We start from the raw sequence: 144,179 nt of genomic DNA, 5'->3' as shown, positions 1-144,179 counted from the left end.
TTGGGTGAAGAAATGTACAGCTTTGAATGCAGTGCGCCTTTGGCTACAATGTGACAACACCAGATTCTGTTTGACACCTCTAGTTTGTTATGGGGTTGAGAGTAAACCACCTCATAAAGCTTTATGTTCTAGATTCAATGTGTCACAGTGATTTGGAGCAGTAGCTCTTTTGGATTTAAAGTGGAACTGACAGCTTTTTAGCAACATGAAATCTTATTCAAATCTGTTCATATGCATCCCCAGGAAGAATATGAAACTTTACATTTTCTGACAAGCGAGCACTTAGACATGGTCATTTTCACATTTTCATAAATTCATGGAATGTTTGGGAATGACGTATAGTAAGCAATTTGTGAAAATTCTGCCAAATAAATAGCTAGCTGCATAAATAGATATGCTAGCCCAGGAGTGTCAAAATCAATCAGCGCATGGGCCATATTGAAAAAACACAACAAATTTGCAGGACAGACATATTATATATTTTCTTACGTGCAACTGAGACCCAAACTGGCCATTGTTCTGTTAGAAAAAATATGACCCTTTATAATGTCCACTGATGTACATAGGATGCTGTATGCAGTATTTTAACATATTAACACGGAAGAAGAGATAAATAATATTTGCTGCTTTGCTTGCAGATTTGCATAATATGCTGTGACCCTAAGGTATTTAATAACTCCAAATAAGAAAAACGTAGCTATAGGTTGTTGAAACATATACAGTTGAAGTTGGAAGTTTACATACACCTTAGCCAAATACATTTAAACTCAGTTTTTCACAATTCCTGACATTTAATCCCAGTAAAAATTCCCTGTCTTAGGTCGGTTAGGATCACCACTTTATTTTAAGAATGTGAAATGTCAGAATAATAGTAGAGAGAATGATTTATTTCAGCCTTTATTTCTTTCATCACATTCCCAGTGGGTAAGAAGTTTACATACACTCAATTAGTATTTGGTAGCATTGCCTTTAAATTGTTTAACTTGGGTCAAACGTTTCGGGTAGCCTTCCACAAGCTTCCCACAATAAGATGGGTGCATTTTAGACCATTCCTCCTGGCAGAGCTGGTGTAACTGAGTCAGGTTTGTAGGCCTCCTTGCTCGCACACGCTTTTTCAGTTCTGCCACAAATTTTCTATGGGATTGAGGTTAGGGCTTTGTGTTGGCCACTCCAATACCTTGACTTTGTTGTCCTTAAGCCATTTTTCCACAACTTTGGAAGTATGCTTGGGTTCATTGTCCATTTGGAAGACCCATTTGCGACCAAGCTTTAACTTCCTGACTGATGTCTTGAGATGTTGCTTCAATATATCCACATAATTTTCATCCCTCATGATGCCATCTATTTTGTGAAGTGCACCAGTCCCTCCTGCAGCAAAGCACCCCCACAACATGATGCTGCCACCCCCGTGCTTCACGGTTGGGATGGTGTTCTTCGGCTTGCAAGCATCCCCCGTTTTCCTCCAAACATAAAGATGGTCATTATGGCCAAACAGTTCTATTTTTGTTTCATCAGAGCAGAGGACATTTCTCCAAAAAGTACAATCTTTGTCCCCATGTGCAGTTGCAATTCGTAGTCTGGCTTTTTAATTGCGGTTTTGGAGCAGTGGCTTCTTCCTTGCTGAGTGGCCTTTCAGTTTATGTCAATATAGGACTCGTTTTACTGTGGATATAGATGCTTTTGTACCTGTTTCCTCCAGCATCTTCACAAGGTCCTTTGCTGTTGTTCTGGGATTGATTTGCACCTTTCGCACCAAAGTACGTTAATCTCTAGGAGACAGAACGCATCTTCTTCCTCAGCGGTATGACGGCTGCGTGGTCCCATGGTGGTTATACTTGCGTACTATTGTTTGTACAGATAAACGTGGTACCTTCAGGCGTTTGGAAATTGCTCCCAAGGATGAACCAGACTTGTGGAGGTCTACATTTTTTTTTCTGAGGTCTTGGCTGATTTTTTGTGATTTTCCCATGATGTCAAGCAAAGAGGCACTGAGTGTGAAGGTAGGCCTTGAAATATATCCACAGGTACACCTCCAATTGACTCATGATGTCAATTAGCCTATCAGAAGCTTCAAAAGCCATGACATAATTTTCTGGAATTTTCCAAGCTGTTTAAAGGCACAGTCAACTTTGTGTATGTAAAGTTCTGACCCACTGGAATTGTGATACAGTGAATTATAAGTGAAATAATCTGTCTGTAAACAATTATTGGAAATATTACTTGTGTCATGCACAAAGTCGATGTTTTTTGGTTATTCATTGTCAATATTTAAAAACCGAAGCCGGACTGCAACATTTTAGTAGTGTAGCTAGAACTGTGGCATGTGTACACTTTCCCTCTGCTGCGCACTGTAAACAAGACCCACGAAAGCAGTGCAATTGAAGAACACAGCGCAATTTAAGTTGAATTCATCGATGGAAAATCATCAGGCTGTAATTTCATAAGTTAATGACTCAACTGTTGACTTAGTTATACTCGCTTGTGTAACCTATTCGGCCCACGGGCCTTGTGTTTGGCATAGCCTATTAGTCACATTATGACTGACTTATTGCCCTTGCTAGTTCATCCATTTTTGTAAAAAATATTGAGTCATTGAAACTGAAACAGTGCATCCCGAATGGGTGGAGGCAGCAAACAATGTACCAGGCCAGCTGTGATTTACAACATGATAGCAATACTTTTTGGACAACCAAGAAATGTATTGGTCAATTATATTAATCATGTGTTGAACTACATCCATCTATTCTGTCAGCATTGTCATGGAACGTTGAGTCAAATAGAACCTATTTTTAAAACAAACCTCTTATAAAGTTGGTTTTGAAGCATAAACTGGGAATTGTATATGTATTACTGATATTATGATTGTCTGTTTGTTTCATATCTGCAAAGTAGTTAAAACGCTGTCAGATCCACATTTAACAAGCTGTAAGTTAAAAATAGTGAATCGTTTGTCTGACTTCTGATCAAACCCCTTTGTATTTTTTTCTAAAAACTTATATAACCAATGGCCATAGCCATCTACACGTATGAAATATTTACTCTACTACTGCACCATATATTGGTCATTATAAACTGGGTGGTTCAAGCCCTGAATGCTGATTGGCTGACAGCCGTGATATATCAGACCGTATACCACAGGTATGACAAAACATTTATTTTTACTGCTCTAATTACATTGGTAACCAGTTTATAATAGCAATAAGGCACCTCGGGGGTTTGTGGTATATGGTCAATATACCACGGCTAAGGGCTGTGTCCAGGGACTCCGCGTTGCATCGTACATAAGAACATCCCTTAGCCTTGGTATATTGGCCATATACCACACCACCTCGTGCCTTATTGCTTAATTATAGCCTACACTGTTATTCCCTATTTTCTACAGGGAACAGTGGCTTGCGAAAATATTCACCCCCTTCACATTTTTCCTATTTTGTTGCATTACAACCTGGAATTAAAATGTATTTTTGGGGGGTTTGTATCATTTGATTTACACAACATGCCTTTATTGCTTGTTTGAGAATGGGCTTTGATGTGTCGGAATGTCATGATTCATGTTGTACCTCCTGTGTGTTGGGAGGACTCTGCATGGGGGACTCAGCCTATACCAAGCCCCAGCTGACTGAGCCACACACACCACTTAGGGTCCTGCTAATGCTCCATCAGTCAGTCACATGCTGTTTGAACATGTGCTACCTCTTTTTGTGAAAGTATTCACCCCCCTTGGCATTTTTCCTATTTTGTTGCCTTACAACCTGGAATTAAAATTGATTTTTTGGGGGGGTTTGTATCATTTGATTTACATAACATGCCTACCACTTTGAAGATGCAAAATATGTTTAATTGTGAAACAAACAAGAAATAAGACAAAAAAACGGAAAACTTGAGTATGCATAACTATTCACCCCCCAAAGCCAAGACTTTGTAGAGGCACCTTTTGCAGCAATTACAGCTGCAAGTCTCTTGGGGTATGTCTCTATACGCCTGGCACATTTTTCAAGGCAAAACTGCTCCAGCTCCTTCAAGTTGGATGGGTTCCACTGGTGTGCAGCAATCTTTAAGTCATACCACATATTCTCAATTGGATTGAGGTCTGGGCTTTGACTAGGCCATTCTAAGACATTTAAATGTTTCCCCTTAAACCACTCGAGTGTTGCTTTAGGTCATTGTTCTGCTGGAAGGTGAAACTCCGTCCCAGTCTCAAATCTCTGGAAGACTGAAACAGGTTCCCCTCAAGAATTTCCCTGTATTTAGCGCATGATTCCTTCGATTCTGACCAGTTTCCCAGGATGAAAAACATCCCCACAGCCTGATGCTGCCACCACTATGCTTCACTGTAGGGATGATGTTCTCGGGGTGATGAGCGGTGTTGGGTTTGCGCCAGACATAGCATTTTCCTTGATGGCCAAAAAGCTACATTTTTGTCTCATCTGACAAGAGTACCTTCTTCCATATGTTTGGTGAGTCTCCCACATGCCTTTTGACGAACACCAAACGTGTTTGCTTATTTTTTTCTTTAAGCAATGGCTTTTTTCTGGACACTTTTCCTTAAAGCCCAGCTCTGTGGAGTGTACGGCTTAGTGGTCCTATGGACATATACTTCAATCTCCGCTGTGGAGCTTTGCAGCTCCTTCAGGGTTATCTTTGGTCTCTTTGTTGCCTCTCTGATTAATGCCCTCCTTGCCTGGTCCCTGAGTTTTGGTGGGCGGCCCTCTCTTGGCAGGTTTGTTGTGGTGCCATATTCTTTCCATTTGTTTATAATGGATTTAATGGTGCTCCGTGAGATGTTCAAAGTTTCTGATATTTTTTTATAACCCAACCCTGACCTGTACTTCTCCACAGCTTTGTCCCTGACCTGTTTGGAGAGCTCCTTGGTCTTCATGGTGCCGCTTGATTGATGGTGCCCCTTGTTTAGTGATGTTGGAGACTCTGGGGCCTTTCAGAACAGGTGAATCTAAGTGTCACATGATCTGTCACATGATCTCAGTATTGTGACACTTAGATTGCACACAGGTGGACTTTATTTAACTAATTATGTGATTTCTGAAGGTAATTGGTTGCACCAGCTCTTATTTAGGGGCTTCATAGCAAAGGGAGTGAATACATATGCACACACCACTTTTCCATTTTTTTTATTTAAGTCATTTTTTTCATTTCACTTCACCAATTTGGTCTATTTTGTGTATGTCCATTACTCGAAATCCAAATAAAAATAAATTTACATTTCAGGATGTAATGCAACAAAATAGGAAAAACACTAAGGGGGATGAATACTTTTGCAAGACACTGTATTTCTGCTCTTGATTATGTTACCGATTCTATCATATGCCAAAATGTGGAGCATGTGGTTTGAATCGGTCAGGTGAGTATGCATCAATAGACAGCTTACCTGTAGGCTCCTGGCTAGCAGGGTTTTACAACTGTTCCTTCCAACACCATCTGCTGGTTTACTCTATCAGCACTGTGAAGTGATGAACAACCAGGTTTCAGCCATAGATACATTTGAAGCTAGTAAATGACATTTATTTCTCATTTCCTATGCATCACTGTTCATAATTTGTTTGTTTTTGGTTGTCATTTTCTATACCAATGCAGGAGATACAAAAATACTTTGATGAACAGTATAATTCTGAGCTGTAGAATGCCAGTTACATAATAGCCTATTTTCACAATGTACTATAGGCCTGCAATACCACTACCTTATGTTGTTGCTGCTAATATAGAAAGGCATCCATTTAAAGGTAAAGCCGTCTAGCTCAGTTTGAAACAGAACTGTGCCATGGTGGAGGGCCTGCCTGGACGCTCAGGTCTGCGCTGTCTCAGCAGCCTGTCTGACTCTGGAATGTGGAGGTGGAACGATGATTTCTATGGAAGCTTATTCAGCTGTAACAATCCAATGAGGAATTCCTTCTCAGGTGGTGATGGGAGTTGCAACTAGGACGTTTTAACCTACTTTCCCTCTTTGAAGCAGCACTGCTCTCCATAAAAATGGATGGAGCAGAAAATAGCGGCTTTTACAGAACTTCTGAAAAATGTTGCAATTGGTATAAAGGCTTGAATAACTCATGTTGTGATGAAATGATGTGTATAAACAAGAACCACTGCAGTACAGTCACTGTGAGTGATGACATGCTGTTCATTACACAATTGCCTTTATTTCAAAATGAATGTACAGTATGAAATCAATTAGACTACAGACTGAGTTAATGCTGTTTTAGGATTGTACTAGTGCAATAGCATATGTTTCACTCAATGGAAACAATGAGATATTGTATATTTAGATTAGGAGATCAACTGACTACAATCTACAGTGACAAGCTCAGAAACATAGGCAAATCGTCAAAGATATAAAACTAATAAGCATAAAATGATTGCATATCTGTGGAATAATATATACATATTGAGTCATAAAAATAAGCTTATGTTATGATGATAGGTTTATCAGCATAGGATATTACTATAAAGAAAAGCTAGAAATGAATTTACTTCAGAGAATATAAAATACACAAGGTTAAGAAACTTAAACAGGAGCACAGATGAATGAGCAATTACAGAGGATATTACAGAAGCATGTTTCTCAGCGCGCCTCAATAATAGCAAGTTTAACGAAGATGTCAATTATATGTTTGGGGTTGATGGAAAGTAGAACACCACAATTACAGAAAGCTCAGGGCAAGCTATTAAATATCCCTTTTTGCTCTTCTTTCTCTTTCTGTGATACTGTTATAATATCGTTGGCTTATGGTTGGAATGTAATAGCTAACTGTACAGTTGTCAGTTGTCGGGCCATGGCTAGTGTGGGTGTTGCACAATGGCAGGTCATTCTGTGGCTGGGCCATGGCTAGTGTGGGTGTTGCACAATGGCAGGTCATTCTGTGGCTGGGCCATGGCTAGTGTGGGTGTTGCACAATGGCAGGTCATTCTGTGGCTGGGCCATGGCTAGTGTGGGTGTTGCACAATGACAGGTCATTCTGTGGCTGGGCCATGGCTAGTGTGGGTGTTGCACAGTAATAGGTAACAGTGTTGTTGGACGATGGCTGCAGTACACTCTTCAAAAAAATGGTGCTAAGTAGAACCATGTAGGGTTCTTCAGTTTGTCCCCATAAGGGAACTCTTTTTGCAGAGGGTTCTCCCGATATAACCCTTTATGTAGGGTTCTTCATAGAACCCCCTGTTTGGTTTTACCTTGAACCCTATATGAAAGGTTCTGCCTACAACCCTCTATGAAGGGTTCTACCAATAACCACTTTATCATCTAAAGGTTCTTCCTAGAACCCTCTTTGAAGAGTTCTACTGAGAATCATTTTATCTTTGGAGGGTTCTTCCTAGAACCCTCTACAAATGGTCCCACCAGCCTTATTAGCCTTCAAAATTGTATTATTTATGACAATACATTACAAATATCATATAGCCTTTCTTTCAGTTATCCTTTTCTCAATAGGGGGGCGCTGTTTTCACTTTGTAAAAATTCGTTCCCAAATTAAACTGCCTCGTACTCAATTTTTGCTCGTACAATATGCATATTATTATTACTATTGGATAGAAAACACTCTCTAGTTTCTAAAACCGTTTGAATTATATCTGTGAGTAAAACAGAACTCATTTTGCAGCAAACTTCCTGTCAGGAACTGAAAAATCTCAAATCGGGGGCTCTGTTCCAGGGTCAGTTTATAAATTTCCATGTAATCTATGGGTCGACATGCACTGCATACGCCTTCCCCTAGATGTCAGTAAGCAGTGAGAATTGGAATGGAGTGTCTGGGTAGTTCTGAGGCCGTATAAAAGCTCTTGGAACCGGGTGTGCACTCTTTTCAACGTTCATCATGACGCAAGACAGACCTCAGGATTGCATTCTGAAAAGCTCTCGTTATAGGCTTTAGATATATCCGGCTCTGATTTTATTCAATATAGGTGTTAAAAACATCATAATGTAGTTATTTTAAACCGAGTTATATCAGTTTATATCAGTATATTGCGATTTTCGGTATTTCATTTGTGCTGCGTTATAGTGAGTTGGACACGTCTTCGTCACATGGCTAATGTTTGCTGCTAATTCCAAAGTTGAAGACGACAATCTACAACCGAGCAACGATTCTTCTGGACAAAGGACAACTTGCACAAGATTCTGATGGAAGCTCATCAAATATTAAGAACTATTTATGATGTTAATTCGTTCTGTTGAAAAATGTCAAACTACTATTCCGCCATTAACTTCTAGTTCCTCCCAAACCCGGATCCGGGAGCACCCCCACCAGTAAAAAAGCTGACTAGCATAGCCTAGCATAGCGTCACAAGTAAATACTAGCATCTAAATATCATTAAATCACAAGTCCAAGACACCAGATGAAAGATACACTTCTTGTGAATCTAGCCACCATTTCTGATTTTTTAAATGTTTTACAGGGAATACACAATATGTAAATCTATTAGCTAACCACGTTAGCAAAAGACACAATTTTTCTTACTCCACCATTTTTTCACTCCATCAGTAGCTATCACCAATTCGACCAAATAAAGATATAAATAGCCACTAACCAAGAAAAAACTTCATCAGATGACAGTCTGATAACATATTTATTGTATAGCATATGTTTTGTTAGAAAAATGTGCATATTTCAGGTATAAATCATAGTTTACCATTGCAGCCACCATCACAACTCGACTAGAATAACTACAGAGAGCAACGTGTATTACCTAATTACTCATCATAAAACATTTCTTAAAAATACACAGCGTACAGCAATTGAAAGACACAGATCTTGTGAATCCAGACAATATTTCAGATTTTCTAAGTGTTTTACAGCGAAAACACAATATATCGTTATATTAGCATACCACATGTGCAAACATTACCCCAGCATTGATTCAAGGCAAAAAGAGCGATAACGTTATCACCACCAAAATATATTAATTTTTTCACTAACCTTCTCAGAATTCTTCAGATGACAGTCCTGTAACATCATATTACACAATACATATAGAGTTTGTTCGAAAATGTGCATATTTAGCGGCACAAATCGTGCTTATACAATGGGAAAAGTTGCCAAGCTGCCCAGAAAAATGTCGGGCGCCATCTTGGAGAGTCACCTAGTCTAATCAATAAATAATCATAAACTTGACTAAAAAATACAGGGTGGACAGCAATTGAAAGACAAATTAGTTCTTAATGCAATCGCTGAATTACATTTTTAAAATTAACGTTGCTGCGCAATACAGGGTCCGATAACGCAAGGCTACATTGCAAGTAATGGCGTTTTATGCATTTGACTATTTTCAACAGAACAACGATTTATCAGCATAAATAGTTCTTACTATTAGCTGAGCTTCCATCAGAATCTTGGGCAAGGTGTCCTTTCTCCGGTCTAATCGTCTTTTGGTCGAAAGATGTCCTCTTGTCCTGTCGAAATGGCCACTAACGTTCGGCATGTACCGGAAAAGTGTCCAACTCTTGAAAGTGCGTCACAAAGAAATGCCAGAAAATCGCAATAAACTGATATAAATTGCTATAAATCGGTTTAAATTAACTACCTTATGATGTCTTTAACACCTATAACGAATAAAAACATGACCGGGGATATAGAACTGGCTAAACCAAAGCTTGGAAGGAGGCCAGTCCGACGTCCATTCTGCGTCGAGCGCAAGGCTGAAAAGAAAGGTACTTCCGCTCCAGGGTCTAATATAAGGTCCCAGATTGCGCAATCGACTCCATTCAAATTGTCACCACTTACTGACATCTAGAGGAAGGCGTAGGCAGTGTTTGTAGCCCCACAGCGTTCACAGGGACTTATAAACTGACCTGGGAACAGAGGCCGAGATTTCTGAAATCTCACTCCCTGGCAGGAAAAGTGCTGCAGAATGAGTTCTGTTTCACTCAGAGACATAATTCAAACGGTTTTAGAAACTAGAGAGTGTTTTCTATCCAATAGTAATAATAATATGCATATTGTACGAGCAAGAATTGAGTACGAGGCAGTTTAATTTGGAGACCAATTTTTCCAAGATCGAAATAGCACCCCCCATAGGCTCAAGAGGTTAATTTCGGTGCGGTCTCGCTTTAACGCACGCTGTATGTCGTAGTAACGTTAATTTTAAAAATCTAACACAGCGGTTGCATTAAGAACTAATGTATCTTTCATTTGCTGTCCAACCTGTATTTTTTAGTCAAGTTTATGATTAGTTATTGATTAGATTAGGTGCCTCTCCCAAGATTTCTCCCGACATTTTGTTTGCAGCTTGGCTACTATTCTCATTGTATAACCACGATTTGTGCCGCTAAATATGCACATTTTCGAACAAACAATATATGTATTGTGTAATATGATGTTATAGGACTGTCATCTGATGAAGTTTTGAGAAGGTTAGTGAAAAATTTAATATCTTTTGCTGGTTTATTCGCTATCGCTAACGTGCATGAATCAATGCTGCTGTGTGGTTGGCTATTGTAGTAAGCTAATATAATGCTAAATTGTGTTTTCGCTGTAAAACACTTAAAAAATCTGAAATATTGGCTGGATTCACAAGATCTTTGTCTTTCATTTGCTGTACGCTGTGTATTTTTCATAAATGTTTTATGATGAGTATTTAGGTAATTCACGTTGCTCTCTGTAGTTATTCTTGTTGCTTTGGTGAGAGTTGTGATGGTGGCTGCAATGTAAAACTATGATTTATACCTGAAATATGCACATTTTTCGAACAAAACATATGCTATACAATAAATATGTTATCAGACTGTCATCTGATGAAGTTGTTTCTTGGTTAGTGACTATTTATATCTTTATTTGGTCGAATTTGTGATAGCTACCTATGCAGTAAAAAAATGGTGGGGAAAAAAAGTTGTGTCTTTTGCTATCGTGGTTAGCTAATAGAAATACATATTGTGTCTTCCCTGTAAAACATTTTAAAAATCAGAAATGATGGCTGGATTCACAAGATGTGTATCTTTCATCTGGTGTCTTGGACTTGTGATTTCATGATATTTAGATGCTAGTATTTACTTGTGGCGCTATGCTAGGCTATGCTAGTCAGCTTTTTTACTGATGAGGGTGCTCCCGGATCCGGGATTGGGACCAACTAGAAGTTATACCCTAACACAATTGTGTTAGGAAACTCCTTACAGGCAACATCAGGCCTGCAAGTCACATTATGCTGGCTTGCAAAGTGATGTTTAATTCCTATTGGAATCCAGCCAGAGTTAGGATATACAACTAGTGGAATTTTTTATCACCCTCAACCAGCATTTAAAATGACTGACTGCCAGGGTAGGGAAGATAGAATACTGAGACTACCTCAATCATCTAAACTGGAACAACCATCTCAGTAACAGGTGAAATAAATCCAACTACGAACAGATTGGATTTGTTTAGAAAAATGTATACTATTCATCTTTGTGTAGCATCAAATATATCAATCAATCAATGTACATGCAAAAACACAGATATTAAAACAAACAATACTGAAAATCACCCTGCAATAGAGCATGGTGGGATATATGATATATGATTCTATGTATAACCCTTCTTGCCTTCCAAAGAATCATCAAAGAACCCTTTCTTCCAAAAACAGTTCTTATGCTGTTAAAGGTTCTAGGTAGAACCCTTTGCCTCACAAAGAACCCTTGTCTTCACAAAGAACCCTTTTGGAACCCTTTTTTCTAAGAGTGTAGGTGTTATACAGAAATGGGTAACTGTGCTGTCGTTCGACCATAACTGAGTAGTAGGTGTTATATAACAGGTAACTCTGTAGCAGGACCGTGGCTAATGCAGGATGCTGGTGTAGAGTAAAGGTTGGTTTGGCTCCAGTCTTGGCAGCACATTGTAAGGGTTGGCGTGGCTTCAGTCTAGGCCCGGCAGCGCAGATTCTGGTCTTTGAGGCTATTGAGGGCTTTGTCACGGTAACCTGCTGGGGCAACACACCTCAGAGACTCCAAAGGGGAGAGGTTGGCCTTGGTCTGGGACATCCAGCGCACCAGGTTGTTGATGTTGCAGTCACACGTCCAGGGGTTGTCATGGAGATACACCTCCTTCAGGCCTGGTAGGAGGCAGAGCAGAATCACAGTCAGATTAGATGCTTATTGTGACATCTTTCACTTCTGCATAATCCAAATGGATATGACGTTGCATTACCAAATGTAACTTAAAGGCCCAGTGCAGTCAGAAACGTAATTTTTCTGCGTTTTATATACTGGTAACAAAATTAAGGACACACTTGAGTAAGTGAAGGATACAAAGTATATTGAAAGAAGGCGCTTCCACACAGGTGTGGTTCCTGAGTTAATTAAGCAATTAACATCCCATCATGCTTAGGGTTATGTATAAAAATGCTGGGCAGGCCATTATTTTGGCCATTATTTTGGCTACCATACTATGCCCCCATAGGATGACAATTCCCCCATCCACAGGCACGAATGGTCAATGAATGGTTTGATGAGCATGAAAACGATGTAAATCATATGCCATGGCCGTCTCAGTCACCAGATCTCAACCCAATTGAACACTTGGGAGATTGTGGAACAGCGCCTGAGACTGCATTTTCCACCACCATCAACAAAACACCAGATTATGGAATTTCTCGTGAAAAAACTGGTGTTGCATCCCTCCAATAGAGTTGTGTGCATTGAAGCTGTTCTGACTCAACACCCTATTAAGACACTTTATGTTGGTGTTTCCTTTATTTTGGCAGTTGCCTGTATATTTCCACACTATGAGGTTGGAATAATACTGTGAAAATTATCCTAATGCCCTTTTATTGTAAGAGCTGTTTCAGCCTGTTTTGGTGGGGTGAAGTTTTGGTCTTCCATGGTGGCATCACCATGCGCTAAATGAGTTAATAGACCAATAAGAAAGAGAGTTCCAAACCTCTCTGCTAATAACAGCACATTTTCAGTTTTCACCTCCCCACTCAGACCCCTCTTAGCAAAATTCTTGCTTGAGAAGCTATTTTTGTTTCTTTTTGACCCTTTTAATTGAAAACATCACAGTAAGGTACTTTATTGTTACCCAGAAATGGTTTGATATTGAGATAAAAATGGCTGCATTGGACCTTTGTCTATCTATGGTATGCATGAAGAACATATGACAAATCATATTTATTTCACAAATATAATAAAAAAGGCATAGAATAGTTTGGTGAACAGTAAGTCTCTTACCAGACAGCTGGGTGAACATGTTTCCATCCACAGTCTTCAGCCTGTTCCCACTGAGGGCCAGCTGGGAAAGCTTGGGTGTGTGTCTGAACAGGTCCTGGGGCAGCCTCTCCAGCTCATTGTTCCTGAGGTAGAGCTCCTGCAGGTTGGACAGGCCCTCCAGAGTGGCTGAGGTCAGCGTGGACAGCAGGTTGTTATCCAGCACCAGCATCTCCAGGGAGGCCAGAGGCTTGAAGGCCCCAGCCGGGATGCTCTTCAGACTGTTGTTGTCCAGGTTGAGGAACAGCAACTCCGTCAAGCCCACAAAGCCCTTGGTGGAGATTCTCTGGATGCGGTTGAGGGCCAGGTCCAGGACCTTGAGGGCGATCAAGGGCTTGAAGGCATTGGAAGGGAGGGCAGTCAGAGAGTTGAGAGGCAGGTCCAGGTCTGAGAGGTTCCTCATGCCTGTGAACATGTCTGGTTTGACACTGGAAATCTGGTTCTGGCCCAGCATGAGGAAGCGGAGGTTGAGCAGGTCCTGGAAGCCCTTCAGGGGGAGTTTGTTGATCTGATTCCCATACAGGTTGAGCAGCATCAGCCTCCGGGCTCCAGAGAAGGCCTGGGGGTGTATTGATTTGATGACGTTGCGTTCCAAGTTGATGCTTTCGATCTTCGGGATGGGTTTCAGGACGTTTGGCGGGAGGTCTACTATTCTGTTCTCGCCTGGGACATCGACCACAGAAATAGTATGAGAAAGAAATCACAACAGAAAATGGTAAGACCAGCCTATTTCTTGTGGTTACGTCAATAAAAGAGCATATCGATTCCGAGACAAACAGCTGGCACATACTTTAAAAAGTTTATATTTAGTTTCAGGATATTGGCAAAACACCATCAGGGGGCATATTGATCACAAAGTTCTACATTTAAATGAGAGATTCAGTTTAATCCTTTAGGCTATTTTCAACAAAGATTGCGGGAATGGGGTTTTCCCACAATTGCAAACAATGGACTCACCCATTTTAAGAATCCAGGAATCCGGGGGCAGTTTGGAGGGGAACTTCCTCATCCCCTTCTTGTGGCAGTTGACCTCTGACCTTTCAGGGCTGGTTTGCTTGGTGCATTTACATACATCGGGACAGTTCTCTACAGCCTCTGCCACCCAGATCACCAGCACCGCTAAGCAGGCTACCAGCTGCATGCCTACTACCCCCACAGGGAAAAGAAAGTATTCAGCACTTGCAGAGTGATTCAGTTTGAAGATTTAGTTTGTGTTGGAAGGATGATTAGAAATTCAATTTAAAATAATCCCATTGAAATTAGATGAGAGTTTTAAGAATTAACATCTTGCAGACACGCTCTAAAAAATATCCAAGTGCAGAGTGAACGGCTACACACCTACAGTTTATGTTAGCTAGAAGAGACCAATCAATATTTTCTCATCAGCACATACCTGAACAGTTGGTGCAACTTGTTGGAGTATAAACCTCTTCTTTAAGCTGTCTACTTTGTTTTGCCTCTCAAAGTGAGTGTCAGATTTTCTTAAGCTGCCTGTTCTGCTGTCGTGTAACTACCTGCTAGTCAGAGTGAATTAGCCTAGACGTCTGCCCAGCAGCCACAGCAGCCAGCCTGTAAAACTACCAACTCAGCACATCTGCAATGTCACAGTCCCTGGAGAAAAATGGCATTCACAGATTATGGATGTGAGCCACCTCACACAAATGGAGAAGTCTCCGCCAAGTGAACTCCTCCATGCCCCAGAGGAGTGCATGGGGGCGTGTGAGAAAACATACATCCCAGTCACTATGTGCCAGTGAGTGTGTGTGCCAGTGCGTTTGTATTTGTGTGCATGTTTGCATTTGTGCGTGGGTGTGTGTGTTTGAGAAGAGTCATGGGCCTAGCGTAAAGTGTGTTTGACTTGGCCTGGGAGCCAAGAGGACTGATATACCAAATACGCACAGAGTGATGTCATGGAGCTTCTGAGGTATCAAAGACATAGAGAGAGGATGGTGGGTATGTCAGAAGGCATGGCTCCCTGCCACCCTGACAGCCAACGTCATGGAGATTATACTGAGGTTATGTGACTCGTGAGGAGCCCAGCAGCATCACACAAACAGAAAATAAGTCACTCTCTCAACTGTAATTCCTTATGAGGGGAGAGGAGCCATCACCCATGTCACTCTCTGATACACAGGGCCCAGTGCTGAGAGAGGGAGGGGGAGAGCAGCCCCCCCCCCCCCCCCCCCCCCCCCCCCCCCCCGGGTGCATGTTTAGTTCTTTGCCCTAGCACTACACAGCTGATTAAAATGAGCAACTCACCATCAAGCTTTGAATATTTGAATCAACTGTGTAGTGCTAAGGAAAAATCTAAACATGCACAGAGAGAGAGAGAGAGAGAGAGAGAGAGAGAGAGAGAGAGAGAGAGAGAGAGAGAGAGAGAGAGAGAGAGAGAGAGAGAGAGAGAGAGAGAGAGAGAGAGAGAGAGAGAGAGAGAGAGAGAGAGAGAGAGAGAGAGAGAGAGAGAGAGAAGGGGAGACAGGGAGAGGGAGAGGCCAAGCTCACTCAGTAGTGATGAGGGATTACAGAGACACATGTTAAGAAAAGCTTCAGATTGACATGTCTGCTGACTGAGACGATTTTATTGTATGATAAGGATGAAGCTCTTTTCAAGTCTGGCCAACAACAACACAAGCCATCTGCAGCAGCATAATTATTTTGTTCTGACTGAAGGCTCAGATAAGCAGTCACACCACTCAGCTCTTCTTCACTGGAGGAGAGAGAGAAGCTCAGCTAACACACTGAGTTTTGCGGAACACACACTAACTTTTACTGCAATATGATGTCATTCACAAACTCTACTCAACTCAATGTGGTGGGCTGGGCAATCACTTGGCATGGCTGAAATCAACGCCTGAAGTATCCCAATCATAGCCAATTGTGATCAAATGCTGTTTCTATCAAGTGGTTCGCCTCTGTTTCTAGTGCATACTGATAGGGGGAAGATGTTAACAGCAATGTGTAAGGTCTTGTAAAGGCGTAGATGTGAGAAGTCTCTATTGAACAGAAAGCTAGCTGTCTTTACATCCAATTAATGGAGTGGCATTGATTTCTCTCCCATTTCTTTGTTGCTCTAATAGTCAGCTCCATATCAAGTATCAAGTACTCTGACTATATTTCTTCTCCACTGCACACCTGTAGGCTCTAATGCACACATAATGCCTTCTGTTTGGTCACAGCCACACTTCAAACATCTCAGAAAATGATTGTTTTCACTGCTGGTTTCAGCTTGAGGGTTTAACCAACCAGATTTCACAATAGCAATAGCCATTCTTAAAACATTCTTCTTTGTCATCTTGCTCATGACTTTGTCGCAGTGTCCTTAAGGTTCTGTTCAAGTTTTACTTTGTAAAATAAATCATTGTTTGTTCATGGTTTTATTATAGATTGCCCTAAACCCCTTTGTGTCTCTAAGGTAATGCCATCCTTCACACTATCTCTGAGAGAGCTCTGCTCTCTTACAAACTACAGTGAAAAGTGGTTTGTCACAAAACGCAATACATAATAAAGAACATTGTCTCAGCAACATGCTCCAAACCACTCTTCACTGTCAAACACTTCATTTTATTTCACCTGACATAGCAGTAGGAGTCGGAGAAGTAGGAGTCTAAGAGACCATTGGACTATTCTCAGTATTTGTATGAAATATGCATTGTGCTAAAAGTGAGGTGTGATACATCTGAGTTCTTTATTGTTATAGTCTTCCTGTAGATGCTTGAAAGACAAAAGCTCTGGTTCTCCTATTAAAAGACGTGAGATAACTTTCCTAATGACAGCTCTTTAGGTTTTCAGTAGACAGCTGTTGTGTCTAATGATACTCACTTAAGCGTGGCAGCCCTTATTCCCTATGTATGACATTTAGATGGCTGAGAGAGTCAACCATTGTCTACTTAACAGAGAAATCAAGCGCTGCTATCACTAATGGATCTTCCTCATTATCCTCCTTACTACTCTCACACTCAAGTTCAGATTATCTTTCGCTCTACAATTTGAGTCCCCTGGATCTGACATAGGACCCCTATTGAATACAATTACCATGGCAATATAAGCATCTGCAGCTCAGGAGTGATTGTGGCTCACTTGCATCATCTGGTGGCTAAGTGTATTATCACTATAGCATTATATTAACCGTCACTCAGAACCGTCCTATACCCTACAGTATATATTGTTATTAGGGCCAGGTGTTTGTTTTGTGGAGGGTTTCTTTGACCGGTGTTTCCAGTATTATCCACTGGGTTTGCTTCAGGCAGAAAATAGTAGGAAAGGCTCTTTAATTGGCACAAGCTGTCTCCAATCAATCATTCAATGCCTGGCAGTGGGTGAGTGTTTGGTGGGGGGATCGCCTAAACCAGGGGAGGCGTAGCATACAAATCTTAATCGCACAAAGCCTATTATTTGGCAGGGAATACGATTTGTAGATCAGGGATTCTGCACATCACTTTGCTTAACCTGATCCTTTCCACATTGGCAGTGACTCAAATCCAATTTTTTTGCAATTCTGTCTTAAATCTGTTATTTTCCTGCAGTCTGAACAGCCAAAAAGCACATGTAATTGTATATTTCAAGTCAGATACAAATCTGATTCCTGACCATGTGAACTAAATGGTTAAATCTGCCCTCAAGTGTTTTTTAGACTGTTATTTAGGATATCTTGTGCTAGCTACTCTGTTGACAGTTTGACAAGAACATGTGGTAGCTGATTAGTTTGTTAATTATTTAAACAAATTAGTGAATGTGCTAGAAGGCTAAACTAGTTGCCTGCCTTGGCTAGCTACTAGCTAGTTGACTGCCTTAGGCTAGCTAGTTGACTGCCTTGGCTAGCCAAAAAATGATTTGTTTTGAAAGTTGGATCACCTTTGGGGCTTTAGAAGTGTTCTTACACCGATTTTGAACATTCAAAGCAACTGGGAAACGTCCATGGTAGGCGTTGTTGTCACTTTAGCTTGCTACATAACTTCTGAGTGATAGGGAGCACCACCACCAATCATCCTACACCAGGGTTTCCCAAACTCTGTCTTGGGCACCCCAGGTGCACGTTTTGTTTTTTGCCCTAGCACTACACAGCTGATTCAAATAACCATCAAGTTTTGATTATTTGAATCAACTGTGACGTGCTAGGGCAAAAAACAAAATGGGGACCGAGGACCGAGTTTGGGAAACCCTGGCTTACACCATTGTGCACACACCCATCATTACTATGACAATTAGCATAGCCATGTCAGCAAATGACCGCTGTCTGAACACACACATCTGATTTGGTCACTTGTAACGTGTTGTTTGGACAGTCATTAGCCCTATTCCAAAGGATATGAAAAACAAAACGGATTTGATCATTAAGACCTGCAGTGTAAACAAGGCTCAACAGACTCAACTCCTTATCACTGGAGGTTATAAAAATGGGGCTATAAGGACCGTTAAAAGGGAGAGACTATGAATCCAACCAGAAAATATAAACAATTCCAAATCTAAATAGGCTATGGCTTGAAAAAAGAGCGCGCCAATACCCACTGAGTCGCTCTTTGCAGACAACAATATACAAAAAATGCAGTTTAGCATTTAGATTATAAACGGAGACAGGTTAGACAGCCATCTGAAATACATTTTTAAAAACACATTATGCAGTCTCAGAAGAATGCGTCTACCTTAGAAGGTTGTGGAAGCTATAGCGAAACAGTCTTTACATAACAAGACATCAACCAACATAAACATTTCACAACGTATTCGTCTGTTCTTAAGATATGGGTATGATAGGCCTTTTTATATCAGAAAATGTAGAGGGAAATGTAGACTATTTTCAGAACATAAATGCCTATTTTCACTTTCTATAGAAAAACCAACCCAACAACTTCTTCAACTCTGTTAAAACCGCAGTATTTGGAGAGAAGCGCTTCTCCGCCTCCACAATGCGCGCGTAAAAGCGCAGGTACTTGGAATGATAATCTGAGACTGTTGAATAATTCATTGCCTGTAAATGCACTGTATCAACCAGAACAACTTTAACGTCTTCACCCAGCTCTCCTACAAAGATGAAGAATAGTCTATTGGTCTTGTGTGTCACTGGATTCGTCCGTTATTATGGAGATACTTTCAGTTTTTTTAACCAGACTGCCTCAATTATTTTGGACGTCTTTTAAGGAATGCGCGCATTTTGAGATTTGTCCATTTTTTCGAGAGGTGTTGTTGGCGCTTGCAAAAGCCATATCCTCAGCATTTACGTTTTTTACATATATTTCTATAGAGAATGAAAATGTCTACTTTGTTGATAAATAGACTACATTTTCTTAGATAAAATGCCTATTAGTCCCATATAATGTTGATAACAGACAATAAGTTAAATATTTGTGTTGATAATGTCCTTAAGATAAATATTTTATTTGACGTCAAACCACATGTTTGGGAATTTATTTTGGACAAATTAGATAATTATGTTAGATGGTCATGGTATGCACGAGTGACAATTCACATGTGGTGTGAGAAGGTGCTATATATCGACCTCTTGAGGTCGGATAATCAAAATGCAGGGTAAAAAAATATATATACGTATATCAAATTTAAAAAAATAATCGCCTGGCCCTACCTATAATTCCCTCCTAGAGAACTGTATTCTTGACCTTGTTTGGATTAAGCTTCCTGCTGTTAATAGATACATAGCTGGTTGTTTAAGTATTTCTGACCCTGCTCAGTAGCAGATGTCTGTTTGGCGTTTGGAATGAATTTAAAGGACTCGCAGCTTGTGGTCGAATAAAAAGGGATTTTAACTGGATTCTTAAACTGCCTTCTTTCTTTTGCTCTCTCTCCATCTCTCTCTTTCTTTTTTTCTCTCGTCATCATCTGAGCCTATTCTAACACAATCTATGCTTTTATAAGAATGGCTTAAAAACAGGCCACTTCCAAACATTATACTAGGTCAGGAGTAATGGAACACTCAATTGTCAATTACTTCAACAGGGAGGTGGTCTAGATTAATTGAAAGCGGATTTGGGTGACTTGAAACAAACAGACTACAAAGAGACATTCGCCACTAAAGCCTGAAATATTCATTATTTCAACACTTTAATCTATCATAAATATTCAATTTGCTTTTTTGGGGATGATAGCGCCACATATCACACCACAGGTCATAGCCGCTAGAAGTACGGGTGCTTAAGGTCCTGCAGTACCCCCTTCTGGTGAGATGGTAAAACTAAGAATTTGTGTTGTTGCAATAACAAACTATTATAACGCTTTTTCTTTAGCATTTTTTAAATATAAATGATAATGGGATTGGTGTAGGGGTAGGAGAGAGAAAAAAACCATGGGTATTTATATATGGAGCCCATTCTGCATGGAGAGCTCTCAGCTCTGTTTTGTAAGCAGTGTGCCCTTATCTATTCAGTTCTTATCTATTCAGCTGTGGGGGTTTGGAGTCGTACACGCTCTGCTGTACAATAGAGAGTTTCGTTTGGTTAAATTGGGTCTCTCTCCCTCTCTGTCCCTCTCCCCTCTCTTTGCCTTTCCTCCCACTTGTGGTGGATATCAAGTGATGTGGAGCAGTGCTCGCAATTACTTCACTTATATTTTCTAGTAGTTTACAATTCTAAAATGGGCGACAAGGGAATGGGAACAATATCAAATAAGGAACATGGCATTCTCTCGCCCTCGACTCGAAGGCCTGCTCCTGCCCATGTCAAACATGTACACTTACATGACCAAAAGTATGTGGACACCTCTCCGAACATCTCATTTCAAAATCATGGGCATTAATATGGAGTTGGTCCCCCTTTTGCTGCTCCACTCCGGCTTCACAGTAAACTTCACTGTAGGCCTAATTAATCCATGCATTAACATAAATGAATGTAACCAAATGAAGGGGACAAAGGGTACATGTACTACTAGTGACATGTAATAAGGAATTACTAAAAAAAATTAACAAATAAAAGGGCAAACAATTAACACAATAAACAGTGAATGTGCAAGAATTGGCGGGAGACAGGCTGCTCAGCACATTCTGGAGAGAGATATGTCAATGTCTTCGCCCCCCTCCCTTCTTCTTGTTTCAACATTTTAAATTATACTGAAGATGCATTATGTTCACACATATTTTAGATGCATTGCTTTTCACTGACAGATGCATCTGAATAATCACCTAGGCTTATTGCCAAACACTGCCCAAATTGCGAGCTTTCCAACTATAGGCTTATAGGTCTACACACTTGTGATTTTAAACAATCCACAGCTTTACAATAAGCTAATGATTCTCTGTGGCTAAGCCATGGTCTCTGGTGAAGTATTTTGAATGATTTGATTATTTCTGTATAGACAGGAGTAATTATATAATTTAGTCACATTTATTTCAATTTACTTTAGGATGCAGTGACTACTGTTACCGAATCTTATCCTATGCTTAGGCTACTCATCACATTAGGAATTGTATTTTATTCTTAGCCTGCAAATACTTTATTATAAAGATGATATTTTTCAACCAATAGTTTTTCCCCAAGAGAGTTTTCAAATATATTCCACAAACATTACAGCAACTCCAGTCCTTTTCATAATATCATGTTTTACTCTTTATAATCCCCAGTGAAGGCTCTGGCTCTGCTGAAAATTGGCAGCAGCCAGGAAAGGGGGAAAAAAGTATTTTATGTAAGGGAAGAACAAACAGTGAAGGAGAAAAAAATCACTGAGCGTTCTATGATTCATTTTTTCTCACTTCAAAGTGTTCTTAGAATCAATTAGCCTTGTCAAAATAACAGCCTTTCTGTGTTCTAGTGGAACTTTCTCCCTGCTGTATTCCACAAACCTTGACCTCCATGTTGTGATTCTGAGTAAACACCACTGAATGCAAAGCAGTGCTACTTTACTTTGATGTTATAAAATACTATTGGGCAACATAATGAGGCTGACCTTTTACTGAATATATAAGTCATTTTAAAAAGTGAGTAAATCTCTGATGCTATGCGGCACACTTTAGATTTGTCTGGGGACCATATATGCACAGGAAACGTGTCGCCTTAGGAACAAATTGACAGTTTACTGATGGATGCCAAGGTTAGCCAGACTTCACAAAAAAATTAACCGATAATTAAAAAAATTAAAATAATGTATCTTTCGGCTCTCTGTACTTCGAGAAAGCATCCAAGCGAGCGAAACAGCTCCCCTCTTTCTCAACATATGTAGCCCATCTGTCTGATGCTGTCTGGTCAAAAAGAGTATGACACTGTTGCCGCCCATAGCATTGTATGCAAGGGAAGCCAGTGAGCATTTGGCCTCCCTTGATATATTTGTTAAATTAAATAATAGCGAATCAGAATTGAGCCAAATTGAGTGAGCTCAACTGTAAATGGTCCTGGCGCACCAAAAAAAAGTCTCAAGTTAAGCAACTTTGGATTTGGATTCACACCAATCACATCAAAAGCAGAACGTCATTTACAGAAGAAAAAAAATTGTTGCATCTTGTTGTCCTCCGGTGGCTAGCTAGCTAGCTAAAATCATCCCTTTCCTAAATTAGCCATAGATGGAGATAGGGATTTGGACTTGTGGTTTTACTTAATTCTCCGTACTGGCCAATTATTACAAAGGCGATTCTGATCCAACCATAAATTCATACATTGTTGTGACCCTGGCCTGAGAGGATGGAAGTTCAATATGTAACTAGATGTAGTAGACTAGCTGGCCTGGCCCATCGTTGCCCATGAAAGGAAGTTAGACTAGTGAACAAGCATTTTAGCCAGATAGCCTGGGACAATAAAAACTAAAAGTGTGTACTGTATGACAGAGTCATAGACCGTTTCGGCAACATGAAAGAGAGGAGGATGGCATTGGCGTTTCTCTACAAGTAGGGTCAACATGTTTTTTCTACTTGCATTTATGCGCGCGCATGCAGTACACACACAAAATCAGTACCATGGAAATGGTGCTGGAATAGTGGAGGCAGCTCCTGTTTTCTGTTTGACTTGCGGTAACTCTCCGTGGTTCTAAATCAATTGTTGTTTAGTAGTCCGAAAATGTCGTCAACATTAACTTGCTTGACCATGCTGTAGGTCATGTAACTGTTATTTACATGCAAAATGCTTTGTGGACTTCACCAGACAGATGTTGCTCTCCGGTTTTCTGATGGAACAAAGAAATGGTTGAATTTATTCTACTACTGTGTCTTCTTATTGTCTCGGCCTTAGGCCTATATATCACAGTGGCAAGGCATATAAACTAACAAGTTATAGAGCAAACAACTCAATTACCACAACACATATTTGTTTTATTTCTTTACTTACCTATTTTTCACCTAACACCTTTTTTGCACTATTGGTTAGAGCCTGTAAGTAAGCATTTCACTGTAAGGTCTACCTACACCTGTTGTATTCGGCGCACATTACAAATAAACTTTGATTTGATTTGACATAGGTTGTAATATGACTTTTTTTTCCTGGCTTGTCTTCCCAAGTGACTTTACCCACGTAACGCTACTGCTGACGGCATGCAACATATTTGTGACCTACTGTATGCCTAGAAACTGTCAGGAAAGTGGTGGAGTCAAAGTATAATCTGAACCCTTCTTAAAATCTTATACACACTCAAAGCAGACTGCATCTGTAATTAAAAAGTTACTCATACAGTATGTCATCACTATTGTGTTGATTGATTCATTCCAGTCACTAATATTTTCTTCAAAAGGCCTAGGTAGCCTAGCCACCCCAGGTTTGAATATAAACCAAATTTGATCACATTCACATTTTCTCTTAACACAAATAACTGGGCCTATTTTAGGCTTTAAATACATGAGGATTTGTTTACCCTGGCCCAGATAGGATCAGAGCACATAGGCTTCTCTAGGCTACCTGCAGCTGTGGTTGTCAATCAGTAGGTTACACTTGATCAGACAGAAACACAGAATAATTGTGCACGAGTTGGCAAATTAGTCAAAACAACAGTACTTTGGCCTCCATCTCATTGATATTAAAAAATAATAAAGATCCTCTCTCCTGCGGGGCCTATTGCCCAATCTCACTGCTCACTGCTCTATTAGCTATTCGTTTGGAGTCGGTTTTTACCATCTGTTATTTCCTTTGACCAGACAGGTTTTATAAAAAATAGACTTTCTTTCTCAAATATCAGACGACTCTTTAATGTTATGTATAATCCTTCTATCTCAAAACTCCCAGAGATTATAATCTCTTTAGATGCTGAGAAGGCTTTTGATAGTGGAGACGGGCTAACTTTTTCATACTTTAGAGAAATTTGGCTTTGGCAAAAAAATCTATTGCTTGGATCAAGTTACTTTACACTTCTCCACTTGCATCTGTCAACCCGAATAACACCCACTCAGACTATTTCCATCTTCAGAGGCACGATACAGGGTTGTCCAATGCCTCCCTTCCTTTTTGCCATCGCTATAGAGCCCCTCGCTGCATTTCGATCCAACCCACATATAAAGGGAGTGATCAAAGGTGGCATCAAACAAAGGGTCTCACTTGCTGATGACTTGCTTCTCTATTTCTCAAACCCTAATGTATCTTTACCCATTGTGCTATCTTTAATGCATTTGGTCTAGTCTCTGGTTAAAAGTTAGATCTGAAGAAGAGCTAGCATTTCCCTTTAAATGCTGCAGCCTTTCAGAGTGTTCTCAACAAATGTACATACTTGGGGGTGCATGTTACAGACAAACTTGAAAGCCTTTTAAAAGCTCATTTTACACCTCTCCTTACTAGGGTGGAGCAAGATTTTGAACGATGGCCACTACTCCCGCTATCATTAGCTGGTCAAATTAACTCTGTTAAAATGAATATCATTCCTAAATTCTCCTACCTTTTTCAATGTATACCTATTTTTATTCCCAAATATTTTTTCTGCAAACTCGATGGGATTATCTCAGACTTCATTTGGAAGTCTGAGATAATGCCCCCTAAGGGCCTAAACACTAGGGGGCATGATCCTATCTAATTCCAGTTCTATTATTGGGCTGCCAACTTCCATGTAACTCAGTACTGGATCCGTGCAGATACCCCACATACAGTGCCTTCAGAAAGTATTCTTACCGCTTGATTTACTCCACATTTTCTTGTGTCACAGCCTGATTTCAAAATTGATTAAAAAAAAAGCTCCCCCAGCTACATACACTGCCCAATAATGACAAAGTGAAAACATGTTTTTAGGAATTTTTGCAAATGTATTGAATCTGAAATACAGAAATATATAATTGACATAAATATTCACACCACTGAGTCAATACTTTGTAGAAGCTCCTCCGCTGTGAGTCTTTCTGGGTACGTCTCTAAGAGCTTTCCAGAGCTAAATTGTGCAACCTTTGCTCGATATTATTTCCAAAATTCTCCAAGCTATCTCAAATTGGTTGTTGATCATTGCTAGACAACCATTTTTAAGTCTTGCCATAGATTTTCAAGTAGGCCTAACCATTGGCCTCATGGTGAAATCCCTGAGGGGTTTACTTCCTGTCCGGCAACTGAGTTAAGAATGACGCCTGCATCGTTGTAGTGACTGGGTGTGTTGATACACCATCCAAAGTGTATTTTAATAACTTCACCATGCTCAAAGTGATATTCAATGTCTGTTTTTTTTATCCATTTACCAATAGGTGCCCTTCTTTGGAAGGCATTGGAAAACTTCCCCTGTCTTTGTGGTTGAATCTGTGTTTGAAATTCACTGCTTGACTTGGGGACCTTACAGATAATTGCATGTGTGGGGTACAGAGATGAGTTAGTCATAAAAAAATCATGTTAATGCAACTTATCTAACTTGTTAAGCAAATATTTACTCCTGAATGTATTTCAGCTTGCCATAACAAAGAGGTTGAATACTTGTTGACTCAAGAAATTTCACCTTTACATTTTTTATGAATTTGCAAAAAATTATAAAAACATATTTCCACTTTGACACTATGGGCTATTGTGTGTAGGCCAGTGCCAAAAATCTCAATTTAATCTATTTTAAATCCAGGCTGTAACACAACAATTCATGGCACAAGTCAAAGGGTGTGAATACATAGTTTCTTCACAATCCTTCCAGCATGGTTTCCTCCTGTATGCCATCCTCACTGGCTGCTTTGGCACATTACTATCAACTCTGCTACTTCAGGTTATACCAAAAACATTTTGGTAAAAAACACTCTCAAGATCTGGAACCAGTTTAGACATCACTTTGAAAAGCTCTTCCTTAGTAGATGGAGCCTTATACCAACAACTCTCAGCTAAATTCCACCTTTTGAATAGTAATTTCTTTAGATATTTACAAGTGCGCAGCTTTGTCCGTGACATGACCTTTCAATTTCCCACTCTTCCCGTGGGCCCTTCCACTGATGTCTTTTTGACACCATCCCCAACTGTAAAAGGTATTAGGTCTTATATCTATGATCAAACGTACTCTCTTCACAATCCTTCATTCACAGCAATTAAAATGTTATGGGAACAAGGTCTAGGTGATGAGTTTACTGATGACACATTGGAAGATATTCTGCACCGTGTCCACTCCTCTACTATTTGTGCCAAACATGGTTTGACCCAATTCAACATCCTCCACCGCACTCATTGGTCTAAACTCAGACTCTCTAAGATCTACCCTGACGTTGACCCTGTTTGTGACAGGTGTCGGCAAGTTCCTGCTTCATTGAAACATATGTTTTGGTCTTGCCCTCCTCTACATAACTATTGGTCTGCCATATTTGATACCATATCTAAAGTATCACAGGCGCTTTTTGCTCCTACTGCCATAACATTATTTGGGGTAATACCTGATACTTTGATACTGGCAAATTATAAATCTTTATAGCCTTCTTGAGTTTGTTGGCAAGAAGGTTGATTTTACTTCGGTGGAAAACGCCCTCTCCTCATTTTGTGTGGATTAAAGATGTTTTACACTTTAGTCAATTAGAGAAGATAAAATATACCCTATGGGGTTCTTCGGACATATTTTACCTACAGTGGGGAGAACAAGTATTTGATACACTACCGATTTTGCAGGTTTTCCTACTTACAAAGCATGTAGAGGTCTGTAATTTTTATCATAGGTACACTTCAACTGTGAGAGACAGAATCTAAAACAAAAATCCAGAAAAACACATTGTATGATTTTTAAGTAATTAATTTGCATTTTATTGCATGACATAAGTATTTGATACATCAGAAAAGCAGAACTTAATATTTGGTACAGAAACCTTTGTTGCAATTACAGAGATCATATGTTTCCTGTAGTTCTTGACCAGGTTTGCACACACTGCAGCAGGGATTTTGGCCCACTCCTCCATACAGACCTTCTCCAGATCCTTCAGGTTTCGGGGCTGTCGCTGGGCAATACAAACTTTCAGCTCCCTCCAAAGATTTTCTATTGGGTTCAGGTCTGGAGACTGGCTAGGCCACTCCAGGACCTTGAGAGGCTTCTTACAGAGCCACTCCTTAGTTGCCCTGGCTGTGTGTTTCGGGTCGTTGTCATGCTGGAAGACCCAGCCACGACCCATCTTCAATGCTCTTACTGAGGGAAGGAGGTTGTTGGCCAAGATCTCGTGATACATGGCCCCATCCATCCTCCCCTCAATACGGTGCAGTCGTCCTGTCCCCTTTGCAGAAAAGCATCCCCAAAGAATGATGTTTCCACCTCCATGCTTCACGGTTGGGATGGTGTTCTTGGGGTTGTACTCATCCTTCTTCCTCAAAACGGCGAGTGGAGTTTAGACCAAAAAGCTCTATTTGTCTCATCAGACCACATGACCTTCTCCCATTCCTCCTCTGGATCATCCAGATGGTCATTGGCAAACTTCAGATGGGCCTGGACATGCGCTGACTTGAGCAGGGGGACCTTGCGTGCGCTGCAGGATTTTAATCAATGACGGCGTAGTGTGTTACTAATGGTTTTCTTTGAGACTGTGGTCCCAGCTCTCTTCAGGTCATTGACCAGGTCCTGCCGTGTAGTTCTGGGCTGATCCCTTACCTTCCTCATGATCATTGATGCCCCACGAGGTGAGATCTTGCATGGAGCCCCAGACCGAGGGTGATTGACCGTCATCTTGAACTTCTTCCATTTTCTAATAATTGCGCCAACAGTTGTTGCCTTCTCACCAAGCTGCTTGCCTATTGTCCTGTAGCCCATCCCAGCCTTGTGCAGGTCTACAATTGTATCCCTGATGTCCTTACACAGCTCTCTGATCTTGGCCATTGTGGAGAGGTTGGAGTTTGATTGAGTGTGTGAACAGGTGTCTTTTATACAAGTAACGAGTTCAAACAGGTGCAGTTAATACAGGTAATGAGTGGAGAACAGGAGGGCTTCTTAAAGAAAAACAGGTTGGTAGGTGATCAAATACTTATGTCATGCAATAAAATGCAAATTAATTACTTAAAAATCATACAATGTGATTTTCTGGATTTTTGTTTTAGATTCCGTCTCTCACAGTTGAAGTGTACCTATGATAAAAATTACAGACCTCTACATGCTTTGTAAGTAGGAAAACCTGCAAAATCGGCAGTGTATCAAATACTTGTTCTCCCCACTGTAGGTAGAGACACTGCAATTTCAACCTACTCCACGGTAAACTGCCTGTACTAGTTTTGTATTTCATAACAAAACATACATTAAAAACAAAGTAAAACAAAAACACAGCTAGTCTTCTAAATTAATAGAACAATTATAATAATAAGTCAGGCTAATATGAAACACTCACAAAGTAGATCAATTAAAGTATTATTTAATTATTTTATATTTGTGTATGGGCATATACAATCCTACTTCTAAATAACATGTTCCCATGTTATATTTTAATTTATAAACTGGATGCTGATTGGCTGACAGCCGTGGTATACCACGGGTATGACGAAACATTTCTTTTTACTGCTCTTGTTACATTGGTAACCAGTCTATTATAGCAATAAGGAACCTCGGGGGATTGTGATATATGGCCAACATACCACGGCTAAGGGCTGTGTCCAGCACTCCGTAATGCGTGTGCATAAGAACAGCCCTTAGCCGTGGTATATTGGACATATATCACACCCCCTCGTGCCTTATTAAATATAAAACAAAGTGCAATATACTATTTCAACCATTGTTCACACTGTAATGTGTAAATACCAATAAAAATAACAGTATTGTCCCTCTTTTCCATGCTTTTGTGTCAGTATTTTGTATGAAATAAGAAAAAAGTGCTGAGGCAAATGCCAGCTCGCCACACATTTCCCAGCGGCCCTGATTGATCACTGCAACGTGGATATATGGAAATCGCCACACAATGCTACAAATGAAGAAACACAACCTATATGATCTTTTGATAAAATAAAATTGATGGTGGGAATAGGATTCCATAGGAATTAGCTTTGGCAATAGAATTACATGTCTAAGAGTACAGGTCAGGTCGACTTGGACTTGAAGGATGTCTGCAAGAACAATACACACATCTTCCTCATGCATTGGCTGCATCACAGAAGTGTCAAATTGCTTGCTTGACCTTCCATTGTTTCACTTATCTTCTCTTTCTAGGAGTCTAGTCTCAGTGCATTATGTGTTGAATTATTAGACATGTCTGAATAACATGAATGATACTGTGAGTGTAAACCTTTATTTTTTTGCCAAAACGTTTGTACAATGCGAGCTTTCCAGCCATTGTCATGTTTTCCGTTGGAGACAGACATTGAACAAATCATGAACATTGGGTCTTCTTCCACTGTCCTAGTTACATCCAACTTGTTTTAGCATCAACAAACAGCCAGCTGACCCAAACAGGAAATTGTTGCCAGTCCCATCAGTCAAAACAAAGGTTGAGTACAGAATGGGTCTCAATGACAAATAGTTAGAATGTTACTTGTCATTTGTCCAAAGATGACATGGTAATATTGTCTAGAGAACAGCAGATCTAGTGGTAATTCAGGCAATTAACTTAACAGTTGAAATCAAATGCAACTTTAAATATCTAATTGTAAAACACAAGATCTAGCATCACTTGCATATTTTGTACTTCAAATAAAAACACAAATCTAATATTTACATTGCATTCAGTCGCATAAAATGCCACCTATTCTAGTTATTGTATTGCTGCTATACTGCTCATCTACAGCTGGGTCAGAAAATACTTGCGACACAGCATTGCACGTGCAGAATGTCACAGTATAAACTTGGTGAAAACAGTCATTTTGAAAAGTAAGGTCTTGAATAACTTAAGGTGCTTAACTTGGATACTGTCTAAGTGCCCTTGCAGATGGTAATGGTTTTAAATAAGATACTGTGGATTTGTTCAACAGACAGTTAACTTTCCAGAGGGAAGACAACCTAAGCAATACTACTATCCAGAGGACTGAGGAGGAATTTGACAGTGAACCGGAGTAAGCAAAGTCAAATCATAGACTTTTGGTATAAAATACAATCTTTCATAGTGCATTTAAAACAACCAAATACTTTTTTTTTTTTTTTCTTTTTACACTCAGTTAACACTAGGCTACATCTCTATATAAAAAATATAGAAAAAAATATGTCTAAATGCTATTTTGTGAATGTTGTGGTCCTGAGGAAGATCGTTAATCCCATTTTAACTGTACAGATAAAAGAGCATTTAATTCCCATCATTGACAATATACACAAAAAGCAATGTATACCAAAGGTATCCTTTCAAAATTAAAGCCAAGCAAATATTGTAATTGGATATGGGAGTGAAAACTTAAACAGATCAAATATGCAATATTATGTTAACAGGTATTTGAAGTAAAAAAAAAAAGTATATGTACAAAAATATATACATCCATTCCACAGACTGAGGCTTCTTTTTTCTTCAATTTTGAAACCTTTTTTCTCTTAAAAGGCATTAATCAAATTCAGTCAGCTAATTAGTGTGTACCTTCATAAAACCATAACACTTCAAAGAAAGCTGCTCCTGCGGAACTTCCAAGAATCAAGCTTCCCCCTTTTCGAAATTCAAGTTTCCCAATGTCTTTAAATTCTAATTTCCAAACAACTTGTTTCTACAAACTCATGTAGCCATGCGCTGAGTTGTGAGCTTGCAGAATTGGAGACCGTGGAGTTGGTTGGAGGTCGGGGTGGCTAAGGTTTCAGTAGACTCTGGGGATGATGCGGTAGCGGACCTCTCGGCAGTAGTCGTCCCACACCGAGCCGTACTTCCTCCTACACTGGGCCTCATCCCGGGCCTCCCGGTGGACCAACAGGGTGGTTAGGTAGATCACATAGAAGTATGGCAGGATGTGGGTGAACCCTACAGGATGACCACAGACAACACACACTTCAGCGTCTCCTCATATCACCTACACACATATCAAGACGTGTAGATTTACTGGCCTGTTTCTGGTGCATGGTCAGCACAGCGCAGAAAAATACATCAAAGAAATTAACCATAACCTGGTAACTAACCAGCTATGACTAACTAAGTAGCTGAACTAGCCGTCACTCACCACAGGGTAGTGACCATGCCAGAGCCATGATGAGGTCCCCCAGGTAGTTGGGGTGACGGACAAGCCCCCACAGACCAGACACCAGGAGAGTCTTCCCCGTGGCAGTAGGGATGGTCTTCAGATCTGGAAAACACAGCGTTACAGCGAGTCCTTCAACAACATGACAGAGAATAACTCCATCCCTTTATCAAGGCAGGTGGCCTGCTAATGTTTATACAGGAATAAGACGTACTGGGATTGAGGACTTACGGGATAATGTAGGGTCTGAAGGATTTCTTCTGAAGGCGTTTTTCTGCGAGTTTGCTTTACGGAAGATGCAAAATCCAATGACTGTAACACATGAAGACAACGTCATACTGTTATTCATACAACAAAAAGTATATCACAGATTACATGTAGGATTTATATGAACGTATGCCAAATGCCAATACTAAAAAAGTCCCGGGACTGACTAACCATTGAGAGTAACGATGCCTACGATACAGGGCAGAGAGAGGTGGTTGGGGTGGTGAACCAGGTAGTAGGACTGGAGACTGAAGGTGAAGGGAACCCACATCAAGTCTCCAAACACCAGCATGAAGCCAAATCCAGCATGGGTTGTATCCATATAGCCCAGGACAGCCTCCTGGGGAATAACAGTCAACCACATTAGATTACATCCTACAAACAAATAGAGACTAAATAAAACATTAGACAGCAAATGCAGGTTTATGTGTACCTCATGCCAGTAGGCATCAAGCACATAGAACAGGTGGAAGCAGTTGACCAGGATCATGGCTGGTGAAGGGTAGTCCAGGTTATGGAGTTTCATCTCAGCCAGAGCCATGGCAGCGTTGATCACCAGCTGGACAGAACACAGACATCACAGGTCTGATTAAACACAGTCATTGAACAGACAGCAAAACAATCCATACACTACATGACCAAAGGTATGTGGACATCTGCTCGTCGAACATCGCTTTTCAAAATCATGGGCATTAATATGGAGTTGGTCTCCCTTTGCTGCTATAACAGCCTCCAATCTTCTGGGAAGGCTTTCCACTAGATGTTGGAACATTGCTGCGGGGACTTGCTTCCATTCAGCCACAAGAGCATTAGTGAGGTCAGGCACTGATGTTGGGCGATTAGGCCTGGCTCGCAGTCGGCGTTACAATTCATCCCAAAGGTGTTATACGGGGTTGAGGTCAGGGCTCTGTGCAGACCAGTCAAGTTCTTCCACACCAATCTCAACAAACCATTTCTGTATGGACCTCACTTTGTTCACGGGGGCATTGAGATGCTGAAACAAGAAAGGGCCTTCCCCAAACTGTTGCCACAAAGTTGGAAGCACAGAATGGTCTAGAATGTCATTGTATGCTGTAGCGTTAAGATTTCCCTTCACTGGAACTAACGGGCCTAGCCAAAACCATAAAAAACATCCCAAGATCATTATTCCTCCTACACCAAACTTTACAGTTGGCACTATGCATTGGGGCAGGTAGCGTTCTCCTGGCATCCGCCAAAATCCGATTTGTCTGTCGGACTGCCAGATGTATGAGCCTGATTCATCACTCCAAAGAAAGCGTTACCACTGGTCCAGAGTCCAATAGATGAGAGCTTTACACCACTCCAGCCGACACTTGGCATTGCGCATGGTGATCTTAGGCTTGTGTGCGGCTGCTCGGCCATGGAAACATATTTCATGAAGTTCCAGAGGAGCAGTTCTTGTGCTGACGTTGCTTCCAGGTGCAGTTTAACACACTACAGTGAGCTTCTGTAGTGTGTGAGCTTGTGTGGCCGTTGTTGCTCCTAGACGTTTCCACTTAACAATAACAGCACTTACAGTTGACTGGGGCGGTGCTAGCAGGGCAGACATTTGACGAACTGACTTGTTGGAAAGGTGTCATCCTATGACGCTGCCATGTTAAGTCACTGAGCTCTTCAGTAAGGCCATTCTACTGCCAATGTTTGTCTGTCTATGTAGATTGCATGGCTGTGTGCTCAATTTTATAAACAGTACCAGTCAAAAGTTTGGACACACCAACTCATTCAAGGGTTTTTCTTTGTTTTTACTATTTTCTACATTCCAGGTGACTACTTCATGAAGCCGGTTGAGAGAATACCAAGAGTGTGCAAAGCTATCAAAGGCAAAGGGTGGCTACTTTGAAGAATCTCATATATATATTTTGATTTGTTTAACACTTTTTTGGTTACTACATGGTTTCATATGTGGTATTTCATAGTTTTGATGTCTTCACTATTATTATTATTGTTATAATACAATGTAGTAAATAGTAAAAATAAAGAAAAACCCTTGAATGAGTAGGTGTGTCCAAACTTTTGAGTGGTACTGTACCTGTCAGCAACGGGTGTGGCTGAAATAGCCGAATCCACTAATTTAAAGGGGTATCCACATACTTTTGTATATATAGTGCACCTCAAACAGACAAACTAGCCCCGAAATGTACTGTAGTATGATTTATTCTATGTTGTTCACATTTAACACATTAATGAACACACATAATGGGAAACTGAACACTGAGCTTGTTTTTTTTTTGCAGTTGTGTGTGAGGAAATAAAAACAGCTTAATCTACACTAAATGGCTAATATACAGCTGAAAAGTACTTTGAATGGGAACATGTTTAGGTACACTAAACTTACCCAACCCATCAATCCTGGGCGCAGCTCACAGAAGTATTTGAGATCAAAGCCCTTGATCCGGGGGTTGAGTTCACTTCCCATGAAGAAGTCATAAATCACACTCCCTGAGGTGAGAAGAACAGATTAATCATATTACGTTACCCATTTGGGAGGCATCATGCCAATAGGCAGTATAGCAATCTTTGCCCTTAACCTTATGCTGGCCCATGCCATAATATACCGATATCATGGAATAAATCAGGCCTAGATTGTAGAAGCCTCTCTCTACCAGTGATAACACACCCACTCACCAGAGTTTCCTCTGGGGGCCAGCTGGTCCTGGGGTGCCCAGCGAGAGCGGACGTACAGATAGACACTGAGCAGGACAGAGAAGAGCAGGGAAGACACAGCCAGCTGGAGGAAGTGGCTGTGGATGTAGCTGAGGTCCATCCCCTGATGCACTGCAGCCCCCAGGGTAGCCACCGTCAGCACAAAGGCATGGAGGACTGGTGGTGGTAGAGGAGACATGCAGGGTTAATACACAGGAAGTTCTTCAACCAAAGGGTCTTTCCTTATATGACTTATATGTTAATGAAATACATTGGCATAGTGCTTTACTAGAGATCTCAACGTGCTGGGAGTAACTGACCAGTTAATTCCTTCAAAATGACAAACAAGAAGACATGAAACACAGGAAAATGCCTCACTGTTCATTCTGTACTTCAGCCACTCTCCATTCTTCAGGGGGATTCCTTCTACAACCTGGGGACATAAACACAGGTTGGACCATCATTCAACCTTACAGGAAATACATTATGAGAGGGATAATGTAGCTAGGATAGGGGACTTTTTGTACATGTTAAAAGCTTACATTATCCCCTTTCACTAATGTAAACACTGCCCAGACCTAGAGAACATGATTTCATAGGAGCAATATGATGAAAGTTTCCTATATTCTGAAAAAGGCACGTGTGCTTCAACTGTATTCAGAAGGCAGATGAGCAGGAGAGGAAACTGAACAAAACCTCCCATTCTTCCCTGTAGTGTTCCAGCGTGGACCGTAGCCTACTACTTCTGATTCCTCTCATTTCTGCCCTGGCTAATGAGCAGAAACGAGGCGTGAGCGCCAGTCATGTGCTCTGTCCAGGTCACGGATGGGTGTCATGTGTATGGCCTGTACTCTAGGGGGGTTGGTGTGTGTGTGTTTGCCAGTGTGTGTACAGTCTTCAATAATGGTGGGAGTAGAATTCTGAGAATGTGATTGGCCCACTAGACGATCATCTATGTTTCAGTTCTGTGATTTCTCCACAATGACTAGAACAGAGTAAGCTGATCCTACATGTGTGCCAGAAGAGCAGTGAGGTTATTGGTGATCACGTTACCTTTCCGACAGGCAGCACGTAGAGCAGGGCCTGGAAGAGGAACCAGAGGACCACCATGCCAAACACATGTGGATCCAACAGGGAGTCCAGGGCAGGCAGAGAAGGGGGGCTCATCAGGCTAGCATCCTCCTGACTGCAAACCACCATCAGTCCCAACACGGCCACAGGCAAGAACAGCATCATGCAGGACACTCCTGCAAACACAGGGGGGAAAGACACTGAGTGACTGGAGCCAAAGGTAGTCTGTCTTCTTTTTTAACCAGTTACTGTCCCTCCCGAAATGCATTCTTGTCAAACAATGTGCAGACTAGCATCCTAGTGCAATTTGATTGGCATAACAGTATGCAGATCAGCACCATTCTTTCCCCCCCTCAGACTCTCTATCCAGCACATGACAAGCTGGGAGAGGCACAGCAGCCACATTTCTCTGTTCCTCCTCTCACCTAGCCTCCCTCCAAACTCCAGCTCAGTGGTGATGGGGGCTGTGGCTGCTGCAGGCTTCTGCTCAGCTTCCTTTTCCTCTGTCTGCTCGGCTGGCTTGGCGTCACCGTCATCCTTTCTGCGTCTGAGGTTGTAGCGGCTCTCTAATATCTTCTTCTCTTGCTCAGCCTCTGCAGGGTTCTGGAAGTAGACATGGTTAGACACACACGGTCAGGCTGAGTGGTGGTAATCATTTACACAGACATGGCTAACCCACAGTGACTTAAGCTCATAGGGTACATAATGCACATCCATTATATTTCCCACACAAATGATCTGTAGATTAGCATCTCTTAAAAAGGAAAAGTGATCAACAGCATGTGACTGACTGATGGAACATTAGCAGGACCCTAAGTGGTGTGTGTGGCTCAGTCAGCTGGGGCTTGGTATAGGCTGAGTCCCCCATGCAGAGTCCTCCCAACACACAGGAGGTACAACATGAATCATGACATTCCTACACATCAAAGCCCATTCTCAAACAAGCAATATAGCTAGGGACAGCTCCGTTACAAGGGACAGCTCTGTTTCAGCTGCCTTTTAAGCATTCTAGTACAGTTAAATAGTTCACACACACACACACACACACACACGGACACAGCGTTCTAAGGCACTGCATCTCAGTGCAAGAGGTGTCACTACAGTCCCTGGTTCGAATCCAGGCTGTATCACATCCGGCCGTGATTGGGAGTCCCATAGGGCAGCGCATAATTAGCCCAGCGTCGTCCAGGGTAGGCCGTCATTGTAAATAAGAATTTGTTCTTAACTGACTTGCCTAGTTAAATAAAGGTTACACACACACCAAAAAGTTATTTTGTTGGCATTTACATATGTCCCCATTAAAACATAATCAAAACCTATTTCTTTCAATTACTCGCTGTGCTGTTCAGTTGTTAATTTGTTCAGTCGTTTCATTCTCAACCAGGATTTTTATGGAACGGCATTTGGGTCTTTGCGTGTCAAAAAAATACTATGTAACACTATTTGACGTGTCAAATAAGCTTGTTGACCAATCAGGACCTGAATATGACTGCACATCACATAATAATTTAACACATTCATACATTTTTTACGTAGTTATTACACATCGATTACACTCTCACTCATATGTCACAATGATTCATCAATACCTATGCTATGATGCTGGTGAAGTTGTCTCGAGCATCTACGGTGCTGGTCATAAAAAAAGCTAGCTAGCTCATGGATGTAAACAATGTTCTTCCCCAAAAACAGCAAAACGACAATCTGTTTCAGTAGCTATAGTTAACTAGCTATATAGTTAGCTAGCTGTCATCTAAAATAACACTAATTTATAAGAGAGTTCTTATTTGATTAATGGGCGGACCCATCTATGTGAAGCTAGCCACAATAAGGATTAGCCACAATAGTGGACTTTGCGGTTAGCCTTCAAAATAAAAGTATAGCATAATTCTACTACTTGCATCACTGTCAATGACATACTTTTATTTTGAAAGCAAACGGCAAATTCCACTATTGTGCCTAATCCTTATTGTGACTAGCTTCACAAGACAACCCGGTCAGGTCAAGCCTCACTAGCCAGATGAAGCTAGCTGGCTGCTTATAACATTAGCTTGGGCAACAGGGTTAAGTAGCTGGCTTGCTATTTATTTTCATGAACTGAAGTTCAATTTCAATAGGCGAACAACAATACTTACTCACAAGGATTCCTAAATCATTGCTAAGAATAATGAAAATGACTGCAGTTTCTACTGGTCATTGTTTTCAAGCTGGTTGTATTGGTGCTAGGTACCAAGCTAAAGCTAGCTACTCCAGAAGTTACGGTTGAACTAATTAAGCTTTATTACCAATGCGGTATTGTAAACAAATCGTTCGTGACCGGTGTTTGCAGACTTTTTTGTACAGCTTTGAGTGCTACTGTATCTTTTTTGACACGCAGACCCAGACGGCACGCCTTCTTATGCATGTCATGAAGCTAATAGCAGTGACGCTATTACTGTGTAACTCCGGCAGGGCAACGTTGGAAAAATAGCGTACTTGGTAGTGTTAACCGGTGCTCAACCAGTCGGCGAAAGCCAACACCACCCACGACAGAGAACGGTTGATTGTCAAGGGCAATAAATTCCATTATCTTGGCTTTAATGGATTTCGCCTTTGAGTTGTCTGACCGAAATTGTGTTACTCTTTCAAATGACTGCTCGACTTGTTGCTCGATCCACACAGCAGACATTGTGGGCTAGTTTATGAATGCTGTGTTGCACGTATAGCACAAAATGTTACGTCGTCATTATGCCATGTACCTACGTTATATAGGTATGAACGTCAGCTTTGACATCGGTTTTGCACATCGGGGTTAAACTAGACATTGGCCGATACCGATGTTGGCATTTTTACCTAATATTGTCCGATTCCGATATATCGTGCATCCCTAGTTACAAGTCTAATGCCAAACTTGCTTACAGCCCAACAAACATATTCATTTTGTTCTAGCAGCATTGACATCATTATGGATAGACACAAACATTTTTTTTTTTAATTATAAAGTACATACAGTATCTAAAGTCTCACCTCATTGACTTTGTCAGCAGTATCATTCTTTTTGTTTTCATGCTTATTGTGGCCATTGTTCTCAACTGGCCTAGCCTGTGGTAAATGGAGTGAGGGAAGCAAAACGTCAACATGAGGAAAAAGCAACGTGATGACAAACAATACGGAAAAGAGGCGCACATGTCACTATGTAAAGATGGACCCACTGGTCACACATACACAAAAAGTTAAAAAATCTTTGGTTTATTACACTGTTATTAGCCAACGCTTGATCTACTATCAAATAATGCCATCTCTAAGGTCATGTCTTACAGTGCATTCTGAATACAACACACATGTGCAGCAGAGCAACACTCAAAAACAAAAAGCCATTCTAAATCCCAGCAGTGTGTGTGACATCATGTGTTCCTCACCACAGGGCTGAGTCTGATCTCCAGCACTTCTTTCATTTTGGGCTCCTTGCGTGCAGCGGACGTCTCTGTGGCGAAGGTGCCACTGGTGGTGCGTGACGAGGAGCGCCGGGTGGTCCTGGCTGGAGAACGGGAACGACTGCGCCGCCGCGACGGAGAGCGGGAGCGAGAACGAGAGCGATGGCTTGGTTTAAAGCCAGTTGGACTCTGGAACATAAGTTGTCGCATTTAGCAAGGTTACAAATGTGTTATTACATAGCTGAATTTTAAAAGGCCAGCACCAATGGCGCAATCAACATATCATAAGAAGATAATATTTGAGTATGCACTAGCATAAAATAAGATCAAAATTCCTGAACCTTGTCAAGATAGAGAAATTCCATCCATCTGGGCCATGTCATCAGTGACATGGTTGCCATGGAGATAGATAGTGCTCCTACCTTCATGTCAACCTCTCTGAGCTCCAGCTCAGTGCCATCCTTGTAGATGACCGTGTAGAGCTGAATCTTGGCATCGTAGCTCAGCACCTTGACTTCGTAGAACAGGCTGCTACCAGGCCAGCGGCCCATCACCATGTCCCCACTCTGAAACCTGGTACCCGGCATCCTCATTTACCTGACGGAGAGAGAGAGCACACACTCCCCTGGTTAAAAACCAGGGGAGTATCACGGGGTGGTCTAAGCCACTGCCGCACATGTATAATGTAGCGCTGCCAGGATGGGTTCAAATCAGGGGTGTTTCTCTCTCCCTTTGAAATACAAGAGGGTTTTGAAACTGCGGTCTCGCTCAAACTTCCATTTTCATGACTGGGCTTATAAAAGTAAGTTTCACTCCAGTACCAGCTTTCTGAGGAGCTGCTCTCGTGCTGTCTGACGGGTGATAGGCTATTCCACTCCTCAAACTAGGCTCTGTATGCTGTGCTCATGTGATAAATAAGATACATGACTAAGGAAAATACACGAGCCAATTTAATTCCACCAAATTATGCAAATTACCTATAGACTGATAAGCAAATGTATTTTCGGCAGCTAACCGTTAACATCATTAATTACAATGATCCACCTTTTCAGATGAATTGGGTGTGCATATCAAAACAGTCTACGACGGGGACAACTTTTCTTCCGAACATTTCCCCAATCACACTAGATTTAGGCAGATTAGGCTAGATGAGACATTTACAGTGTGCATTAAGAACATGCAAATGGGGGACAGAGGAGCACAAGACTTGACACAATGGAGCAGTGAGGTCAGCGGTATGGAAGGGGATGCAGAGCTCACAGAATTGCTGACGTTCCCATCCCCACTAGCGTTAACTGTTTGTAGTTTTAAAACTAGTCATTGCCACTCCAGCCCCCTTTATCACTCTCTCAATAGCCTTTGTATACAGAATTCCAGTAATGTGCAGGTAACATCAGAAACGGCATTTTAGAAGTTTAACAGAGGTTGTACTCCCATGTCTACCCATGACAAATCAACAAGCGAAAGCCTGCTCTGGTTATACAACTGTTCTTGCCTCGGACTATTTAAAACACATACACACTATGAAAACATAGTCCTCGTGAATATAAATCTTAAATAGAGGGGGAAAACTGTAGACTTGAAGTGCCTGACATACTTGGACAACTCAGTCCTTGTAATGACCACAAGCAACTATTCACTGGCATGTGTCATTTTTCATCAAACAAGTCAAAATGGTACGTTACACCACAGCTGCTGAAAAATATACAATTTACCTTATCCTTCTCATAATGGCCCACACAGATACATTAAATAGATGCAGAGTACAGTGAGTCCACTAATCCATTTGTCATAGTTGTCAGTAATAGTAAAGCACATTCCATAACATATCCATGAATGAATGCAAAACCCGACACACCCTGCTGTCCCTGTTCAATTCCTCCATATGGTTAAAGGTATAGCTAGCTAAACGATGCGGACAGGGTCCCCTACTCCAGGAAAGATGCAAGGTATGATGTGGGGGAGCTTCGAAAGTCAGCCCCTCGTCTTTTGTTTTGTGCCATACCTCAGACAAAGCCCTTTAAATACATTTAAAATGAAATTAGTTTCAATCACTTTATGAAGAACTTTACAGTCCTAGCTAATCGTTTACAATAATGTAATGGTAGTTCGTAATTGGTTTTATAGAAAGTTCACCAAACCACCGCCAGGTGTTCATTAGAGAAGTATAACCAAAGACTTGTCTATCTGTGGTTCAACCGTCCAATTAGTTTGTTTTTTGTTGCCATCCATCTTAATGTTAGCTAACAGTTTTGCAACTAAGGGCGTTTTCACATATGAAATTCGGTACCCTGGTTCGGTTTCCTGGAGCGTTTGGGAGAATTCGACAGAATACGTTTTTCTTTCCCAAGACCTGAAAACAACCGCGATTAGCAAAACGCACCTTCTACATGATGTTAGCGAGCTAGCTTGTGTACAACGGGCAAAAAAGTTCCCCGCGACTCGCTCTGCCGTGTCACAATAACCCCGTACTCCTGGATCTTGGACTCGCGCAGGTCCAGGATTTGTTTGCGTTTCACACATGCTTTATAGCGCGACATCGGGGTACCAAACACTACAGGATACGGATCGTAAGGGGATTTGTGAAAGCGCCCTAAATGATGGTGCACGCAAGTCAGTTGTGAACATATTCCGGAGATTTAGCCTAAATTGTAACGTTTCGCTACAAAAGTATGGAAATTAAATTAAAACATGCAGACAGTTGGATATACATTTAGCTATATAACATTAACCAGCAAACCAGAAAGTGATTTGAGTAACAAAAAACTAGCGTTACCTAGCAACACGGTTGGATTGAGTTGGAAGAGCAGTCAAAACGGTAGCTACAGGTTGTACCGGTACTGCAACTAACGGTATTCCAAAATATGAGGCAATGTGCAAAAAAATAACCGTTCGCAAGACGGCTAGCTAACGTTCGCTAGATTCGTGTTAATGTTTGCTAGCTAGCTGTCTCTACTCCTTTAACGTTAATTGTAATAGCTTCAAGTGACAGCGGGGTGGAGGGAAAACGTCATGCATTCAAATCCTCGCTAATGTTGGCTAGCTACGTAACGTAAGCTAGCAGGCTACTTAGTGGTAAATCGGGTATGTTAGATAATGTTAACTAGCTAACGTTTCAGGGCATGTTTACATTTTTGCAATTGTAAACGACGCTTTAACATGTGAAGACAATAAATAGGTAGTTAGCTAGCCTATTCATTATAAGCAGTTAGGTTACAAGCGAAATTGCTCAGCTGCAGCGCTTACTGTAGCTGATCCCACGGCCACGCAGCCCAAAACACAGTCAAGAATACCATAACGTTAAGTTCTCAGCAAAGATATTTAAAAAGTGACCACATTCATGCACAATCAATTATAATTATTAATTAACGCCCTTACCCTTAGATAACACGTACAACTCCAATTAGGAAAATAACATAGGTATCCCTTTAAAACCTAGAACGAAAGTGAATCGCAAGCTAACGTACGTTTAAAAACTGCAGCTAAATCTTGAATGCATTCTCCCTCCCTCTATCCGCGAAGCCCACCAATGTATAGGATGGCGCGAAGCCCGCTGATTGGCTACAACGCTATTCTTTTAAATTATTTAATATTCTGATTGGTTGTCAGAGGATTTTAACAGAGTGCCGATTGGTAGTAACCGGCGTGTCCTACGGTTTTCTTTGTTTATGGTGTCAGACGTCTACCAGCGCCGGACAAAATGGAGGAAATTATGTTTTAATCTGTGGGAGATATAATTTTTACTACAACAAAGATTAACTCATGTTTAATTAGATGAATTGTTCATGACAGCAGCATAATGTATGCATGGAAAATACTATGACACCATACTTTCTGGATTTTGTAGTCAATTGTAAAGCATATACATGTTTTATTTAATACAAATAAAAGCATATTTTTATTTTGAGTTTAAACAGTAACAATCAACAATTGAAAATCCCCAAATCTGTAAAGAAATGTCTCATGTAGCTTTGTTACAGGCTGTTGATTACTCATGAAACAAACACCTGTTGAAAGATCTTAACATTAGATGGCACAGGTCACTAACACATAGTTTCCCAACTTTCTATTGTACTCATGCATTCTAGACCAGAGCAGATGTTTAATCTAATTAAAGCCCAGGGTATATAGTGCTTGTTATTTCATCTAGCTGAAACTAAATTAGAAGAAACAGTGCAGAACCAGTGGGATACACCTCTATCAACCAAATAAAGTCTATATGAGATCAAGTTCACATTCACATATTTTTAGCAGGAGTTGCTTTCAACATTACAAACCAGCTGGTGTTATCCTCACAATATGAAGCTCTGATTAATCTTCAATTTCAACACATTGCCCTGACTGACTGTAGAACTGTGATTTTAATGTAGGATGTCGCTTTATAGGCTTAGAATGATTGCAAAACCACATTCAAGGAATCAGACATTGCAAGAAAATGTTGAAACATGCTGATTATGAAGGATGATTATCATGAAACCAGTGTTGTAAAGTACTTAAGTAAAAATACTTTAAAGTAGTACTTAAGTAGTTTTTTTTGGTATCTGTACTTTACTTTACTATTTATATTTTTGACTACTTTTACTTCACTACATTCCTAAAAAAAAACGGAACAGAATAAAAGTTCTGACGGCCTTGAGGCCGATACGTAAAGCTTATTAAAGAGCAGTGATACTATCAAGAGCAGTGTGCGGGATTCTTCTTTTTTCTCACTTCACTACATTCCTAAATAAAATAATTTACTCCATACATTTTCCCTGACACCCAAAAGTACACGTTACATTTTGAATGCTAAGCAGGACAGGAAAAGGGTCCAATTCACTTGCTTATCAAGAGAACATCCCTGGTCATCCCTACTGCCTCTGATCTGGCAGATTCACTGAACACACGTGCTTTGTTTGTAAATGATGACTGAGTGTTGTAGTGGGCCCTTGGCTTTCTGTCAATTTAAAAAACAAGAAAATGGCGCCATCTGGTTAACTACATAAAAGTACTTTGAAAAGATTTTTACTTTTGATACTTAAGTATATATCAGCAATTACAATGACTTTTGATCTATTTTTTTACCCCCTTTTCGATCTAGTCTCATCGCTCCAACTCCCCAATCGGCTCGGGAGGCGAAGTTCGAGTCATGCGTCCTCCAAAACATGACCCGCCAAGCCGCGCTTCTTAACACCCGCCTGCTCAACCCAGATGCCAACCACATCAGTGTTGGAAGAAACGCCGTTCAACTGATGACCGGGGTCAGCCTGCAAGCACCCGGGCTGCCACAAGGAGTCGCTAGAGCGCAATGAGCCAAGAAAAGCCCCCCCAGCCAAACCCTCCCCTAACCCGGACGACACTGGGCCAATTGTGCGCCGCCCTATGGGACACCTGAACACAGCCGGTTGTGACACAGCCCGGGTCTTTAGTGACGCCTCTAACACTGTAATGCAGTGCCTTAGACCGCTGTGCCACTCGGGAGGCCCTCTACTTTTGATACTTAAGTATATTTAAAACCAAATATTTGTAGACTTTGACTCATGTAGTATTTTACTGGGTGACTTTCACTTTTACTTGAGTCATTTTCTATTTTAAGGTATCTTTACTTTTACTCAAGTATGACAATTGGGGACTTTTCCCACCACTGCATGAAACATTATCTTGTGCATCAAAAGTAATGATTGCATGGAGAGTGAAAACAACTGAGCAGAGGTGTCAAATCATTCACAGTTCATGACTACGTAAGGAAATAACAAGATTTAGAAAAAATAAAAAATAAACTCTACTGCCCAATTACAGCGTTCTTAGCCCTCTCTCTCCCTCTGAGTTCATGAAGCCAAGCAGCCGCTTAGGGTCTTCCTGTCTTACAGCAGTTTCCGCCCTTGCAGAGCATTCGCTCTACTCCGGCTGCTACACCAAAACCTCAAATGAGACTTCTCAGCCCTCCTCCAGGAAGTGTCTTTATACTGTTCATTATGTTGCAAACAACTGCACACCGTAGTAGACTCCCACTGTGAGACCTTGTCACCCCTGTGAAAAGAAGCAGCAAGACCAGATGCAGATGACTGGTTGCACTTAGCAATTGTGATGGGCTCGGGCTCAGACAGCAACTGTGATGGGCTCGGGCTCAGACAGCAACTGTGATGGGCTCGGGCTCAGACAGCAACTGTGATGGGCTCGGGCTCAGACAGCAACTGTGATGGGCTCGGGCTCAGACAGCAACTGTGATGGGCTCGGGCTCAGACAGCATCTGTGATGGGCTCGGGCTCAGACAGCAACTGTGTGTGTGTGTGGTGGGTGGGGGGTAAAAATAGCATAGGCAAGTCTTTTGAGATACTTCTCTACTTCGGCTTCAGTTAGTCCTGCCTCTTCCTGTTAGCTGACCTGTGGCAGTAGAAGAGATGGAAACCTGAGGTGCAGAAACATTCACTGCTAATGGGGTGTGAAATAGGTGGTGATGTAAGGTCTGATGTGATTGGAGTAGGCCTGCTGGAAATTCCCTAGACCTACTCAAGGAACAAGTGGCAAGGGAGTGACTAACACGTCGGACTGAATTGTAACGCTGGTTCAGTCTTATGACAATCCCTATACAGTAATGACCTCTTTATACCCAACATCTGCAAGGTATTCAACACTGAAACGAAGAGTAAAACAAGGCTTATAATAACCATGTGACAAGACGAGTCCAAGGTGCTCACCGAAGCTCAATTTCAGTATTTCTGCTGAATCATCGTTATCAGGCTTTTTAATATTTGATGAATGCCCTGCATATGAAACAGGTATGCTCTCCCACACATTCTCGTTGGTGCAGATCTAAACAGGTTATTTTCAAAGGCCGGGAAGAACTCGGAGAGAAACTGCTGATGCAGCACAAGTCTTTAGATCAGTCTCAGAGATCCTGTGCATCATTCTGTCCCACAGGAGAGAATTATCCAGATTAAAAAGTTGTAGGAATTAGTTATTGAAACAATGTTAATTTAACACCACACAATTCAAATGTACTTTTTGATCATGTATTGCAATTTTTTATTTTACTCGCTCAAACAAAACAATGTTAGCATGTAAGAAAATTGTAATTAACATGAGAATGGTATGGTACAATTTGAATAAAATAAAAAATAAAGGAAACTGATAAATTCATTTCAGAGACATTCAGTTTAATTTCTCCCGCATATTTTTTATTATGTCCACCAGCTTCAGTTCCCTCAGTAGATGGCAAAATCTGAGTTGGGGACAAAAATCAACAATTTGATATCAACTGATTTCAATTTAGAGGATATATTTATTTTCAGATTTCCAAGCGCCAAGAACCTAAACCGCTCTGCAACATACAAATGGCATGAGGAAAATACACCATGTCTGTACTTTGAAATGGATATTATTCTCCCTTTATAATAACTATACCAGGATGCAAAAAAAAAAGATTGACAGTTCCTAGTATTATTACTGGTCTTTAAATCTTTTACATATAAATGCAAATTCAGAACAAGGCACAAACCATGAAGATCACAAACAGAATTATCCGTAGATACGAATGATCCTTGATCAGAACGTTTCACTACTCAATCCAAAGAAATCGATATATAGATATGTATCCTTCTCTTGACAATGATGAAACAAAAGGCGACTCAGTAGAGCGTGACGTGTGTAGGAGGAGATTGTAGCTGAAACCTTTGGTGCGATAGTCACACTCTTGGCGATGGCTGCATCTTGTAAGCAGGTTCATCATAGCATCATGAATTTCGATGGGTTTATAAAGTGCAATCGATGCTGTAAACACTCGTGTGCAAGCCTTCCTATGCTTTGATCCAGAGAGAATTAAATGAGTTGTGTTTGAGCAAAATACACACAAGGGGAGTGTTTTGAATAATGCTCACCCCCACACCTCAGCTGTTGCCATGACATAACCCTGATCAAAGTCGATCCCCTTACCAGCAAGTCAAGAGAATAGAAGCAATAGAGTTTTACATTGAAGACAGTTCTTTCTTTCACACCAGTCTCAGGTTGACTTGGTTTCTCTCAGTTGATTGTACATCGAGATTATTAGGAACGCGAACTCGGCACTGTACACAAAATGTATTGTTTTGAAAAGGAAACATTTTCAATAAAAAGTTGCTGCCATTCCTATGACCAAATGAGTCATACAAGGTGGGACATTATCAGAACTTCAAATTATAGGGGAGGAAATAAAGGCATTTAATTTAAAAAACGAATAATCATTAAGCGCAAGTGAAACACTTAATGGCACAAGCATGTCCACGGATACATCATGCAGACAAACCTATTTCTGGGGTGTCCCTCATGTCCTTCTTCATTACTAGTTCTTTCAAATGCAGCAAAAGAAATTTGAATATGGAATTTAGCTGCAATATCAATAAAAAGATACAGTAGCCTTGAATCCCAAAACAAAATAAGATAAATTGAAAAAATAATGGCATTCCTCAGTAAATTAAGTACATAAATGGCTATAAACAGGGAGGGTCTGTTCATCCATCTCTTCTCTACCCATCTGTTTCACACAGTTAGAATCTATGTAGGAGGTGGATGTAGTGGAAAGGAGGAGATACTGTCACACAGTCACATCCTTAACAGGTGTTCAGAATGGAGTTAAAAGAACACGAACATTAAAAAGGAATAATGTGGGGGAAATTCAACCTAGATGCTACACTTATTGCTTATAAACCAATGGACAATAATTCAATTTCGTGGCAGCCTCACGACCCTCACCGTACAAAACTTTACATGCACCAAAAATCGTCCAGAAATTGCGAGGGAGAGAGAAAAAAAAGTTCAGCTCATAATAACAGTACAGAGATTTCAAATAGCTCCATCTCCAGATCTGGTCATGGTGATTTTAGCATTATTAACCATCACTAATTGACAGAGGTTGTTTGGTAAAGAGCTACAATGATTGACGTTTAGAAAGGCATACCCTTTGTGACTGTCTCATCAGCCTGCAACACACAGAAATGCAGAACAGTAGCTCGTTAGAGCAATCGTTTCTATAGAAAAAAGAAGATAATGATATTCGGATACTAAGCCAAACAGACCAAGAGACAGACCATCATGTAAAGAGTTGATTAAGCTACTTGATATGGCCATAGTTTACATTAAAACAGACATGATTGAACAACTTGTAGATATAGTTTTTTCTTCTTTTGTACATATTCAGGTTAAAATAGTATTTGAGGAAGACTAGCTTTACAGAGTCCTGCAGCAGTAGACTATACCAAGTCCATCAGTCAGTCCTTCATTCACACCCAGAGGCTCCCTCCTATGGCCCTATGGGGAACTGAGTCCTACTTCCCTTACCCTCCTGCCTCCAAACTTCACACTAACCCACTAAATGTGTCTTTTCACTATGAAATCACAAGTGCACGCTAACTGTTCCAATTCTTAGTGTAAATGCTGTCTGTTTGATTTCTCACACTTCAATGGTTAATACAGTATACAGTTCAATATAGTTATTTTTATATTTGTTGATTTTCCTTGTTTTCTTGTGTTATCGACAAAGAGAGAAATCTTTGCATAATGACAGTCACTCCTCTTTTAAGACTGTGTCCTGTCCTCCAGGTGAGGCTGCGGGAAAATGGCAGGAACGGCCAGGCTTCACAAGATGGACGCCAGCAGTGCTTCCATGCTACAGGCCTCCCGCTCTCACGCGGCCTCCCGCTCTCCCTCATCCCCAGCTGTGTGTGACGCTGTTCTGCCGACAAAACGCTGTCTTCTGTATTAATACGGTTATTATTGTTATCGTCACTACCTTTTTAGACTTTTTTTGTTTTCCTTTTTCGGTTCTTTATAATATTGTCCTATCTGAAGTTGACCTGTCGCAGGTGTCCGGTAATGGATGTAATGCACAGGCAGGTGAGATCCTTCTACGCCGTGTTTGACTTTCCCAGCTCCTCCCTGATGGCTGTGGACAGACAAACAACATGTCAGTTATATGGTATTTTGTATTGTCTTTGGTGTGATATGCAGTGGCGTGAATGGTGCAATGCTAATTCTCTGATGACAAAGGTACAGTAGGCCTCAACTGAACGCAAGATCTTCCTGTGCTTTGAGGAACTTATTTCACGCCCTGTCACCTATTACACGGCAGAAGCCCTGGCCGTGACCCCACTCTCCGAGGGCGTCATATGGGGAGTTGGGATATGCAGAAAACACGTTTCCAATTCACACCTCACACTCGTACAGGTTACCCACTTGTACATGCAGTGAAACAGGACAAATATAAAGCTCCCTCTGTATGTGCAATCAGTTACCATCAATAAGTTCCTCTTTCAGCTTCGACAACTCCTTCCTCATCTCGTCCAGAATGTCCTGAAAATAAGGTTGGAAAGACAATTATAGACAAAACCCAGTGGAAAACCAAAGAATTTGTTTCAAACAGGCACTTTGGACATGTGAAATGGATTGAAACTTGCACCAAAGCAGAGGGACGGAACAGTGACTTTAGCATCAGTGAGAGATACTGTCCCAGAGAGTTGAATGAGTGTTAGTAAGCCCATAGTGTTACCACTCTGTGTTACTCCTCTGTCTCTGACTGAGGCTGCTGCTGTAGGCACAGATAGGGAGGGTATAAGGAGAATCTACACTTATCTAACAGGCTCATTCATAGGGGAGGAGGGAGGGATTGCCCCAGCATGGGACACAGTCATTGGGCACACCCTCTCAGGGCTCTGTAGTATGCTGTGTAAAATACGACAGCTCCACTGTTCTGCCAGCAAACAGCAAGACTGTCATTTTTTATTTGTGTCCTCTGAATACCTGTTTCAATCTGTCGTAGTCGAGACCTTCTGTTGGCACCCCGTTGGCACTTAGGGATCCAGTCGGTGTGGGTGTGGACTTCGGTCTGTAGACGAGATAAACAGAAAAAATTACAGTAGTACACCTAAATTGGGGCTATTGTCGAGGGGGAGTCCAGAAGTCACTCTTGGAGGAAAACCAGACAGAAAAGTATCTACTGTGACTGGGTTATTCCCCTCTACATTCTGCATTCACGCATCACACTTCAATCACTTTAAAAAAACAGTTACATTCGCATCTTTAGCAACTACAAACGTAAACAACTTGAAAGAAAGTGCAAATTCATTCAAATTGACAGTTTGATTTCAAAACACAGCAAGAAACATAGGAAGTTAAAGAATTTAACACGCAGAGAAAATTGTCATCATACCTCAACATTCATTCTTTTAAATTCAGTATTGAGAAATTGATCTACACATCTGGCAAGGTAGAGAATAATGTACAATAATGATTTTCATATCCATGTGTCAAAATTGATAACTACACTAGTTGAAAACAGCTGAGCGTATTTGACAGGGTACCTAACCCTTTGGCTACCCACATTCAGTATAAGGCCCTTTCATGAACTTGATTTGTTCGTTTGTGTATCATTATGCTCTGAGCAAACTGAATCTATACTGAACAAAAGATTCTCTGGTCTGATGAAACCGAGATTGAACTCTTTGGCCTGAATGCCAATCGTCACGTCTGGAGGAAACCTGGCACCATCTCTACGGTGAAGCATGGTGGTGGCAGCATCATGCTGTGGGGATGTTTTTCAGTGGCAGGGACTGGGAGACTAGTCAGGATCAAGGGAAAGACGAACGGAGCACGGAGCAGGACAACGACCCTAAGCACACAGCCAAGACAATGCAGGAGTGGCTTCGGGACAAGTCTCTGAATATCCATGAGTGAAACCGATCAAACATCTCTGGAGAGACCTTAAAATAGCCATGCAGCGACTCTCCTCATTCAACCTGACAGAGCTTGAGAGGATCTGCAGAGAAGAATGGGAGAAACTCCCTCAAATACAGGTGTGCCAAGCTTGTAGGCTGTAATTGCTGCCAAAGGTGCTTCGACAAAGTACTGAGTAAAGGGTCTGAATACTTATGTAAATGTGATATTACATTTTTTTATTTATACATTATTGTTACGGCTATCGTCATATTCTTCCTCCTCCTCGGACGAGGAGAGGCGAGACGGATCGGACCAATACGCAGAGTGGTTAGTGTTCATAATGATTTATTAAAACGAAACTGAATACTGAATTACAAAACAAATAAACGAAGTGCATAAACCGATACAGTACCGTGTGGTGCAACAAACACAGACACGGAAACAAACACCCACAAAACACACGTGAAACCCCGGCTGCCTAAGTATGATTCTCAATCAGGGACAACGATTGACAGCTGTCTCTGATTGAGAATCATACCCGGCCGAACACAAACATCCCAACATAGAAAATCAAACATAGACAAACCCACCCAACTCACGCCCTGACCAACTAAATAAATACAAGAAAAAGGAAAACAGGTCAGGAACGTGACAATTATGGGGTATTGTGTGTAGATTGATGAGGAAAACCCCCCAAATTTAATAAATTTTAGAATAAGGCTGTAACGTAACAAAACGTGGAAAAAGTCAAGGGGTCTGAATACTTTCCGAATGCACTGTAAATTACGCAACATGCAACAATTTCAAAGATTTTACTGAGTTACAGCTCATATAAGGAAATCAGTCAATTGAAATGGATTCATTAGGCCCTAATCTATGGATTTCACATGACTAGGAATACAGATTCACATCTGTTGGTCACAGATACCTTAAAAAAAAGTTAGGGGTGTGGATCAGAAAACTAGTCAGTATCTGCTGTGACCACCATTTGCCTCATGCAGAGTGAACTCTTTGTATAGATTTAATCAGGTTGTTGATTGTGGCCTGTGGAATGTTGTCCCACTCCTGGCTGTGTGAAGTTGCTGGATATTGGCAGGACGTGGAACGCGCTGTTGTACACGTCGATCCAGAGCATCCCAAAAAATGCTCAATGGGTGACATGTCTGGTGAGTATGCAGGTCATGGAAGAACTGGGACATTTTTAGCATCTAGGATCTCGTCACGGTATCTCTGTGCATTCAAATTGCAGCTGATGAAATGCAATTGTGTTCGTTATCTGTAGCTTATGCTTGCCCATACCATAACCCTACCACCACGGGGCTCTCTGTTCACAACGTTGACATCAGCAAACCGCTCGCCCACACAACGCCATACACGTGGTCTGCGATTGTGAGGCCGGCTGGACGTATTGTAAAATTCACAAAACTTGAAACATACAGTTGAAGTCGAAAGTTTACATACACCTTAGCCAAATACATTTAAACTCAGTTTTTCACCATTCCTGACGTTTAATCCTAGTAAAAATCCCTGTCTTAGGTCAGTAATGATCACTACTTTATTTTAAGAATGTGAAATGACAGAATAATAGTAGGGAGAATGATTTATTTCAGTAGCCTTCCACAAGCTTCCCACAATAAGTTGGGTGAATTTTGGCCCATTCCTCCTGACAGAGCTGCTGTAACTGAGTCAAGTTTGTAGGCCTCCTACACACTTTTTCAGTTCTGCCCACAAATGTTCTATAGGATTGAGGTCAGGGCTTTGTGATGGCCACTCCAATACCTTGACTTTGTTGTCCTTAAGCCATTTTGCCACAACTTTGGATGTATGCTTTGGGTCATTGTCCACTTGGAAGACCCATTTGCGACCAAGCTTTAACTTCCTGACTGATGTCTTGAGATGTTGCTTCAATATATCCATATAATTTTTCTTCCTCATGATGCCATCTATTTTGTGAAGTGCACCAGTCCCTCCTGCAGCAAAGCACCCCCACAACATGATGCTGCCACCCCCATGCTTCACGGTTGGGATGGTGTTCTTCGGCTTGCAAGCCTCCCCCGTTTTCCTCCAAACAAAACAATGATCATTAAGGCCAAACAGTTCTATTTTTGTTTCATCAGACCAGAAGACATTTCTCCAAAAAGTACGATCTTTGTCCCCATGTGCAGTTGCCAACCGTAGTCTTGCTTTTTTAATGGCGGTTTTGGAGCAGTGGCTTCTTCCTTGCTGAGCGGCTTTTCAGGTTATGTCGATATAGGACTCGTTTTAATGTGGACATAGATACTTTTGTACCTGTTACCTCCAGCATCTTCACAAGGTCCTTTGCTGTTGTTCTGGGATTGATTTACACTTTTCGCACCAAAGTACGTTAATCTCTAGGAGACAGAACGCGTCTCCTTCCTGAATGGTATGATGGCTGCGTGGTCCCATGGTGGTTATACTTGCGTACTATTGTTTGTACAGATAAACGTGGTACCTTCAGGCGTTTGGAAATTGCTTCCAAGGATGAACCAGACTTGTGGAGGTCTACCATTTTCTTCTGAGGTCTTGACTGATTTTTTTTGATTTTCCCATGATGGTCAAGCAAAGAGGCACTGAGATTGAAGACAGGCCTTGAAATACATCCACAGGTACACCTCCAATTGACTCAAATTATGTAAATTAGCCTATCAGAAGCTTCTAAAGCCATGACATAATTTTCTGGAATTTTCCAAGCTGTTTAAAGGCACAGTCAACTTAGTGTATGTAAACTTCTGACCCACTGGAATTGTGATACAGTGAGTTATAAGTGAAATAATCTGTCTGTTAACAATTGTTGGAAAAATTAATTGTGTCAAGCACAAAGTAGATGTCCTAACCGACTTGCCAAAACTATAGTTTGTTAACAAGAAATTTGTGGAGTGGTTGAAAAATGAGTTTTAATGACTCCAACCTAAATGTATGTAAACTTCCGACTTCAACTGTATGTGGCCTTGTGTTGTGTGATAAAACTTCACATTTTAGAGTGGCCTTTTACAAAGGATAAAATCCTCCCTAACAGGGATGCAAAAAATGTGTGCGCAAAATTTGAGAGAAATACGCTTTTTGTGCATATGGAAAATTTCTGGGATCTTTTATTTCAGCTCATGAAACACGGGACCAACACTTTACATTGCGTTTATGTTTTTGTTCAGTGTCGATTTAGGCAAAGTGAACCAGTAAATGAACTGGAAAACTGTCCTATGACTGGAATCACTAGTAGAATAGCTTAATGCCTTAGGTAAAGCCAGCCCAAAGCAAACATGTTACACACACACCAGCCATATGAGTTCACACAGCTAACATTGGGTAGTTCAGCCCAATTCAAACACAATCAAGTTGACTTTGTGTGTCAGAGTTCAGAAAAAGGTAGCTATAGTTAGAGCACAAACAATGCAGCAGCCACACACAGCCATGCATCTCCGCCACTGGATCAGATGTGACAGGAAACCATTGCCAACAAGAAAATCACCATGGAAATTATTAAAGAAAATGACACACTTTCTGAGTGTGAAACTGGTGAGGAAATTAATTCCGTGAGCAGCCAACAGCTTGCCAGGGAGAACGTGGAAGCCAAGAGAGTAGGAAAGGTGTAACGTTAGGTTACAAGAATGTTAGCTTGTTACGATTCCCAACAGCTGTCTTTCTGTAGTGTGTGTGTGTGTGTGTGTGTGTGTGTGTGTGTGTGTGTGTGTGTGTGTGTGTGTGTGTGTGTGTGTGTGTGTGTGTGTGTGTGTGTGTGTGTGTGTCTGTGTGTGTGTCTGTGTGTGTGTCTGCTGTAGTGGTCTCTGGTCCTCTGGCCTCCTCTATAGGTCAGATATGAATACCAGTTTATGGGGGAGGAATTATTTACGCCCATCTGCGAATGCAGGGCTGTGTGGCCTTATCTATGGGGTTCTTCTGAGACAGTTGGCACGGATGTGAATATTCACAGCACTGGGAGGGGTCTCCTCTATCTTGCTCACTGTACAGTAGCACACAGCCACAGAGTCAGTGTTGAGTATGTGTGTATACTAAAGCAAAACAACAGGAAGAGGTTACATGAATTCGTAGATACTTAGATTGGTTCTTCATGTATAAACAATAAACTATTTTTATACCTAGTGTTCATTAGCAATCAGGTAATTACTTTGTTGGCAAAATAGAGATATGGGAATTACAAGGCACTAACCCAACTTCACTAACCCAACTTCCCACTTCAAGCACAGCAAATTATACAAAAGGAGTAAAAAGGAGATGTGTCACTACAGGCCTGTATACCTGTTTACCATATCAGAACCCATCGGATTTCTCCACGGTGACACCCGTCTGTGAGAGAGAGACTAGCTTTTAAAAGGGCTGTCCTGTAACCCCAGGTGCCCTCCCTAATCAAACCCACACCAAACATACAGGCTCCAGACAGCAGACTGAGTATAGCTACCAGGGAATCTGGAAAAACAACAGCTATTGATGATACATTGATTTATTTTCAGTTAACTTTACATTGATGAAGCATTGGAATTTTCTAAGGATCCGGTAATTGTCTTTTCCTGCTAATATGCTAAAATGCAACACCGGCCTCTTTATAAGGAAGTTGTAAATAACATCTAAAAAAAGATCATACATTCTCAGAGGATGAAAACAAAACAGGACTTGTGGGGTGGGCAGCCAGCATTCTGTTTTGCACATAATGGAAGTGTATTTCCAGAACACTTTCTCGTCGACAAACCCTCATTTAAATCCCTGCAAATAAACCTGGAATTGTAGGCTTTGATTGACACATCCCAGGAACACTCACTGCTACGGACAGCCTAGCTAGCGGTAGCCTAGAGGTAAGCAGCAGCCCCATGCTTTAGTCATGTTATTAACCAGTCATAAACCAGCAAGCCCAGGGGTCGGACCCCAGCAGTGTGACATGCTACGCTCTGTGCTCCTTCTTTAGTCACGTGATGATGAGCGGCAATGCTGAGGCACTCAGTGATTCAGATAGGGAGTGGATATTTGGACCTAGTCGTGTTTAACCCAGTTATGGCTTTAGACTCAGCGACTATGTAATATAGACATTTGCACATGAAAGCACACGATTGAAATCTAAGCCCATTTATGGGATGGAATGCTGGTATTTACCTTCCAATGACCGGGGATTTGCTACCATTCATAGTGTTAGTCCTCTCCCAAGGTTTTCTGGGCATGTCTGAGGAGGAAACAAAAAAAGCATTGGATATATTACACTGATAGAACTGAACCACTATCAGGAGACAAAAGAAAATACAAACAAACCACAGACTGAAAAATATTAGCTAAACTACAGACACAAATAGATCTGTCCAACTACATTAACTGCTGGCTAAAACTAACTAGGATCTTGGTGATCTGAATGTGGAAGGTGCATGTTGCTGTTCTGGTCCTTCATATATCTCTGACCACTACAGTCCTGTACTGTATACTATACTCACCAGGTGTACTACAGGCTGACACTTTGGGAGTTGTGTTGCCCTCGCCGCTCTCATCCTATTGGAGAGAAGCACAGGGCATTCAAAGGTCAGACGTTATAGGTCAGGCAGCTTCAGATAAACAGGTGCGAATATATGACCTGTTTTTAAGTAAATAATCCACTGAAGGAGAGCCATTGATCCTCTTCGATGTCACTAATGACCATCAAAGAGAAACATATAAAGCCCCAAAGACATCAAGAAGAGGGAAAACAAACACCAGGCTACTGAATTATAGATGGGTAAATTATAAGTCACATAATAAGTTGCATGGACTAACTCTGTGTGCATTAATAGTGTTTAACATGTCAGTCAGCCAGTCAGTCAGTCAGACAGTCAGACAGTCAGACAGTCAGTCAGTCAGACAGTCAGACAGTCAGTCAGACAGTCAGTCAGTCAGTCAGTCAGACAGTCAGACAGTCAGTCAGTCAGACAGTCAGTCAGACAGTCAGACAGTCAGTCAGACAGTCAGTCAGACAGTCAGTCAGTCAGACAGTCAGTCATGTAGTCATGTAGTCATGTAGTCAGTCACTGTCTGTCTGACTGTCAGACATGGATGGGTAAATTATAAGTCACATAATAAGTTGCATGGACTAACTCTGTGTGCATTAATAGTGTTTAACATGTCAGTCAGTCAGTCAGTCAGTCAGTCAGTCAGCCAGTCAGTCAGTCAGTCAGTCAGTCAGTCAGTCAGCCAGTCAGTCAGTCAGTCAGTCAGTCAGACAGTCAGACAGACAGACAGTCAGTCAGTCAGTCAGTCAGTCAGACAGTCAGTCAGACAGTCAGACAGTCAGTCAGTCAGACAGTCAGTCAGACAGTCAGTCAGACAGTCAGACAGTCAGTCAGACAGTCAGACAGTCATACTCACAGCTCTCTGCTCCGGCTCAGGCGATGATCCCTTCTCTGCAATTCTTCTCCTGAAAAACAATACAGAATATTAAGATATATTCCCAACCTCATAACAGGTTATACTGTATGCCTAAATAATCTAACTTCTAACTTTAAATCATGTTTTGGCTGACCTGACAGCTACATGGTCTGCAATGATATGGCACTCATGGAATTCACAGATTTATTGTGACATTTCCTCCCCCATTGTCAATATTGTCCTCATGTTGTAGATGGGGATGTAATGTAATGTCACCTCCTGGCCAGCAGGGCGCTCATCTCCTCCATCAGCCCCCCTCCTCCAGGTGCTCCTCCCAGAGGGCCGTTCCCTCCAGGTTTGGCCCCTGCAGAGCCAGCCAAACCCCCAGCCATGGCTGCAGCCAGAGCAGCTGCTGCATCACCACCACTATCACTCTGAGGGGACAGAGAGAAGGACATGATAGTGTTGTAGTGGCAGGCCATGTTACAGAGGCACATAACTGGAGGTCAGGTATGGTGGAGTACAGTATATGGAGGAGCGAAGCACAGCTTGGCTACATGATTACTGTGACTGGTGTTGGATAAGCCCCCTATCCTGGGATGAGGATATGGGATGTGACAAACAGTTTGTGTCTGTGCAAGGGTAGAGATGTTTGTGTTTCTGTGTGTGTTAGCCTCTCACCCTTGGCACTTTACGCAGCTTGGCTCCAGCGAGGGCAGCAGCCAGCCCGGACAGGGGGCGGTCCTCGGACGGGGAGAAGAGGCCAGGTGGCAGGGGAGGGGCTGGGGGAGGGGGAGGGTGGGCCTGGCCACCGGGGGGAGGTGGCGGTCCGGGTGGGGAAGGAGGCCCGCCGCTGGTAGGAGTGAGTGTGGGGGGTAAGGGGGGAGGGGGAGGAGGGCCTGGTGGGGCTGGGGGGGCAGCGGCCGTGGGGGTCACAGTGGAGCCGGGAGGGAGAGGGGGAGGGGGAGGAGGGGTGGGCGGCACCAGAGTCAACGCTGTGTCTGTTTGGGTGTGTGGGGGGGAGAAGAAGAGTAAATGGTCATTATCAAACTTTGGGACGCAGAGTCAGGAGTTCTCTCCTGTTTAGTGTTCTCCTCACACACAAAACACACTCGCTTCCTAAAGTACCCATACTATACTCACCATCAATACTAACATTATCAGGCTTCCTAAAGTACCCATGCTATACTCACCATCAATACTAACATTATCAGGCTTCCTAAAGTACCCATGCTATACTCACCATCAATACTAACATTATCAGGCTTCCTAAAGTACCCATGCTATACTCACCATCAATACTAACATTATCAGGCTTTCTAAAGTACCCATACTATACTCACCATCAATACTAACATTATCAGGCTTCCTAAAGTACCCATGCTATACTCACTATCAATACTAACATTATCAGGCTTCCTAAAGTACCCATGCTATACTCACCATCAATACTAACATTATCAGGCTTCCTAAAGTACCCATGCTATACTCACCATCAATACTAACATTATCAGGCTTTCTAAAGTACCCATACTATACTCACTATCAATACTAACATTATCAGGCTTCCTAAAGTACCCATGCTATACTCACCATCAATACTAACATTATCAGGCTTCCTAAAGTACCCATGCTATACTCACCATCAATACTAACATTATCAGGCTTCCTAAAGTACCCATGCTATACTCACCATCAATACTAACATTATCAGGCTTTCTAAAGTACCCATACTATACTCACCATCAATACTAACATTATCAGGCTTCCTAAAGTATCCATGCTATACTCACTATCAATACTAACATTATCAGGCTTGACCATTTATTGGTAAACTTTATACACGGTATGAACATGCTACATCCACGTGTTGTTTGTCATACAACATGCACATTAGTGAGTTATGGCCTAAATGTATCCATTTGATGGAAGCAAATGGAGACATCCAACACAAACAAGGCAGAAAATGTACACACAAACACAGAGAAAAATGCATTGGACAAGTTAGGTCAATATCTGCATAAGAGCAGCCCGAAACCACTGAACCACATAGAGAAGTATTAACTCTAATAATTAGCTTGTAGAAAATCATTATGATTCCTCCACACAGACAGATGATTGGATCAATAAGCCAAAATGGAATGTGCCCATATTGAGCTCCTGTCAATGAGGTACAGTCCAAGTGGGGGAAATAGTCAGCCTGAATCTACATATAAACCCTACTAAAGAGTTACTCAAGGGTGAGTTTTAATACATAAAAATATGGCAGTTTATCCCCCAAAAATATATTGTATCATTAATGCTAATGAAGTATTAGAATTATGTAAATCGGAAAATTTTAAGCTGCAAAGGTTTTCAGAAAGATTTAGAATAACTACTATTGAATTAAATGTTATTTCCAATAAAGTTGGTAAGGTAATCAGATCAATGTGAGGGCAGGTTTAGGGAGAATAATAAATAGCATGTCCTCATTTGACATGCAAATTGGTAGAGAGAGGAACGCTCTATCAGTATACACAGACAGTGCAGTGGTGGCTTGGATAATAAATGAATGATAAATATCAAATGCAGAGGACACAGATGTGATTTATCTGCTAATAATTCTATTCAGCAGAGGGAGAAATTATCATTTATATATTATTGATTCCAGCCACTAATCGTACCCTGGATAACTTGTGACACTCTAAAAACTGCCACTGAGTTTGGCCAATTAAGTCATTTCATAATCGAAATATAACCAACATTTCTGTTAATTTCTCAGCATTAGCGACCCTCCCCATCCCCTGAAACGTACCGTAGCATCATGATAACAAACCTAATCAAGTGAACAAGGATGGAGCAGAAATAAAAGCTCTGTTCAGACGAGTCAACTCTCCACCCGTCAGTCCCTTACTGTTCGTAACACGTATACAATCCTACTGTCACCAGACCCAGTAGGCTTGATTAACACTGACATGACAAGTGAGGTTGAAAAGTCATGGTAAAATAAGGTCATCACAAATTGCTGAAAAATAATAATTTGAGGTGAGGAAAAAAAACAAGCAAAAGAGAAACAATGAGACAATGATCCTTCCAGACTGGAGTGATCTCTAGATGGATCAGAACCCCCTGTCTGTAAGAGGGCAAACAAACACACACGCCATGTCCAACAACCAGACTCCATTCACACCCACGAGAGATCACCAGACAACTCAAGACCATAAAAGCAACAGCATGGACATGCATGGTATAAGCATTCTGACCAAGGTGAGTCAGACAGACACACATGACCAACATAGATTGACAAGCAGCTACAGACAATTCTCAACAGCCACATAGAATCCAGCCAAAACCACATTAGCCATGCTAGTCACAGCTGCAGCCAGCATTGGCGCCCTGCTCCCTGGCACCCCATTAGTGGGTGAGCGGAGGTGGAGGTAGAGAGAGAGGCTGAGAGAGGTGAGGCCTTACCCTGCTGGGCCAGAGGGTTTGCAGGCTGAGAGGCCTCTGGAGCCACGGAGCAGGAGTCTCCCAGCACAGAGAGGTTTACAGAGAGGTCAGCAGAGGCAGGGGGAGCTGTGGAAGGAGAAGGGACAATAGCAGGCTGGGATGAGGGAGAGGACACAAGGGGAGCGATGTGGGAGACGACGGGCGACTGCTGGCAGGACGACGACAGGGACAGGGAGAGAGGGGGCAGCGGTGGAGGGGGAGGTGGGGTCGGAGGAGGAGGCGGCGGGGTGGGGTTGCTGCTATTGCCGATGGTGACAGGTGAAGGAGCGGGGAACATGGGGGGCCCGTTGGGAGAGGGGTGTTTCTGTGACAGGGGGCTGGGGGCCGGGATGGCGATGACGGTGCGAGGGCCAGTGGCCTTGCCCGGCGGGCTACTGATCATGACGGGGGGCGAGGGAGGCAGGGGGCTGAAGTTGGTTGCTGACCACACCACTGACTTGGAGGGGGTTGCCGGGGCTGGGGCAGGGGGCGTAGGAGGGACAGGCTGTCGCCTGGGGACTGTGGCGTAGTGGGGCAGGACAGGATGGAAGGCGGAGCCGAGTGAGGTGGCGAATCGGGAGGCAGAGTGTCGTAGAGGCGGGGTGGGGGGTGTTGCAGAGGAGGGTGACGGGGTGGGCGGAGGGTAGTTGGGGGTGGTGGGAGACACAGACGTAGAGGAGGTCTTGGAGGAGTACTCTGGAGGCGGAGGAGTGTAGAGGGTACTTTCAAACGCTACACACATCAGATGGACAGGACAGGAGGGGAGAAGCAGCCACCGTGCAGCCACACAAGAGGGAAAGAACACAGAAGAGGAGAGAGAGAATGGGGAAAACAGAAAGAATAGAGAAGGGGCAAATGAAGCAGGTAACTAGCAGACCTAAATCTCCTTTTTCTTGATTTCTTTATTCTTTCTCTGACATAAAATATGCTACTATTAGTACACGGGGTTAGACCAAACCAGAGGCAGACTCTAGAAACAATGTGTCATAATGTGTACACATGGATAGAGAAGCAGCAGAAAACCCTAGATCGTCGTTCTTTCAGGAGGGAGCACTTGGCGTGAGCCCCTCGGTGAGGGTAGGCTGATCTAGTCAGTCTCTGGTGGAACAGCACACACCAGATACAGTTACGCTCTCTCCATATCTCATCCAAAACGATCCTGTCCATACCAGGACTGGGCAAGCAGAAGAGTTGTATTCTATACATTTGGAAGTCAAGGCACGACAATTGAGAGATTTAACCAATTTGGACATGTTTGGTTTCAGTAACTGACTGATTGCACAGACTCTGGTAGAAACTTATCCCAAGATAACAAAATGCTTCAATATTTGGGTGACTACACAGTTTCAATCCCTTGCAATTCCCCATTACCTAGCTTTCTATCAGAATGATAGGTAGCCTAGCGGTTAAGAGCATTGGGCCAGTAACCGAAAGGTTGCTGGTTTGAATCCCCGAGCCGACGAGGTGAAAAATCAGTCGTCGTGCCCTTGAGCACTTAACCTTAATTGCTCCTGTAAGACTAAATTACCAAAAAAATGCTACTATATATAAATGATTTCAAGCCAGAAACCTTTACTAAAGAAACTATTTTGAATTGACAAGGGGTTTGCATAAAGTCTTACTGAACCACACAGAAAAAAATCCCATAATAAAGTTTCTCATGGTGCTTTTTAGTCAATACTAGTCTGTAGTATCCCCTTATCTCTCAAGTACATAACCAATGAGGAGAGGTGGGGGTAGTATCCCCTCATCTCTCAAGTACATAACCAGTGAGGAGAGGTGGGGGTAGTATCCCCTCATCTCTCATGTACATAACCAGTGAGGAGAGGTGGGGGTAGTATCCCCTCATCTCTCATGTACATAACCAGTGAGGAGAGGTGGGGGTAGTATCGCTGGGTGGTCACGTTGCCAGAGTTTGACTGCATGCTCCAAATTATCCATGCTCTGTTTTGTTGTGGGGCCCCAGCCAGCGTAGCCCTAGAGCTAGCCTAGAGTTAGCCTAGAGTTAGCCTAGAGCTAGCCCTAGAGTTAGCCTAGAGTTAGCCTAGAGTTAGCCCTAGAGTTAGCCCTAGAGTTAGCCTAGAGTTAGCCCTAGAGTTAGCCCTAGAGTTAGCCCTAGAGTTAGCCCTAGAGTTAGCCTAGAGCTAGCCTAGAGCTGAGGCCGCTCCCGCCATATGTTTACTGAGGGCTAATGCTGCTAATCCTTTGTGCCGGCCTCATTCTGCTCCACTGACCCTCAGTGGTAGGCTGCGCGTGCGCGCACACCTTCGCCGTATGGGAAGCCTGAGCTGCACTAGGCACACCTCCACACACTACAGCATATAGACACACTCGTTCACATATACTCATGTGGTGAATACACACACACACACACACACACACACACACACACACACACACACACACACACACACACACACACACACACACACACACACACACACACACACACACACCACACACACACATCACATACACATGAACACACACCAACCTCACATCACAGACATATGAACACACACACCAACAGTCTTGCCCTACATTCCAAACCACTTCACTCTATGTCATGTCACTTTCTTACAGACCATGTCCTGATTGGCTGTTGAGTTGTTCTGAATGCTCATTGTGTTCAGATTCTGATACATCTCCACTAACTGGAAACATTGCTCATGTATGATTCTCCCACCCATCCCTCTATCATGCCTCTCCTCCTTCTGTTCCTCCAAACAGAAGACTAACTCTTCTCCCAATTTTTCCCTCCCCCCCACTCTCTCTGCCTCTCTCCCTCTTCTCATTTCTCCACTCCCCCTTCCCTCTTGTCCCCTTTTTCCTCCCCCTCTCTGGGTGGTTAGTGGCCACAGGCAGGCCCCAGCTTTGCTCTGTGATCCCAGAGTAGTAACCCATAAAGACACACACACACACACACACACACACACACACACACACACACACACACACACACACACACACACACACACACACACACACACACACACACACACACACACACACACACACACACACACACACACACCTCTCACTAAAGCCCAAAATGGACATACACACTAACTAGAGTGGCCTAAAGAAGAGAGAGACCAGTGGAGTGAGGGGCGGGCTTAAAACCACCACTTTCAGCAAGGATTTCTATCAGAGGACCGTTAGGAATGGCTGGATTAATGAGGTCGACACACAAAGAACTCCTTGTTGTTTCTAATGTGATAAGGCCTATAGCTAACATGAGACAGACTACAGAGTTACAGACACATCAAGAAGCTCATCCATAGATGCCCTACTAGCAGACCTCTCCTCCACAACACCGGGTTGGTTTAAGTGTTCAGTTAGAGGTCGAGCATGGTTATTTACACACAGCATGACTTCCACAGACATCCAATGGTATACTAAACATACTATGAATGGAATTGGAAATCTAACCCAAAGTTTCTGCGAGGCTATGTACAGTAGGCCAATAGCACACATGTATGTTTTTCCTGCAGGAAAGACAACTAGAAGCATATGAAAAGTGCATTCGCACACTTCAAAAGCACCCCAAATGTTAACATGCAGTGCAACATTAATGATGGTGTTTGTCTTGTCATGTACTGTGGAAATTGTGTCGTGTACACATTTATTGTACAAAATGCCAGAGGAAAAATAAAATCTACTCGATACCATAATGCCTTAGACATGTTCATGGTAATGTTAATATGATGGCCCCTCCCCCTGGGCAGGCAGGCAGCATGTTAGACTTGTTGGTGTATTTTTAGCCTCTGACTAACATGGAGAATCTAGCCCAGCTAATGTGATGAGTGTGGCACTGAACCATGCCAACCATGCCAACACTGGCCCCCCTCTGGCTTAATATATAGCAGCAATGCCCATCTCTCATCTAACCAACCCCTAGAACCTGAGTCCCTCACCTGCCTATGCTTTGCTGGGCAGGCTGGCTAGGGTACCCTACCATCCACCAACACATACAGTGGACATAGCCATCCCTGGTCAAACAGAAGTAGGAAGAGAGGGGGGAGTGTGTGTGTGCGCGTGTTTGCCTGCTCGCTGAGAGAACACAAACACTCCCCCCATGCCCTAGGGCCACTCAAGCTGTTCCCCGTGCCCGTCCAACACACAGGCATATGGGCAGAGAGAGATGGGAGAGGAGCCTGGCTATAAGTCACATTAAGTAATGAGAGGCCAGGGATGGCTGAGTATAGTCAACGTCCGCTTCAGACTCCAGCTAAATGCCACGCTGGGATTTTACACCCAAGACGGCTCTTTAGAAGAACTACTGCTAAAGGAAGTGAGAGCTAAACCCACTCACCTGTTGGTGACTATTCTGATCTGTCATCTTGTTCGGTCCTGTGACTTCAGTGTCTATTGTACTACCTTGCTCTGTCCTGGACATCAGACGTGTGCATATGTGTGTTGGTGTGTGTAAATGTGTAAGTATGTGAATGCATGTGTGTGAGTGTGTTTAAGGTGTGTGTAAGTGGTAAATAAAAAGCCTTGGCTGCTCACCGGCGTTGGAGATGCGTCTCCCTCTCTCCCAGTCCATCTGCTCGCTGTCCAACTGCTGCTCCTGCTGCGTCTCGTTGTCCATCCTCTCCCTCTCCTGCTTCTCTCTCTCCATCAGCTCCCTCTCTCTCTCCGCCCTCTCTCTCTCCACCTGCTCTCTCTCCTTCTCCTGACGCTCGCGCTCCAGGCGATCCTGCTCAGTGCGCTCCCGCTCGGAGCGCTCCCGCTCGGAGCGCTCCCGCTCTCGCTCCTGGCGCTCCCGGTCCTGGCGTTCGCGTTCTCGCTCCCTCTCCTGCATCTCACGCTCCAGCCGTTCCCTCTCCTGACGCTCACACTCCAGTCGCTCCCGCTCCACCTCCTTCAGCCGCTGCAGTTCCAGCAGCTGCCTGCCACGGGAAGAGAGGAGAGAAGAGGAGGTGAGGAGGAGAGAGAAGACACCAGATGGGTGGGGAGAGAGGAGATAAGAGAGGGAGGAAGAGAACGGGCTTGATGAGGAGAGATGGGAAAGGAGCTCATATAGTGTAGAGGGAAAAGAGGGAGAGATGAACAAAGGGAGGAGAAGAAGAACAGAGAGACCAAAGAGGAGAAAGAACAGAGTGGAGAAGATGAGCCGACGAGGCTTTGACCTGGTTTTCCACGCTGGCCTAACGCACCATGCAGACCCACAGGCAGTGCCGTCACTTGGACAGGCCTTCTTGTTATCATTATATAAGCTTGTTGTCATTATGTAATTACTGTACAAGACAAGCCGTTACGCAATCACAGCTATCTCTGCACGTTTCTGTTGTTAAACACAACAACGTAGCTAGTCTGCTTCTGGCTACAGCCTCTCTTTCTCTACTGATAAGGAGAGAATCTGTATAAAATAATCATTTAAAAAGTAATCTGTATCCAGCGTGTACTTATTGTCTGCATAACAATTACCAAGAACACTGTACGTAAACACATTCAATATCAGCTTGTTCAGTCCAACAAAACACATTGCTGCAGAGGTCTGATATGAACTCATGATTGGGAATAATGCATTTCTACAGGTAGAAACACTGAGCTCCAACAGTATTGGGACAGTGACACATTTGTTGTTGTTTTGGCTCTATACTCCAGCGCTTTTCAAATGATACAATGGCTATGAAGTAAGTGCAGAATGTCAGCTATAATTTGAGGATATTGACATTCATATCAGGTGAACTGTTTAAAAATTACAGCACTTTTTGTGCATAATCCCCCCATGTTAGGAGACCAAAAGTATTGGGACAAATTCACTTACATGATTGTTAAAGTAGTCAAAAGTTTATTATTTGGACCCATATTCCTAGCACACAATGACTACATCAAGCATGTGACTCTACAAACTTGTTGGATGCATTTTCTGTTTGTTTTGGTTGTGTTTCTGATTATTTTGAGTCACTTTTATTGTAAATAAAAATAGAAATGTTTCTAAACACGTCTACATTAATGTGGATGCTACCATGACTACAGATAATCATGCTAACCTCCCCTGTTATTATAATGGTGAGAGGTTAGCATGTCTTGGGGGTATGATGTTTGTGCGTCTGTAACTTTCTCACTCATCATTATTCACGACTCATTCAGGACCATCCACATCAATGTAGAAGTGTTTAGAAACAAATTCTGTTCTTATTCACAATAAAAGTGACTCCAAAGTGACACAATACATGATTTACCATTCATTTCTATTGGCCACAAAATGATCTAAACACAACCAAAACAAACAGCAAATGCATCCAACAAGTTTGTAGAGTCGCTATGTGCACAGGTCAGATCAGGGATATTGCCTCTGCGTATTGAAACAGGTCAGATCAGGGATATTGTCTCTGTGTATTGAAACAGGTCAGATCAGGAATATTGCCTCTGCGTATTGAAACAGGTCAGATCAGGGACATTGCCTCTGCGTATTGAAACAGGTCAGATCAGGGACATTGCCTCTGGGTATTGAAACAGGTCAGATCAGGGATATTGCCTCTGCGTATTGAAACAGGTCAGATCAGGGATATTGCCTCTGCGTATTGAAACAGGTCAGATCAGGGATATTGTCTCTGCGTATTGAAACAGGTAAGATCAGGGATATTGCCTCTGCGTATTGAAACAGGTAAGATCAGGGATATTGCCTCTGCGTATTGAAACAGGTCAGATCAGGGATATTGCCTCTGCGTATTGAAACAGGTAAGATCAGGGATATTGCCTCTGCGTATTGAAACAGGTCAGATCAGGGATATTGCCTCTGCGTATTGAAACAGGTAAGATCAGGGATATTGTCTCTGCGTATTGAAACAGGTAAGATCAGGGATATTGTCTCTGCATATTGAAACAGGTAAGATCAGGGATATTGCCTCTGCGTATTGAAACAGGTAAGATCAGGGATATTGCCTCTGCGTATTGAAACAGGTCAGATCAGGGATATTGCCTCTGCGTATTGAAGCAGGTCAGATCAGGGATATTGCCTCTGTGTATTGAAACAGGTAAGATCAGGGATATTGCCTCTGTGTATTGAAACAGGTAAGATCAGGGATATTGCCTCTGCGTATTGAAACAGGTCAGATCAGGGATATTGCCTCTGTGTATTGAAACAGGTCAGATCAGGGATATTGCCTCTGCATATTGAAACAGGTAAGATCAGGGATAATGTCTCTGCGTATTGAAACAGGTAAGATCAGGGATATTGTCTCTGCATATTGAAACAGGTCAGATCAGGGATATTGCCTCTGCGTATTGAAACAGGTCAGATCAGGGATATTGCCTCTGCGTATTGAAACAGGTCAGATCAGGGATATTGCCTCTGCGTATTGAAACAGGTCAGATCAGGGATATTGCCTCTGCGTATTGAAACAGGTCAGATCAGGGATATTGCCTCTGCGTATTGAAACAGGTCAGATCAGGGATATTGCCTCTGCGTATTGAAACAGGTCAGATCAGGGATATTGCCTCTGCGTATTGAAACAGGTAAGATCAGGGATATTGCCTCTGCGTATTGAAACAGGTAAGATCAGGGATATTGTCTCTGCGTATTGAAACAGGTAAGATCAGGGATATTGCCTCTGCGTATTGAAACATGTAAGATCAGGGATATTGCCTCTGCGTATTGAAACAGGTCAGATCAGGGATATTGCCTCTGCGTATTGAAACAGGTCAGATCAGGGATATTGCCTCTGTGTATTGAAACAGGTCAGATCAGGGATATTGCCTCTGCGTATTGAAACAGGTAAGATCAGGGATATTGCCTCTGCGTATTGGAACAGGTCAGATCTGGGATATTGCCTCTGCGTATTGAAACAGGTCAGATCAGGGATATTGCCTCTGCGTATTGAAACAGGTCAGATCAGGGATATTGCCTCTGCAATATCCCTGATTGAAGCTGGTTGAGAGAATGCTAAGAGCGTGCAAAGCTGTCATCAAGGCAAAGGGTGGCTACTTTGAAGAATCTCAAATATAAAATATATTTTGATTTGTTTAACACTTTTTTGGTTACTACATGATTCCATATGTGTTTTTTCATAGTTTTGATAGTTATTCTACAATGTAGAAATTAGTAAAAATAAAGAAAAACTTATTTACTATTATGTATTGATTTTTTAGCTTAAATTGTTTCACTCTTTATGCGATGCGTACTGCAGAGAACACCGGAAGAAGAATTATCACAGTGAATTATTGTAATGTTTGTTTATTTGTCAATTAATCCCATTAGGGATGGGTTGCCAACTGGAGATTTGACACGAAAATAAAATTGTATTCATTCCTTCAGTCACAAGCTTGATGTAATCATTGCATGCTAGGAATATGAGACTAAAAACGTTTTACTACTTTAATACATAAGTGAATTTGTCCCAAAACTTTTGGTTCCCTAAAATGGGGAGACTGTGTACAAAAAGTGTTGTAATTTCTAAACGGTTCACCCGATATGGCAATACCCTCAAATTAAAGCTGCAATTTAACCTCATCATCATTGTATCATTTGAAATCTAAAGTGTTGGAGTACAGAGCCAAAACAACAACAAATTTGTCACTGTCCCAATACTTTTGGAGCTTACTGTATCTCACCACTAGAGGGCAGCATTCTCCAATAAAAGGTGAGGCAGGCTGCCCCCTGGCATAATCTACTGTAGCTAACCGTGTTGTAGTAGTCAGGCTCCAAACCATTTCACAGACTGTTCTCTCTCTCCCCATCTCTCTGCCATGTAGGCTGTGACTGATGTACCTGGCCATTCTTTGGGGCTTCATCTGCCTCAGCCAGGCCTCTGTCCAACATTACCCAGAATGTCATAATGATACTGGAGAACCCTATCAATCTCCTGTACATACAGACCGCTATAGCTCAGTGTTGAGGTGTGGAGAGGACAGACAGATGACGCAGATATCAGGAAGTGTGTGTAATGTCAATGATGTGGGGGTTGGGGGGGGGCTGTGAGTTTGAAACATCTTGGATTTGGTCACAATTTGGATCATACACTGAGTGTATAAAACCTCAGGAACACCTTCCTAATATTGAGTTACACCGCCTTTTGCCCTCAGAACAGCCTCAATCCGTCAGGGTATGGACTCTACAAGGTGTTGAAAGCGTTCCACAGAGATGCTGGCTCATGTTGACACCAATGCTTCCCACAGTTAGCTGGATGTCCTTTGGGTGGTGGACCATTCTTTAAACACACGGGAAACTGTTGAGCGTGAAAAACCCAGCAGCGTTGCAGTTCTTGACACAAACCGGTGCACCTGGCACCTACTACCATAACCCGTTCAATGGCACTTAAATCTTTTGTCTTGCCCATTCACCCTCTGAATGACACACATACACAATTAATGTCTCAATTGTCTCAAGGCTTAAAAAGAGCAGGTGTTTTGTACACTCAGTGTACAGTATGTGCCAACCTGATACCCTTACCTGTCTTGACCAAATGTCAAGGAAAGAACTCCACTGGCATGACAAAATAGTCTGTGGTGCTTTATTTCTATTTATAAACTGGGTGGTTCGAGCCCTGAATGCTGATTGGCTGACAGCCATGGTATATCAGACAGTATACCACGGGTATGACAAAACATTTATTTTTACTGCTCTAATTACGTTGGTAACCAGTTTATAATAGCAATAAGGCACCTCGGGGGGTTGTGGTATATGGTCAATATACCACGGCTATGGGCTGTATCCAGACACTCTGCCATGCGTCATACATAAGAACAGCCCTTAGCCGTGGTATATTGGCCTTATACCACACCTCCTCGGGCCTTATTGCTTAAACAAACGGTACGCATGCCCTTTTCCCTCAGACAATTCTTCCCTCCCCTCTCTTCTTGCTGTAAACCAAACCCAGTTCCGGTTGAATCACCAGCTCAACGTGGGTCCTATCTGGTGTGACGTCACATCTCCCCCTCTCTCCATCTGGCCTGGACCTAGCTACACACACACACTTGTTCCACAATGATGATGTCACAAACAGACACCCGCCCCCTCCCTCCAGGTACGCCCCCTGAATACTCTATCCCACCTGTCACCACCTGTTACCAGCCAGCTTGTCATTGAACCCCTCCTACACCTCTGGCTCTGCATCCCCTGGTAAGGCAACATCAAGTCTCCACACGCCCTTCAGAGAGGAACATGATGGGAACCAATCGCTTCCATGTCCATTATAGGCCTGGAGGAGAATGATGTCAGATCACCTGGGGTGTAAACAACCTACGATACACCTGTTTATGAAAAAAAGCACTTCCTTTACCTTTTCCCATAAGTGCACTGTGTGAATGTGTGTGTGTGTGTGTGTCCACCCCCCTCCCCGCCCGTCTGCCCCTGAACTACTGCATGCAGCACATTTTCCACCCAGAGAAACCCAGTAGAATAGGACTCATCTGTAGCTGAATCTGTTCTACACTATGTGCTGAGAAAAGCAGTGAGACCAGTCAGAGTGGAAGCTGGACATCAATAAACCATCAATGTGCCAACTCAGGGAATTGCAGGATCAATCAATCCAGAATGACTTAATGGACTCCAGTGACCTAAGGCAGGGGATTTAACGGAAGGCAAATCTCTCCTCTTTTCCTGATGGAGCTCTAAAAAGCCTTGAAATGCCTTCCATTGACTGAAATGATGACCCTTGACTAATATCACCAGTGACATATAATCCATCATTAACATACATAGTTTAAGAACCACATGAGAATGATTTGAATGTTACTTAAGACTAAAGCTTTAGCTAGTATTACAGGGACAGTATTACAGGCCGCGGCTCCAATCCATTCTGTAGGCTGGATTAGCCAGAGGAAGAGAGGAAGTCAGATTCAGCTGGTGGAGATCCTCTCTCTCCCAGGACCAGTGTGGAGGAGGCTGAGAAGGCTTTCACTCGCTGTCGCCTCAGCAAGGCTTCCCTCAGGCCTACCCCAGTACCACTGACCCCATTCTACATATTGACCAGTCTCACTCTACAAGGTGTCCCCATATGACACTGCACTGTTACCAAACCGTAGCTGTGCCCAGCAGGCTCCCAGAGGAAGGCCCAACTCCTCGCTCCTGGAGCACTTCATAATCACAGCCTCATTACAGTAAGAAAGGGAGTATTGAGAGCAGAGGACTACTGTTCCAGTTTAGTCCTCATATCCCTCTCCCCTCCCTCCCTTAACCTCAACACCCTCCTCACTCACCTCCTCCCTCTCCCTCACTGAGTTAATTAAAAAGAGCAGGAGTGAGGAGTGTCCTAGTGTTCATTGGGCGCTGGGCCACTAGAGGGCTGGAGGCAGAGTATGAGGCTCAAAGGACCATTCCCAGGAGTTTCTCTATAGGATAACATCCCCTGATCACCACAGTGGTATAGTTACAGTAGAGAGTACAGCAGAGAGTCTACTGTATAATGTAGTGTATATCAGTGCTAAGATAAGGGGCGCTCTAGAGATTAGCATATACTCCACCCAGGGGCAGTCTGGGAGGGGTGGGGGCGGTAGCTCCACCAACTAGAAGATCGTCAAACTGTGACAGGAGTGCTGACAGGCTACTGGAGACCACTGCACAAGCCTGTAAACACCACGATTAAAAAACATACCAGGGGCAGCAGTGATATCTAATATAAGAATGTCAGAGGTTACATTTGGCAGGATGCTGTTGAGAGCAACAGGAAGGGTTTATTACGCAACACCACTAGAAAGACAGACAGGGTTGGAGAAGGTCAGTGGGGGATAATGCAACTGACGTGCAATATCCCAATGACCCATCATATATGGGGAGTAGTTACACCATACAAAACAGAGGTCAACTTTATAGGAATAGCCTAATACCAGGGATAGTGTATGGTACATTTTAATGCTACACACTATATAAAACAAGACTTGCTTCACCATAAAGGGACAACGTTTTACAAACATAGACATTTGATTAACTTGGGTTATAGTGACATGACATTCCATCTGTCCACAGCAATGGATCAGACTAATTCCCTACAGCGTATATTTATTTATTTTTATGTGCAATGCTATCTGACACGTACTGCATTCCCCGGCATATGAGATCATAACATTTCTACACAACACACACGGAGAACAGTTCAAATAAGCACCAGGGTGAGGGAAGGGGTTAAAAGTGGGTTGGGAAAGAAAATAACCTAGGATGAATTACTGTTCAACTGTACAGTACATCCCTGTGTGGGAATAATTGTGAAAATGTGAAATATAGTTTCAAACAAATAAAATAAGCCTCAGGTCTCACCCTGTCTGTCAGGAGAGATGGAAGGAGAGAGGGAGTTAAGACGGAGAAGCTGAGACGGGCCGACTGCCTGCCATTCGCCAAGCGATTAGTTTACATCCCGTGTAACTTTCAAGGGAGGGGCGTCATGTTGGAGCAATGTTCTCTTTGAGTTAAACATGGATATTCTGAAGCAGTAAGGTCATCAGCCTTCTCAGATGAGGGATCATAAAGAAAATGTCAGTTTGAGTACTAGTGTATACTGTACCCATTAGCTGAACGACCAAGTTCTTTACATTCCAATATAGAAGCTTTTTGGGATATGACAACTATATCTCTCAGACTGTTGAACAATACAATGTATCATCATAGTGGGCCAAAGTGGAGAATTAACAATACAATGTATCATCATAGTGGGCCAAAGTGGAGAATTAACAATACAACGTATCATCATAGTGGGCCAAAGTGGAGAATTAACAATACAATGTATCATCATAGTGGGCCAAAGTGGAGAATTAACAATACAACGTATCATCATAGTGGGCCAAAGTGGAGAATTAACAATACAATGTATCATCATAGTGGGCCAAAGTGGAGAATTAACAATACAATGTATCATCATAGTGGGCCAAAGTGGAGAATTAACAATGCGTCTCGGTCTTGCTGAGAGAGAAGGCAGCTCCCTGCAGGTCCTATTGAATAGAAGAATGGAACCAGATGAGAAATGATCAAAGGATGCCTCACCGCATGTCAACACACAAACACAGAATTTCCCTCACTTTCTCACAGGAGACCAACATACACAACGAGCCGAGTGGAAAAAGGCTGGATTTGTCTCGGACTTTGCCTCTCTCCCACTTAAGGGAATGAAGGCTTCAAAGATGTGAAAAACCTTGCTGATCCATTTACTGGCGTCTCAGTTCCTGACATGCGTTGCCTGGGGAACGGTTGCTAAGGGAGTGTAGGCGGGACACGGCCTGAATCCGAACGTTTTCCAACAACTTACTACTATTGACTCAACAACAAAAAGAAGCTTGGGCTCTATTTTACAAGAAAAAAATAAATCACTTGAATGTGTTTGACAAATGACTTATTTAGACAGTAGGAAAGCAGTCAGAACTGTGTGCGGGAGGGGGGGGGGACCTGCGCGGGAGGGGGGGGGGGGGGGGGACCTGTGCGGGAGGGGGGGGGGGGGGACCTGCGCGGGAGGGGGGGGACCTGCGCGGGAGGGGGGGGGGGGGGGGACCTGCGCGGGAGGGGGGGGGGGGGACCTGCGCGGGAGGGGGGGGGGACCTGCGCGGGAGGGGGGGGGGACCTGCGCGGGGGGGGGGGGGGGACCTGCGCGGGAGGGGGGGGGGGACCTGACAGTATGAATGCCTCAGGACGAGGGCAGAATAGAAATTAATACTAAATTAGAACCAAGGTTGGGGCAAGAGCAGATGTTAGGCAACATGGTATACAGTTACAGAACATCCTTTTCACAAGCAGATGTTAGGCAACATGGTATACAGTTACAGAACATCCTTTTCACAAACAGATGTTAGGCAACATGGTATACAGTTACAGAACATCCTTTTCACAAACAGATGTTAGGCAACATGGTATACAGTTACAGAACATCCTTTTCACAAACAGATGTTAGGCAACATGGTATACAGTTACAGAACATCCTTTTCACAAACAGATGTTAGGCAACATGGTATACAGTTACATAACATCCTTTTCACAAACAGAGAAAATTCTGCATTGACGAGTAAGCGTCTTTGGAGTGGTATGAGAACAAATTGCAAACAGTCCAAGCTTTTGGGTGTAGCAATAGTGTGATGCTGTTATCCTTGATTCCGACAGCCAAGGAAAGCAAAGCTGCAGAATCACAAAGCCTGGAAAGCCAACAGTCCAGTCAGTCAGAGCAGCTTTCCTCATTGGCTCAGAGGCCTGAACAGTTTTGTCTGTGTGGACTGATGCCCAGTTAGTCCATATGGAGCTACTCTATAAAGGACTCAGTCCAAATCTACAGCTCACAGTCACTACCACGTGTCCCCTAGCCAAGTGCAGGAGACCAGATCAGAACACTAGTCAAGGAGGGGAATTCGTTTTTGTCCAACAGCAACCCTGTGTGTGTTGGACACTAACAGAACACAAATACATGCACTGTGTACAAAACATTAGGAACATAGACTGACCAGGTGAATCCAGGTGAAAGCTATGATCCCTTATTGATGTCACTTGTTATATCCACTTTAAATCAGTGTAGATGAAGGGGAGGAGACAGGTTAAAGAATGATTTTTAAGCTTGGAGACAATTGAGACATGAATTGAGTGTGTGGGCCATTCATAGGGTGACTGGGCAAGAGTAAATATTTACAGTGTATTCGGAAAGTATTCAGACCCCTTGACTTTTACATTTTGTTACGTTCCAGCCTTATTCTAAAAATATATATTAAAAAAATTCCCCTCATCAATCTACACACAATACCCCATAATGACAAATCGAAAACAGGTTTAGACATTTTTGCAAATGTAGTAAAAAGAAAAAACAGAAATACCTTATTTACATAAGTATTCAGACCCTTTGTTATGGGACGTGAAATTGAGCTCAGGTGCATCCTGTTTCCATTCAATTAATTGGACATGATTTGGAAAGGCACACACCTGTCTATATAAGGTCCCACAGTTGACAGTTCATGTAAGAGCAAAAACCAAGCCATGAGGTCGAAGGAATTTTCTGTAGTGCTTCGAGACAGGACTGTGTCGAGGCAGAGATCTGGGTAAGGGTACCAAACAAATGTCTGCAGCATTGAAGGTCCCCCAAAACACAGTGGCCTCCATCATTCATAAATGAAAGAAGTTTGGAACCACCAAGACTCTTCCTAGAGCTGGCCGCCTGGCCAAACTGAGCAATCGAGGGAGAAGGGCCTTGGTCAGGGAGATGACCAAGAACCCGATAGTCACTCTGACAGAGCTCCAGAGTTCCTCTGTGGAGATGTGGGAACCTTCCAGAAGGACAGCCATCTCTGCAGCACTCCACCAATCAGGCTTTTATGGTAGAGTGGCCAGACTAAAGCCACTTCTCTGTAAAAGGCACATGACAGCCCACTTGGAGTTTGCCAAAAGGCACCCAAATAACTCTCAGACCATGAGAAACAAGATTCTCTGGTCTGATGAAACCAAGTTTGAATTATTTGGCCTTAATGCCAAGCATCACATCTGGAGGAAACCTGGCACCAACCCTATGGTGAAGCATGGTGGTGGCAGCATCATGCTGTGGGGATGTTTTTCAGCAGCAGGGACTGGGAGACTAGTCAGGATCGAGGGAAAGATGAACGGAGCAAAGTACAGATAGATCCTTGATGAAAACCTGCTCCAGAGTGCTCAGGACCTCCGACTGGGACGAAGGTTCACCTTCCAACAGGACAACGACCCTAAGCACACAGCCAAGACAACTCAGGAGTGGCTTTGGGACAAGCCTCTGAATGTCCTTGAGTGGCCCAGCCAGAGACCAGACTTGAACCTGGTGAAACATCTCTGGAGAGACCTGAAAATAGCTGTGCAGTGACGCTCCCCATCCAACCTGACAGAGCTTGAGAGGATCTGCAGAGAAGAATGGGAGAAACTCCCCAAATACAGGTGTGCCAAGCTTGTAGCGTCATACCCAAGAAGACTCAAGGCTGTAATCGCTGCCAAAGGTGCTTCAACAAAGTACTGAGTAAAGGGTGTGAATACTTATGTAAATGTGATAATTTTTTTATACACCCCCCCCCCCCCCCCAAAAAAAAAAACAGGTTTTGCTTTGTCATTATGGGGTATTGTGTGTAGATTGATGACGGGAAACAACAATTTAATACATTTTAGAATTAGGCTGTAAATTGTGGAAAAAGTCAAGGGGTCTGAATACTTCCGAATGCACAGTAAGTGCCTTTGAACGGCGTATGGTAGTAGGTGCCAGGCACACCGGTTTGAGTGTGTCAAAAACTGCAAAGCTACTGGGTTTTTCACACTCAACAGTTTCCTGTGTGTATCAAGAATGGTCCACCACCCAAAGGACACCCAACTTGAAACAACTATGGGAAGCATTGGAGTCAACATGGGCCAGCATCCTTGTGGAACGTTTGACACCTTGTAGAGTCCATGCCCCGACGAATTGAGGCTGTTCTGAGGGCAAAAGGGGGTGCAACTCAATAGTAGGAAGGTGTTCCTAATGTTTTGTACACTCAGAGTTTAGTCTGCCACAGCTGCAGGTGTTTGATGCTATCCCTCCACCACTATTACTGTGTGATCTCAATGTCAAGCAGCAAAGAAATGCTCCTCAATTTCCAATCTCCCTGCGTCAGTATGAAGGATATCAGCCTTTTGTCTCAGCACTTGCAGCGTTACAGCCAACCTGCTATTGCTTCACACCAGTTATTTATATACCCCATTATTCCACCTCATGTCTTTTTCATCTAACGGTAGGTTAATACTGGGAATCTCGGGTACGTTTAAAGAGGCGTCTAACAGTCTTCCCATGGCTGTGGTGTCTGTGGCGTCTTCAGAAGGACTGGGATTCAGGATTGGGGGTAAGGAGAAAAACAACCAAATCCACATCTTTGCCTGTGTAATCCTCTGGAAACCACAACCAGCGACATTCTGACTGAGGAGAGTAATCTAAATATTTATTTATTGTGTGGTAAAAAAAAAAGACAGAAATAGTCAGAGTAGACATAGCAATGCATGACAGAGCACAGAATGGATTTAAGAGATGGATATACCAACAACCAGGGCTGATCATGTGGTCATTCAAGAATTGTGTGTCATTGTTGGACGTACTGTAAATGGGGTTTCAACATTATTGCTCTTTCCCCTCACACACATACAATGTGTACAAAACATTAACAACACCTGCTCTTTCCATGACAGACCGACCAGGTGAATCCAGCTGAAAGCTTTGATCCCTTATTGATGTCACTTGTTAAATCCACTTCAAATCAGTGTAGATGAAGGGGAGGAGACCGGGTTAAATAAGGATTTTTAAGCCTTGAGACAATTGAGACATGGATTGTGCATGTGTGCCGTTCAGAGGGTGAACGGGCAAGACAAAGCCAGGCGCACCGGTTTGAGTGTGTCAAGAACTGCAACGCTGCTGGGCTTTTCAAGCTCAACAGTTTTCCCAAGAATGGTCCACCATCCAAAGGACATCCAGCCAACTTAACACAACTGTGCGAAGCATTGGAGTCAACATGGGCCAGCATCCCTGTGGAACACTTTCGACATCTTGTAGAGTCCATGCCCCGACAAATTGAGACTGTTCTGAGGGCAAAAGGGGGTGCAGCTTAGTATTAGGAAAGTGTTCCTAATGTGTTGTACACTCAATCACACACACTGATCCCTGGGATACCCTGTGCTGCCCTGAGGCCATAGCTGAGTAGTGAGAGAGCTGTTGGCTGAGTCCACGCAACTAGTAGGTCCAGCTGGGCCTTTTGCTCGCTATCCCTCTCTCACCCCTTTCCTCCTTTTCATTTGACATCTGTTCCCTTGGCCATCAGTATTTCATTAAGATATTCCAAGCAGAGAGGAAGCAGCCAGGTGTAGTGTTGCAGACAGTACTAGTTTTAACTGTAGACAGAGCAGAGACACACAGAGCAGAGATCAGCTCTGGAACACGACCAAACTGGACCTCTGCATTACTGAAGGGTCACCAGCACTGACCACAGAACAGTTCTTAACCCTGGTGGTGTTAGGCTATTCCACGACAAGGCTCAATGATGGATGAGTGTATTGGAAAGCTACTATGAGAAGACAGTCATTTAATCATTGGGGTTATTTATAAAAGGGAAGAAAACAACAGTGACCTTTAAAATACACCTATCACTAAAGATTAGAGTGTGAGCTCACAGTTAAGCAGTTGACCTTCAGGCTAAATCTAAGGCGGAATTATAGACCAACAAAATTGTTAGTAAAAATAAAACACTTTCAGGGTCGGGCTGGAAGTACTAGTCTGTAGTAAACAGACCTCTCAATGGAAATGTAAGTGTGTGCGTGCGTGCGTGTGTGTTCACCAGTGCGTGCTTGCATCCTGGTGTGGAGGTGTTTCTGCACGTGTGTGTTTTTGAGAGAGTACGGATGAGTGTTTGAGCCTGCGAGGGTGTAGCCTATAATCAACCCCCTCCATCCCTCTCCACTCCATCTCTCCAGGGTTGGTCGGGCAGGATTGTAGTGAGTTTGCGTCACAGGGATGACATCAGGCATTAAGCACCCAGGCCAGTTACATTGACTGCAACAGCTAAATATAGATGAGGGCCGGACCAGAACAGAAGAGTCAGAATGAGGGGGAGGCTCAGGGCCAGATCCATTGCACACACTAAAATAACTCCTTTGAACACATTCAGGCCTTTCGTGTTTCTAGAAGAGCAACAAAGATTGGGTCAGATATCCTTACAAGGAGTCGTCCTACTACTCACAGTAAAGGAATGCTTCCTCTAACACTAGAGTAGGGCGCATGGCACAGACGGACACATTGCTATGTCAGGTATGTCTCTGTATGAGGTCATGCACCAGCCAGGGACATTCAGAACATTTGGAACGGTCCAGGGACATTCTTTACAGGGAGAATAAGGTGAAAATGTTTTCCCCCTGAGGTATATGTCTGAATGTGTACTGTAAGTATTTTAGACAAGGTAATCACTCAACAAGCTTTTTAGGAGCAGGCCACCCACCTCTCAAACCCCCCTCCCTGTGTGTGTGCGCCGCATGTTAGCATGGAGCACAAATACAGCTTGTTGATGACAGGGTTAATATCAAATCCGTGTCAGGAAACAAGTTCACGACTTTCAGATGGCAGAGAGCGGGCCGGGTCGACTTTACGAGGCTCCAACATAAACAAGTCACTTCATGAATTTGTACTCCAGTACCAACTCGCACACACCCATGGACAACCACGCACAACCACGCACACCCACGCACACCCACACACACCCACGCACAACCACGCACAACCAGGCACAACCAGGCACACCAGTGGAACACTAAGAACAAGGCCATTAAACTGCTAAAGTACAGGATATGAACCAGAGATCAATATACTCTATGTAACCTCATCTGAGTCTAACATGGATGGGTATGAATGATGAGAGGTTTTTCAAACATACAATATACCACAATGACATATTCCCAAGGCAGTCGCCACCAATAAACTGTTGTCAACTAAATTACCAAGTTGCGTTACAGCAGGCCTTGGTGTCTCAGTGAGCCTGCTGAAACAAGATGATTCATTTCATTAAAAGTGTATGTGTTGGCGGAGTCATAAATCATATGACGATGGTGGCAGGTTTCATTAGGGGACAGGAAGGGACCACAAAGAGACAAAAAAGGCCAGATACACACCGACCGGACTGACACACACACGCAAACAGACGTACGCAAACACACAGAATCTTCAAATTCTTTCTTACTCACTGAACAATCTTCACAGTTAATCGTCCATAACGACCACTGGGTACTAAAGAAACCAAATCTAGGCCGATTAACAAAAAAATGTCATGGATGATTTATCTTTCGACTGTAAAGCTGTTAAATTAAAAATCCCAGGGGCAGGGTTGTCTGGGATGGAAACGTCCCTGACTCACACAGAACCAGTTACCATAATGAGAACCTTGTCTCTCCATCTTAACTTCAAATCATTGCAGAGATGACAATATATACTGCTGCCTGCTGCCTTACCAGGATTTAGAAGAGATCTGTTCATCATTCACAACACAGTACAGCACCTTGACCCCCACCAGTCGCTTACACTACAACCATCGCACACACTCTCCCCCTAAACTACCTGTCAGTCAGCCAGAATATCTAAATCCACAGCATATTTCTCTGTAACCGACTGGAGAACAAGGAGAGAGGGCCAGGGCCAATCCAACCTCCCGACACTCACTACTGAACTGCTGTGACGCAGGATATGGTAATGGGAGGAAAGGGAGTTGACTTCAGTCACCTTCATTCCAGGTGGTTATATTGTCATGACGCAACGTCTTTGTGTACACAGGGACAGGACAGGAGGCAGTGTGGGCCTGTGAAATTAGGCTGCATCTAATTAAATAACATGTTACAGGTTTCTGTGATCAGGTGAGAGAGACCAGCTGGCTCCGATTAATACTACTGCTACAATGCTACACTGCACTGCCCTGTGGTGCCCCACTGACGAATAGGGGGCCTCTTCTCCACACAGAGAAATACAGAGTTAGCAGCATACACTCATTACTATTACCTACGGGGGAATAGGAGCCGTTTAAGGAGAAGGAAAAACAATTACAGGTAGAGTATCCCCTCTAAGACCCACAAAGCAGAACGGACTGCATTAACCATGAGAAAGCACAACACGCTTAACCTTCTGTAAAAGCTGAATATGAATATGGAAGAGATCTCATGCCAAGCGTTATTGAGTGTGCATGCGTGTAGCAGGAGGGAGGCTCAGAGGATTTAGAGCAGTGGGTTTTTAGAAGTGGAGAGAAAGCCTTAGCCGAGGTCTCCTGAGAGTGATAGGGGCTCGCTGTAGAATAGCTTTTCATTAAGAAGGCCTCTGAGTATCAGTCCATTTCAGATCCTTGCTCTCTCACAGGTGTGTGTGTGTGTGTGTGTGTGTGTGTGTGTGTGTGTGTGTGTGTGTGTGTGTGTGTGTGTGTGTGTGTGTCAGCTCCTAACCTTGTGCTGTAAGTTTACCATTGTACTCAGCAAGGGATAAGTGTTTTGTGATTCCACTGGACACGCTGATGTGGTGCCTGTTTGCTACAGCCTGCTAGTCACAGCCCCCCCCATCATCCTCCCACCCAGCCCTGCTTTACTCTACTCCAGGGGTGTCTGCCGCTGTGCCTGAACACAAACTGGCAACCATCAGCCTCTCCCGGTACAAGAATGTTGGGCTCCTGAGTGGAGCAGCGGTCTAAGACACTGCATCTCAGTGCTAGAAATGTCACTACAGACACCCTGGTTCGAATCCAGTCTGTATCACTACCGGCCGTGATTGGTAGTCCCATAGGGCGGCGCACAATTGGACCAGTGTCTTCCGGGTTTGGCCGGGTTAGGCCGTCATTGTAAATAAGAATTTGTTCTTAACTGACTTTCCTAGTTAAATAAAAGATAAAATATTTAATAAAAATGTTAGAGAACACCGCCTGCAGGCAACCAAAGTCTCCACCGCCTGCAGGCAACCAAAGTCTCCACCGCCTGCCTGGTTAAATATGGGAGTGGCGAGGCTGGAGAGATGACATGCTTTGGGATCAATAGACCAAAACCGTCCATATCCACTCTAAAGTACTTGGATCAATATATTTAGGCAAGCAGGCACTGTCGAGCAGGGCAACTGTCCGATTGGCTCATAATTTATTGAAACACTGAACTTAAACAGGGAATTCTACTCAGAAGTGTGTGTAAAGTCACTGGGCTGAGGAATAGTGTTGTGTTTAGTATTCTTGTGTTCAGTGGCATTGTAGGCCTAGATCTTACCTTCTCTGCATCTCCAGGTCCTCTGGCGAAGGTCCATTCTGAACCTGGAGGCTCTGTCTTGGCAACGTGGGGCCTGTAGAGAGAACACAGAGATGGTCACACATCTGCTCGGAGAAAATGGCCTCTGGACTCGTCGCTTTTGACTAAAATCTCAACTCCTAAACATTGATGTCAATGTAGTCTGATTTCTATTCCACCAAGTCGTTTCTCAGCATTTCTTTCAAAATCAGGATAGATCAAACCCAAACCGCACTTCAACAACCTCCTCCTAAACTCTCTTTCCTTCTCCTTTTCAGGCCAAACCGATCCTTTTAAGCATAATTCACTGTCAGCCGGCTGGGTTGTGACCTAATGTCTGATCCACTCCCAGATCTGTCCATCAGCCTTCTCTCAAAGGTACTCCAACCAATCAGCAATCATATCCACTGACGGCACTGGACCGCTGCCAAAGGGTCATGGAGTGACAAAACCATTGAATATCTGGGGACTGTAGAGAGCTCCACATGTCAGGGACCAAATATATATTGTTGTTGACAAAAGGTATATATGCTAAAGTGGTTTTAAGTGATTCACTGAAGCCTACGTTCGATAGGTGAAAAGCCTCTACGTTGATGGCCAGACTAAGAGTGTATAGATGGAAGTTGGAGGGCTTGAATCTGCCCAAAAGAGAAGAATCTTCAGAGGCTGTCAGTATTCTGGCTGTCTAGTGTCTGTGTCGAGCAGTGATACATTGATATGCTATTCCAGACAGACAGAGAGAGGGACAACGAGGAGTAGAGGGAGGGCTCCAGATCTGAGAGAAGAATAAGGATTTTATCTGGAAAGGTTTGGCAGCAGTGACTCCTATATAACCTTCTGTCCATACACCAGACCTGCTAGTGACAGTCCACCACAACCACTAGCTACAGGCCTCTACACTCCTCAGCAACAAGCCGATCTGCTGAACAAGCATATACCACCTATGAACTGCTACAAAATGGAATATAATGTTGTGGATAAAGTTCGGAATGACAATTTCATGTGTACAACGTCTAAAGACCTGCATCACTACACCGTATCTGGATGTTTTTGGAGCCTTTGTTGGTGTGTTTTTTTCAGGGCTCCCATACTGAGGAAGTGATTCGCTGTTTGGGTTAAGTTGATCAAAAACAAGTGAAATCACAAAAAAAGGTGTCTGGACCCTTCAATAACATGCTATTTACATCAAAAATAGAGATTTGGTCATACAAAAAGAAAACGTATCCTTTAAAAGGCTCATATAGACCCAGCCTGGCCTCTTTGGCATGGGCCTCTGGATCAATGCAGCATTCAACAGGTGATGGGGGGGGCCCTTGGAGCCCTGTTTACCAGGTATGGAAGTACAGAGTATAGACAATTATGTGATGGAGCTGAGCTGACATTTTCTGTCTGTTTTCTTCGCCTACACAACCTAAACAGCAGGAAACAGTGGCAATGGGTTTGAGAGGAAGAGAGATGGAAGACAGCAGGTAGGGCTGTTGTCTGGGTAATGATGGCTGCAGCAACATGACTGCCAGTGGTGCTTTGTGTGAGCAGGGAAATAGTCAGAAACAGATCCCAGGCCTGTTATAACGAGAGGGAATGAAATGTGTGACGGACAGTCTCAGCGCTGTGGTCACTCTCACCAAACAGCGGAGCTGTAAACACAGCAGAAATGGTCTCCTGCCGATGAGAAAGTCTCATAGATCACAGTGTAAACAACACCAGTCACCCAGAGCATGACTCGCAGCAGGCCTGAGATGGGGTGTCTGTCTGGACAATAACAGTGTTGTGAAAGGGCCACTCCCCTTGCAGAGAGTTAGAAATTGAGCTAAATTAATTTTGGACATGGGACTAGGAGCAATGCATTCAGATAATCCCATTATGTAATGAGAAACAATAAGTAGCTACATGGGGAAATGTGTTTTCTTCCTGTACACCAGCACTGAACAGTAAAGAAACTCCAGCTCTCATCTATAATGTCTAGATTTATGTTGTGGAACGAATCACCCAAACCCAATAATAAAGCAGTTTCCTTTTCCAACCACTAAATCAAGCAGTATTAGGTTAGTAGCTAGCCATCTGGAGCAGATAGCATCAGGCAGGGTAGTGTGGATGAGGTTTGCTCCATCCTCTGTCCACAGCATTACTGTCAGCCCTGCTTCTTTTTATATGTTGACACAGCCCATGCTTCCAGGATGACCGCACCCTCCATCAACACAGCCACGGTGTGTGTCTCTGTCTGTGTGTGTGTGTGTGTGTGTGTGCGTGTGTGTGTGTGTGTGTGTACCAACAGGCTTCACCACCTTCCTACCCCTTTATGAACCCCCCCCCCCCCCCCCCAAGACATGGGTGGATTTGTGCCTAAAACGTTTCTGTAGCCGTATTCAGAGTATTCAGAGCCAGGTAAGACAAAAGCACTCCTGGTTGGCCGGCACCCAGCAGCACTTAGTCTCTGTAAAGATAGGCACTTTTCCTCTTTTAAATCCTCTCACATCATTAGATCCCATACTGGGACTGAAATACTTCTGCTGCATGGCAAAGACCGACAACAGTGCATCCACAGTTAAATAAACAATGTTTAATCAAGACTTCCCCGTTACTGAAATACAGACAATACATGAATCTCTGATTAATGCCCGAGAATGTGTCACTGGACTGAGAAACCTACAAATGGTAAGATCGCTTTTTCAAAATGCCTAGGACCACAAAAACCTCACAAAACAAACGTGCACACAAACACACACACACAAATCCAGTGTAACAGTAGAAGTCCCATTGAGCCAGGGAGCAGAGAGAGCATCCTCACACCTACATGATGGCAGGGAGACTGCAGGCCTCTTCTGACAGCAGATATACTGCCACAGTCCATCATCCAGGCAGTCTTTAGGTGCTCCAACCACAGCCCTGGACCTAGTCTTAACCATAGCCATAGACCCAGTACCAACTAAAACCCCAGATCCAGTCCCAAACTCAGTCCCAGGCATCATGGCTCCGCTGGCAGCCATCCCATCTGCAGAGTCCTGGGAGCTCAGATAGAGCACCATGTTTCTGGACACACACAGCGTCCCGAGCTGCTACTAACAGTACGCCACGCCTGGAGCCAGGGCTACGCGGATGCTCAGGTCAATAAGACACACAGCAGACAGGCAGGGAGGAGAGGAGGAAGGGAGTAGCGAGAGAGAGCGAGCGAGAGAGAGAGAGAGCGAGAGAGAGTGAGAGAGAGAGCGAGAGAGAGAGAGAGAGAGGGGAGTAGAGGGAGGTATTTACAGGATGTGGTCCCACACTCCGGTTGGTCCGTCCGGCACACTTCCTGGTCTTGATCAATTATTCATGGATGAATGGGCGAAGGGCAGAGAACTGCCCCCCCCCCCCCTTCACCTCATAACACCGTGTGTGTATCAATTCTAGAGACAAATCAAGTCAAAAACCCAGAGGGAAGACTTAAAGAAATGGAAACAGAGACACAGAAAGTGGCACACAAAGTAAGAAGAGTGATGTATACTAGAGGAACAGCTACAAACAAGAAACCAGAGCTTTCCTTTGATCACACTGCATTGGTGCGTTTCCCCACCGGACCATGAAGGTATTGTACAAACAGCCTGATGGTCTCTATTCTAATGTGTTGGTTTCCTCCCTGTTACATCACACAGATCTACAGATGAGATGAAAGGAAGAGATGAGGGTGGTCTCGGAGGTTGTCCTCTTTCTGTGAAACAGCCATGTTGTGTTCCAGCCCCTTCCAGCCCCTGTAGTGTCTCTCTATTCCTACTTCACTGTTCCTGGGTCAGGAAGACGTATCACTGCCTCGGTCTGTTTCCTGGACTGCTGACCTGGGACCTGTGTGATGGGGCTCTGTGGGGATGAGTCATCATGACCCAGTCATACTGCTGATGAAGAGGACCAGGTAGAGCCCTATATATAGTGTTGGTGAAGAGGACAGGTAGAGCCCTATACATACTACTGATGAAGAGGACCAGGTAGAGCCCTATACATACTACTGATGAAGAGGACCAGGTAGAGCCCAATACATACTACTGATGAAGAGGACCAGGTAGAGCCCTATATATAGTGATGGTGAAGAGGACCAGGTAGAGCCCATACATACTACTGGTGAAGAGGACCAGGTAGAGCCCTATACATAGTGCTGATGAAGAGGACCAGATAGAGCCCTATACATACTACTGATGAAGAGGACCAGGTAGAGCCCTATACATACTACTGATGAAGAGGACCAGGTAGAGCCCTATACATACTACTGATGAAGAGGACCAGGTAGAGCCCTATATATAGTGATGGTGAAGAGGACCAGGTAGAGCCCTTTATATAGTGATGGTGAAGAGGACCAGGTAGAGCCCTATACATACTACTGATGAAGAGGACCAGGTAGAGCCCTATATATAGTGATGGTGAAGAGGACCAGGTAGAGCCCTATACATACTACTGATGAAGAGGACCAGGTAGAGCCCTATATATAGTGATGGTGAAGAGGACCAGGTAGAGCCCTATATATAGTGATGGTGAAGAGGACCAGGTAGAGCCCTATACATAGTGCTGATGAAGAGGACCAGATAGAGCCCTATACATAGTACTGATGAAGAGGACCAGGTAGAGCCCTATATATAGTGATGGTGAAGAGAACCAGGTAGAGCCCTATACATAGTGCTGATGAAGAGGACCAGATAGAGCCCTATACATACTACTGATGAAGAGGACCAGGTAGAGCCCTATATATAGTGATGGTGAAGAGGACCAGGTAGAGCCCTATACATACTACTGATGAAGAGGACCAGGTAGAGCCCTATACATACTACTGATGAAGAGGACCAGGTAGAGCCCTATATATAGTGATGGTGAAGAGGACCAGGTAGAGCCCTATACATACTACTGATGAAGTGGACCAGGTAGAGCCCTATACATACTACTGATGAAGAGGACCAGGTAGAGCCCTATACATACTACTGATGAAGAGGATCAGGTAGAGCCCTATATATACTACTGATGAAGAGGACCAGGTAGAGCCCTATACATACTACTGATGAAGAGGACCAGGTAGAGCCCTATATATAGTGATGGTGAAGAGGACAGGTAGAGCCCTATACATAGTGCTGATGAAGAGGACCAGGTAGAGCCTATACATACTACTGATGAAGAGGACCAGGTAGAGCCCTATACATACTGCTGATGAAGAGGACCAGGTAGAGCCCTATATATAGTGATGGTGAAGAGGACAGGTAGAGCCCATACATACTGCTGATGAAGAGGATCAGGTAGAGCCCATACATACTGCTGATGAAGAGGATCAGGTAGAGCCTATACATACTGCTGATGAAGAGGATCAGGTAGAGCCCATACATACTGCTGATGAAGAGGATCAGGTAGAGCCTATACATACTGCTGATGAAGAGGATCAGGTAGAGCCCTATACATACTGCTGATGAAGAGGACCAGGTAGAGCCCTATACATACTGCTGATGAAGAGGATCAGGTAGAGCCTATACATACTGCTGATGAAGAGGATCAGGTAGAGCCCTATACATAGTGCTGATGAAGAGGACCAGGTAGAGCCCTATACATACTGCTGATGAAGAGGATCAGGTAGAGCCCTATATATAGTGATGGTGAAGAGGATCAGGTAGAGCCCTATATATAGTGATGGTGAAGAGGACCAGGTAGAGCCCATACATACTGCTGATGAAGAGGATCAGGTAGAGCCCTATATATAGTGATGGTGAAGCGGATCAGGTAGAGCCCTATATATAGTGATGGTGAAGTGGACAGGTAGAGCCCATACATACTGCTGATGAAGAGGATCAGGTAGAGCCCTATTCTTAGTGCTGATGAAGAGGATCAGGTAGAGCCCTATTCTTAGTGCCGATGAAGAGGATCAGGTAGAGCCTATACATACTGCTGATGAAGAGGATCAGGTAGAGCCCATACATACTGCTGATGAAGAGGATCAGGTAGAGCCTATACATACTGCTGATGAAGAGGATCAGGTAGAGCCCTATACATACTACTGATGAAGAGGATCAGGTAGAGCCCTATACATACTACTGATGAAGAGGATCAGGTAGAGCCCTATACATACTACTGATGAAGAGGATGAGGTAGAGCCCTATATATAGTGATGGTGAAGAGGACCAGGTAGAGCCCTATACATACTGCTGATGAAGAGGATCAGGTAGAGCCCTATTCTTAGTGCTGATGAAGAGGACCAGATAGAGCCCTATACATACTACTGATGAAGAGGACCAGGTAGAGCCCTATACATACTGCTGATGAAGAGGACCAGGTAGAGCCCTATATATAGTGATGGTGAAGAGGACAGGTAGAGCCCATACATACTGCTGATGAAGAGGATCAGGTAGAGCCCATACATACTGCTGATGAAGAGGATCAGGTAGAGCCTATACATACTGCTGATGAAGAGGATCAGGTAGAGCCCATACATACTGCTGATGAAGAGGATCAGGTAGAGCCTATACATACTGCTGATGAAGAGGATCAGGTAGAGCCCTATACATACTGCTGATGAAGAGGACCAGGTAGAGCCCTATACATACTGCTGATGAAGAGGATCAGGTAGAGCCTATACATACTGCTGATGAAGAGGATCAGGTAGAGCCCTATACATAGTGCTGATGAAGAGGACCAGGTAGAGCCCTATACATACTGCTGATGAAGAGGATCAGGTAGAGCCCTATATATAGTGATGGTGAAGAGGATCAGGTAGAGCCCTATATATAGTGATGGTGAAGAGGACCAGGTAGAGCCCATACATACTGCTGATGAAGAGGATCAGGTAGAGCCCTATATATAGTGATGGTGAAGCGGATCAGGTAGAGCCCTATATATAGTGATGGTGAAGTGGACAGGTAGAGCCCATACATACTGCTGATGAAGAGGATCAGGTAGAGCCCTATTCTTAGTGCTGATGAAGAGGATCAGGTAGAGCCCTATTCTTAGTGCCGATGAAGAGGATCAGGTAGAGCCTATACATACTGCTGATGAAGAGGATCAGGTAGAGCCCATACATACTGCTGATGAAGAGGATCGGGTAGAGCCTATACATACTGCTGATGAAGAGGATCAGGTAGAGCCCTATACATACTACTGATGAAGAGGATCAGGTAGAGCCCTATACATACTACTGATGAAGAGGATCAGGTAGAGCCCTATACATACTACTGATGAAGAGGATCAGGTAGAGCCCTATATATAGTGATGGTGAAGAGGACCAGGTAGAGCCCTATTCTTAGTGCTGATGAAGAGGACCAGATAGAGCCCTATACATACTACTGATGAAGAGGACCAGGTAGAGCCCTATACATACTGCTGATGAAGAGGATCAGGTAGAGCCCATACATACTACTGATGAAGGGGACCAGGAAAAAGTTGGAGAGGAAATTATGACTGATGTACTTAAGGTGAGCCAAAATTACTTTTTGGGAGGCCATCTCGGGTAATGGTTATTGATCAATCATGTTGAGAGACGGGAGGCCGGCTCCCCACTGACCTGAGAGACCACAGGCCCAGTCTAATTACCCACAGTCCTCTACATTCTGCTGACAGGCCCAAGGCAGGAGGCACTCAGAGTGAAATTACACATGACTTGGCAAAACGAACAATTACCATTCCACTCCACATGCATTTTCTGGTCAAATATACTGCTAGAAATGTGGGCTGTTAATATTGTTTACTGTTCAGTGTGCTTCGGTATCAGAGTGGCAAATACATGTTGAACCATTAGTCCTTTTCTCTAGTGACCAGTAGTAAGTAGTAAGTAATTATAGTATCATGTGTTGAGAAGCTTCTGCTCATTTCCAATTAATCTAATTCTGCCAATCAATAATCTAAGTAACAACAAGAGGACCAAAACAAGTCTTAATCTCCACCAAAACATCAGCTGATTCTCTTCGTCTCACCATACAGATGTGAGCCAATTATATGTGTCAACAACAGAAACCTAATGCATCCCCAAGTGTTCCATCACTTTCCCAGAGTGACATTAACACCTTCTGGCTGCCTGTCTCATTACTTCAACCCCAACACTACTACTGTAACACTGCGTGCAACCCGCAAATGAATCCCCCCAGAGGAGTCAGGAGAGTCTCACAGCTTAAGACTCACAAACATGCAGTGTCTAAACAATGGCTTCCCCATTTGTGAGATGGAGTGCTGCTACTGTTAATAGGCTGACAGATGAATGGTGTGTGGGCGCTGGGAGAAAAACGAAGAGTCATCAGGGTACAGATGATTGGCCCTCCTGACTCCCCAGGTTCACTATCCCTAGGCTATAAGAGTTTCACTGTAGTTTGGGGTGCCAATCAGGTTAAGCAGTTGTGATGGATGATGCTAGGTGATGCATGTCAGAACATCTTCCTTTACGGTTACAAAAACAGCTTTAGAGGATTCTAGCTGTCTGTGATGGCAGGCGGCCTGTGATAGAATATTAATGACTGCAGTGCAACCATTCCTGTCTCCCATAGGAAGACAGACATACAGTACAGACATGTAGACAAATGTAATGACAGGACAGGCAATATACACTACCCACAAACACTTGCACCTTTCCAAGGTGGGGTCTTATTCTGGGGCAGAGGGGGAGACAGGGGGTCTAGGTGACGGTAGGACAGTGACCACTCCCCTCTACTCCCCCTTCCCCCTGTCCTTAGCAGGGATGTCAGCAGCAGAGCTTGCCATCTCCATTACCCCAGGGAGGGCCACTGACACACACCCGACACCAGGCCAGCTCAGGTGGCCGGATGCCTCAGCTCAGGTCTGACGTAACATCACCTAATAAAAGCCGCTCTGCTTGGAAACACTACGGCCATAAGCAGACGCAGCGCAGGTCCCCTCCCTCCATAGGAGAAGGTAAACATTGTATTTCTGGCTCAGCCACAATGTTAGGGGAGGCGACCAGGGCTATAGAGCCCCAGACCAGGCCAGGCCAGCTGGCACCTATGGATGAGGTCATCATGGAGCTCTGCCAACGCCTCGGAACTAACAGCCCCTACGGAGCACTAGACCCCAGCCTCAGAACTAACAGCCCCTACAGAGCACTAGACCCCAGCCTCGGAACTAACAGCCCCTACGGAGCACTAGACCCCAGCCTCGGAACTAACAGCCCCTACGGAGCACTAGACCCCAGCCTCGGAACTAACAGCCCCTACGGAGCACTAGACCCCAGCCTCAGAACTAACAGCCCCTACGGAGCACTAGACCCCAGCCTCGGAACTAACAGCCCCTACGGAGCACTAGACCCCAGCCTCGGAACTAACAGCCCCTACAGAGCACTAGACCCCAGCCTCGGAACTAACAGCCCCTACGGAGCACTAGACCCCAGCCTCGGAACTAACAGCCCCTACGGAGCACTAGACCCCAGCCTCGGAACTAACAGCCCCTACGGAGCACTAGACCCCAGCCTCGGAACTAACAGCCCCTACGGAGCACTAGACCCCAGCCTCGGAACTAACAGCCCCTACGGAGCACTAGACCCCAGCCTCGGAACTAACAGCCCCTACAGAGCACTAGACCCCAGCCTCGGAACTAACAGCCCATACGGAGCACTAGACCCCAGCCTCGGAACTAACAGCCCCTACAGAGCACTAGACCCCAGCCTCGGAACTAACAGCCCCTACGGAGCACTAGACCCCAGCCTCGGAACTACGGAACTAACAGCCCCTACGGAGCACTAGACCCCAGCCTCGGAACTAACAGCCCCTACAGAGCACTAGACCCCAGCCTCGGAACTAACAGCCCCTACAGAGCACTAGACCCCAGCCTCGGAACTAACAGCCCCTACGGAGCACTAAACCCCAGCCTCGGAACTAACAGCCCCTACGGAGCACTAGACCCCAGCTTCAAATGCAACTGTTTTGCATTGTTAGGACATTCCCAATTTGATTAGTAACCATGCATTTAGAGACAAAGCTTTCCACAGGGCACGCCTTGTACCGTAACCACTCAGCTTGCACTGAACACTCCGAGCTAGCTGAATGGAGCTAACTGAACACCGGTGCTGAGGAGATGAGTATGAGATGGAGCAGCCAGGCACCGGGTTTGTCAGTCTGCTGATTCAGTCTTTGAAACTGTGTGTGAATTTCACTCCAGCATTCAGAACTATGCCTATCTGTATCTGTTCTGTCAGTACTGGAGGGTTGTACTGGTTGTGTGGACTCGACAGAGCCTGTGCGTCTCTGACTTTGCAGCTTGGAAACTCAGTAACAAATTTGATGTGATTTTTCTTTTCTTACAAAGATCAGCCAAGCACAGAAGCAGAGGTCAAGGCTGCCCTTTCTCTCCTTGCCTTTTCTCCTTCTGCCAGAGGCTTACTGTTGGTTGCTACAGAGCACCAACATATGGAACACAGCTTAGCCAATCAGGAGAAAGAGCAACTGATCTGTGACCAACCATAAGAGGACTCGTGTTCCTTCCGGCGGAACTGTGTCCATCACCCATGGGGACAGTGCATTTAGAGTAGATTACACTACAGGCAACTAACACCTCGTTTTCACTGACACCTCGGATAGAGCATAACAAATGAACGTTATACAATTTACATAAAGACTTGTGTTAGCACTACTTGATAAGAGAGGCACTCTTCAACTACTGCAATGATCCAGAGCATGCTGTCGGCGGTTTAGTAGCCTTACCCTCCATCACTGGCCTACCCATTACACCCATCAGCTGTCCCACTATACAACAACACCCTACCCCACCTCATGGCACCAATACCCAACCAAATCAGCAACCCCTTCACCCACCACCCTACCGGTGCAGCTCTACTCACTGCTGAGGATGATCTGAGCGCGACTGATCTTCTGCTGCGGCTGGAAGCGGCTCACTCTGGGAGCAGGCATGTCTGTGGATGCCTGGGAGGCTTCTCCTCCTCTGTCTCTACAGCCCTACACCAAGCAGCAGCAGTCTCTCCCCCTCACAGAAGAGCTGGAGGCAGCAGTCTTAGGGAGTAGAGCACCAAACAGCACAGCACCAACCCTGGGCTGGGTCACACCAAGGGCCCTCGCTCTCTGGATCTCACTGCTCCTGATGTCTGGTCTCTCCCTCTCTTGTCTCCTTCCCTGATAAGTACAGTGTTGTAGTCTCTGGTAGGCACAGTGCTGGGGTTTCTCTCTCTGGGCTGTGCTGTGCTGTGCAGGGCAGCTGTTCTGTCAGTTTTATTAGTAGAAGTAGTAGTAGTAGTAGTAGTAGTAGTAGTAGTAGTAGTACTAGTAGTAGTAGTAGAAGCAAGCTGGCTGCTAGCGGAGAACCTCACAGCAGCGTGGGCTATGGCAGTCTGGTGCCAAAGAGCATGAGCTCGTCAATAAAAAGTGTGGCAGGCAGTCGGGCGTCACGTCACATCAACCTCCATATCTACTGGCCGAATGATGCAAGGGGGATCACATGGTGGTATGAGTTAAGAAACAAACACATAGCAGACATCCTGAGACACTGTGGTAGGTGTCGGTGTCTGCACCCTGGACCTGGAGCTGCAAAAACAAACTCATTTTGGCTCAGGAATGCAGCTTGTTTCTATGACAGAGTCCCTGGCAAGGGTAGGCCACACACACACACACACACACACATCCCAGACCTGGGTATAAATACGTGTATTTGAGTATTTGTTATTTAAATCTTGTTTTATTTGTATTTGAGTATTTGAATGGTTATTTGTACAAACCAAATATTCGACCAAATTGTACTTGAAAGTATTTTCAAATACTATTTTCAAATACTTGGGTTAAATGCATGGGAGTTTGAGTGCATTTGAGTATTTTCAAATACATTCCAATATTCAACTACTTGAACATGCCACCGAGACAGGCTGTAAAGACAAAAAAAGGCTATCAGTCAGCCCTGCTCCTGTGTTGTTCTCACACACTGATGAGGTCATGGTAAAAGGCATACTCGCTCTGTATTCTTCTCTGTCAACAGGCCATCACAACACGGTATTAATACCACAAAGATGCACGTCGATGAATCTACCCCTGATCCCTGACACCATGCTGGGTTGTGTTGCTAGGGCTGTAGAGGGCAGAACGGGGGCAGCACGGGTGGTGGTTTAGGGGGGCCAGGGGACCCATAAAGAGAGGGACCCCACTGTGTAGAGTCAGTGTGTGTTCAGCTGTTTGTCCCAGGGCACAGACGGGCGTCTGTCAAAATGAAGGTCCAAACAGAAGCTGTGGAGCTGACTGAAAAACACTGTCCCTCCGCCTTCAAAATTGTGTTTTGTAGCCTTACATGGTCCTTTCTCTCACACACTGCCTCCTTTCTCTTCTCTCTATATATCAATCTGTCCACAACCAGATGAAAAGGAGGGGATTACAGCCAGACCACAACACCGACAGGCGTCCAGCGGCCTGACCATCCCTTCAGTCCTGTCCTCTTTTACCCATTTTAGGAGAACAGAGAGGAGTCCGACGGAGGACGGCTGTATGTCTGTCTGTATGGGCTTCTATGGGTTACTGGACATGACTGACCAATCACAGAGTGACCTCAGGTCACAGCCCAGAACTAAGGTCAGCTACTGTCCAAAACATTTACCAGCAGACTGACTTTATACATAGGGATGGTCACGCATGTTAAAGCTTAGATCTGCATAAGGTGAAACAGTGCCAGGTGCATTTGTTATTGTTTTGCTTTTTAAACCGAGGAGATGAGCTTCATGGTACATAGTCTGCTGTTCTATCATGTGTGCAATGATGTTCAATGATGTTCAGTGATGTTCGAGGGGGGAAATAATGTTGTTTGAAGTAGCGTGGTGGTTTCCATGCTAAGGATTCCAGCTTTGAAGTTAGGGTTTAATGTTGGACCTAGACATGGGGAGAAGACGGTTGCTTTGGTGTGACCGGAGGAGGGTCACAGACCTCCATCAGACTTAACCCCTCATCAGTCACCCCACTGATGTGTATTACCAAACTTCACATGGCCTCACCAGACAACAAACACCGCCTTGTCTCTGATGGTAACCGCTCCTTTGTCCTGGTGCACACACACACATTCCTTCCTGGCAAAGAGGAAGAGAAAAAACACACCAATGCTGTTGCTGTCCTGTTCTGACAACGGCTCAATTCACAGCACCTGGGACTCGAGAAGCAGAATGGGTGAGAATATGTCTGCCAAGGTGTGGTCTAGCTGGTTTCTCTGTAAACCAAATCCCACATTAAAAAATGTCCAATACGACCATTTGTAACTTGATATCAAATCATTTCTGGCTAACAATTAAGTACCTTACTGTGATAGTTTTAAATTAAAATGGTCAAAAATAAACAAAAATTGCTTCTTAGCAAAGAGCAATTGCTCAAGCAAGATTTTTTTCTAGGACTGTCTGGGAGTGCTTTGAATGGGGAGGGGGAAACTGAAAACTAGCTGTTATTGGCAGAGAGGTGTGGAACTCTTTCTTATTGGTCTATTAACTAATTCACCAGGCAAGCCTACATCCAACCAAAACAGGCAGAAATGACAGGCAGTCTTTTCAAACAGCTCTTAAATTAAAATGGCATTATCATTTTCACAATTTCACAGTATTATTCCAACCTCCAAGTGTGGAAATATATATAAAACACAGAAGAATCTCGTTTTTTACTGCAGTGGGGCTTTAAGCATTTCCACACAGACAGCTCATAGTTAGATTATGCACTCATGTCTGTCAGCAGGCTACACCACCTTGTCACAGGCCCTATACAGAGCAACCATTACATTTAACCCCCGACCTCCCTGACCCTGACCTCCAGCAGTTCATCCCTTCTCTGCCCAGTGGTCCAGTGTGTTATCTGACTGGGAGGGAAGGCGGCAACAGACATTTTAGAAAAGCCCACATGCCTGAGTCTCAGACAGTAGCAGCACGGTGAGCACACAGCTCCTGTGTCAGCGTCACACTAACCAGCCTAGCGCCGACTGCCTGCCATGTGATTCCAAGGCACACATTTCACTCTGCTAAAATTAGACAAGCTACTGTAGAGACCGTAGAGGCTCCAGGGATATACAGAGCCTTCAGGAAGTATTCATTACCTCTTGACTTATTTCACAGCTTGAATTCAAAATGGATTAAATATTATTTTTCTTCTCACCCATCTACAAACAATACCCCGTAATCAAAGTGAAAACATGTTTTTAGATATTTTGGCAAATTTATTGAAAATGAAATATCTCATTCACACTAGTATTCACACTCCTGAGTCAATGCTTTGTAGAAGCTCTTTTGGAGGTGATTACAGCTGTCTTTCTGGGTAAGTCTCTAAGAGCTTTGCACACCTGGATTGTACATTACTTGCCCATTACTATTTTAAAAATTCTTTAAGCTCTGTCAAGTTGATTGTTGATCATTGCTAGACGTCAATTTTCAAGACTTACCATAGATTTGTAAGTCAAAACTAAATAGGCCACTCAGGAACATTTCATGTCATCTTGGTAAGTAGATTTGGCCTTGTGTTTTAGGTTATTGTGCTGCTGAAATGTGAATACATCACCCAGTGTGTTGGAAATCAGAGTGCACCAGGTTTTCCTATAGGATGTTGCCTGTGCTCAGCTCCATTCTGTTTATTTTTATCCTAGAAAAACTCTCTTGTCCTTGCCGATGACAAGCATACCCATAACATGATGCAGCCACCACCATGCTTTAAAATATTTAGAGTGGTACTCAGTAATGTGTTGTGTTTGCCCCAAACATAACGCTTTCTATTCAGGACAAAAAACATTTTTTTGCAGTATTACTTAAGTGCCTTGTTGCAAACAGGATGCATGTTTTGGAATATTTTTATTCTGTACAGGCTTCCTTCTTTTCCCTCTGTCATTTAGGTTAATATTATGGAGTAACTACAATGTTGTTGATCCATCCTCAGTTCTCATATCACAACCATCATCCTCTGTTTCTCTTCTCCCTCCCAAGCAGCAGTGACAGTGTTCCTAATCAAATCAAGCTTTATTTATACAGCTCATTTCAGATTGCAACGCAACGTGCTTTACAGGAAAAAACGAATACAAAACAATGAAAATAAAAACTGAGATATTTACTACACAACAAACCTAAGGTACAAAACCAAAGAGTGACACAAACTGAACTACTAAAAAGCACCCTAAGGAGAAGCAACGCTAAAAATATGTGTTGTAAGATCTGTTTTAAATATGTCCACAGTTTCGGCCCTCAGGTTCTCTGGCAGGCTATTCCAGAGGCTGGGGGCATAATCACTAAAGGCTGCCTGTCCATGCCTTCTGGTCCTAGGCTTTGGGAGAGTTAAAGGCCAGTTCCAGAGAACCTGAGGGCCCTAAGGGGTATATAACTTAAAAGCATATGGAGGAACAATGGAGCGGCAGGATTAATCAAATCAAATTGTATTAGTCACAGGTGCCGAATACCACAGGTGTAGACCTTACAGTGAAACGCTTACTTACAAGCCCTTAACCAACAATGCAGTTTAAAAAATACGAATAAGAAATAAAAGTAGCATAACAAGTAATTAAAGACCAGCAGTAAAATAACAATAACGAGGCTATATACAGGGGATACCGGTACAGAGTCAATGTGCGGGGGCACCGGTTAGTCGAGGTAATTGAGGTAATATGTACATGTAGGTAGTTATTAAAGTGGGTATGCATAGATAATAACAGAGAGTAGCAGTAGTGTAAAAGGGGGGTGGGGGGCGATGCAAATAGTCTGGGTTCAGGAGTCTTATGGCTTGGGGGTAGACGCTGTTTAGAAGCCTCTTGGACTTAGACTTGGCGCTCCGGTACTGCTTGCCATGCGGTAGCAGAGAGAACAGTCTATGACTAGGGTAGCTGGAGTCTGACAATTTTTAGGGCCTTCCTCTGACACCGCCTGGTATAGAGGTCCTGGATGGCAGGAAGCTTGGACCCAGTGATGTACTGTACAGTACATACTAAACTCTGTAGTGACTTGCGGTTCGAAGGCCGAGCAGTTCCCATACCAAGCAGGGATGCAACCAGTCCAGATGCCCTTGATGGTGCAGCTGTAGAACCTTTTGAGGATCTGAGGACCCATGCCAAATCTTTTCAGTCTCCTGAGGGGGAATAGGTTTTGTCGTGCCCTCTTCACGACTGTCTTGGTGTGATTGGACCATTAGTTTGTTGGTGATGTGGATACCAAGGAAGCTCTCAACCTGCTCCACTACAGCTCCGTCGATGAGAATGGGGGCGTGCTCGGTCCTCCTTTTTCTGTAGTCCACAATCATCTCCTTAGTCTTGATCACATTGAGGGAGAGGTTGTTGCCCTGGCACAACACTGCCAGTTCTCTGACCTCCACCCTATAGGCTGTCTCGTCGTTGTCGGTGATCAGGCAAACTTAATGGTGGTGTTGGAGTCATGCCTGGCCGTGTAGTCATGAGTGAACAGGGAGTACAGGAGGGGACTGAGCACGCACCCCTTGGGGGCCCCTGTGTTGAGGATCAGCGTGGTGGATGTGTTGTTCCCTAACCTTACCACCTGGGGGCGGCCCGTCAGGAAGTCCAGGATCCAGTTGCAGAGGGAGGTGTTTAGTCCCAGGGTCCTTAGCTTATTGATGAGCTTTAAGGGTACTATGGTGTTGAATGCTGAGCTGTAGTCAATGAATAGCATTCTCACATAGGTGTTCCTTTTTTCCAGGTAGGAAAGGGCAGTGTGGAGTGCAATAGAGATTGCGTCATCTGTGGATCTTGGAGCGGGTCTAGGGTTTATGGGATAATGGTGTTGATGTGAGCCATGACCTGCCTTTCAAAGCACTTCATGGCTACAGACGTGAGCACTACGGGTCGGTAGTCATTTAGGCAGGTTACTAATTAATGGCATTAGTGCAGTGTACGCAACAGAACAGACAGCAGCTGCATCTACATTCAGCCTGCATGACCAGAGACTCAAACATAGACCACAGCAGCAGAGGCCTCAGTCAACCATGTCAATACTGGATTTAGCCAGCAGTGAAATAAATAACAAGTCTTGTAAAAAGATTGACTGGTGACTCCATTCCTCTCTTGTCCGATGACGATCACCCAGTCTGGGAGTGAATGATGTTGAGCCGCATGTGTCATTGAAGGCTTATCATGTCTAAAAGGGACACCTATTAGAATAGGAGTATCATCACCTAGGATGATAAGAATATACTGTAGAAAACACTGGGGTGTTAAACCCTCTAGTAGTCACTGCTTCTGGGTGCAGTTCTATGTACGACCAACAGGGGGTAGAGAAGAGCAGAGAATCAGATCCATATCTCAACCACAGTCCTCAAATAAAGTTGCTCACAAACAGGGTTGCTGTACCTCAGCTGTAACCTGTTCCAGTCCTCAGTGGTCGCTGTAGCCCCATCTAGTCAGTCCCAGCCCCATGCTGGAGTATGCTGCTGTAAACAGCTTACTCAACACAATGGAACTTTGACTGAGGCAGGGCCAATTAAAGTGTCCAATCGGACTTCGCCTCCCCTCTGTCAGCCTGGTAGGGCTTTGTTAAGGCCAGGCTAACACGCTCTGTATCCCAAAGCCTAGCCCGGGGGGGCCTGATGAGGCAAAAAGTCCTTGGTTAAGACAGCTCACATTACAAACATTGTTGCAAACAGACAGACAGGGGAAATGGAGAAGGCAGAAACATCCCCACTCTCTCACACACATTGAGGATATCCTTATAGACTCCTTCAAAGTTCCAGCAGCCCCCATGGTCTCCTCCTGTCAGCAGCAGGCTGCACCAGGCTCTGACAGTGTGATAACACCCACAACACTGGAGAATGCCTCATTAAAACAATTTCCATAATCAAGCACATCACTATCAGGTTATTAACACAGGCTATTAGAGAGCAGTGAGAACCAAGCATCCAGCTTCAGAGAGAGATAAGGGCTAGAAGTCACTGGGGTAAACAGGAAATGGTCTAGTCAGGGACAAAGAGATGAAGGACAGGGAGAGAGGCAGAGGGGCATAATGTTATCAGCAGCTAGGCTATTCAATGTTCAGCGTTCCCTTATCAACTGTGTTAAACCTGGATTAATTCATACAAAGTTGGTCAAACCATCTTCTGACCTTCAGTCAGTCATGTTCCAAACACCTTGACAAGGACACTGAAATAGAGTGACTGCACTCAGAGCTGTGGCTGCTGCTATGTGTTTATGACAGTGACACTGAACAGAAGACACACTTTGAAACACAACCACCGTCGGATCCTTTCAAATGGCAGAAGATCCAAGCCTGCTCTGCAACCATCCTACCGAGCCTGCTCTGCAACCATCCTACCGAGCCTGCTCTGCAACCATCCTACCGAGCCTGCTCTGCAACCATCCTACCAAGCCTGCTCTGCAACCATCCTACCAAGCCTGCTCTGCAACCATCCTACCAAGCCTGCTCTGCAACCATCCTACCAAGCCTGCTCTGCAACCATCCTACCAAGCCTGCTCTGCAACCATCCTACCAAGCCTGCTCTGCAACCATCCTACCAAGCCTGCTCTGCAACCATCCTACCAAGCCTGCTCTGCAACCATCCTACCAAGCCTGCTCTGCAACCATCCTACCAAGCCTCTCTACAACAAAAACACACATCCCTCCCTCTGTCAAAAACAGACAATCCTCATTGAGAAATAGCACCAAATCCACTGTGTGGATATTACTCAGGATAGTCCACAAATGAATATAAGGGAGTGCAGACAAGCAGCATAATCTCAGTCTGTTCTAAGGCCTCTCTGTCTGAAGTTACTCTATGGGCTTGGCGCAGAACAGACTGCTGGAAATGGAAATGTAAGATAAGTTGCTGAGGTGGAAACCATTAAGTTGAAACTTTAGAGGGAAGAAACTACACCCAATTCAAGGTTGCCACGTTCACGTCTGTTAACTTCGATCACGGCGGCTGAGGTGAAAGTCTCAGCGGGAGCCAAGGACCTTAGGTAAAACTCGCATTTGATTCCAGTTCATTTTACATCTGATTCACAAGGACCTCAATCATATGATCATAAAAGCATGTCCAAAGCACAATACCTCAGATAACCCTTTATGGGTGGTAGACTGCAACCCGTTACACTATATCTCAGCCAACCCGTTAAGGGCACTAGACTAACAAGGCTCAAGGCTCAAGATTCAAGGCCTGGTTATTCATATTAAATTTGACCTAATGAAACCCATAACGGTAGAGTCTTCCTCAATGAGCTTGACACCTTGTCTGGCTGCCCGACAAACCTGCCTGCTCAACCCCATCCCCTTATCCAGACCATCTCTGGAGACTTTCTCCCATTCCTGACCACTGGCTGCGTCCACTCTGACTTCAAAATAGCCAGAGTTGCTCCCCTCCTCTAAAAACAACAGTCGACCCCTCTGAGGTCAACTACAGACCGGTATCCCTTCTTTCTTTTTTTCCCAAAACACTTGAGCATGCAGTCTTTTTTTGTTTTACCCCTTTTTCGTGATATCCAAGTGGTAGCTAGTCTTGTCCCATCGCTGCAACTCCTGTACGGACTCGGGAGAGGCTAATGTCGAGAGCAATACGTCCTCCGAAACATGACCCACCAAGCCGCACTGCTTCTTGACATACTGCTTGCTTAACCTGGAAGCCAGCCGCACCAATGTGTTGGAGTAGACCCCGTACAACTGGCGACCTCGTCAGCATGCATGCAACCCGGCTTGTCACAGGAGTCGCTAGATGGGACAAGGACATCCCGGCCATCCAAACCCTCGCCTAACCCGGACGATGCTGGGCCAAATGTGTCTCCTGGTTGCGGCCGGCTGCGTCAAAGCCCGGGATCGAACCGGATCTGTAGTGACGTCTCAAGCCCTGCAGTGCCTTAGACCGCTGTGCCACACGGGAGGCCCTATAGCGTACGTTCTCTGACCAACTCTCTCATCTCTTTCAGAACCATCTTCTTAACTCTAACCAATCAGGCTTCAAGACAGGTCTCTCAACCGAGACTCCTCTCCTCTGTCACAGAGGCTGTCCTTGATCTATTCTCCGCTTTCGACACCGTGAACCATTAGATCCTCCTCTCCACCCTCTAAGGGCTGGATGTCTCAGGCTCTGCACACTGTTGGATTGCATCTTATCTTGCATCTTATCCACTGTTGGATTGCATCCAATTCTTATTTCTTGTGTGTTTTTGTTCTACTTTATTTTATAGTACTACTGATATTGATTAATGCATTGTTGGGAAAGAACTTGCAAGAAAGGCATTTCACTTTACTTGTTAGAGCAGATAGACACAATATTTTTTCCATGGGAAAAACAAAAACACCCAGTAGACTAAACTCTTTGGTACTTTAAAAACCTACTGTATGTAAAATATTGCGTTCTATAGCTTGGAAAATAAATGTGACTCTGGATGACAACATAATGACGACAACATGTTTGTTTCCAACATTTGGGCTATTTTTCTGAAGAAGTTAAATCTGCTTCGTGATTTGTTTCCTTGCCACAGTAGTGATATTGGTATCGTCCCGGCCCGAGTACTTGTGCACATGACAAAACTTGAAGCATACCAGAGTTCCCCTATCACACTCTGACCACTACCCGCCAAGACACACATCAGAACGACTAATTACATCAAATTTTACAAGAGCAGGCCGGAGCAGGTCCTCACTAAACATATGACCTCACTCTACTGAGGACAAAAGAGTTATTCTGCCAAACCAATATAAACAGTGGTTGAAAGAGAAATATACGCAAATGTCATTTTTTCAGCTTAGTGAAGCAAAAAATTCAGCAAAGTCAGGTAAAACCTTGATGAGTCATCTGTGTGGACTTTAAACGCTCAAACATTAAAGTGCCTTTGGAAGATGTCTGGCCAAGTACTGCAGTTTTAGTGTTATGCTCAAGTGTGATATGAATGATAAACAGCGTTTGATAACACACTTATAGAGGGTTTCGGCATCTCTCTTGGGTCCTGCCCAAATACCTAGTCACGTTAACCCTTTCCACTATATACAGGTTGAAAATGGCAGATTGTCATTGATAAACACCTGAATTGGAACCCAGTTGCTGCACAGTAACATGCTATACATGACATTAGAGCCAATGTTCCCTCAAATTTTTCTTGGCATTGAGCAAATTTCAGGTCTGCTGCGTGCAAACTTCAATGTTGTGAAAATTCTGTGCAACTTCCAACGCGTGTTTACTGTGAACACCGAGGCTGTACCTGTTTAAGTTATAGTTTTAACAATGGCTAATAGGCTACTGTGGCTATTTGATCATATTGTAGGCCTATCAGAGTGGCCTACAATAAAAATCAATGGAGAGAATACATCCCATAACATTGTAACATGGAAATAGCTGTTCTATCATTCAGCCTACAGTATTAGCCAATGTGTTGTGTTCAATGTAGGCCTACATTCCATGAGACTGAAGAATTCAACAAAATCATGAAGGGCTTGACATTAACCTGTTTATCCACTTGTCCTTCAGAGAAGGAGGTGACTGAAAATTGTGCTGTGTTTGATGCAAGAAACCACTTTACAAAAAAATATGCATTATTCCCATACCATTATTACAGAGAATCAGAAAAAAATATGCTACCCTCTGCCTATTGGCTTCTTAGCTTATTCAAGACTGTCTCAAAATACAACACTACCCATTAAGAAATTTAAAAAACTCTATACCTGACTCTTTTCATAGATGTCTAGAAATGTTCACGTTATGTGCTCTTGTAGGAAGCAATCCCTCCCCAATTGCTGTCTACAATTGATCTAGAACTGGGTTAATAACTCACTAACTAGCAAAGGATATGAACAAAATGTGCACACGTGGCTACATGTAGCTCTCGCATTGATCTCAAAACAAGCACATCTACTCACGACCGCTCATGCTGTAAACACAGTCCAGATGAAAGTAAATGACACAGATCCATATATGGCAATGTTCGATTTGGATATAGGCCTACTGCAGCTCTGATTAGTTATAACGCACAAGTCTGTGTAGATTACAGACTGAGTCATGCGTGCAAAATAATCTTACTTTGATGCGTTCTACAACAAAATCTCTTGCATGGTATTTTTTTTCTTCAGCATGTTGCATTGAAATCTCCACATTCTTTTGGAGAGATTGGAAACCCAAATTGGTCTACACGGACAAGTTCTGGCCTGGTTTAGATCTTATCTGTCGGAAAGATATCAGTTTATCTCTGTGGATGGTTTGTCCTCTGACAAATCAACTGTAAAGTTCGGTGTTCCTCAAGGTTCCGTTTTAGGACCACTATTGTTTTCACTATATATTTTACCTCTTGGTGATGTCATTCGGAAACATAATGTTAACTTTCACTGCTATGCGGATGACAAACAGCTGTACATTTCGATGAAACAAAATTGCCCTCGCTGGAAGCCTGTGTTTCAGACATAAAGAAGTGGATGGCTGCACATTTTCTACTTTTAAACTCGGAGAAAACAGAGATGCTTGTTCTAGGTCCCAAGAAACAAAGAGATCTTCTGTTGAATCTGACAATTAATCTTGATGGTTGTACAGTCGTCTCAAATAAAACTGTGAAGGACCTCGACGTTACTCTGGACCCTGATCTCTCTTTTGACGAACATATCAAGACTGTTTCAAGGACATTACAAAAATCAGAAACTTTCTGTCCAAAAATGATGCAGAAAAATGTATCCATGCTTTTGTCACTTCTAGGTTAGACTACTGCAATGCTCTACTTTCCGGCTACCCGGATAAAGCACCAAATAAACTTCAGTTAGTGCTAAATACGGCTGCTAGAATCTTGACTAGAACAAAAAAAAATTGATCATATTACTCCAGTGCTAGCCTCTCTACACTGGCTTCCTGTTAAGGCAAGGGCTGATTTCAAGGTTTTACTGCTAGCCTACAAAGAATTACATGGGCTTGCTCCTACCTATCATCTTTCCGATTTGGTCCTGCTGTACATACCTACACGTACGCTACGGTCACAAGACGCAGGCCTCCTTACTGTGTAGTAGTACATCATAACCTGGTTCCTCTCTAGGTTTCTTCCTAGGTTCTGGCCTTTCTAGGGAGTTTTTCCTAGCCACGTGCTTCTACACCTGCATTGCTTGCTGTTTGGGGTTTTAGACTGGGTTTCTGTACAGCACTTTGAGATATCAGCTGATGTAAGAAGGGCTTTATAAATAAATTTGATTTGAAAGTGTCCAATATTGCGTTGATTTGATCACAATTGCCACAGTAAAGGGAAACGTTGATCGTGTTAACAGGGAAAACTCTAGAAAGTTGAGTGAAGTTCAACCTCGTGCTTCTCTCCGTGGGCTGACAGTATTTATTCTGCACAGCAGTCCAATGGGAGCTGCGAGGCAGTCTCGGGTCTACTGAGCGCCCGTGTGCAGTTTAGAGGGAACATTGGTTAGAGCTCAGGGTCTGTATTCCAAACATGCAAGACACACCCTCTCCCCTCAGCCCTCAAATTAAGTGGACACCTCTGATCACATATCATGACGTATGATGAGTTGACACTTGCAGGGCGAGGGAGGAATGAATGAATTTTAAATAGACCGCTCTTGCCCGGAAATTCGTCACTTGTTCATCCCACGGTTGTGTTTTCAGTCATCATGGAACCACCAATAGCTGTTGTGTGTGCTTTATATGCGCTACAGTCAATTATAATTGCATTTCATATTTTGGCTAGAAGAAAATGCATCCGCAGACATCGGAAACTAGCCATCCGACGATATCTGGTAAATCGGAAAAATTATCATGTGTAACGTCAGGGAAAGTTGTATGAGCTAGCGAACGTTTCCAAAAGCTAACCAAACAAAAACATAATTACTTTTACGAGACGTGTTTGTGCGGTCATGTGGATTAGTTGCACTTATTTACATTAGTTTTTACTTACACTTGTATGTTGACTTCTCCATATTTATGTTGGCCTTTTCTTAGCAGATGTATAATCATCGTCAATTTAATTATGGGGAGTTTCAGGCCCTGGAGTGAACATAATTGTACACTCGCACACTATCACAAACGATGGCTGAGGGGCTTACATTGCCAACTTCCCTTGCTTCGCTAATTGTTTGGACCGACGGCAAAGATAGCCACAGGGATTCCCCCAAGGGCATAATGCGAGGGTAAGTGGAGGAGGGTGTGTCTTTTACGTGTTTGGAATGCAACCAGGGTCTCCGGTTCACAGCACTGTATGGGTTATAACTGACAGTCGTTATAAAGTTGAGCACCGCGCAACAAGATGCCCCCATCCCTCCCACTGATTGGGATACTTTTGCACATAGTTGTTGACCGAGTGGGAAATGCTGTAAATTGAGAGGAGTTGATCTGAAAGATGAGACGTTGAGTATTATAATAAATACTGATTTGATGTCATACAAGCAAACCACACATCCATGAGTCCAAATGTGCACTTCACATTTCTATATTTGAAAACGCATGTCATTTGTTATCAACATTTATGGTTGATCCACAGTTACAAGGACACGTGTTATACTGTGGGTTTTTCTAAACAGAATGAGTGTTTGTCGTATTGTGAAGAAAAGTAGCTGCGCAACACGCACTTGAATGCACTCATGACTCTATTCTATGTGCACCAACATTACATTCGGTTTGTCTGAAGTGCCTTTCGAAAGCCTAACACGGCAAGATAATATTTTATAACTTAGCTAGCCATGTTGGCAATAGAATAATCTTTCAAATGAAGCTCACCTGACCCAGGTTTATAATAGAACGTTTTGGGATTGCGTAAGCAGCAATTGTGTGAGGGTGGGGAGAGGTGATCTGTCACTCAAACCCTTGGAATCATTTTTTCTTATCTTGCACCTACTCCAAAATGTCAATGAATATTCTTATTATGTTACTGAATGTATCCAGAGTATTTGCAGATTTCATTATTGACAAACGCTGTGAAAAGTACAGTAAACTTAAAAAGGCACATGAAATCAACGGTTTAGTGTTTGGATTCAGTCTTGTGCCAGATTAACTGTTTTGTCCTCACCTTCGGCCTGATAATTTCCCCATGAACTCCAAAGTGTTCTCTTTCAATTGCTACCATGGTCATGCAAATGCTTTTTATACTTCTTCTGTTAGAATCATTTCAATTTGGCCCCGTCCATATAAGCCACAAGCGTAAGGGGGTTAACCAGCTGTGTGTCTGAGCAAAGCCCTCCTAGCCTAACCCATACCCATCTCCTACATCAGCCATAAGGTTTGCATGCCTGCCTACTTTACATGCAGGACACCTCTCACTCCAACCACTGCAGTGAGTGAGGCAACAGAATGGCAACAGGCAAGACCACCTCTCATTTGTTAAAACCCCACAGACAGCTGGATGGATCTCTCAGGTCTTTACAGCAGTCTTCCTGTCAGTCAGTGGATCTTACCTGCACCTGTGTCCTGAGAGTTGAGCACCTCCAGGGCATGCATCATGGCACTGGCGAATACGTTGGCATCCTCCTTGCTGCCAAAGTTGAGGCCGTAGACCTGCCTGGCATCACGCCACTGGTGGAAGGTCTGTGTGGCCTGGTTGTACTTGAGCCCCTTGGGAATGGCACAGTTTATTACCACCTGGAGAAGGAGAGGGGGGGGGGGTGACATGGTTTATTCTGAAGTACTGAAAGGACTATTTGTGTTGCTCAAAACAAGTTTATTGCACTTATGGGGCGAAGGAGAGGTGAGATGGTTTTGAGACAGGTTTTCTGAAGCACAGAAAGAACTGTGTTGCTCAGAACACGTTTATCATGATAACAGGAAATGCAGCTTTCTAGAGCACATGATAGGTCTACTCTATAAAGTGAGTCATTCATTACAGCTAATACACCTGTCAGTCAGTCTAAAAGCACTTAAGAACCGCCACACTCACTACCTCACTACCACCTTGAAATGTTAAATATGTGGTTATTTAATCACTTTGGCATATGACCAAGAAGAAACGCTGTGTCAGTCTTCAGGTCAGAGAAACATGAGCACACCGTTCATAAATAAATGGAGGGAATCAAATGAGCTGCGTTTAGCTCCCAAGCAATCATTCACAGCTTGAGGATCAAGATAGTTATTCAGTTCTAGAATGTTAGGGTTGGCGAAAGCTGTGGAAAAAATACCTATAATATCCGCACCACGTTTATTTTAAATATCTAGAATTGAATTGAACATTCCTTTGGCTCTTGAAAGTGAAGATGTGTTGGTTACTAGATTTATTTTTCCTCTGGGCGGCCAGGCCAGAGATTTACATAATCTGTTCTCTCATTTCTTGTTGATGAGCACACTGGGGCACCCAACGGAGCAGAGAAAACAAACAGGCTGTTGGGTTCAACTCCAGTTAGAGACAGAGGAACAGTAGAGGAACGGCACATAACACATATAGTTCATCTAGCCCCTATCAGAAATCAGCAGTACTGTACCTCAGCCAAGAAACACTCCGGAACTCCGTTAGTTCTTCAGGCTAGTCAGGCTCTGAGCAGTATTCAAGGCCTAGGCTACAGATTTCACTGCTGCAGTCAGCAGTTGAAAGAGTCAGTGCAAAGGGGAAAGTATGCCACAGTATATTGCTACCTTACAGTCTAATAAAGATGCATAAATTGAAGAATAATCTGAAATGTGCAAAGTATATTGCGCCTATTCATTATCTTTTGATTTAAAAAAAAAATGATTTTAAACCAACTAGTTTCAACTTCAGCCATCATACGTGTGTTTCATATAGATGAGTTGAAATGACCATGACAAGGCAACGCCTCAACACTCCAGATAGATAGTCTATCTTCCTGTGATCGATTCTCTGCACTAAACAGATGCAGATAGGTCGAATAATAATAAGCAGCATCAAATCTTCACACGTCTTGCCTCCGTACCGTCTCATTTTAGATAAGTCAATAATCACATCAATATTAATCACACAGTGCGGTGTGTGTAGTGTTGCAAATCTCTGCTCATAATAATTAGAAACCAGAAATCCATCAGAGGGCCTAATTAACATGCATCAGGATTGCTGTCGGATTAAAGTCTTATTAAAAGAGTTATGATGCAATATAAAAACATCTCCATTCATGATCAGTTTATTGACTTACTAAGCAGAGAATGAAGAAGACAACAGAAATCCTACATCAGGTCTGTGTTCGTTAAGCCTTTAGTGGTCCTTGCGCTACTAACCAGTTTGCTGCTATGAACCCACAACAGGGTGTCAACGTGACCTTTCCATGGAGTCCAAGGATCATCTGAACCCAGTTGTAAGAACAGTCAAGTCCCTCCTACATGTTGAGGACACATGTCGCTGTGAGTGTCTATAGGGGTGGCGTGAAGGACCTTTCCCATTGTGTTGAAACAAACAACAACAGCAGGAGAGCAAGGCCTCGTAATGACCTATCCTCCTCTCTTCCCATGGGATGGGAGACGTCAGGGAGAAGACAGAGAGGGTTCTGGGATTGCTGATGAAGCACATGCCGACCGGCGAGCACTCCCTCGCCCTCTCCTACAGGAGAAACGCTGTGTGTTAGATGGATTCTCAGTCACGCCTCGCCGTCATACAGTGTCAGCGGACAAACAACCTCCCGTGACTGTGCGCACACACACACACACACACACACACACTCCTGGGGTCTATGTGCAGTACTCATCCTTCACAAGACATTGCAGGGACTTGAGGGTTTGAATTCTGCGACGCTTAGCAGCTGTAGAAACAACAGCAAGACCTTCCTACTCTGGAGACACTGCACTATAGACACTATAGACACTATAGACACTTCACTCATCACAGGAATGAGACTATTGGATCAGTACTTAGAAACTGTGACGTCTGTTTTTGGATATCTACATCAAATTGTCCTTCACACACATTATAGGTCTACAGCAATTGTAAGGACAAGTGTGAGACCAAGAGAAGGAGAGGGCCAGCAATAGCTTTTTATTGGATTGGTAAAATGAAACCAATAACATTGAGGTTTTTCCACTGCGTTAAATCCTTCTGCTCCAGTTTGCTGCTCTACATGAAGTAATAGACAGGCGGAACAGGGTCAGGCATTCCAGAAATAAGACCTTCAAAGTTAATGGGGGGTAGGAACTCTAAATTAGATTCTTAAAGAGTGGTCAGGGTTTATTGCTTCAGGGGGAACAAATAGCGACTACTGAGTATTTTTTAATAAAGTCTTCAAAGAAAGAAAAACATCAAGAGTGAAATATTACTTGACACCCTGCATCAGGGCTGGGTTTGATGTCATCCTTAACTGGCCTCTGTGGTGGAAGTTCTCTGAGGGGAGCGAGGTGCTGCACTGGGATTCCAAACTTCCTGGATTTACTGGCCCTCATTATGGAAGAAAGTACTTAATTTTAAAAAATGATTTAACTAGGCAAGTCAGTTAAGAGCAAATCCTTATTTACAATGACGGCCTACCCCTGCCAAACCCTAACGATGCTGGGCCAATTGTGCGCCACTCTATGGGACTCCCAATCACGGCCGGTTGTGATACAGCCTGGAATCGAACCAAGGTCTGTAGTGACGCCTCTAGCACTGAGATGCAGAGCCACTCGAAGTGGTCTGCACGCAACTGATTTCTTCATCCCCACGCTCAGCTTTTCATACCGCACCAGCCCGCTCCCGCTGGCTTTCTGTCCGACTCCCACCAGCTCCCGGAAGAACTGGTCACAATATTATCTTAGGTATATGTAACGAAGCTCACTTGCCAGCCATGGTCCCAGCAATTTTGAACCCAATAGGCAATATAAGAGTTGTTCAATTACCAGCAATTCTCACATGGCCCATTATATTAGGCTATAGGTATTACTGGGATACATCAGCCAATAAGACAGATGTAGTTTGAAGAGCGCAGAGTGGGTGAGAGAGCGAACACTTTCTCTCAAGCTACATTTAGCATATAGCCTACCTTTTAGGAGTGGGGCGATTTTCAGACGAAGACAAATATAGGTGATCAATATTTATTTCCAGGCAATTTAGTAAACTTTAGCCTAAATCATATTTAGGAAGTTCATTTCCTTGGAAAGACAACTGCCACCTGGCTCTGCGCCCATGCATAGGCGGCCTACTCCATTTCATTGAGACCACAAATACTGTATAGGCACACTTGATGTTGATCACGCCCAACTAGGAGAGGAGGTAGGCTACTGAGTGTGTGAATAACATGACAAAGAGGTGCTTTTAATACAATAGGTATGCCTAGGATAACACATACTAGCCTAAGCAGAAAGAACAAACAATCTGCGGGACAAAAAATATTTTTTCATCCCAAAGTCATCTGACCGTCCGCAGCACGAAAAATGCAGACTGCACCGTAATGATCTCTGTCAGGGCCCGCAAGTCCCGCAGGATGGAGGTTCTGTTGGAGGTTCTGCGCACCAAAGGGCCCACTGTGGCCTGCGTGTTTATGTCTGACCACCATGCTCCACAGCTCTGTCTCAATCACTGCATGGTCCTGACCAGAAACACGTCACAGTGGGACTAAAAGGCTAAGTCCAGTCACTATCTAACTCAGCAAAGAAATAAACGTCCCTTTTTCAGGACCCTGTCTTTCAAAGATAATTTGTAGAAATCCAACTAACTTCACAGATCACATCTGAACATCACAGCGGGACAGGTACGGGATGGCAACAACAAGTGCCCGAGTTACACCAGGAACGCACAATCCCTCCATCAGTGCTCAGACTGTCCGCAATAGGCTGAGAGAGGCTGGACTGAGGGCTTGTAGGCCTGTTGTAAGGCAGGTCCTCACTAGACATCACCGGCAACAATGGCGCAAACCTATGGCGCAAACCCACCGTCGCTGGACCAGACAGGACTGGCAAAAAGTGCTCTTCACTGACGAGTCGCGGTTTTGTCTCACCAGGGGTGATGGTCCGATTCGCGTTTATCGTCGAAGGAATGAGCGTTACACCGATGCCTGTACTCTGGAGTGGGATCGATTTGGAGGTGGAGGGTCTGTCATGGTCTGGGGCGGTGTGTCACAGCATCATCGGACTGAGCTTGTTGTCTTTGCAGGCAATCTCAATGCTGTGCATTACAGGGAAGACATCCTCCTCCCTCATGTGGTACCCTTCCTGCAGGCTCATCCTGACATGACCCTCCAGCATGACAATGCCACCAGCCATACTGCTCATTCTGTGCGTGATTTCCTGCAAGACATGTCAGTGTTCTGCCATGGCCAGCGAAGAGCCTGGTTCTCAATCCCATTGAGCACGTCTGGGACCTGGGTGAGGGCTAGGGCCATTCCCCCCAGAAATGTCCAGGAACTTGTAGGTGCCTTGGTGGAAGAGCGGGGTAACATCTCCCAGCAAGAACTGGCAAATCTGGTGCAGTCCATGAGGAAGAGATGCAGTGCAGTACTTAATGCAGCTGGTGGCCACACCAGATACTGACTGTTACTTTTGATTTTGACCCCCTCTTTGTTCAGGGACACAATTTTCCATTTCTGTTAGTCACATGTCTGTGAAACTTGTTCAGTTTATGTCTCGGTTGCTGAATCTTGTTATGTTAATACAAATATTTACACATGTTAAGTTTGCTGAAAATAAACACAGTTGACACAACTCTCTAGAGACTGCAGGAGCGGTAGAGATACTCTTAATGATCGGCTATGAAAAGCCAACTGACATTTACTCCTGAGGTGCTGACTTGCTGCACCCTCGACAACTACTGTGATTGTTATTATTTGACCATGCTGGTAATTTATGAACATTTGAACATCTTGGCCATGTTCTGTTATAATCTCCACCCGGCACAGCCAGAAGAGGACTGGCCACCCCTCATAGCCTGGTTCATCTCTAGGTTTCTTCCTAGGTTTTGGCCTTTCTAGGGAGTTTTTCCTAGCCACCGTGCTTCTACACCTGCATTGCTTGCTGTTTGGGGTTTTAGGCTGGGTTTCTGTACAGCACTTTGAGATATCAGCTGATGTAAGAAGGGCTATATAAATACATCTGATTTGATTTGATTTGACAGTGAGAGGACGTTTCCTTTTTTGCTGAGTTCATAATGCTTCTGGGATAGTAAGATAATCCCAATAAACAGGGATACTAGACCCAGAACAAAAATATGCTTTTAGAGTTAACCGGCCAACCAACAATGCCTCTATTCTCCACTCGTCTGACCTGTCCTACACTGCTCCATCTCTCCACTGGCCTCTCCTGAGACAGGAGTATATAAAAGGATCTGCCACTGCAGAAAAGGCCCCTGGTCCACAGTGCCTCTGGATGTAGACAATGCCTCAGTGGACTACACTAGTACTGCACTCAGCCATCTCCACAAACACTCTTCCTGCATGGCAATGAGGCCCTGAGAGACAGCACTGATGTTCTGGGATGCAACAGACTGGATCCTATAGTGACCATCCCCAACTAATGGACTGGCAGAAGTGCTCTGTGTGCAAGTTTATCCACTAACACCATTACAGTGAAATCTACTAAATCCTAACAGTCTGATGCACTGAGAGAGAGATACTCCCAGACATGTAGAGTTAACTCTGATAGGACACACACAGGATCAATCAGACCAAGCTAACCATCTGTTCAGTCCCAACCCAGGCAGTATAATATACCTCTACTAAAACCTATTCACCCTCAATGCTGAAAACAGACCATCAGGGCAAGTCTATTTCAGGGAAACCACTCTAAGGGAAACCCATATGTTTGTAATGAGAATAACAGGCGACAGAGAGGGAAAACAAGAGTTTCAGTTCCCGCTGACATAACTGAATTTAGAGGGGAATTCAGTTAAAAACCCAGGAGATGGGTTTGGGCAAGGGTCAGCTGCATTGTGTATGCTAGAAACACACACAGAGGGCTACCAAATACCAAACAAACACCAAACAGACAACAATCAGCGCCAACACTAATCCAATCGGAGAGGTGTAGTCTGGTACCGTTGGAAACAATTCAGCAGCACCTGGTGTTTTGTTTCTCTAAATATGTATCCTATTTTTCCTAAGAACAGGCCATCCACTCATTTTCCACATAAATGTTCCCTTCATTAAATACAGATGTGTATCTCTGGCTGCCTGGCCAGATCATAGCATACAGAGAAAAAGCAGTAAGCCAGTCAGAGAGAGGAGAGGAATACAGGAGACTGTTAGGTTTCCTCTCTGGCATGGATCTATGTTGCTGTTGTTGTCTGTTGACTCTATAGCTAACCATGGGCTTTACTCTTGGACAAACACACTGACAGATTTATGTTTTTGAGAGTTTGGCTCTGGCAGTCCAGTCACGGCTGTGATGTGACGGTGACTAGTGGAGCAGCAGAGCTCTCCAATCTGTTTCCAATTACAGAGCTGGATCATTCCTGAGAGACACTGAGACAAGCAAGATGGCTGCCAGGCTACTCTCCAAATGAAACACGTCAGAGACGGAATAACGTAAAGAACTCTAGAGCCATCCGATCAGCACAGGGTTCAGCCACGTGAAATCCTGGTCCCACCTCAAATAAACGACAACTACTAAAGTATTTCTATTGCATTCAGAAAGTCTTCTCAAGCACTACATACTTCTCAAATCATCCAGTCCTGTGCTGTCCCCACTGACTCACCTGATGGTCCTGTATTTTGCGTCCCACCACCCGGAAGGCGTTGTTGCCCGTGTGGTGGTATATGTGCACTCTGCTGAAGCCCGTGGAGCCGCCGGCTGGAACCCATTTCTTATTGGCATCATCATACACCATGACAGCGGCCCGTGCCTGACAGATACTCTGTTCACTGCAAAGAGGAGAGAGAAACAGGGGGACACACATTAAACAGCAGTACACAACGGGACATTGGTTTCTACCCCAAACAGTTGATTAGAGTTAATCAAGCCTGGCCAGTACAGCAACATTTGTGGTCTCCTGAAAGTCAGGAACTGGAAGAGTGGCTGTCTGAGAAGATAATGGTATAGGAGGAGACGTTTACGTGATGGGATCTGACATGATTAAAAGGAGAATGGTCTAAGGGGGTGTCAACTATCCATTAACTTCTTATGGCTGGTGGCAGTATTGAGTAGCTTGGATGAATAAGGTGCCCAAAGTAAACTGCCTGCTACTCAGGCCCAGTTGCTAATATATGTATCATATATATATATATGTATATATATCCTACCTATCAGTAGGTTTGGATAGAAAACACTCTGAAGTTTCTAAAACTGTTTGAATGATGTCTGTGAGTATAACAGAACTCATATGACAGGCAAAAACCTGAGAAGAAATCCAACCAGGAAGTGGGGAATCTGAGGTTTGTAGGTTTGCCTATCCAATATACAGTGTCTATGGGGTCATATTGCACTTCCTAAGGCTTCCACTAGATGTCTTTAGAACCTTGTTTGAGGATTCTACTGTGAAGTGGGGGCTAATGAGAGCTGAATGAGTCAGGGCTCTGCCAGAGTGGCATGAGCTGATCACGCGCGCTCACGTGAGAGTTAGCTCTGTTCCATTGCATTTCTACAGACAAAGGAATTCTCCGGTTGAAACAATATTGAAGATTTATGATAAAAACATCCTAAAGATTGATTCTATACTTCGTTTGACATATTTCTACGAACTGTAATATGACTTTTCGCCTGGACCTGCCCGCGCGTCGTGAGTTTGGATTGTGTACTAAACACGTGAACAAAAAGGAGGTATTTGGACATAAATGATGGACTTTATCGAACAAATCAAACATTTATTGTGGAACTGGGATTCCTGGGATTGCATTCTGATGCAGATCATCAAAGGTAAGTGAATATTTATAATGTTATTTCTGACTTCTGTTGACTCCACAACATGGCGGATATCTGTATGGCGTGTTTTGTTGTCTGAGCGCTGTACTCAGATTATAGCACGGTGTGCTTTTTCCTTAAAGTTTTTTTGAAATCTGACACAGCGGTTGCATTAAGGAGAAGTGGATCTAAAATTCCATGCATAACAGTTGTATCTTTTATCAATGTTTATTATGAGTATTTCTGTAAATTGATGTGGCTCTCTGCAAAATCACCGGATGTTTTGGAACTACTGAACATAACGCGTCAATGTAAACTGAGATTTTTGGATATAAATATGAACTTTATCAAACAAAACATACATGTATTGTGTAACATGAAGTCCTATGAGTGTCATCTGATGAAGATCATCAAAGATAAGTGATTAATTTTATCTCTATTTCTGCTTTTTGTGACTCCTCTCTTTGGCTGGAAAAATGGCTGTGTTTTTCTGTGACTAGGTACTGACCTAACATAATCATTCGGTGTGCTTTCGTCGTAAAGCCTTTTTGAAATCGGACACTGTGGTGGGATTAACAACAAGTTTATCTTTAAAATGGTGTGAAATACTTGTATGTTTGAGGAATTTCAATTATGAGATTTCTGTTGTTTGAATTTGGCGCCCTGCACTTTCACTGGCTGTTGTCAAATCGATTCAGTTAACGGGATCTTAGCCGATCTCAGCCATAAGAGGTTTTTAAGATACACTACATGACCAAAAGTATGTGGACACCTGCTCGTCAAATATCTAATTCCAAAATCATGGGCATTAATATGGATTTGGTCTCCCCTTTGCGGCTATAACAGCCTCCACTCTTCTGGGAAGGCTTTCCACTAGAAGTTGGAATATTCCTTCGGGGACTTGCTTCCATTCAGCCACAAGAGCATTAGTGAGGTCGGGCACTGATGTTGGGCGATTAGGCCTGGCTCGCAGTCGGCGTTACAATTCATCCCGAAGGTGTTACATGGGGTTGAGGTCAGGGCTTTGTGCAGACCAGTCAAGTTCTTCCACACAGATCGACAAACCATTTCTGTACGGACCTCGCTTTGTGCACGGGGGCATTGTCATGCTGAAACATGAAAGTGCCTTCCCCAGAGTTGGAAATACAGAATCGTCTAGAATGTCATTGTATGCTGTAGCGTTAAGATTTCCCTTCACTGGAACTAAGGGGCTTAACCAGAACCATGAAAAACAGCCCCAGACCATTATTTCTCCTCCATCAGACTTTATAGTTGGTAGTTGACACTATGTATTGGGACAGGTAGTGTTCTCCTGGCATCCGCTACACCCAGATTAGTCCATCCGACTGCCAGATGGTGAAGCGTGATTCATCACTCCAGAGAACGCGTTTCTACTGCTCCAGAGTCCAATAGCGGCGAGCTTTACACCACTCCAACCGACGCTTGGCATTGCACATGGTGATTTTAGGCTGCTCGGCCATTACAACCCATTTCATGAAGCTCCCGACAAACAGTTCCTGTGCAGACATTGCTTCCAAAGGTAGTTTGGTAGTGAGTGTTGCAACCGAGGACAGTCAATTTTTACACGTTTCAGCAGTCACGTTCTGTGAGCTTGTGAGCCGCTGTTGCTCCTAGACGTTTTCACTTCACAATAACAACAGCACTTACAGTTGACCGGGGAAGCTCTAGCAGGGCAGAAATTTGGAAAGGTGACATCATATGACAGTGTCACGTTTTAAGTCCCTGAGCTCTTCAGTAAGACCATTCTACTGCCAATGTTTGTCTATGGAGATCGCATGGCTATGTGCTCGATTTTATACACCCGTCAGCAACAGCTGTGGCTAAAATAGCCGAATCCACTAAATACTTTTGTATATATATAGAGCATATCAGGGTGAGTGTGCAATATACATGGACAGTTCACCTGCAGAAGGGAAACCATTCAGCCTAGGCCTAGTATTTAACAGTCTTGGTAACTACACACACCACCACACTCCTGCATCACCACAAGGGCTCTGGTCACAACTAATGCACTATATAGGCTGTAGTAGTGGGTGTCATTTGAGACTTGGCCAACTCTGTTACCGACCAGCAGAACAAAACAATTAGGCCAAGGCCCTGTCAGGCAGTAAATTATTCACCAACATCCTTCACCCTCCCTCCCACTCCATAGCAACTACTCCAACAGGATGAGACAGACAGGAGAGAGAGGGGCAGAATGTGAAGAGAGAGAGGCAAAGAGAAAGAAAGACGGAGCAGAAAAATTGTGAGAGAGCGAAAAAGAGAGAGGGTAGAGGCCCTGGGGAAGGGAATAGAAGAGAGCCATGGGATATTGTGTGTGCGTGCGTGCGTGCGTGCGTGCGTGCGTGCGAGTGAGTACCACCACATAACCGCTCTCAGGTGAGTATGTGTCAGCAGGGAAGAAGGGAGTGTTGTTCAACAACATTAAACCATGCAGGGGAAAGCCTGTTTTCCACTTTCTTCTTTGAAAGAGGCTTGAAACATGCATCTCCCCTCCACAGCGTTGATACATCAGACTCAATTTCATCTGGCGGTCGTTTCCTGATTATTGATCTCTAGTCAGACTGGGGATGGCAGAGAAACCTGAGACTTTTGTGGAATTGCTCTCGAAGGTAGAAAACAAGAGAATAAGACCGGAATTGCAAAGCTGGCTAAACACGAACAGGCCCTAGGCCTAGAGGGAGGCGCAGAGCACCCAGACTTGATGTGGGAAGCGGATGCTATGGAATGGAAGAACAGTGGAGGGTCTCTTACTCAGCAGTACCTTTGTCATCTCACTCCCTCTGCAAGGGAGAACCCAACCCACGCCTCACTGTCAGCACCCATCAGCATACAGCAGTATAACAAATTAACTATGCCCTGCCAAACAGACAGAGCCATGAAGGTCACCAGCCTCTCTCTTCAAAGGAAAACAACCATAAACACAAAGCAACCTCTTGCTCACTGAGACAAGCATCACTCCATCTACGACATGATGACCCATGAAAGCAGGGTAGGCACAGACATAATAACAGCTATGGTTACTGGCTATACATTAAAAGGTAATTGCAACAAGCAAATTGCTTTGTCAACAACAGGGAACCTGAGTCTCAGCACAAATTACTCTTTAAGACCACTCACAAATGTTTTGTTTTTTATCGAAAAAACAGCATTGTAACTAAAGTGCATTATATTCGTGGCGGCGCTAGAAGATGACCTATGCTCTTTCATCCGAGAAAATCATCATTCCATTAGCTACCGTATGACTATCTTCAGACCTGAATTGCTTTAGCCAGGCAGAGGCAGTTCTATATCTGCCTGGCTGCTGTAGTCTGTCTGTAGTGACAGAGCACTAATGACCTGCCAAGAGACCTGAACCCACTTATCCCAATACACAGCTAGCTTCCTAGTCTCACACACACACAAGACAGTCATCTTCCCAGTGTGAACACACCTGACATTACAGCGCACCTTAACATGCTCCTAATTGACTACAATAGAAACCCTACAGTCTTTAGTAGAAAAGAACTGGTGAATATCACATAACGGTGACATGGAATAGTAAAAGACATGGTCAAAATCAGTTATATTCTCACGTCGACCACGAACTAGGGCATAATATACAATGCAAATGAATGGAGAAGAACAATGGAAATAAAACACTCATTTATTCATGGGCTACTGCTCTACTCAGTACTCAAATACATTTGATAACCAAGCACTTATTACAAGATTCCCTTGTTCCACATTTCCACCGGTTTCCTTGTTTCACGGGACTCTTGTAGGAGACGTGTAATGAAGTATAGTGCTCTCGTCTAAACCACCAGAGAGAATCTGGAACCTAACTAAGGCCTTTGGCTCTGATCCGCCACCACTTTCCAACTGAAACCCAGAGGAATCCAACCCCAAACCAAGTGTCCAAGGCAGGGGGAACATGCCTTCTAGTGCATTCTCAGCCCGCCGAGTGAGCTTGAGGAAGCAACATGGCATTGGTGGTGGATTGCCCTTCCCCATAAAAATCAGCGGTCGGATCAGAGGTTGCTCATTACCCCTTAATTTTCACTTCTTTAGCCCCAAAATCTGCACAGTCATCTAAGCAATGGCTGCCATTGGCTGACCACCCTCCCAAACACATATGGGTTGAGTAATGCGTGTTAGTGTACCACGGCTTACTGTTGTCATAACACAGAGACTGAGAGACCCCAAAAGGCTCTTCGCATCACTGTGAAGCTAATGGGAATCAGAAGAATGGCTGTAAAGCCAAGCAAATGTAAAGGAAAGAAGCTAGCTTCTCAATGGGGGTTGTTATAGAGTCCTGCCTACCTAGTAGATGTGGAACTAGCTGTGTAGGAAAACAAAGCCAAAGGACAGTGGCCTGTCTCTCTCTCTCTCTCTTGTATCGTTTTGCCTTAATGCTAAGTTGAGTAGACCCAGACTCCCTCATTATAGTCCTGATCCCATTCAGAGCCTCTCTTCTCCCCATTAGTTCCTCTCAGTCTGCTCTCAGTACACCTATACAGCTGCCTCTGGGCTCTCTTCAGGCTCTCTGAAGGACAAGTTAGTAGAGTACTCCACTCTGAGTACCACTAACACCATCCCCTTATACACAGTAAAAACACACACACACACACACACACAAGTACAGTGCAGTACAGGACACACACCACAGGACACACACATTTAGACGTGTATAAACACACACATGAAGCTGTACCGTTGAGCTGGTGGAATTGGAACAGGTATAGCAGAGGGTTTCTATCCCTTCATTAATGCTAATGTCTCTCTATCAAAATATAACATCAAAGGGCTTGGCTGTGAGAGAGCAGGCAGTTAGCGCCTCTTGACGTCAGAGCCAGCAGAGCTGTGAGAAGCGCTCCAGGGACGAGCTAGGCCTGCTTATGCAATACAGCGCCTGCCTTCTATATCCCTACCAAAGAATATATGGCAAATGGATCACCGCTCTGATTGTTATTGCTAAGAACAGGAAAGCAAATCCTTTTTGAAGGAACACTCCAATATTTAGGTTTGTAAAAGGCTCCAAATCATTATTTTCTTCAACACAGTCGACTGAACAGAACCCATGGAGGTTCGTCAGCAGACAGACATCACTTCCTCCACCGCTTCCTCTGTCCCCTGTAGGCGCAACACCAAAGAGAGGCCTTGGTCGACGGCTGTGTATTTTCCACATGGCCACAGAGAGAGCAGAGGAAATCCTGATCTGTAAATTGTGTACTTGCATGCAGTGGTTAGGATTTAACAAACAGGAATGTTGGCATAGGTATCTGTCCGCAGTTTTAATGCCATGGCTATTGTTGGTTTTAATAAGAGGCTGAACTAGGCTCTACACTCATAGTCTGGGCAGAGGCCAGTTTCCAAGCTGAAAAAGAGGACAAACCCTGTAAAATCTAAACAAAACAAAGTAAGACAAAGAAACACGAAGGACAGTGTTTTTCCCCCACAACTAATGTTGAGGCTCTGAGTAGATTTCGATAGAACATGTTTGTTTTGGGCTTTGACTCAGCTCTGAGGCCCTAAGACAGAAGAGAATGTAATTCCCATGGTGTCTGCTCTGACTCACAGAGGATGCTGGGGACCACATCTATGTGGCTCCTGTGGCTGGATGAGAGGACCAGGGTTGAGGGCTGGGTGGCTGTTCATGGAGCAGTGATGGGAGACAGGCGCATCCGGCTCCAACCCATCCACAGAACACTCAACACTGGGGCAGATTTACTGCCCACTGCAGACAGAGATAGCAAGGGCGTAGTAGCATCCAGAAATAAACACAGGGAGGCTGTACAACCCTACTAGCCGATAACTAGAAACAATCAGATAAGTAGTCTAAGTACCTCAGTCATCTAATGAGGGCTCATTTACCTGGAGAGGGTCTAATGAAACACACCAGGGGGATTTATCATCTCCACAGTGAACCAATGCAATATTGATGTGTCAGTTCAGCATTCTGCCTGACGTGATTACATGTAAACCACATGTCAGTGAGGGGAAACAAGAGCCTTCTTCCAGCCAGCCAGTCCATCTGTAAGGCATTAGGGGAAGGAAAAGGATGGAGGGGAGGCCGACAGGCAGTCGGAGACATATTGAGGGTCTGGCTCAAAGTTAGGGCTGAAGACTTCAACTGGACGCAGAAAGTCCAGTAGAGTCTGAATGAGGACTCCTACGGGACACACCGACGCATACAGTGCATTCGGAAAGTATTCAGACTCCTTCCTTTTTCCACATTTTGTTACGTTACAGCCTTATTCTAAAATTGATTAAATTAATATTTTTTTCCCTCATCAGTCTACACACAATACCCTGTAATGACAAAGCGAAAAAAGGTTTTTAGAATTGTTTGCAAATTCATTACAAATAAAAACAGAAATACCTTATTTGCATAAGTATTCAGACCCTTTGCTATGAGACTCGAAATTGAGCTCAGGTGCATCCTGTTTCCATTGATCATCCTTGAGATGTTTTAACCTGTGGTAAATTCAATTGATTGGACATGATTTGTAAAGGATTTGTAAAGGCACACACAGTTGACAGTTCATGTCAGAGCAAAAACCAAGCCATGAGTTCGAAGGAATTGTCCATAGAGCTCCGAGACAGGATAGTGTTGAAGCACAGATCTGGGGAAGGGTACCAAAAAATGTCTGCGGCATTGATGGTCCCCAAGAACACAGTGGCCTCCATCATGTTTAAATGGAAGACGTTTGGAACCACCAACACTCTTCCTAGAGTTGGCTGTCCGGCAATCGGGGAACAAGGGCCTTGGTCAGGGAGGTGACCAAGAACCCGTTGGTCACTCTGCCAGACCTCCAGATTTCCTCTGTGGAGATGGGAGAACCTTCCAGAAGGACAACCATCTCTGCAGCACTCCACCAAATCCGGCCTTTATGGTAGAGCGGCCAGACGGAAGTCACTCCTCAGTAAAAGGCACGACTGAGAAACAAGATTCTCTGGTCTGAGGAAACCTGGCACCATCCCTACGGTGAAGCATGGTGGTGGCAGCATCCCCATACCCATCATGCTGTGGGGATTTTTTTCAGTGGCAGGGACTGGGAGACTAGTCAGGATTGAGGCAAAGATGAACGGAACAAAAAGTACAGAGAGATCCTTAATGAAAACCTGCTCCAGAGCGCTCAGGACCTCAGACTTGGGAAAAGGTTCACCTTCCAACAGGACAACGACCCTAAGCAAATAGCCAAAACAACGCCGGAGTGGCTCCCGGACAAGTCTCTGAATGTCCTTGAGTGGCCCAGCCAGAGCCCGGACTTGAAGCCAATCGAACATCTCTGGAAAGACCTGAAAATAGCTGTGCAGCAATGCTTCCCATCCAACCTGACAGCGCTTGAGAGGATCTGCAGAGAAGAATGGGAGAAACTCCCCAAATACAGGTGTGCCAAGCTTGTAGTGTCATACCCAAGAAGACTCGAGGCAGTAATTGCTTCCAAAGGTGCTTCAACAAAGTACTGAGTAAAGGGTCTGAATACTTATCTAAATGTGATATTTAATTTATACTTTAAAAAAAAAAATGCAAAAAAATCTAAACCTGTTTTAGCATTGCCATTATGGGGTATTGTGTGTAGATTGATGAGGGAAAAACATGTTAATCCATTTTAGAATAAGGCTGTAATGTAACAAAATGTGGAAAAAGTCTGAACACTTTCCCAATGCATGGTAGATAGTAGACAAACACCACTGGGGCTAGCCTAGAACGCTTTGATCCACCAACGGCTGGTTGCCACGATATTTCCCAAACCCAGAAAGTGCAAACGCATACACACCGCAGCTGGAGTGTGCAGCAGCACAGCACACCTCCCCACATGGGCAATCAGTGCAACAGAGTGAAAATGCCAGTACAGTACTAGTCCCCACTTTGCCTTACAACCAGCCCCTCTCAGGTGGCCACCGGCTAGTGTCAATCACACAGGAGTGAGGAGGAGCAGAAGCTCAGGGCTAGCCTGACACCAGAGTACTGCTGGCTAGAGATGGAACAAAACTTTAGCCTTACAACTCATCATGTGTGCAGATAGTGAACTGTTCCATTTCTAGAGCTCATCCTTCAACAGATCACAAAATGTGGCGTGATTGTTTGCTCAGCAAACATCCACAGAGGTAGTTTATACACTCCTCCGGTTCACCACTTTCGCCGAAGCCCAGGACGGCTACAAACCTGGAGCAGACAATACTCTAGATTTTTCTCAGCATATAGTAGAAGAGCAGAAGCGAAGCGATGAGAAATGCCACTGCTGAAAACTCAGTGATGATTGAGGTGCCAGAAGCCTGCTGGTCCTCAAACTGTTAGAGGCCCATTGTAGGTGGAGGTGTTGCGTTTCAGAGCCTTAACATAATGTTGTGTTTCTATCTGAGATGTACCCCAGTGTTTAACCCAAAAGGCTCAGACTTGTATTTTTCCATCTACGCGGGCCGGCAAGCCTGTCTCACTGGACCATGGCTCCGGGTGGACCTGCTCTGACTTGGGCCAATGCCGGGCCACTGGTGCTTTTCAGTGGCATTTACATAACAATGTCTGTGAACTTCAACACCTTCTCACAAAGCAACAGTGTTGATGCAGAGGTTGTTAATTCTGCTCCCCCCAAGTCTTCAGAGTCCCACTCCTGATGGAAACACAACAACACTAGAGCTCACATTGACATAAAACCGTGGTGACACACAGGTGTGGGGTAAGTCTTAGTAAAGTCCCAGTCAGGTGGAGGTGTGCCACTCGGCTAGAAGTAGGACCAACAGAACTTGGCCTCTGCTGAGAAACATATGGGACATCCAATATCAAGGCTAACGCCAGCAGGCTAATCACAGAAACATCGTGCCCTATCCCTCCGCTTCGGCTTGTATACAACTTAAGACACCCGAGTGACGATGTCATCAATAAGGAATAAATTTGCTTCGCGAAACGGTTTCTCGATAGTCTGCCCCCATCTGTATGTGCTCTAGCAAACATGTCTGGCATGACAACAGTCAGTGGCAGATCGTTATAAGAGTTGGCTAGACAACATAGCGATCTGTAGCCAGGATTGTTTCTAGCAGGAGCATTGGAGCCCGTGTATGCACCGTCAGTCCCAGTGTAAGAAAGAAATACCATGAATACACTACATTTTTTGGAACTGACTAAATAATGTAACAGAAATAGAAAGAAAAGCCTTGGTCAGCAGGAGTAGCATTACTCAACAGTAGATTCAGGAGTTTAAGTCCAAGCTGTTGCCTTAAAATGGTTAAAATTTGTACTGACAACTTTGACTGGTCCCTAAAAGACAAGGTTGTGTGTGTGTGTGTGTGTGTGTGTGTGTGTGTGTGTGTGTGTGCCTACGCATGTGTGTTGCTCTCCATCCCCTCCACAGCATGTCCGAGTGCAGGGGGAACATTCCCAGTGGAAAGAGAGAGCAGAAAATAAATTCCTTTTCATTCCCATAATATCCCCCTCTGAGTTTTCACTGCACGCCCCTCAATCTCTCCATGTGAAACTAGTAACGAGGAAGACTGAGGGGGGTAGACTATGCGTGATAAATGTCAGTTCCTCATCGTCTAATTGCATGTTGTAGAAATATGTAGTGAGTCCCCTCCCTCAGCCCTGCTACACTAGTCACAATCCTTCATTGACATTTCCTCCAGTCTTTTAATAGGCTGAGAGAAACTACAGCCACCGCCTTAGCAACACTGTGTAAATGTGGGTGGGTTTTTAATGTGGATCCCTGGCTGCTTCCACATCGCTGTGAGAGTGAGACACTCCTAGACTAAACCATTAATCTCTCACTATTTCTTTCTTTCACTCACTCACTCACTCACTCACTCACTCACTCACTCACTCACTCACTCACTCACTCACACACGATAAATATCAGACAGGAGGGACTGACCTATTGCCTTTGTGTGTGTGACGGTGTGTATGTGTGTCACTATGTCCACGGGTGGGGAGGGAGAGTGAAGAATCGAGAGAATGTAAAAAAAAAAAAATCTGTTACCACGCGAAGCGAGTAAGACTTATGGCCACAGCCTGGACTCTTGTCATTACACAATGCAGTCTGATTATCCTCCACGACAGCCATACACAGGCAGCCCACTCCTCCCCACCACCAACCCAACCCAGTACAGCACAGAGGGAGCTGACAGCTTAAAAATACACAACACTCACTGCCATGAGTCATCCATAACACCAGCAGATTTGGTGGGAAGAGAGGGATAGACAAAGATGGAAAGGGAGAGATAGCGAGAGCCAGTGTTCATTCATGCTGCTCACTAGGCAGGACAATGTGAGGCATGATCACTGTAAAAACAGGCGGGCGGGCCCCTTAGGTGATCTCTTCGAGCTGGCATGCTGGGGCCACAGCTCCAGTAGATGGGCTGTGTTGACGAGCCAGGGGAGGCAGCTCTTAGTCGACTGGCACACAGACAGGAACACACTCTAAAAAAGGGACAGTTGGGAGGCGACTGACTGAGCGCTAATACCTTTAAAACGATGACTTTGTGGGCTGTTCACACTAGGGCTCATGCAGTAGAGGCGAGCGCAAAGTACTTGGGCACAATTAACATGTGAAATGTAGCTCAGCTGGAAAACAGGAGGCCTTTGCTTGCTTTCAGGAGATAAGTGGAAATGGGACTCAACTTTATTCTCTTCTGTGAAGCCTCGTTCTGAACATGTGATATTCTCAGTGCATGTGATGGAATCTTCAGGCCAGATGACAAGAGTCAGTACCTTCTCTTGTTCATCTGAGCAAGCTTGTTGAGTGGTACCTCAACACTTACAACACAGAGTAACACTGGATTCTAGTAACTGCGTAAGGCCCAAGGAAGCTAGTCAAATTCAACTGGACCTTTTCAGGGAAAAAACATCATGTGAAGAACACTGAAAAAATCCCTGTGGATTCAGTTCCACCCTAATGAAGCCATTCACCATAGGACCCAGAGGAGCAGTAGATTACTGGGGTCCTTCCCTGGTGTGATCAACAGGTAGACACGGCTCTCATTGGCTGTAATTGGTCTGACCTTCGACAGCACCATGCTAACGAGCACCAGAAAGACCCCCTGGGGAGTGGCGGAGGAAAACACTGTGTAGTTCTGGGGTTCTAAATACCACAAAGGAACTAGTGGTGAGGCGTAGGAGAGACATCCTAATCCATTGTTGTCATACCAAAACTGTCCTCCTCTGCGTTCACCAGGTGTGAAGGAATCATAACTCAAATCACAAAGCAAAGAACAACCCAAACAGGTTCCACATCAACGGAATGAGACAAAATGATGACAGAGACAATGCAAAGAGAAACATGTCGTCATACAGAAGGCGTTTAAGGGGAAACTTAGTTTGCATGCTGCCACAACCCTCCGGAAGCGTTGACCTTGTGAGCACACTGCTAGCTTGTGTGAGTGACAGCAGCAGCACTGTGTTTGTGAACTGGCCAACCTCATCAGGTGTTTACAGGGTGGCTGGCGGGGCGGTGAGAAAGTAGCAGGTGAGTGCTAACTGGGACCAGTTCCTCTTCTGGAGTTTTTTTACTGGATGAGACCTATGCGGCACTGTGAGCTGCCATTCAGCCAGTCACAGAGAGGGATTCATATGGACGACAGCAATCAATCTCCCATCACCCCCTGGGCTAACAGAGCAGGCCGTGTTGGGCTGCATGGGAACTGGCTGGGAACTACTGGTTTTCATTAGGGTTGACTGGCCAAGTTGTTTGTTGTTGTTGTTACTAAACATGGGACTTAGAAAGCTAGACTCTTTCCTAACACATCAATCCACAGTGGAACCTTCAAATTAAAGGGAGAGAACGCTGGTGAGGCCTGAAAAATGTTACCTGAAAACATGCCTCAAGTGACATTCCAACATGTATATGCCTAGTTAAAAACGAGGATTTTGTGTCAGTGCACATTGGACTGACACGTGAATAAACTGATAGAAATATTTGGTGAGGATCCTCCTTTGCTTAACATGATGTTTACGGCTTGCCTAATGTTCCGGTGGGCCACACGAAGTAGAGTACATTTCCACTGCTCCTTAGGGAGCTATGCAGCAGAATGATACAATGAACAGAGAAACAGCAGCATCTGAGAACCACTCATTGTAACAGTAACAACATCCGCGTCAAAAAAGATATCTAACATCATACCAGGGGAATAATGCCACAATAGACATTAATGGCCCAAACTCTTTCTTCACCTATATCTCTGTCATACATCAAGGCTTCATGTGAAGCCACTCCTGTCTAACCCAGCAAGATGTGTTCAAGACACCAAAAGCCAAGAGGCTCTGCTTGGCTTGAATATGCAACAGTTGCTTGATGAGGAAGACAAGACTGACAGGCACCAGGCACATTCTGTACTGAGAGACAACCCATCAAAGATCCAACGCAGAGGAGGGATCTAGTACTATATTAGACTATACAGTACAGCAGGCAGGCAGGCTACAGTACCTACCGGTAGATGTCCATTTTGGAAGACAAGACGCATGTTCTTTCATTGAGGATGAAGCTGGAAGCCTTGCAGTGTGTGGAGGTGTGGAGCTGCATGGTTCTCCCCCAGGCCCCCCTCCACCCCCCCCTCCACGCTCCCCAAGACTCAGTGCCCAACGGTCGCTACTGCTGCCAGACGCTCTGTGGTGCAGTCCGTCCCTCCGTCCACCTTCCGCTCTATCACCCTCTCTGATTCATGTTGATGCCCACTTCTTAAAAAGGCATCAGTGAGTCATGATGAAGCGATGGATAGGTGCTGCAAGTCAGCCAGTCAACCAGCCAGTCAGTGATGCTGCTCCATGCTAGCCTAGCGTTGTGATGTGAACGGCTGCTGATGCTGAATCCGGCTTTTCACAGTGGTAGAGGGGTAACCTGGCAACAGGCGCTCTCCTCTCCATCCCTCGCAGGCAGCCAGTTGTTAAGGGAAGATCACGTTTGGAGAAGATGAAATCACTATACACACACACACACACACACTGGGGCGCAGTTCAGCAGAGCTTTCTTCTCCTCCCCCCCTCTCTCTCTCTCTATCCCAACCCAGTCTTTCCTCTCTCATCTGCGTCTCCCTCCAGAATATACTCATCATAATAACCAGACAGAATTAGCTGTGTTTCGTAGCGTCTTAATGAGACTGAACCAGGCGTTGTCATGACACGTTTGACAGGAGGAATTCTCCCTTCCTGCAGGTGATAATGATTATAAAACTACAAAGCTAAGGAGGAGCCGTTGTCTGAAAATGAATGCACATGACCAGAATCATCTGTGTTAAAGGCTTATGTAACATGTCTGCATGTAGGCTACAGTATAGAAAGAACACTAAGGATAAGGCATTGCTCCTGGGGTCGGGAAACTGGCCTTTCTCTGCACGTCAACACACACCCTTGAGCAAACGTTCTCCCACACACAACCTTCAGCCAACAACATTCATCTGGACACACACACACCCACACACACACACACACACACACACACACACACACACACACACACACACACACACACACACACACACACACACCTCTTCCTGTAGGCCATCATTGTAAATAAGAATTTGTTCTTAACTGACTTGCCTAGTTAAATAAAGGTTACATACTGGCTCCTCCGTGTTTGTTATAAGCAGTCTGTCAGCACGGTGAGATAGGACAGGATTAACCATGTCATAGCACCTACAACAGGGGGGATATTTTTAACCCTGGCTGATAAAACCATAGAATCCTACCACTTGCTCACATCCCCTTAACAGCTTGAGGTCAAAGTTGTCTTTAACCACAGATTTAGGATCAGTTTACCAGACCCATAATCATAATCTTATTCTAACCATTAGAGGGGTGAAAAATATCTGTCCCTGAATCAGTGGTTTGAGACAACGTCTACCAACTCCAAAGATTCTACTTCCCCCTTCCATAAGGCCCCAGGAGGTCTGACAGAACAGATGCATTCTGGTCATGGCGTGAGGCGAGGGTGGGCGGCAGAGAGAGGAGGGATTCCAGACCTCACCGCATGTGAAGCGGCTGTTGGTTCGCCATGGGAACGGGAGTGAGTGATAAGTCAGCTGCAGGATAAGGACCCAGTCGGTCACAGGACAGAGCAGGGCTGTCCCAGCAGATGCACAGTCATTAATCAGGACCCCAGTCACCCCTGCACCCTTAAACACTGCTGTTAATCTGGGTGTTGATTGGGCATTTCCATTTCCAGAAACATTTCCATACCTCGTCTATGAGACTCATCTCACTATAGATAAGTGGTTCTCAATCCTGGTCCCAGGGACCCAAAGGGGTGCGCATTTTTGTTTTTGCCCTTGCACTACACACCTGATTCAAATTATCAAAGCCTTTTGATGAGTTGATCATTTGAATCAGGTGTGTAGTGCAAGGGCAAAAACAAAAATGTGCACCCCTTTGGGTCCCTGGGACCAGGATTGAGAACCACTAATCTATAGATGACTAAATCACTGAGCAGCACAGAGTGTGTTTACATGCTAAACAAAAAAGGACAGTGAATTGTGACAATATTGTCCACCTCGGTTTCTGTTTCCTCATGGGGACAGTATAAAACCCTGGTTGAGAAGAAATACATCTGCCCTGGGAATTCATTTCAAAGATGGATAAAAGCACTTACATGAGAGCTATTCGTCACACGTTCAGCAACCTGCAAAGTCAAGAATTGTCAAAACACTGGTCTCACATTAAGAGCTGTACAGTTCAAATAGGGCCTGCACTCACAAAGGAGTACCAAACATGCACTGACAACAGACACTTTTACTGTCACAGAATGCCAAAAAAAACAGAGCGCAGATGTTCTATAAATGAACCGCAACATGGACCGCAACACACATATGTTTGGTACCCCAACAACCACAGCCATAAACTGACAGCAGGAAGTGGTATTCACCTGTGTAATGCCAAGCCCCTAAAGCTAAGCAAGCCAGGCCGACCATATGTGAGAAGGAGTTCTGCCTTCTCCCACCCCTGCCTCCCCTCACTCCCCCACCGCCTCTCGGGAGCACACATGGTGCGAGGGAGGGGGGTGTGAGACTCCTCTGTGCCAACCTCCTGGGTATGTGATGGTATTTTGAGTTTAATGCCACAACAGGTGGCTGGGGTATGCTTGGCAGGTGACTCAGTCAAAGCCATATATCTCTCTACAGCCGAGAAAAAAAGAGAGAGCGAGAGAGAGAAGAGATAGTGAAGAATAAGAATAGAGAGAGATAGTAAGAGAAAGGGGGGGGGGGAAGGAGGGAGATGTAGAGAGAGATAAGACCACTCAAGGAGGCATGAATGATTCAGTTCTTCACTTCTAGAGCCTGGAGCTAAGATGCCAGACCGAGAGAGAGAGAGCGAGAGAGCGAAAGAAAGAAATAAAGAAAGAGGCGAGAGACTGAGGTGAGAGAGAGAGAGAGAGAAGCGAACGAGAACAGGAAGAGAGAGGAAGAGAGAGAAAGAGCGAAAGAAAGACAGAGGCAAAAAAAGTGTCGAGAGAGATAAGACCACTATCAAGGAGGCATGAATGATTCAGTTTTTCACTTCTACAGCCTGCAGCTAAGACGCAGCCACAATGCCAGACAGTCAGAAGAGCTGAAATTGAACATTATATTCACCTTGGGATTCAGGGCCTGAAACAGTGATGGAGTATTAAGATGTTCCTCCTTCCTTGACCTTACAAGAGTCACAAAGAAGATGGTTGTCCTCACTAAAAGCGCAAACAAATGAGTGTTTTTCCATTGCTCATGTTCACAATAATCACAGTGATTTAGGCTCCAGTACCTCACAGATAGGGGGAAGGCATAGCTAAACACATTCAGACAAGCATGACATCACTGACAGGAACCAATTGTTCAGTAAAATGAATGGCGCAAGCAGCTTAGGACGACAACATCATAGATCTTCCTGGATGTTAAGTAAAGAATCCTGAAGGGACTTTGAGGAGGCTCTTATTCCCAGAAGCACCAATACCATGCAGGCGGCAGATGATCACATGACCTACTTCAGCGTTATCACTTTGTGGGAGAGGCTTGACGAGGAGCCATTCATCACTCAACTGTACAGGACCCCCGACACCTTGCTTAGATCACCTCCACCCTTTCCAGCTGCGCTCCATGACATCCGAATGCCCGGAAATCAATACCCCTTTAAAGGAACCCTTCAACCCTATCCCACTGAAGGGACATACATCAGGACTGATATACCAGTATCCCCTATGTCTTCCCTGCTATCTGTCCAGCATCTGAGCATGTCTGGATGAAAGCTGAGAAACTAAGAGTAGAATGAGTAACCAAGCAGTAAGTCAGTACTTTTCTGCCCACGGGGTGGGAAAAGGGTCACGGCTGAGTTTGACCAGTGACAGGCAACTGAGGCAGTTCACACGGAAATGTACAACAGAGACGGAAAGGCAGGGAAACTACAGAGTGCTGAATAAATGTGTCTTTTGTTGCTAAACTAAGGACGACACCCAGCTGCCCAAATGCTCTTCTCGTTCACTTGTGTTTTCTCTGCACAGACAAGCCAAGTCAGTCGCTGTTCAGATCACACTGTTAACAGTCATGTGTGGCAGTGCTACCGAGCCTTGTGGGACCCCGGCCTGAATAACAAAACAGATTGGGGAGAAAAAGGGTGATAAAAAGAGTGAATCAGGAAAGTGTTAGGCAATTCTCCAGTCGTTTGCCTTTAACTTTGCCACTTCGCTAGGCAACGCAATGCACTGCATCATGGCATCACTGACTTCAAAGCGCCGGGACTATAATTATATATCAGATGAGATGCGCCAGGTGTACAGGGGCCTTAGGAGATCAGATCAACATCTCGGCTGTGCTTTAAGAATTCACGACCAAGAGGAAGAAACATTTAGATGAGGAAAAGATGGAGGGAAGGAGGGAGCAAAGGAAGGAGAAGAAGGGGGTCTTGTGTTACAGTACAGACAGCTGTTAAACATTACTGGGTTAGTGGGCACGCTGGTGGCGAACGTAGCCCTGCTGCAGTGTAACATCAGACCCCAGGCCCCCCTGAAGCTCCCCTGAAGCCTAGGCCTCCCGGACACTGAGAAGAGACTATATGGAGGAGACTATATTGAGCTTCAGCATCAATCAAATCAGCAGAGTAAATCACTATGAAGGCTAGAGCCTGACGCCTACACTGTCACCTCACTACAGGACATCATAACCAGAGTGAGAAGGGAGGGAGAGAAGAAGAGAGTCCGGAGACAGGAGCAAAAAAAAAAGGGGAGAAGTTAGAAAGGACGACAGAAAAAGACAGTAAGCATGAGAACATTCATGATATCAAGAGTGATCAGAAAGAGCAAGGTGGGGAAAGTGAAAGAGAGAAGGAGTTGAGAGGTAAAGACAGAGATAGATCAAGATAGAGTGTGAGTGGTGAGAGTAAGAGAGTTGAGGTAGAAGTTCTGCCAAGGCTGGGTTTTAAAAGGAGCTCGCCAAGCTGGGTTAGCGACACCGTTCAAAGTATTAGGGCGGTCACAGGCCCAGACAGAGGTAATGGATAACCAACACATGGAAAAGAGTCCCTGCTCCACCAGATGCCTTTAACAGCTCTGCAGACAGTTGTGCTGCAACGGTTTTACATTTACATGTCAAACAGAGGTATGTCGGAGGTATGTTTTCCAAAAATGTGTCTGGTGGCTGCGTCTTGGGCGACTGGTGGAAATCGAAGCTGCATTTTGATGAGCTATAGTGTTATCAAATGGTTTAGGATCCTCATCACAGATGGTGTTTTTTGGGGTATATAGCGTAGGCTTACAGTATGCAAAGACTTTCCTTGGTGGGCTGCTCTGTTTCCAAACACCTAAACGAGAAGGTGACATGTTTCTGGCATCCAGCTCAGTAGAGAGACGGGATCATAACAAGTCACCATGAGGGATATGACATAAGTAAAACTCAACTTGGATCAGCGTGAGGGGCAACTCCCACAAACACTGACAGATACTAAACACGAGGATAAATATCAGAAAGTCCTAACAAGACAAAAATCAATTCAATTCAAAAATCTATAAAAAAAATATTAAAAAATCAACACATTTTCTTATACCGATCAAAGGATGGAGGATGCAGATGGGACTGCACACAAAAGGGTAGGTTATTCACCACCAGCAGAACTGGACTGTGATGATCGGTAGATACACTATGTGACTAGAAGTATGTGGACACCTGCCCGTCGAACATCTCATTCCAAAATCATGGGCATTAATATGGAGTTGATCCCCCTTTGCTGCTATAACAGCCTCCACTCTTCTGGGAAGGCTTTCCACTAGATGTTGGAACAATGCTGCAGGGACTTGCTTCCATTATTGAGGTCGGGCACTGATGTTGAACGATTAGGCCTGGCTCGCAGTCGGCTTTCCAATTCATCCCAAAGGTGTTCCAAGGGGTTGAGGTCAGGGCTCTGTGCAGGCCAGTTCTTCCACACCAATCTCGACAAACCATTTCTGTATGGACCTCGCTTTGTGCACGGAGGCATTGTCATGCTGAAACATGAAAGTACCTTCCCCAAACTGTTGCCACAAAGATGGAAGCATAGAATCGTCTAGAATGCCATAGTATGCTGTAGGGTTAAGATTTCCTTTCACTGGAACTATGGGGCCTAGCCCGAACCATGAAAAACAGACATCTCCAGGCATCCGCCAAACCCAGATTTGTCCGTCGGGCTGCCAGATGGTGAAGCGTGATTAATCACTCCAGAGAACGCGTTTCCACTGCTCTAGAGTCCAAAGGCGGCTAGCTTATTTTGCTGACGTTGCTTCCAGAGGCAGTTAGGAACACAATAACATGTTTCGCAACAAAGGACAGCACTCGGAGGTCCTCTTCTGTGAACTTGTGTGGCCTACCTCTTCGCTGCTTAGCCGTTATTGCTCCTAGTCGTTTCCACTTCACAATAACAGCACTTATAGTTGACCGGGGCAGCTCTAGCAGGGCAGAAATGTTAGAAGGGTGGCATCCTATGACGGTGCCAAGTTGAACGTCACTGAGCTCTTCACTAAGACAATTTTCTGCTCATTTTTGTCTATGGAGATTGTATGGCTGTGTGCTTGATTTTATGCACCTGTCAGCAACGGGTGTGGCTGAAATAGCCGAATGTACTAATTTGAAGGGGTGTTCACCTACTTAATATATATACACTGATCAAAAAAATAAAGGGAACACTAAAATAACACATCCTAGATCTGAATGAATGAAATATTCTTATTAAATACTTTTTTCTTTACATAGTTGAATGTGCTGACAACAAAATCACACAAAAATTATCAATGGAAATCAAATTTATCAACCCATGGAGGTCTGGATTTGGAGTCACACTCAAAATTAAAGTGGAAAACCACACTACAGGCTGATCCAACTTTGATGTAATGTCCTTAAAACAAGTCAAAATGAGGCTCAGTAGTGTGTGTGGTCTCCACGTGCCTGTATGACCTCCCTACAACGCCTGGGCATGCTCCTGATGAGGTGGCGGATGGTCTCCTGAGGGATCTCCTCCCAGACCTGGACTAAAGCATCCGCCAACTCCTGGACAGTCTGTGGTGCAACGTGGCGTTGGTGGATGGAGCGAGACATGATGTCCCAGATGTGCTCAATTGGATTCAGGTCTGGGGAACGGGCGGGCCAGTCCATAGCATCAATGCCTTCCTCTTGCAGGAACTGCTGACACACTCCAGCCACATGAGGTCTAGCATTGTCTTGCATTAGGAGGAACCCAGGGCCAACCGCACCAGCATATGGTCTCACAAGGGGTCTGAGGATCTCATCTCGGTACCTAATGGCAGTCAGGCTACCTCTGGCGAGCACATGGAGGGCTGTGCGGCCCCCCAAAGAAATGCCACCCCACACCATGACTGACCCACCGCCAAACCGGTCATGCTGGAGGATGTTGCAGGCAGCAGAACGTTCTCCACGGCGTCTCCAGACTCTGTCACATGTGCTCATGTGCTCAGTGTGAACCTGCTTTCATCTGTGAAGAGCACAGGGCGCCAGTGGCGAATTTGCCAATCTTAGTGTTCTCTGGCAAATGCCAAACGTCCTGCACGGTGTTGGGCTGTAAGCACAACCCCCACTTGTGGACGTCGGGCCCTCATACCACCCTCATGGAGTCTGTTTCTGACCGTTTGAGCAGACACATGCACATTTGTGGCCTGCTGGAGGTCATTTTGCAGGGCTCTGGCAGTGCTACACCTGCTCCTCCTTGCACAAAGGCGGAGGTAGCGGTCCTGCTGCTGGGTTGTTGCCCTCCTACGGCCTCCTCCACGTCTCCTGATGTACTGGCCTGTCTCCTGGTAGCGCCTCCATGCTCTGGACACTACGCTGACAGACACAGCAAACCTTCTTGCCACAGTTCGCATTGATGTGCCATCCTGGATGAGCTGCACTACCTGAGCCACTTGTGTGGGTTGTAGACTCCGTCTCATGCTACCACTAGAGTGAAAGCACCGCCAGCATTCAAAAGTGACCAAAACATCAGCCAGGAAGCATAGGAACTGAGAAGTGGTCTGTGGTCACCACCTGCAGAACCACTCCTTTATTGGGGGTGTCTTGCTAATTGCCTATAATTTCCACCTTTTGTCTATTCCATTTGCACAACAGCATGTGAAATTTATTGTCAATCAGTGTTGCTTCCTAAGTGGACAGTTTGATTTCACAGAAGTGTGATTGACTTGGAGTTACATTGTGTTGTTTAAGTGTTCCCTTTATTTTTTTGAGCAGTGTATATATATATATATAGTCCCAGTCAAAAGTTTGGACACATTCAAGGGTTTTTCTTTTACTATTTTACTATTTTCTACATTGTAGAATACTAGTGAAGATGTCAAAACTATGAAATAACACACATGGAATCATGTAGTAAACAAAAAAGTGTTTATAATTTTAGATTCTTCAAAGTAGCCACCCTTTGCCTTGATGACAGCTTTGCACACGCTTGGCATTCTCTCAACTAGCTTCAGTTGGAATGCTTTTCCAACAGTCTTGAATTAGTTCCCACATATGCTGAGAACTTGTTGGCTGCTTTTCCTTCACTCTGCGGTCCAACTCATCCCAAACCATCTCAATTGGGTTGAGGTCAGGTTATTGTGGAGACCTGGTTATTCGATGCAGCAATCCATCACTCTCCTTCTTGGTCAAATAGCCTTTACACAGCCTGGAGGTGTGTTGGGTCATTGTCCTGTTGGAAAACAAATGATAGCGACACTAATTGCAAAGCAGATGGGATGACGTATTGCTGCAGAATGCTGTGGTAGCTATGCTGGTTAAGTTTGCCTTGAATTCTAAATAAATCACTGACAGTGTCACCAGCAAAGCACCATCACATCTCCTCCTCCATGCTTCACGGTGGGAACTACACATTCACCTACTCCGCGTCTTACAAAGACACGGCAGTTGGAACCAAAAATCTGGACCACCGGTCTAATGTCCATTGCTCGTGTTGGCTCAAGCAAGTGTCTTCGTCTTATTGGTGTCCTTTAGTAGTGTTTTTTTTGTAGCAATTTGACCATGAAGACCTGATTCACGCAGTCTCCTCTGAACAGTTTATGTTAAGATGTGTCTGTTACTTGAACTCTGTGAAGCTTTTATTTGGGCTGCAATTTCTGAGGCTAAAAACTAATGAACGTATTCTCTGCAGCAGAGATAACTCTGGGTCTTCCTTTCCTGTGTTGGTCCTCATGAGAGCCAGTTTCATCATAGCGCTGGATGGTTTTTGCGACTGCACTTGAAGAAACTTTCAAAGTTCTTGAGAAATTCTTCTGGATTGACTGACCTTCATGTGTTAAAGTAATGGACAGTCGTTTGTCTTTGCTTATTTGAGCTGTTCTTGCCAAAATATGGACTTGGTCTTTCACCAAATAGGGCTATCTTCTGTATACAAACCCTACCTTGTCACAACAACTGATTGGCTCCAACGCATTAAGAAGGAAAGAAATTCCACAAATTAACTTTTAACAAGGCACACCTGTTAATTAAAATGCATTCCAGGTGACTACCTCATGAAACACTTTTTTGGTTACTACATGATTCCATATGTGTTGTTTCATAGTTTTGATGTCTTCGCTATTTAGGAAATAGTCCAAATAAATAAAAACTCTGGAATGATTAGGTGTGTCCAAACTTTTGAATGGTCCTGTAGGTGTACATCAATTACACTCTGTCATCAATCTGCTTTAATGATCAAATGAGGCCTTTGGAAAAAGAGACAATGAGGGCAGCATTCAGACAGACAACAGGACATCTGTCATAGGCTGGGCACATATAGTTGATTATGCAGACTGAGTTCCAGCCTTTGACCTAAAGGAACAGGAAGCAGTCTTTGTCCTAAAGGAACAGGAAGCAGTCTTTGACCTAAAGGAACAGGAAGCAGTCTTTGTCCTAAAGGAACAGGAAGCAGTCTTTGACCTAAAGGAACAGGAAGCAGTCTTTGTCCTAAAGGAACAGGAAGCAGTCTTTGACCTAAAGGAACAGGAAGCAGTCTTTGACCTAAAGGAACAGGAAGCAGTCTTTGACCTAAAGGAACAGGAAGCAGTCTTTGACCTAAAGGAACAGGAAGCAGTCTTTGACCTAAAGGAACAGGAAGCAGTCTTTGACCTAAAGGAACAGGAAGCAGTCTTTGACCTAAAGGAACAGGAAGCAGTCTTTGTCCTAAAGGAACAGGAAGCAGTCTTTGACCTAAAGGAACAGGAAGCAGCCTTTGACCTAAAAGAACAGGAAGCATTCTTTGACCTAAAGGTACAGGAAGCAGCCTTTGACCTAAAGGAACAGGAAGCAGTCTTTGTCCTAAAGGAACAGGAAGCAGTCTTTGACCTAAAGGAACAGGAAGCAGTCTTTGTCCTTTCACACATTTCCCCCAGGGACCTTTGAGACAAGTAATGTTCTCTGGATCAATGACAACAAATGAGGAAAAAGTACTAAGAAATTGCACAAATCTGTTGAATAGCGGGCATGGTGTGCTATAAAGAGTCTCTCTCATTTCAGCAATAACTTTCTTCATTTCTGACAAGGCCGCCCAACAGAGACAGATCTGCATAGTAATGTCGTTTATTCATTCAACGTTATTTTTCTTCAGCCAAAGCTTGTTTAACGCAGCGACTTTGGTGTGAGCATCTCCGAGCTAGGCCAATCCAGAGTGATGTAACCTAATGGGTATGTCTCGACTCTCGTCTCTTGCCAACATTGATGCAAGGTGACAGCTATGTACACAGGTGTGTCACCCAACAGAACCCGCTATTACCAACAGGCTAGCTCTGCTACCTGTGTATGGGAACTGTCAGAATGATGATGGTGGTGAGGAAACCTCACCTGATGTGAAGAGAAGGCTCAGTTTTAATGCCCTAGCTACATAACCTTGTCCCCAGGCTAATTGCTAGAGAGCTGGCTGGTGGACAGGACTACTACCTTATCCCACATCTCTAGTGCTAATGTTTAGCTCAATATCTAACTCCTGATGTTGTTCTATTGGAATCCTCTCCAGCTCCAATCTGATCAATATTGTCATTGTTGCTAGGTACCGTTGTCATAAGCCAGAGACTGCTTTGAAACAAGTGCCTGTGTGGAAAAAAAACAACCAAAGTTCTCACTATGGTGTGGCCATGAAGAGATAAACAATTATCGAGATGCAAGAAGAAAAACGACCATGCCGAACAAGTTCATAACCAACTCAACCAGGAATAAAACACCCAATAAAAATATGTCTTGAGAAAATGGCTCAACCAGTCACTCAAGAACAAGAAGTTGACTGTCACACCGGTTCCATAAAACTATGGTGATCTATATACTTACTCTTGATGAAATGGACTACCACCCTAACGCCATCTGTTCATGCCTTTAACATATGGCAACGTGTCCAATTTTCCGTAGCTGTATCTCCTCAGAGGCACCGGGGAGGGCCCTCTAAAGTGCAGCTGGTTAGGAAAATGACCATCGGGGGAGAGAGACAAAACACACAGCTACGGCAATTAAGTCAAATTGATTCCACAAACCCGGGGGAGGCTACAGCCACACGTCAGCAGCTGATAAACGTGTTCTGTAGAACAGCACAGCACACCACGAAAGACACTATACACATTATACCACGTCCCACTGTACACTACTGTAAAACACCTACATATAGAACACATGGCTGAACATACAGTACATATACATCAGTGGAGGCTTCTCAGAGGAGGAAGAGTATCATAAAAATATAAATAGTGAAACATTTAAAAAAGTTAGCCTTTTTAGATAAAACTATACTAGATATATTAACATCACCAAATACTGTATTAAAACACACTGTTTTCCAATGAAGGTCTACAGTTGCCTCAATAGAACTCTGCAGGGTAGCACCATTGTGTAGCCGGAGGACAGCTTCAGTCCTCTTCACTTTCACTTACTTAGCTAGCCAATGCAGCTAGTTAGTTTGGTCTACTCAAACATATGGCTCAAACAGAGGGATGCTATGTTACCTAACTGGCTACAGCTATCCACAATTGAAGGGAAAAGGTGAGAGGAGGAAAGAGTGTACATGTGAGAAGGAATTCCACAACAAGCAAAATGATCATACTGTTTTTTTAGTTTTTTTTTTAGGGGTGATCATACTGTATGATGATCAAATGATCATACTGTTTATATGTGGCTGCTATGAAAGTGAACTGTGTTTGCGTGTGATGTGGGGTTTATTCATTCCGGCGATTCTGTTGAAAAAAAACAATCTTAAATGGAAGTGAACGGGACAAAACAGGGATAAACACACCTTAATTTGTCCGAGCAAGAAGACAAGTACATTAGAGTGTCTAGTTTGAGAAACAGACGCCTCTCACAAGTCATCAACTGGCAGCTTCATTAAATAGTACCCGCAAAACACCAGTCTCAACGTCACTCCTCACTATTGACGTTGAGACGGGTGTTCTGCGGGAACTACTTAATGAAGCTGCCAGTTGAGGACTTGTGAGGTATCTGTTTCTCAAACTAGACACTCTAATGTACTTGTCCTCTTCCTCAGTTGTTCACCGGGGCCTCCCACTCCTCTTTCTCTTCTGGTAAAAGCCAGTTTGCGCTGTTATGTAAAGGGAGTAGTACACAGCGTTGTACGGGATCTTCAGTTTCTTGGAAATTTCTCGCATGGAATAGCCTTCATTTCTCAGAACAAGAATAGACTGACGAGTTTCAGAAGAAAGTTCTTTGCTTCTGGCCATTTTGAGCCTGTAATTGAACCCACAAATGCTGATGCTCCAGATACTTAACTAGTCTAAAGAAGGACAATTTTATTGCTTCTTTAATCAGAACATCAATTTTCAGCTGTGCTAACATAATTGCAAAAGTGTTTTCTGATGATCAATTCGCCTTTTAAAATTACAAACTTGGATTAGCTAACACAACGTGCCATTGGAACACAGGAGGGATGGTTGCTGATAATGGGCCTCCGGACGCCTATGTAGATATTCCTTTAATAATCAGCCGTTTCCAGCTACAAAAGTAATTTACAACATTAACAATGTCTGATCAATTTGATGTTATTTTAAAGGACAAAAAATTGCTTTTCTTTCAAAAACAAGGACATTTCTAAGTGACCCCAAACTTTTGAACAGTAGTGTACATACATATTTACAGTACATACATGAACACTCATACACACCCCAGGGTAGGACTTAACTAAAAGGCTTTTTATGAACTTGTACTGAGTGTGCATCAATAAATATAGACCCACAGCAGCAAGCAGCTGAATGCTCCAGTCACTTCATCACAGGAGAAATACTATCCTGTAACTGGACATGAACTATATCTGAATGGATTCGAAGAGAACATGGTCTATTAATATGAGGTATTCTGCCTGTAGAAAGAAACCCCTATTAGACTAGGCTCTATTAATGAATCAGTACTGGGATGGAGAGTAGAGAGGCTCACCAGACAGCAGCTATGAAATCAGCACACACAGACTCCGCTCTAATCCAAACTGGGAATAACGTAGTCACCGACTGGGTCAACTCTAGAGCCATCTTAAAACAGAGACGTATGGAGGAAGAGGACTCAAAGGAAACCGTTTGCTAACATTACAAACCCACTACGTTCCCTTCCCACTCTTCCCCTGCTCGACAGAATCGCCACAGCAAGGACTTACGAGTCACGTGTCATGGCGGTGGAGGCAGCAACAGGTGTATCCAGCACCAACAACTGAGAAACGTCTGTCTGAGAGGGTCTGCCTTCGTCTTTGTCCTGCGAGGTCCAGAGAGGTGTCCAAAGAGCTGACCGACAGCACAGTGAGGCGACTGTGTAGACTAGAGGCTCCAACGGGCCTGCTGCCACTATGACCCCTCCTCCAGGGGGCTAAATCGGGCGATCAGGCAGCCCCCCACAGAATGAATCCCTCACCCCAGGAATAAACATGCTGACTGAAAGGCGTCATGGGACGGTTTTGTCCAGGGGCTTTACTGAGAGAGAGCACCCCACCACCTGACCTCTCACCTCTCCGGGCTCCTCCCTTGATCCAAACCCATTCCTACCCCCTGCCCAACAACCCTTTAGCACTCGCAGTACAGCGCTCTTATATGTTGGTCCGGTGACCAAGGGGGACATTTTAGATATGACTGACGGACAAGCCAATGTATATTTGTCTGTAAAGCTGTATCACCACGGAGTATCAGTTTGGCCATACAGTATCACCCAACTCAGTCCAAGTCTCTAGCTAAATCAATGGAACCATGTGACATAATGATAGACCCTTGACTTCACAGAGAGATATGATATAGGTCTTATCATACAGCGTGTGAAGCACTGCCTCATCGTATTGATTCATCAGACTCCATTCTGAGGTGTTTTAAAACAACATCTAGTCTTTTCCATCAAACTGTGATTTGGTAATTAAGAGAACGACATTCTGTCAATTCTGAAAAGTCAACCTAATTCAAATAGGAAATGTGGGTCAAGACTTTAGTGTGTTATATGTCAAGGATCAAAAGGTCACAAGGTCCATTTCCAGACCGCCAGGGCTAGGTGGAGTTTACAGGAACACTGGGGTCCTAAATCAGCACCCAAATAGAATCCATACTCACTGAACCCTCAGCAGAGCAGGCCACTGGCCCCCCATCCTAAACCTTCACAACTATTGTAAGAGGATTAATTAATACTATGTCATTTGCTGACCCTCAGTCTGCAGGAGCTGAAGAGATTGTGGCATCCTTGCCAGAGTAGGATGAAGTTGCCCTTAGACGGTGATCTAAGGGTAGATTTTGAGTCCGTCCGTACCCCCCCCCCCCCCCCCCCCCAACCAAAGCGCCCTTGCCCGCCCTCTGGGACTTTCTCCTGTATCCATGGGGAAGATGGCACCACCATGAGAGTGTACTGAAGAGAACAAGAGGAGAAACTGGCAACTGTGACTGAAACAAAAACCCACCAACACAATAAACAAGTCACTGTCTTTAAGACAGCGATCATATATATCACTTCTTTATAGAAAGAGCTCTCTCCCTCCCCAGTTACCATTTTATCCTTATGGTCCATTGATCCTGTTTCTATGGTGACGTGGCCCTTTCATTCCAACGCAGGGAAATGGGACAGTGGATTTTCAGGATTAGGGAGACATCATTCTGCCTCTCAGACGCATTGTGTGTGTGTCCTTCTTTTGTCCTGGGTTAAAAACATCCTGCTCTGCTAAAAACACAGAATGAAGACCCGGTTCAGCCCAGGTCAGTAGTCTGGTGGGTTAGTACTAAACACGGCTCACTGTAGGCCAAGTCTCTTAACCTTGCAGAGGGAGGGCACAGGGCCTTGCATATCACCAGGATGACAGAAAAAAAAAAATATATATATATACGAAAACATGAAAATAACGACATTTCTTCCAAGGAACAGAATCGTGAATGAAAGTGATCTTTAGTGTTCTGGAAAATTACTTATTTTGAAAGCGGTTAATAACGTTATTTTATGTTCCAGGCTTTTCTTTCTAGTCCCCCCGCCCCCAGAAAACGCAACAACGCGCCCATGCAAAGCCCTCACTCTGACACTCAGAAACATATTCCAGTGTCTGCCAGGCAAGCTGAAAATCTTTGCCAGTGTGTGCGCGGGCATGTTTACGCTACCAGCCACTCCCCCTCCAAACCACAGGCTACTGTACTGATGTTACGAGCATAATTCAGAAGAGAGGGAGAGATTTTTTTTTATTAGCTAGAGAAGAATGGATTCACATTTCAGAGCTAGTAAAGGATGCTATAGGCCTAGTTAGCTAGCTCAAAGGACATTCGAAGTTCCTCCATAGAAGCCGCTCCTGTGTACAGTCGTGGCCAAAAGATTTGAGAATGACACAAATATACATTTTCACAAAGTCTGCTGCTTCGGTGTCTTTAGATATTTTTGTCAGATGTTACTATGGAATACTGAAGTATAATTACAAGCATTCCATAAGTGTCAAAGGCTTTTATTGACAATTACATGAAGTTGATGCAAAGAGTCAATATTTGCAGTGTTGACCCTTCTTTTTCAAGACCTCTGCAATCCGCCCTGGCGTGCTGTCAATTAACTTCTGGGCCATATCCTGACTGATGGCAGCCCATTCTTGCTTAATCAATGCTTGGAGTTTGTGGGTTTTTGTTTGTCCACCCGCCTCTTGAAGATTGACCACAAGTTCTCAAT

The 144,179-nt window shown here is 44.0% G+C and overlaps 2 protein-coding genes across 5 annotated transcripts; both read right to left on the bottom strand.

The window, feature by feature from the left end:
* Nucleotides 1-29,691: 29,691 nt before the first annotated feature.
* LOC120019008 (delta(14)-sterol reductase LBR-like) lies at nucleotides 29,692-42,472 on the bottom strand. Of its 4 annotated transcripts, none has more exons than XM_038962192.1 (14): nucleotides 42,357-42,472; nucleotides 39,401-39,603; nucleotides 38,964-39,167; nucleotides 38,572-38,646; nucleotides 35,991-36,168; nucleotides 35,548-35,741; nucleotides 34,873-34,927; nucleotides 34,477-34,671; nucleotides 34,187-34,290; nucleotides 32,264-32,389; nucleotides 32,002-32,170; nucleotides 31,795-31,875; nucleotides 31,546-31,668; nucleotides 29,692-31,349 (listed from the first exon to the last, which is right to left on the bottom strand). In XM_038962192.1, the coding sequence occupies exons 2-14, from the start codon at nucleotides 39,569-39,571 to the stop codon at nucleotides 31,189-31,191; spliced, it is 1,836 nt and encodes a 611-aa protein (XP_038818120.1). In that variant the 5' UTR covers nucleotides 39,572-39,603; nucleotides 42,357-42,472; the 3' UTR covers nucleotides 29,692-31,188. The 4 variants fall into 4 exon arrangements, with proteins under 4 accessions (XP_038818120.1, XP_038818119.1, XP_038818121.1 ...); XM_038962191.1 differs by having other exon boundaries at nucleotides 39,401-39,575; XM_038962193.1 differs by lacking the exon at nucleotides 42,357-42,472 and adding an exon at nucleotides 41,755-41,917 and having other exon boundaries at nucleotides 39,401-39,575.
* Nucleotides 42,473-45,959: 3,487 nt separating this feature from the next.
* LOC120019007 (protein enabled homolog) lies at nucleotides 45,960-128,152 on the bottom strand. Its single transcript, XM_038962190.1, has 14 exons — nucleotides 128,061-128,152; nucleotides 114,496-114,661; nucleotides 107,369-107,546; nucleotides 82,117-82,189; nucleotides 64,977-65,359; nucleotides 60,447-61,196; nucleotides 57,678-57,997; nucleotides 57,273-57,430; nucleotides 56,997-57,045; nucleotides 56,093-56,147; nucleotides 55,764-55,830; nucleotides 49,728-49,812; nucleotides 49,223-49,280; nucleotides 45,960-48,873 (listed from the first exon to the last, which is right to left on the bottom strand). The coding sequence occupies exons 1-14, from the start codon at nucleotides 128,150-128,152 to the stop codon at nucleotides 48,836-48,838; spliced, it is 2,472 nt and encodes an 823-aa protein (XP_038818118.1). The 3' UTR covers nucleotides 45,960-48,835.
* Nucleotides 128,153-144,179: the final 16,027 nt, after the last annotated feature.

Source organism: Salvelinus namaycush, chromosome 24 (genome assembly GCF_016432855.1).
Source record: "Salvelinus namaycush isolate Seneca chromosome 24, SaNama_1.0, whole genome shotgun sequence".
Taxonomy (NCBI): Eukaryota; Metazoa; Chordata; class Actinopteri; order Salmoniformes; family Salmonidae; genus Salvelinus; species Salvelinus namaycush.
This window is presented reverse-complemented; position numbering and strand designations above follow the sequence as displayed.

What these genes read in the sequence shown, in the direction of transcription:
- LOC120019008 (XM_038962192.1), bottom strand. Translation starts at nt 39,571, where the DNA reads ATGAGGATGCCGGGTACCAGGTTTCAGAGTGGGGACATGGTGATGGGC. An exon ending in GGAGTTTGGAGGGAGGCTAG is followed by an intron (nt 35,742 to 35,990) that starts GTGAGAGGAGGA and finishes CTGTGTTTGCAG; the next exon opens with GAGTGTCCTGCATGATGCTG. An exon ending in GCTGAAGTACAGAATGAACA is followed by an intron (nt 34,672 to 34,872) that starts GTGAGGCATTTT and finishes TACCACCACCAG; the next exon opens with TCCTCCATGCCTTTGTGCTG.
- LOC120019007 (XM_038962190.1), bottom strand. Translation starts at nt 128,152, where the DNA reads ATGCAGCTCCACACCTCCACACACTGCAAGGCTTCCAGCTTCATCCTC. An exon ending in CTGAGCCGGAGCAGAGAGCT is followed by an intron (nt 56,148 to 56,996) that starts GTGAGTATGACT and finishes TCTCTCCAATAG; the next exon opens with GATGAGAGCGGCGAGGGCAA. An exon ending in AAATCCCCGGTCATTGGAAG is followed by an intron (nt 49,813 to 55,763) that starts GTAAATACCAGC and finishes TCTCGTCTACAG; the next exon opens with ACCGAAGTCCACACCCACAC.